Source organism: Bos indicus, chromosome 18 (genome assembly GCF_029378745.1).
Source record: "Bos indicus isolate NIAB-ARS_2022 breed Sahiwal x Tharparkar chromosome 18, NIAB-ARS_B.indTharparkar_mat_pri_1.0, whole genome shotgun sequence".
In the NCBI taxonomy this organism is placed as follows: Eukaryota; Metazoa; Chordata; class Mammalia; order Artiodactyla; family Bovidae; genus Bos; species Bos indicus.
Genome location: NC_091777.1, coordinates 25,364,948 through 25,473,536, shown reverse-complemented (window position 1 = coordinate 25,473,536; position 108,589 = coordinate 25,364,948). Strand labels below are relative to the sequence as shown.

General features: G+C 42.9%; 1 protein-coding gene across 3 annotated transcripts; it reads right to left on the bottom strand.

Annotated features, from left to right (window-relative positions):
• Positions 1-5,288: 5,288 nt before the first annotated feature.
• On the bottom strand, positions 5,289-108,263 carry NUP93 (nucleoporin 93). Of its 3 annotated transcripts, none has more exons than XM_019979850.2 (22): positions 108,161-108,263; positions 92,460-92,652; positions 80,036-80,153; positions 42,421-42,483; positions 37,154-37,282; positions 25,988-26,062; positions 23,754-23,843; positions 22,107-22,246; positions 18,217-18,349; positions 16,737-16,894; positions 15,540-15,705; positions 15,066-15,159; positions 14,157-14,348; positions 13,429-13,555; positions 13,241-13,313; positions 12,965-13,009; positions 11,157-11,273; positions 10,069-10,187; positions 9,239-9,356; positions 8,711-8,794; positions 7,151-7,279; positions 5,289-5,559 (listed from the first exon to the last, which is right to left on the bottom strand). In XM_019979850.2, exons 2-22 carry the CDS (start codon positions 92,636-92,638, stop codon positions 5,449-5,451), a joined length of 2,460 nt encoding a protein of 819 aa, XP_019835409.1. In that variant the 5' UTR covers positions 92,639-92,652; positions 108,161-108,263; the 3' UTR covers positions 5,289-5,448. The 3 variants fall into 3 exon arrangements, with proteins under 3 accessions (XP_019835409.1, XP_019835410.1, XP_070626700.1); XM_019979851.2 differs by having other exon boundaries at positions 15,576-15,705; XM_070770599.1 differs by lacking the exons at positions 80,036-80,153; positions 92,460-92,652; positions 108,161-108,263 and adding an exon at positions 56,208-56,549.
• Positions 108,264-108,589: the final 326 nt, after the last annotated feature.

Below are 108,589 nucleotides of genomic sequence, written 5' to 3'. Positions count from 1 at the left end.
TTCTCAGGTGGTGCAATGATAGAAGAATCCACCTGCCAATGCAGATGTCAGAGATGTGGGTTCGACCCCTGGGTGGGGAAGATCCCCTGGAGGAAACGGCAACCCACTCCAGTATTCTTGTCTGGAGCATCCCATGGATAGAGGAGCCTGGTGAGCTACAGTCCATGGGGTCACAGAGTTGGACATGACTGAAGTGACTTAGCACCCATGCACGCCCTTTCTCAAGTAACTGCGTAGCTATCATTTCCGCTGCCCACAGAGGCACAAACAGTGCAACAAATCAGGGCAATCAATTTAGCTGGAGAGCTCCCGGCAGCCTGTGCCAAGCCTGGAAGCCTCTGCACAGCAGATGCCAGCAGAGGCAAGCCTGAATAGGGTAGCCAGATAAAACTGGGACAAACTTAGAGAACTATTCGTTGTTTATCTGAAATTCAAATGTGACGAGGTAGCCTGTATTTTTATTGGCTAAATCTGATGCAGGGGGCCTGGTGAAGGGGCCTAGGCCGGCTCTGCTGGGGCCACCCAAGAGGCTATACAATGTGTCTGTTTCTCTGTTAGAAGTCCCCTCTGGGATCATGGCTCTGCCACTTCCTGCTCAAACAGAAGCCACTGTCTGAGGCAACTCTTTCATCCTCCCCAGAATCTCAAGGATCCCAAAGGCAAAGGCAACAGGGAGGATAGATAGTGTGCCAATGCAGTGCTGGGTCTCTGCCCATCCCTCAACCTTTATTTTTTAAGATTTGACCTTTACTACTGTTAAGAGTGAATCAAACATCCACCCCCTTCTTCTCAACATTTCCCTGCAAACTGTGCAGCTCCACAAGTTTCCTTCTTTCAAGGATCAGCCTTGGTCTCTCTGACCCCAGGAGACACTCCCCTCTACCTTCTTTCAGGCTGAATGCCTATTAGAGGCCCCTGAGTCTGAATCCAGGCACGTGGAGCTGGGACAGAGGATGTGGGCAGGGGGCTGGTACAGGAGACGGAAGCAAAGGACCTGCTTGTTCAAACCTTTGCTAAACTAGGTGGGTGCTAAACGAGATTCCCCAGAGAGGGCACATGGAAGCTATTTCAAAAATCAAGGTTAGGACAGAAAAAGTTTCCTCCTTTCCTGGGCTAGCAATTTAGAACTGATAGTATTTCTACTAAGGTGGTTCTGGACAAAAAAAGATAGATCCCACCGAGACTTCTGAATGGATGGGGACTTGATTACCGTGGCCATCCCCAGCTCCGAGCACAGCCCGGCACGTGCAGGGCTATAACAGCTGAAGGGAACTAAGGTGGACACATCAATACACGGGGCCTGTTTGGCCAGATCCTCAATTAGAGCCAGTCACAAGGCAAGGAGAAGTACAGATCATCTGAAATTAATGTTCACAACATTTTAGGTAGTGGTTTTACGTTTTTTTTCCACCAACCTTTTTAGTTAGAAACAAGCAGTAAGAAGACAGATTTGGTTCCCTCCTGTCCCTGTCCTGTGAGGGATACCAGTATACTATGCAGCGGTCAGAAGATGGGCTGGAGGCAAGTGATGTCTCAATTCCACCTAAAAGAACGAAGACTGGGGGGACATCAGGGACCTCAACACAGCCTCATTGCCTCATTTCCCTCCAGGGAGCTACATGATTTCTGTTTAATGAGTCGCTGACTTCTTCCTGATATTCTGAAAGGCAGGCACAAAAGTTTTTTTTTTTTTTTTTACTAATACTAAATGAGCATCTTGAATGATACCTTAAAGTGCATATTTCCATTAGGAATTTTATAACATTTTTTCCCAGTTTGCTGGACAGAAGTCTCAGTCTCCATGACTGACTGAGGCTAAGTGAGAGTCCAGTCAGGCTGGGGCCTGCCAGCACTTTGGCAGGCCTGGGACAACGCCCCAGCCTGGGGTTTTATGCAGTATTTGGCATGCTCAATCACCTCCTGAGTGGTGTGATGTGAACTACCGAATGAGCTGGACAAAGATTCTGACGCCTAATGGAGAAGCATGGACTGTGGAGATCCATGTAAAGCAGTAGGGCACTGGCACATCTGCACGGAATGGCTTAATTGAATATTAAACAGAGCGGGCAGGGGTGAGAAGCCAAAGAGGAGATAGTCCACAATTTTTTCCCCTCTGTATCAGCAACTGTGGGATTCTGTGGGGAAGTCTATAGTACTGTGCTTAAAGTAACTTAAACCCTAGACTTTAAAGTCATTCATCAAAATAACAACAGGAGTGATGAACCCAAATGATTCACTCTGAGAGCACACTACTCCCACTCCGGTTTTCCCTTAGAAGTCAGGTGGCCAGGGCTGTTTAAAAAAAAAAATTCAAAGGAACAGAATCTTTGTAATTAAATCTTGAGGCCTCTGAAAAGGCCCTAGACCAAGTGAGTACTTCCCTTTGAGTGTCTCAGTGAGTTTATTATAAGCCATTTGGAGGCAAGCACTAACCCCATCAAGTTCCAAGTGCCCTTGATTTTGTTAGAAAGATTGGAATCTCATCCGGGGAAGGCGACAGACTCCCAGGCCACTTTCTCTGTTTCTCTAGAATAATGGTGAAATCACAGGCCAGTATCAAGGGAGAGGATTTAGTTCCGTGACCGACTGAGGATGGCTTTTAACCTAATAACCTGTTACAGGACCATGAATTCTGAGCACAAGCTGTAACCATGGGTACACGGTAACCTGTTGATGCAGTGGCCTTGCAAACTCAGCCTCCTGTCTCCTGCATCTCTGCACCCAGCTTTATTTTACCACAGAATCAGTCAATAGGACAAGCACTGGGGTGTGCTCCAGGAGCCTGGCCCTCCTGGAATAAGAAGAGTTATCTTATTTCTCCTGTAAGTGTCTCTTGCTAGGCAGGCCCTCAAATTCCAACCAGGGACTGCATTCATCTCAATTCCACACAGCTTCCCCATCAGGGCAGTTTTCCCCTTCCTTCTGTCCAAAGGTGAAGGACCTCACCCCCCTATGCAGGGCTCCCATGCAGCTCTCCTGTCTGGAGCCCGCAGAACTGCATGATGCAAAGAAAGGTAAATCCACAATTAATTCTCATGATGTAAATGATGAACAAGAGAAGAACTAGGGAGTAAATACATATTTAAATTCCTTGTACCTTGTGTCCTTTATGGTAATGTTACATTTCTATCTACAAGATCTAGCATTAAAAAAAAAAAAAAATCAGAACTCTTAAGTCACATTTATGAAAAGTCCTCAGAGAACTCTTTTAAGGCACTGTTAAAGCAAATTGTTTGCTTTGTTTTAAAATATAAATCACTGCCTATAAAGAGGGTACAACTTGCTAAATCAAGTCTCCTGCAGAGCCTGTCGAGACTTTCTTAGTAAAGCTCAACTGAAGGTGAATAGATGCGAGCTGAGGAGGGAGACAGCCCCTCAGGCTACATCCTTGATAGATATAACGGGATCCGACTGCGGAGCAGCAGATGGCCCCAGTATCTATAGACGAGCTCCTTACTACAAGCAAAGGCAACAATTTGTATTTACAGGATTATGAGGGTAACTGTGCCCTGTGAGGAGTTTTCTCTCTAGAAGCAAAAGGTACCTTGGGAGACTCTGGGGACTTTAACACTCTCCCCCTGGGAGAGCTGCTGCAGGAGCAGTCCATAAAGCCAGCAGAGCCGACCACACCCGATCCTGTAGCCCCAGCTGGCACATCAGGTACATTCGTCCTCCCGTTCTCTCCAGCTTAGCCCAAGGCCTGGAAGGAACAGGGCCACCGATGGGGGACAACCTTGCTCAGGGACCACATACCGATGGTACTGATGCCCAGTGGAATGAGACCCATGAGCTGACCTGGCCAACTGGCTTTATGAATGGAGACAGGGAGAGGAGGCTGTCCAAGGAGAGGAACCAACTGGCAGAGAAGAGAGAAGAGGTGCTGAGAAGTCCTCTTAAAGAGGGGCACGCACAAGGCCAAGCAGGCGCCTTGCTGTGGAGCAGACAGAGGGAGAAACGGCCAGGTCTGCCCTGCCTTGAGCTCCAGCTGAGACCCTGACAATGTTCACCGATCAGACTATGGGTCTCCAGGACTATGTTTTCATCTCCAGGGGGATTTCAGCAGAACAGCAAACATTAATCCTGGCATCAGGGCAGATAATTTGGAGGATGGTCTTGGAGAAACACCAACAACCTTAGATATGTGGATGATATCACTCTAATGGAAGAAAATGAAGAGGAACTAAAGAGCCTCTTGATGAGGGTGAAGAAGGAGAGTGAAAATGCTTAAAACTAAATATTTAAAAAAACTAAGATCATGGCATCCTTCCCCATTACTTCATGGCAAATAGAAGGGGAAAAGGTGGAAGCAGTGATAGATTTCCTCTTCTTGGGCTCTAAAGTCACTGTGGATGGTGACTGGAGTCATGAAATCAGAAGATGACTGCTTTTTGGCAGAAAAGCGATGACAAACCTAGACAGTGTGCTGAAAAGCAGAGACATTACTTTGCCAATAAAGGGCCGTATAGTCAAGGCTATGGTCTTCCCGGTGGTCACATATGGTTGTGAGACCTGGACCATAAGGAAGGCAGAATGCCAAAGAACTGGTGCCTTCGAACTGTGGTGCTGGAGAAGACTCCTCAGAGTCCCTTGGACAGCAATGAGATCAAACCAGTCAACTTAAAAGGAAATCAACCTTGAATACTCATTGGAAGGACTGATGCTGAAGCTGAAGCTCCAGTATTTTGGTCATCTGATATGAACAGCCACCTCTTTGGAGAAGTCCCTGATGCTGGGAAAGATTGAGGGCAGAGGGAGAAGAGGATGCGAAGGCTGGATGGCATTACCGATGCAATGCACATGAACTTGGGCAAACTCTGGGCTATGGTGAGGCAGGCCTGGTGTGCTGCAGTCCATGGGGTCACAAAGAGCCAGACACGACTGAGCGACTGAACAACAACAATGACTTGGACCTCAAGGCACAACTTGGGGAGATAAGAGGGAGGAGGATGAGGAGTGCCTGCTATTTCACACACAAATCTTAACTCACCCAAGGCTGAGGCTGGCTCTCACATTCAAATAAAAATGTGAAAAGCTAACTGTCACCCTGCTGTAGGGAATGTTATATCTAAATAAAAGCAACTCCCAAAGGCTTCATTTCCTTGCTCATTTTGGCTCAATTTTTAATCATATCAGGTCGACTTTAACCAACTCCTGGATGCCTATACAAGTCTGTCATTTTCTGGCCCAAGCACTAGTGAGGACAATTCCTCCCACACAAATAAAAATTTCAACAAAATTGCAAAAGGGGGAGAAAAAAAACAGTGAAATTAAAAGAATGTGAAAAAAAATACAAATCAAAGAAATTTATTGGTGTTGACAAAAATACATAATACAGAAAAATGAAACAAAACAAACACAACAGAAACAAAACCAGAAACACCCCCCAACCCTGGAGGGCCCTGAAGTACTGACAGCAAGCAGCCCCGTGAGCCCCTCAGAACATCACACTTAATTCATGAGGACCTCCATCTGCACCAGCCTCGCGTTGGTATCCCCAGATGTCCTGTAGGGTATCATCCCAGCAAAGGTGATCAGGGCTCGGGCTTGGCTGCGGAGTTGCTGAGAGAAAGGGGAAGAAGAGAAGGAACCCAGTTAAGTTTTGGGTCAGGGCACTGTCCTGGGAACCAGCACTCCATCCTTCCATTTTCTCCCCTCGGTGGTGTAATGACAGATACCCAGTGGGTGGATGACCATCCTGCCCTCCACTGTCACGTTCCTCCAGTGTGGTGCAGAGTTAGCAAAGGTGGGCCGCCAGGCCCCCAGTTCCAAAGCCCTTTTACTTAGCAGAAGATGGATGGGTCTGCCAGGCAAGCCGCCCCATTTGAGCAGCTGCTGACCTGGCTCTGTGCTTCAGACTGCCTGCTCCACTTTTCCGAACCTCTCCCTCCCCTGACTGGTGAAGACCCGAGTTTCTAGGAGCCCATGAAGCGCCTGCACTGCCCATTCCAGGTCCTTCCTCTCCTGCGTCATCCCCTTTCCTCCCTTTCACCCGTTCAATCTCTCTCTCTAAGGGAAGTGAGTAGCCCTCTTTTCTCAGGCAACAGTATTTATGAGATTCCTGGATTGCTCCAGGAGGGAAAAAAATTTTAACTCAGGTGTTTCCAATATTAGAAATAACAACCTTTACTCTGATTTCCAAGTGATAAATTACTGAATAAAGAAAAATGAAATCTCAGAGAACAGCTTCAGGTTGCCCATATCGAGCTGTACTGGATGCTTAGAGAAGAAAGGAAACCACGGCTAGGATAGAAAGGGTGGCGGGGGTGGGGGTGGGTTTTCTGGACTAGTAACGAGACTTAAAAGGAAAATTCAAGGGTCACTTACTAGGCCTCTTAAGGACCATTCAAGAAGCAAGCTGAAAGGCAGGTGCCTTTTCCCTGATATGTGAAGTAAACTGGCAAGTCTAGGTGGAGGTTCTGACAATGACAGGACCTGTGGGGGTCATAGCTGAGAGAGGCCACAGACATCCTTGGAGGCAAGAGATGGATTTTCAAGGCTCTGGTTTCTTGACTGCCAAAAGCAGGTATGGTTATTACACACCATACTGAGAGCCTCATTAAATGTTAAGTGGAAATGTTAAGGGAAAGGTAATTCTAAAATACCACCAGTTTTAATATTTTAATGGGTCAAACACGTTTTCCTTTTTGTCAAATCAACTGTACAGCATATGCTGTTTGGGTCCAGGGGTTCTATCTGCCTGGACTCTGTGTGACCCAGGTAATGCTGGAGGCCCACAGGCAGTCGAAGGGGCACTGGCCCCGGTGTCAGACAGACCTGGCTTCCAGACACAGCAACTGTTGACCAAAAGTACGGTTTTCATGGAAGTGCTGAACCGAGACTCATAAAATGACCGTATATTTTAAAGTGGGCAGGAATTCTTATGGAATCAATATAAACTAGTATTTTGATTGATTTTTTTAAGACCTGATATTCACTGACTTGGAACATCATTATTTTTTAGCTTGAGAAGAGGAGCAACCCTAGTAACGTTCAATTTCTTCTGGAAGCGCTCAACATAAGCTTTACCCAGATGCCAGGTAGTAAAGAAACAAGCACTTTAGGTCATGAGCAATGGTCTCATGAGGAGCAACTGAAGGCAAACCAGAAAGGTGGTTCTCAGCGATGGCTGTGGCCAACGCTGGGATCTTACAGAGTCACGGTCCTCGATGACTCGCTGAGGCCTGGTTGCTGAGGATGGACTTGTCCCCTTGAGCCTCTTAAACTGTGTGAACAAGATGTTCATGGTGGCGAGAAGCACTTCTGAGAGGTTGTGCCTGATCTGCAGAGAGAGACATAAGGAAGTAAGAAGAAAGAACCCAGCCCTGGGGCCAAAGACAGGCTGGGGTAGTGGGGGCCGGTGCTCCAGGAAGGCTGGGTCACGCCATATCCCCACAGTTGCCAGCTGGTGTATTACACAGCCACCAAAAAGGAGCCGAAGGCACTGGAATGTCAAGCGTGAAAGCAAAGCCCAGGCAACACTATTCAGAAGGTCAGATCGGTCATTCTTCTGCCCTCTGCTCCCTTCTTTATGCGGGGAAGTGAGCAGAGAGCATGCTAACTAGGTCTGGCCAGCAGAGGGATTAGCAGAAGTCCGCATCTGAACATCAGGAGGTAGGGACGCACACGCTGGCTCTTCAGTCCCCATCACTGCCCACCGTCTCAGACCCACCACAGTCTCCCTGGGACTTGCACAACTTGAGCAGAGTCCTTGGGAGTGTCTACGAGGACAGGCCCTGGTACCCCACTTCAGTTTATAAAACAATGGATGATGTAACCAGGGGTCGGCAAGAAACAACAAAAGGAGGAACAGCTAGGGGCAGAATTGTAGTAGGTGTGAAGGGAAGGTTGGCAAGAGGCAAGACCTCTTAACTGTCTATACCATAGGAGGGAGCCACCCCATATGTGGAAGCTGGCCTTCTTCCTCTAGAACAGACACATGCTTCCATAAAAGGAATGTGCTCATTGAGTAATGGTTTTAAATCAGAACACTGTTAGGAACACCCTGGGACCAGGCAGCTGGTTCTAGAGAAGAATCTTACTCTAGCCACACACAGGAATAACCAGGGGAGTTCTGGGCTGCAGGCTCAGATCAGAGAAACCAGAATTTCTGGGCCTCGGCATGAGGATTTTTTTTAAAGGTCTCTGAGCAATTCCAGTGTGCAGCCCAGCTGAGTAGCCTTGAGCTAGGCAGTGGCAACATGCTAGAAACCCTGCAGAGAGAGGAGCTCTTGGGTTCCTGGGCTGAATACTGAGACCATGGTCATTGCATCTGCTTCTTGAGACAAAACTTCTCTGCTTCTTCAGAAAAGGGAAATAAGGAAATGAATCACAATGTATGTTTCATGCACCCGAAGGAACTACTTAATATAAGATCAGAGTTAAGCACTGACACACCCTCTAGAACAAGTAGATAATAAACACTCAAGCCAGATTTCATAGAATCAGTAAGAAACCTGTTTCTCCCAAGGATATGTCTGATCACTAGAGTCAGAGTATTTTCTGAGTCAGGAATTCAGACAATAATCTGATGGGTATATGTGTACTCACAGGAAAACCAGTCCCGGATTCCTGAAACTGGACTTGTCTTAGAAAATTCAGTCTGGATGGTGACTGTACTAGGACTCTTAAGAGTTATTGGCTACATTAAAACAAAAGCTTTCAGTAAAGTGCGGAAAAAAGAATTTCGTAATTCAGGAAGAGAAGGACTCACCTCATCACTGAAATTTCTGAAGGCAGCCACTCTCTCTTCCACACTTTCCTGATTCAGGGGCACCAGCTTCAAGCGATCAATTATCTGTTTAACACAAAAGCCATCAGCCCCGTATGATACAATCATCACAGTCATTCCATCTCTTCAAACACATGTCAGCATCTAACATGTTCATAGGTGGCTTCTTAGTAGGAAATTCTACTCCCCTTGTTCAAAGGCTTTGATTCCAACTTGCTGACTGACTCAATTCCTATCCTTGTTTTCCGAGGCAGTTTTTACAATTCAGAGACTTCAAATTATTTTGAGAAATCCCTCTGTTTTTAGATTAAAGAAGAAAGGAAAAGAAAAAAGGGGAAAAAAAAGAACAACATAGAAATCCCTTTTAAATTGCCAGGATCTTACTTGTCCTTTTTCACTTAACAGGCATACTGGTGACATTTCCTTTGTTTTAAATGAATCCCACAAAATGTTTTGATTTTTCAAGGGCATACATTAAGCAGGACTTCAAACACCCCTCCTGAAACTTACATCAAAGGCTCTGTCAATATGCCCACTGTGATACTCGTCAAAAAAGGTGATCAAGTCCAACAGAAGATAGAATGTGGAGTCCACAAATTTATTTGCACTGATTCCCTGAGCCCTATACCTGAAGGAGAAAAAAGAGGGAAGGGAGGCAGAGGTATATTAGGAATTTCTGTGCAATCTGTAATTTGAGGACAACATCTAAAAAATGTCAAAACCTCTCAGGCTCTCTACATGAGGTGAACTAAGGAGTGGAAAATAGTGTCTCTTTTATAATGGCCGAGCATATGACGGTGGATTTGACAGAGATCCACCTATAAACGTTCTGTATGAAGTCCAGTTCTCCAGCTTTGGCCGCCATCTCAGCAAGCACCCTGACCCAGTTCTCAGGCAGATCTGGAGAGGGCACAAAAAGTAATGACTGCTGCCCAGCCAGGGAGTCACACTGGTTGGAGTACACCTCCACTCATGGGGAGAGGGGAGATTCTGAATCACTGGCCACTACACCTCGAAGAATCCCCCATCCACCCATCAATCTATCACTAGCTTTGTTACCAAATCCCTTTGAGATGGCTGCTAATGGCGCAGAGATGAGTATAATGCCTAGAATTAAACTGCAGGATTAGAATGCTGAGATATTCTTATATCCCCTTCTTTCTGGCAAAAATGTTTACCAAGTGACAGCTGGTTATGATGGTTATTAAGAACTCTCAAAACTGTCAGTGCCGGTGGGACAGTGGAGACCCTCTTAGGGACTGTGTGACGTCACAGTGAAGCTAAGACACACCTGGGTGGGGGCTGAGAGCCCGGGGCCCCGGGAGCTTCTTCGGCCTTACCGTTCTGCGATGGAGAGGGCCATGTTCTTCAGCCGCTCCTTGTTGGACTGTGGTGCGCTGATCTGGGGCACAATGGGGCTAAGCAGTTTGTTCATCAGCTCCAGCACCTTGTCAGCATTCTGTTTAGTTTTTTTTTAAATTAAAGAAGGAATTCATTAAAAATAATCAATAAGAAGAAAAAAACTAAATTACCAAGACAAAGAGGGAACTTTTTGTTCTGCATCTTGACCTGGGTGATGATGACACAGACATATACCTGTGGAAAATCCATTAAGCTGTTATGTATACTAAGTATCTACACCTTTTCTATTTTTTCACTAGACCTCAGTCTCAGTAGAGGACTTCGCTGACGGCTCAGCGGTAAAGAATCTGCCTGCAATGCAAGAGACCTGGGTTCTATCTCTGGGTGGGGAGATCCCCTGGAGAAGGAAATGGCAAGCCACTCCAGTATTCTGGCCTAGAGAACTTCATGGACAGAGGAGCCTAGTGGGCTACAGTCCATGGGGTCACAGAGCTGGATACAACTGAGCAACTAACACTTTCCCTTTACTTTCAGTCTCAATATTTTTAAATTAAAAAAAATGAAATATAATCCTATTTTGCCCACTTCAGAGAATGCAATCTTCTCCAGGCTACAGTTACTAGTATTCCCCAAATGTTCTAATGCAGAACTCCTAACTCCAGGGCTCTCAGCATGCCTTGGCTGTGGTTTTGTTCCCAAACATCCATCCGTCCCCAGTGGGTCTGCGGCTGCTTGGCGGATGAGCACCAGGCACTTTCACCAGCAGCTTTACTGTCCAAGCATGATGGAGGTTCATTCTGCTGCCAAGTGAGACTACAGCTCAATGCCCGCAGGACAGCCTTTCAATATATTGTGCTCTCGTCTGGCCAGAAACACCTTATGGGCAGAAATAATTCTGTAAAATGGGAATTTCACCCTGACCGGATCATTAACTGCCTAAGCATTAGGAGACAATGCCTCAGCAGACAGAGGGGTACAATAATAGCACCGTGGAAATGGTTCTGCATTTAATGCAGCAAGGCTGACAGATCTATTAGGTGCAGAGGCGAGAAAAGGACACATTTACCTTGGCAAGGTCGTAAAGCTTTGCTGCTTCTTCAAACAGTCCTTTATTTTCTGCCACGGAAGCAACTTTGTTGATAATAGGCTTTGTGTCACTGGTAAACTTATCTATGACTCCAGGCTGACAAGACAAATTATGGAAGGGAGGAAGAGAGGAACAGAGGGACAAAGCTGTCATTTTAAACACAGAGAAGCAATCGGGAATCTGAAAACTAACTGAAAATGCTTGCTCTGGGCAATGCATACATTTTCATCAGCCAGACTCTGGCTTTCCTGAAGATATAAGGGCCTATTAAACATATGAAAAGGACCAAGATGAGTACCCATGAAGAGGCAGACTCACAGGCAGCCCAGAGGAGTCAGCAGTAAGACTCCATGCTTTCTCATTTTGTAAAATGACCTAGCGAGTATGTGAAATCATCAATGATTTTAATTTTGCAAATGACCCTAGTGGGAGCAAAAAAATCAGGAGGCTCAGAGAAAATATCTGAAAGATTTTGGATCTGCTTTATAAGACAGACAGCAAAAGAAACCCACTCTTGAAAAAAATACACGGCAAGTGGTGCCAGGATACTAAAAACAACAACAAAAAAATCTGCATCATCACTCAACAGCAACCAAATGGTCAAGAGAGTATGAAACAGGCCTTAGGTAACACAAAGAGAGAGGACAGACTCCATGACGTCTGATTGGCTGCCTGGTTCTTCATTAGCCCTGGACCGAGTCAGGGGACCGACCTTCTCTGCCACCCTGGCAGCACAGGAGGTCAGTGAAGAGCATGGGCTCTGGGGTCAAGAAGGACTGGGTTCCAATTCCAGCTCATTTTCTTACTAGCTGTGTGACCTTGAAGACAAAAATTAACCTCTCTTGTCTCCACTTCCTCCCTTGAAAAACAGATAATAGTTCCGACTCTGTGGGGTTCTTGTGACCATTAGGTGAGAACATATTCATCGAGCATTCAGCACAGGGCCTGGCAGCTGTCACTGCTCCATAAGCATGGCCATCATCACATCATCACCAGTAGAGCCACTGGTCTTCCTGAGCTGGATGGTGTAAGCAGCGTGAGCTCATTTCAAGATTTCTGGGTCTAAACCACCCATTTTTGTAAGCAGGGAAGTGAGTCCCTGAGAGAGGCACAAGGAGCCCCGAGGCGGGTCAGGAGGAGCCTCCATGCCAGGGCCCCTGCCCGTCCACACGGCCCCGAGAGGGGTCCCGAGTGGGGTCAGGAGAGGCCACCACGCCAGGGCCCCTGTCCGTCCACACGGCTCCCAGTGGGGTCAGGAGGGGCCTCCCCGCCAGGGCCCCTGTCCGTCCACACAGCCCAGTAGCCATGATGGGTCTCAGGGAATTGCGGAGGCTCATGGGAGCAGCTGCATCTGTGGGGTCAGTGCAGAGTTCTGAGCCCTTGAAAACTACCTTTGGAGAGAGGTCAAGTGCATCTCTAATTTCCCATCTGGGGAGAGTAGCGTAGTGATCAATTTCTTTCTTGCATCTTTTCTGAGCCAAGAATGGCAGAAATGTAGCCTTCTCAGATGAAAAAATGGCAGGTGTAAACAGATGAGTATTCTGAACATAATTTAAAAAGCTATCTCACCACAGATTTACATATTTCAAGGAGAAATGTAAATGTGTCTAACATCAAGGTCATCACTTGGGACCTGTAATTTTTATTCTTTGTTTTTTAACACTAAGCAACTTCATTCAGATCTGCATCTTTAGTACCTTGCATCCTAAAACCTAACTGTAATTTTTTGGACAACTGTAAATCTCCACCTGCAAACTAACACATCTCCAGGGGTGTCTTTAACCCACCTTTCTGCTTCCATCATTCTCCAGTTTCCCAAGAATCATATCGAACTGCAGAGACAAAAAATGTTTACCCAGTTTACTGGATGAGGATATACACATAATCCACAATTCTTTGGAGATGAGAGAGGACTAGGGGAGGTGGAAGAAGTCTCGAGGACACTGAGACTGAATCAACATTTTCAGAAACCAAAGAATACTCTAAAGCTCCCTGCCTCCCCCCAACCCACACTGAGGTGATCAGCATGAGAACCGATATACTGGAAAGGTTAGGAGATATACCTCTCGACTTTCTATCACCAGCTCGCTCACACAGCGCAGAAACATGTTTTCTCCTTGACTATCCTTCTCATCCCTAGGAGGAGACAAAAACTGGTTTCTGAAGGTGCGACTTTAAGGTCTCTAATCATCATTCTCATAACGGCAGAAACCAAAATCAGCTGAAGTAAATGGTCAAAAGCCAGTCTCACCTGAGAAAGTAAAAGTACTGGAGGGCCTCTCTCGGGTCTGTGGACTCAAACTTCCGGGTGTAGAGCATGAGCAGCCGCACAAAGTTCAGCCTCCGCATGCAGGGAGGGTCGCCGGGCTCATGGCTGACTGCACGGGGCGGCGAGGACAGAACTGGTCACAACCACACAACCAGGAACTACAGGAACCAAGCCCAAAGACCCAGTGGCACCTACTCCCGCAGCACAGCCAACGTCTGGCAGTGCGAGCTCAGCCCAGTGCCTTCACCACCGCTCTGGAGTTCGGCCCAAGCACAGAGCAGAGACAATGGCATTTTGTAGTGAATCATAGTATGCTGGTCTCTGAATGAAAAGGTGGGAACAACCGACCATTACGAAATGTGCTGCGCTATGAGGAAACTGCAGCCCTCGGACACGTCTCCTCTCCCTCCTGACTACCGCTCCCTGCCAGCAGGCATACCTGATGGCTGGTGGGCCTTCCAGTGTCTCCAACTAGAGCCCCAGTGGGAACCAGTCTCACTGGGTTTATACATTGAACTCCCCAGGGAATCTGAATGGAGGAGGGAGAGGCAAGACCCCTCACACTGATCATCCCAGAGGCCCAACTGTCTACAACACTCTAACAACGACTGGCTGTTTGCTGTATCCCTGTCGGTTGCAGTTCTGCGTTCACTGTCACCTGACGGGGGATGTGTCATGTTGTGGAGGTGTGAGGGCCAGCAAGTACTCACGGAGCTGAGCACTCTGTCCTGAGGATTTTAAAAGCAGCTTCAGCTCAAAGAGCACCAGCGCCACGTGGACAGCGTGGCAGCGCAGCCGCTCCATGCGGAAGAGAAAGGCAATGGCGGCTTCAAACTGCGCCGTCAGGAACAGCACTTGGAAGTAGAGGAAGGGCTGCTGGTTCACCGTGAAGTGGGACTCGCCTGAGGGAGAGGAGGGAGAGCTGACTCAGAAGGAGTGAGTCGGAGGAGCAGCCGACCGGCAGCCCCGGTGCTCAGAGGGCGGGATGAAAGCACCAGCCTGAGCCGGAATGGACTTGGGCTCTGGACACAGCGGACGCCACTCCAGCTTTGCCCTGCTTCCCCAGCCTCCTGACCTCCCAACACAACTGGAGAGTGGGGGGCCCGTGTTGTAAAACCTGGACTACTTGCATTAGGTGGGAAAGAAACAGAGAGTAGGACCTTAAAACAGAATGCAAAAGGATCTGTTTATATACTGTGTCCTGATGAGTCACTCAATAAGGAGAGGAATGATTTCCAAGCTGCAGTTTCCTCAGATTCACGGCATTTAGCGTTGCTGACCACCAGTGGGAACTTTCTCTCAGTGCTCAGATGCAGTCACTTTGAGGTCCCTGAGGCAGCCGCAGCCAGGTCCTCCTATGTCTCTTCCTGAGCCAGTGTCCACCAGAGCCGTTCAAAGAACTGTCAGTGACTATGTCAGCCACGTCCACTACCTAAGGCCATGGGTGCGGCCTCTACTCGAATCTGAAATAATTGTTTTGTTGTGCTGTGTTTTGAAGGATCATGGGGTTTTGAAGGAGACACAGAGTTCAGAGATGAAGGATTTTCTCAGAAAGAAGCTAACCAGTGACCTTAGGTGGATGAGACAGACAGAAGGCATTTATGCTCAGGGGATCTTACCATAGTCTTCCAACAGCTGTTTCTGGAACTGAGAGAGAGTGAGCCTGTCCTGTGGGGAGCTGGTGCCATCGTCATCGAAACACACCTGGTTCAACTAAACCCCCAAAAGAAACACAGGCATTGGTACCAATGGCACCCTACTCCAGTACTCTCGCCTGGGAAATCCCATGGATGGAGGAGCCTGGTGGGCTACAGTCCACTGGGTCGCAAAGAGTCGGATAGGACTGAGCGACTTCACTTTCACTTTCACCTTGAGCCAGGAGCGAACTCAGAGCTGTCTGAGCTCAAGGCTCAAGGCTATGCGAATGGCTGTTACTGGTTGGGAATAGTGCACAATAAAAACTGGGCCAGGAGACAGGAAAACCACTAGTGCAGTCAGCTTCCTGGCATCACACATTAACAGGACAATCTGTGTGCAGAGCGTAAGCAGGGGGAAGGGGCAAACACCCTGCTGGGCAAGGGGGGCACGCCTGCCTTCAGCCACAGATAGTCCTCGGTTTTGTCGGCCACCTCGCTCTGGTTGTCTGTGACGTCGCATCTGCCGATGATACAGTACACGGCCCGTTTGTAGGGGTCTGTGTTGTTCCTGAGGGCCCTGCGGTAATGCAGTCGGAGCTTGTTCTCCGTAGCTGGGGACAATCTGAAGACACAAGGGAACAGACACAGGCTGAAGATCCTCAAAGGCACCTGAAAGCACCAGTTCAACCACACAACAACAAGGTTATGAAGCCTTCCTCCATGGAGGGGAACAGGCACTGTCCCACCCAAATCCCCGGGGACCATCACTTTAACCTGACTTGCAGCTCCCAGGACTTGCGTCTCTGCCTGCTGGCTTCCTCCAGTGATGGCCTTCAGGACAGAAGGCCTGCGGAATTGACCCCCCAGCCCCCCACCCTCAGTAGCCTGCAAACAGTGATGAACAAGACTGAGTCAGTCCTTTAACTGCCTCAGCTCCCTCTGGCCTCTCCACTCCCTTAACCCTGTGACATCACCTCCCAAATAAACTTCCTGCACTCAAATCCTTGCCTCGGGGTCTCCTGGTAAACCTAGGACATGGTCCCTACTTTACACTCTGATATGAGCAAGACAGGACTTATGTTTACCACACTCTCTGGAGATGGACACTGCTAAAAAAGTAATCCTGGTTTTCCACACGTGTAACTGGGGTAACTACCACTATTTCTTCTATATACATGCACATATATTTAAACTAGGTCTGAATGTGAATTTAAGTCCAACTACATTAACAAAAACCAAATAAAAACTAATGCTTTGTAGTTCCTTAATGTAAGAGGAAAAAACAAAAACAAAAAACACCTTAGTGAAGTAATTCAATGGTTATATCTCAAGTGTGCTAATGTCTAATTCTGGCCTTCGAGCTACGAGGTGCATGACAACATATTTTCATCCGGATCAACCAGAAAACCACCAACAGTGAACAAGTGAAGTGTAATACAATAGTTTCATTTTATAAAGCATTTCTGATGTGCCTAGGACTTTATAAGTCTACAGAATGGGGCTCTTGAATTCTTCATGCTTTCCAAAGTTCATTTTTCTCCCAAGCAGAAACTTATTTGGAGCCATGCGCAAGGAAGACAGAGCAGCGCCAGAGCGGACCACCCTGTTGATCCCATGTGGCTTCTTCTGGACCCGGCACCTCATTCACCGTACCTTCTGTCCTTGCTGTTCATGTACTCCTGGAACCAAGTTTTGAACTCTCCCAGTTGGTGCTGGGCTCGGTTGACCACCTGTGAAGCGGCAAGCAGGTCTCCGCAGCGCATGCAGTAATAAATTAACGCCCACACAGGATGGCCTTCCACCTCTCCATCCTAAAAAGGAAAGGTGCTCAAGTAGACAGGCAAACAAAAGCTAACTGATGGCTTTCGATGTGCTGGTCCTCAGCTAAGCCTCTTCTTGTATTAAGTCATTCAATCTCGCAACTCCACTAGGTAGGGACCCTGAATGGCTTCCCCCTCTCTGTTTTACAAACCAGGAAACTGAGGCATGGGGCTGTTAAATAGTTTTTCCATGGCAAGCTAGTAAGCGCCAGTCTAGCCTAGAGCCTTTTCTGTACAGCACCATGTGTTCCACATGAATCAAAGCCAGATGGGGGGTTCTCCATGGAACCCCAGGATTCACAGCGAAGGGGCGACATGTTCTGTGATGATTTACAGACATGCACTCTTGCCACCCCAACAAGTAAGGGCTAAAGCCATTCACTTACCAATAGGAGACTATCGTCATGTTAAGAGTTTCACTGTGCTTAGCACTGGGGATGTAGAAAGCAGGTCTGATCCTACCCTCTGAGCAAGAGCATCTCTCCTGAAAGTGGCTGTGTCCCCAGACTGTGCAGCAGCCCTGTGGTTATTCCTCCCTCTGCTCCTCCCCGACTCCTCCAGAAATGTGGACCTCAGACTTCTCTTCTTGGCCCCTCCACCCTCCCCTCAGCAGGACTCCTTCTAAGACTCAGATCTGATTGTGTCACTTCCTCACTTAAACCCCTATGAGCTGTTTGTACCTTAAGTTCTTAGCCTGGCGCTCCCCAAGCTGGCCCCGCCCTGACACACACCCAGTGGGCCAAGTGCTCCATCCTGCCTCGATCTGTTTGTTCTCACTGCTCCCTCCCCTCGAAAACCCTATCCGAGACTGCTGGCTGGCGAGCCCCTTCTCTTCAAGCACTAGTGTGAGCCTCACTTCCCGCAGGAAGCCAGCCTCCTGTGTATTCCACCAACCTCGGTACAAAGATCTGGTTCAGCACTCTGCACACAGCAGGTATCTGAACTGAGCTGAGAAGAAAGGTACTTTCTAGGAACCATATCTAACTCTGTTCTGTCAGCTATTTGAGCCAACAATCTCAGAAGTCATCCCTGACTCTGCGGCTCACACCCATAGCCAAATTCTTCCACAGTCCTACTGGGTCCACTTTCAAAACATGTCCAGAAAACAATGACATCAACCCCCTGCACCCTCCTCCACCGTCATCCCCCAGACTCCGGAGCCACCAGCCTTTCCAGGTCTCCTAGTTTCTCTTCCTGCCCCCTCGGGTCTCTTCTTCATATAGCAGTTTCCACACACAGCCTCATTTCAGCTGAAAATGCCTATCTGAGAGGCTGATCTGGAGGAGTAACTGATCACATAAAGGTGCTAGTACCTGAAGGCCAGGCAAGGGAGCTGGAAGTTTAATGTTCAGGAAACTTCGAACCAACTGGTAAGTCCCCGGCACTCCGCCCAGCTGGGCCTGATGCAAGTTTCCAAAGACAGTCACAAGGGTGTAATTCTTATAACTGGAAAAAATTTGAAGGCACAAAAAAGGGAGGGGGGTTTGAAAACACATATTACACGTATCTGTGTCCATACCCACAACATTAGACTGTGAACTCCACATGACAGGGCCTGGACTTCAACTCAACACAGAAGAGGAAACAGAAGTGCATGCTTAATGACACAAGCTACATTATTGATTTGGTGGGTGGTGGATCTCCATGAAGACTTATCATTGTGGATGCTCAAAAGAATTCCTGGAGCCACATAATTGTGGATTTCAAATGCAGAAAGGGCTGCTGTGCAGAAAAATAAGTGCTCTGGCTCACAGCCTAATGCTCTAATGGGATCTTCTCAAACTTTTTATTTTGAAAAATTTTAAACCTACAAAAAACTAAAGAATAGTTCGACGAGTGCTCATACGCCCTTTACTTACATTCGTCAGTTGTTAATTACATGCATGCTCTTCTCTCTCTCACACATACATTTTATCTGAACCATGTGAAAATGTTATAGAAATACAGAAATCAGGGGCTACCTCATCTGTAAATATTTTGCCATGTACCTCCTAATTAGGACATTCTCCCACCTAACTTCAATATTATCATGCTATCAAGAAATTTAACATTAATGTACTGTTACTGTCTAAAATATAACACATATTCACATATCTTAATGTCACTTATAGTTTGTTTTTTTTAAATCCAGGAGCCAATCCAGGGAATGCATAAAATTAAGTTGTCATGCCACTTTCATTTCCCTTAATCAAGGATAATTCTACTTTTTTTTCATGACACTGACCTTTTGAGAAGAATCTAGGCTAGCTACCTGCTGTAATGTCCCACAAGCTGAATAGTTTCTCATGACTTGGTCCAGGTTCAGCTTTTTTGCTGATGCTGGTACTGCCACAGTGAGGCAGGTAACACCATTTTGCTCCATTCTTGGTAACATTTAATTTGATCACTTGGTTAAAGGTATGGTCTGCCATACTTCACTGCTGAAGCACCTTCTTTCCCCTCTGAAATTAGTAAGTACTCTGTGGGGTACCACTTGGAGGTCATGTGAATATTCTGTTCACCAACAATCTTTCACCCCATAGTTTCCACTGATGGTCTTTGCTGAGCCCACTGTCACACTGGTGTCTGCAAACGATTTTCTATCACTCCCTCTTTATTTGCTAGCATGCTTAAAATCCTTTATAACGTTTTAAATTGTTTTCGTATTAGGATTAAATGGTTCGAGTTACAGATACTAAAAAATGGGGTTAATATAATGAAAAACTTTCAGGTGCTTTATATGCACTAAAATGTTCAACATCAGATTAAGTATAATAGCAGACTGAGACACACACACACACACTTCTCAGAGAAAAATGACTAAATGTCAATTACAGAAAACAGACTCATCAGAAATTGAGGTAGTTTTAAAAAATGATACTGACAAAAAATTTTACAAGCAAACTATATAAAACCATATATTGTACACATTGGGATTATAAGCTGTGTAAAAGATAAATATCAAACAAAATATTCATAAGTCCCAAAAAGGCGGTGGGGGGTGGGTGTGGAGGTGGCGGTAAGGAAATACAAGGTACCAGGAGCGCCTGCATGTGAGAGGGGGGACTGCTCCTTTTTTCAGGTCCTCTTTTTGGCATCTTTCAAAATTTCTATAATAATCATGTAGTATTTTTATGATGAAAAATAAACATAATTTGATTTAACAAATACGAGTTCTCTATCATGGGAGTATTTAAAAGCAGAGGTTGGAAAAGAGATTAGAGAAGAGCCCCGTAGCAACTGGGACAAACAATGCCCACTATGTCTCTTCCAACTTGAATGAAGACAACCTACATGCTGGAAACGGCCTAGACTCCTTGAGAAACAGCCTAAATTCCTTGGGAGCTAAGAAATGCTACCTTGCTTCAAATTTGAAATACTCAAAAAATAATTTGGGACCAGGCCTGCTTTGCCATCTGGTGTATTACATCACTTGAAATACCGTATGTTGGGACTCCCCTGGTGGTCCAGTGGTTAAGACTTCGCCTTCCAATGAAAGGGGTGCAGGATCAATCCCTGGGCAGCTAAGACCCCACATGCTTCGAGGCCAAAAAACCAAAACATAAAACAGAAGCAATGCTGCAACAAATTCAATAAAGATGTTTAAAATGGTCCACATCAAAAAAATCTTAAAAAAAAAAAGAAAAGAAATACTGTATGTTATCCTCTCAGTGGATTAGTACCAGCAAAAATATTTTTTTAAGTGAGTACAGTTATCTGAAATACTCCCTTTATCAAAAGGGACAACAAATCCTTAAAAAAGACGCCAAGAGAGAGATGCTGTTAGAAAAAGAAAATAAGCATATAACAGTTGTACACAGGGAACTCCCCAATAGCTCCAAGTGCTGCTAAAGGAATTAATGGAATAAGATCATTCTAAAAAAACTAAATGAAAAGAATAGTAGAAGAATTGGGATGGCTTACATATATAAAATCCCAAACTGCAACCTGGTACCTCTGGTGGTCAAGCACCAACAGTGAGAATTAGGCTTACTGAAGAAAAAGCAGTCATATACTTAATCCTTAAAAAAAAAAAAAACCCTAATATTTTTTATACACTGTGAGAAATTTTTTGACTCATATTTTGCTAACTTGTAGCAAATAAATACCACTATATATATTAGTTTTTTCATGGCTGCAGACTTAACAAAACTTACATTATAAAAATTGAGTGAAAGCCTGATATAATACTTTATGAACTCTTTGCGCCTGTGCCAGAAAAAATGAAAGACCATTTGGAGTTTCAGATTTTTCTTAACAAAAGAATGGAGGCTAGTGAGTTTAATGTATCTGACGGTGTTTATCTTGTGTAGCTATTAAATAATTAATTTAGTATTTGGTATAAAAATCTGTTCTCTCTCTGCCATACCAAGTCTTGAATTACTCTTCCTAATGGAGTATTATTTTGTTGACAGAGGGTGACCACACAACAAGGCCACTGGCAGCTGCATGGGTGCAGAGGCAAAAAGCTGCTATTGAGCAAGTGTATTCAGCTTGGCTTTCTCTTCTCCAGCCAACAGAGAGAGGCCCAGCTCCCTGTCTCTGGGATAAAGAGGGTCTACTGCATACTCATGACAATACCTGCTGGTCAATTCAGAGCTAGGAGTGTCCACAGGGCGTGGATGAATGGCACGGGCCCTACCAACTAGGGGGACAACAGTCGAGGCACAAGGGCACAGCCGCAAACCCCTCTGTGACCAACTCCAATTAGTGAGGAGGTGGCAAAAACCTAGGCATAAATCAGAGGCATTAGCAGCTGAGAAGGATCTGAACTCACAGGATTAACCAAACAGAGCCAGAAGGAAAACAAAGGCTCAAGGGGCTTTCCTAAGGTTTGGAGGTGGTAAAATGCTGGGTGGGAAAAATAAAATGTTGAGAGAAAACCAAGAGCCTGAGGAGTAATGGCTGAACCCCGCGAGGGCCCAGGATCCTGACCCAAGGCATTGTGCCGTAATAACCCTGTGTCTGTACTGAGGGACGCAGGGTGGAGAAAGACAGAGAAAAGCCTAACAGGGCTCAGGGCTCCCACTCACGTGGTTTTACATCTGTGCAGAGACAGTTCCCATAGAGAAGTGCTCCTAAAAACAGCACAACATCTCTCAGACTTGCTCAACCTTGTTTAAATCACACCAGCTCCAGAGCACTTAGCTAGAGGACCACTTCAAACGGGAACGGCTGCCTTCAGGGGATTTTAAAGGCGGCCTCTGTGCTGCCGCTGCCTCACCTCTGTTCCAGGTACCCCAAGGCCTGCCTGACAAACTCCATGCGCACTTCCACGCTGTTGCGGCTCTTCAGGGCGTCAGTCGCTGGCACCAACAACACATCTGTCATTTGTTTCACCATGGCCCACATGTCGGAGATGTTCTGCACAGAAACGACACTGCATGTGACAACGCTGTGGGGCTGGGCAAGCAGCCTGGTTCTTCGCGGTGCTCTGACATGGAGGGGGCTGAGGTTAACGTCTTGTCTGCAGCCCTCAGGCTCAAGCCCAGCAAAGAAGATGGGCCTCGGCCTGGCCAGTGGCCAGGCTCTCATCTTCCCGTAAGCAGCCCCCGTCCTGAGTGGGTTTTCAGATCAATTACTATTCCAGGTCTGACATAACCACCTATATAATTGAGACCACATATAACAAGAACACTAAATCTCAGTGGGTTATCCCTTAAGAGAGAGTGAACACATTTATAATCGTCCAGAGCTCTAGGATCTTAAACTCAAATAGCTGCATGTCAGTCCTTACAAGGTCATTTGAGTTTTTTAAGACTTAAAATAAGAGTTTAACCTAAATAATACAGGTTTTGTCCTCCCGGAGGCTCTCCAGGGGGTCCCTGCTCTTACCCTGTTTTGTCAGCAGCATGGCCTCTCATTTTCCTGCCTACTCACTCCCCTCAAAAGGCACCTCCAGTGCAGCCTCCTAGAAGAGGCACGGGTGTGCTTGCCTGTGTGTAACCACAGTACAGACGGACTCTTACATCCCAGAACGCTCCTGGTTGTAAACTTTGCCTTAAAAGTGTGCTCCCTGAACCCTTTGCAATGTTAGAAAGTTAAGAATCTCTGGAAGGCAGTAGCAGTTGGAGAAAAAGCAGGTATACACTTTTTCCAAAGGAAAAGAGAAAATCCCATTTTCATTGTTTCTTGGAAATGTTAAAAAACTGTAGAAAATCCATCTAAATGTGACTCTTTCTAGGTGGTGAGAGAGTAGATAAATTCTTAATTTCTTCTTTAGATTGGTTTTATAATCTTACACTTTATTATTGGGGAAAAAAAAAAGTTGGCTGCCCTGTGAAGGAAAAATGTGTTTAAGTGCTTGCTTCCGTTACAGACTTCCTTCCTTTTCTCATTCTTCCTGGCCACCTACCAATCTATCCATCCCCTTTTTTGATTTTGATTTTTTCCCTGCAGTGAGAGAAACTGGGCCAAGAATAAGAATTGAGGGGCAGGAATGAAGAGGGGGGAGTCAGAGAGAAACAAAACCAGCAGCATATGAAAAATTCTTGTAAAGACCCCACCTGAGTCAAGTTCAAGGGGCTCACAGTACAAAAATCACATCACCTTTACAATTCACATCTCATGAAAGAGCCCTGTCTGTCTTAGCAGGGAAACTGACAGGGTGGAGCTGGAGCCTGACAGGACTTCAAAGCAAACACAGCCTGGCTGGGCCTTTTGAAGATGCATTAAAGATACATAAATTTATATATATACGCCATAAAAAAAAACCACCTCAAAATTACTTAAAATAAAACTCTGAAGAACAGTTAACTTCATCTTCCAAGGCATAGAATTTCTCTCTAGCACACTTCTGCCAAATCAGCAAGCTGCTAATCCCATCAGACACCCGACCCCACGTGTCTCCCTGGCTGGCTATAGGTGCTACCTTATCATCCAGCTCTGTGACGGAAGCACAGAGGTCCAGGAGGTTAGGCTGCAGGTGTCCATTTACGATCTTCTCGTTATAGATATAAATCTGAAAGAAAGAGCAGAGTAAATGGCACAAATTCCATTTTCACCTCTCCTTTTCAGAACCCCTTGAAGGAGTTCTGAAACCAACTTCTGCCCAGTGGTCAGAAGCTTTGGCCAACCTTTCCTTCCTCACGGTGGCTGAACTATCCACACTGCCTGGAGGGCAAGGCCTCTGGCTAGCTGCTCAGTCCTGTGTCCGAGTCTCGCGCAGCAGCATGAACACACACCAGAGCTAACTGCTCCCCCAGCCCTCCTAACCTGGGGAGCGGGAGCAGGGTGGCCCTGGGGGAGGAGCACCACGTGCAGTTCTGTGCTGCTCTGCCCCAGCAGACCCTCGGGCCCAGAGAGCAAGGACCAAAGTGGAAGACGGGACAGCGGAAGGTCTCTAGCTGCTGTTTCCTAGGAATCTGAGCAGAGTCTGGTCACCTTTCTGTCAACAGGACAGAATGGCCCCAGCCCAGGCTGCAGCCCTCCACACGTGTTAGAAGAGCACTTCTGCCCATTTGCAGTACCTATTTCTCTCATCGAGAATCTAGGCTCCTTAGTAAAATTTTCTCAAGAAAAAGGAACTATGTGATGTTTAAGGAATGGAAAAGCCAATATTACTCTGGACTTTGTTTCTAAAGAACCAACACAGTGATGGTGAAAACTAGTAAGTTCTACTCTTTGCATTCTGAAATCCTGCTCTGCTGAGGACTGAACTAGGTAGTGATTTTAGACAAAACAGGACCCTGTCGAACCCTGCCCTCTGCTCTCAATGGGGGAGAGCAGCACGTAGCCTCTGGAGCATTATAAAGACAAGGTGGTGTTTATTCACTCGACGAGCATTTCTGAGGGGCCTTCCCTTGGGTACTGTGTTCAGCATGGGATATAAAGGTTCTCTCTCCACTTGGGGGACTGCCATGTAAACAGACATGACATTACGGAGTCCTGAGTGCTAGAAAACCTTAGTCTTATAAAGCTTTAGTCTTCACAGACACAGAAGACCCATGGTTTCTCTCCTTAGAAGCCTGTAATTTCATTAGGCCTGAATTCTGGAGATGTCTGTGACAATGATAGTCAGTCATATAATCAAAGTGAAATTTTAAAAAAGGTAGATGGAGTGTGGGAGAGCTAAAAATTGGAGAATAAATATTAGTAAAACATGAGGGAGTTGGAAGAAGGTGGACTTGTGTGTGCAAAGCTGACACAACTTGCACAGTGCTTTGAGGGAAGAATATGTTGGTGCCACTGTGGCCCTCAGCATTACCCACTTCCTTTCTTCCACCGAGTCTCAGGTCGGGTGGGTGGAGGGCCACAGTGGCACCAACATATTCTCCCCTCATAGCACTGTGGAAGTTGGTCACAAATGAACAGATGTTCCTTGATGACTTCTGGTGCAGGACATTTAAAGGGGGTGGAAGCCCACCACCTGCAATTCAAGAAACAAGACTGTTTCTTTCTTTTTTTTTTTTTTTTAAGACTGTTTCTCCTTCATGATACTTTGTGCGGGAAATCAGCAAACCAGAATAAAGTACACAAGGCTGGTACAGCTTCACTCAAAAGGTCAATTCCAGGTATGTACTGTCTTGAGGGCAGTTTCGTGTAGTTTTTACACCCTGTGCTTTAACAGAGTGTCTCAATCTATATTTACACTATTGCATGGTCATGATACACAACCAGAATCACAACACCCCAAATACTACGAGCTTCTCCAGGACAGTAATATCCAGTAATGGTGGGTACCATTATGCTTACCCAGGCAGAAAAATATTTAGAAAATTTCTTTCTACAACAAGGGAGGGAGCAGGGTTTCTGATAATACCATTTGCCAACCAGGTGATCAGTTAATACAGAACTCCATTTACTCAGCAGTGCAATTACTCAGAGCTTTACTGTACATGGACTGTTGCCAAATGCAAAATGAGATGGCTTGGTCAGTGTGTGAGGCAGATTTCAATTTCCCTAAATCAAACCTGAGTCATTCTATTACCCAATTTCATAGACTTCTCCAGGGACCTAGATGGTAAAATATTAACAAGTCCTCTGAATGAAAACCCAACTTGCTTTTAGGGTCTGACTTTCACATGAAGTCTGTGTTCTCTTTCACTCTCCAGAGGGCTCACGGAAGATTCTCCTGGATTTGATCTTCCTTGAGAACATGCTTACCTGCCGGGCGTAGGCCATTTCGATGCTGTCTAGAGAGCTTCGACCAGGGGGTCCTGCATCACTGATGTAACTTGGCTGCAGAGAAATACACATTCAGAATTGGTTCAGAACAGCATTCAATCATGCAAAGGAAAAAAAAATCATAAACATCTGTTTGTCTTTAACGGAGCTGTGAGGAGTCTGTTTCCTAGTCAGACTTCCTGAAAACAGTGATTTTGGGGGTTTCAATAGAAGGAGACTCTCTTATCATGAACACATAAGGGAGCAGGCACAGGACCCAATGAACTCAATAACAGGAGGCTGACGAAGCTGCAGAGACATCTCAATAACTGTTTCTGTCTTTGAAACATTTGGTTTCAATCCCAAGCTCCCACTTCACCTCATCTTCCTCGTCCATGTCTTTATACCAGTGAGACTGCGGTGTATGTGGGTCTCCTGTTTCCATCAATCATATTAAACAGCTGAGGAAATGGAGATTATAGGGTCACAATACTGAGGTTCAGACATTTCCTATCTAGAGTCCACACTAAGGCAACAGCTACTGATGAACTTTCTGCATCTGAAGATACAAAGTCAGTCTAAGTTGAGTCATTTATTTATCTATTCATTCATTCAGTAAACATCTGTTAAGTGTCTGCCTGCCACATGCACAGCATGAACGCACCCATCCCCACAGGGATGACAGGAAGACAACCCACAGAGGCTGCCCACAAAGAGCTTCTGATGGGGAAAGTCAGACACCAACACATGGGAAGGTTTATTGGTCTTTTTAGAGAAAGATTAAAGTTAATCTTTAGCTAAGTTTATTCCCTACTGTAAACAAAAATGGATCAAAAATAGATATGCTCCAATTAGGTACATCAGGCATATTCTTAAACTTCCAAATTAGTTTGTACTGTACTGCAGCAGAGATCAAATTCTTCTCTCATTTAAAAAAAAAAAAAATCAATGCTCTATTCTCTAAAATCTAAAACAAAGCAGTTTTAAAGTAGGCTTTGTGGGAGCAGATGGAAGATAGCAGCAAAACCTCCCAGCACCACCAAGGCTGGCAGAAGGTTACCAGTGTGAGCATACGCTGGGGTAGGACAGGGAGGAAGGAGGGCCGGGAGGCAGAAAGGCGGGATGTAAAGCTTCAGCTTCTGGAATGGACACCTGGGTTCCAGGAGGAACACTCCACTCCCTGGTTTTGGGGTCCAGGGCCAAGCACATTCCTTTGGAGCCTCAGTTTCTCATCTGAGAAACCAATGAAGGGGCTGTCCTAGACAGTCTCGAGAAGTCCTCCCAGCTCAGATTTTCTGCAGTCACTAGGATTAAAGGAGCTATAAATAGCTTACTATTCAAAATATTGAATTTGGTCTCACTACAGTACAGCAAAAACCAGTATATTGGAAATTTAAGAATATAACTAACACCTAGCAGAACACACCTAATTTTGATCCATATTTATTTACAGTAGGGACGAAACTTAGCTAAAGGTTAACTTTGCTCTTTCTAAAAAAAGACTAAGAAACTCTTGCATATGTTGGCCTCGAATTCTCCCTATCAGATGGTAAGCTGAGTAAATGCTGCCGCTTGGCTGACTCAATGAACATTTCACATCCCTACCTCTTACCTCTAGTCGCTGCCACTTCCCCCTCTGGCATATGGCATTTTAGATATAACATATCTAATTGTGTGTTGGTAAATGTTTAACAACTGGCTTGGGGAAGCGGACTTAATTTGTAGCATTTGCTGGTTTCTTTAGTGTAGATACTCCCATGCTGGCAGAATTCAAGCTATTCCAAGTGATATCAACTAGATAGTAAGTTTTCTGAAAATCTGACAATAGGTCCTCATGAGCTAAACCCTACACACTACCCTTTCCAGCCTCCACTGCAGCTGGGAGTGGCCATGCACCACCCTGGTTCTGGCCAGTGAAGTGGAAGCACAAGCCTGGCAGTACATTCAGGCAAAGTGTAGCTTCTGCTTTTCCTGACAGAGGGGAAAAAGAGCCTGGCATGGCCTTTAGCATTCTAACCTGAACGCAAACAGCATGCCTAGAGCAGCGGCAATCATCTTGTGAGCCTGAAGGAGCTGTGCTACAAAATGTTGGTGTACAGAGACAAAGACGTGTCTCTGATGGCACCACAGAGCAAGTGAATTAAGGCCCACTCTTTCCACACCTGCAGACTTGTTAGGTGAGAAAAATAAATTCTTCTTCAAGCTACATTAACTCAAGTTTTCAGTTATTCACAGCAGAATGCATTCCTATCTGAAATGACTGAAAACCATCAGGTTACAGTGACAACAGCCACACTTTCTGAGCAACTCCTATACACCAAGCAGTCTTAATTTTCGTGTATTAACTCCACAACCCTATGAGAGACATACTTTTACGATGTCAGTTTTACAGAGAAAGATACCTAAGGGCACAGAAAGCAACTTGCCCGAGGACATGCCAGTAAGAAGTAGCAAAGCCATGGTGTGCATCCACAGTCTGGGGCCACGCTGCCTGTGGGTAGTCCGGGGCAACTGTCCAAGGATGGCCACTGAAGAACACGTCAGCAGTGGTTTAGAAAGCCTGGCCCCACTGCTCACTAGCTACGTGATCTTGACTGAGTACACTGATTCTTTGGGGCCTGGGCTTCTTTAGCTGTAGCAATGATACAGGGGAAGCAATGATATTTACGTTATAGATGAAAAGATTAAATGGGAAGAAAACATTACCTACTTCACAAGGAGTAAGTAGGAACAAGTAGAAAGAACTCACTGTCCAACATCTGACCAGTAAACGCTAACGGCTATCACATTAAATAAAAAGTAAACCACAAGGAACCTGGGAATAAACCCAACACTGAACAACGGATAGATATGGACACTACAGAAACATAACCTACAATATTGTACTTTCTGCTGGCTGGAAATTCTCATCTCATTTTTCTACAATGAGCATGTGTTCCTTATATGAACAGAACTCCCACTAGCTCATTTTCTACTTCTGAGTGTTGCCAGCAACACTGTGACAAAGACTGTTCTATAACACAGTCATCTTTCTGGAACAGAACTAACTCTCTGAAAGCTGATGATCCCCAAGTCTTTGAAAGAACAGAGCACTAAGGTTGTTAATTCCAGTGACCTAACTGGGGGGAATAAACAGGGATGAAAGGGAGAAACGGCACTAAATACTTCTGCAAGGACACAATTGTTTCAGCTAAATATACATAAACAGCCTTGAGAAATATTTTCTGGTACTACTAGAAACCTAATTCTAAAAATTATCCACTTAAAAAGTAGTTGGTTTTCAGCCCGCAAATTTCCATTTAAATGAATTTTGCTTAATATGCTTGTTTTCAAACATAGCTTTCCTTCATTTGCCCTTGGCGGAGCCTCTATTTCACCACACACAAAGTCAATTATCCACCAACAGGATGTGGACACGCACGTGCCTGAGGAGAGGAACCAGCAAACATTCACAGGAATCTCAAAGCCAGGGGTTGCTGGAGGGCTGGGAAAGTGGACTCCGGTGGCTGTGTGGGGAAACATTTCAAACTTTTCAGGTTTGCCTAACTGGATCACAGTGGGGATACCAGGATCATGGAGTTAGAGACCAGGAAAGCGGGGAAGATGGGAGGGCAGGGCCAGGACGACAGCAAAGGGTTCACCTAGGAGTCTGGAGACACTGCGGAGAAATAGCATCTCTGGGAGCACAGACATGAAAAGGGTTTTCTCAGCGTACATGGTGTTCCCAAAACAGTCATTTTCTTTTCTTTTTTAAAATCAGACTTTAAACTTTATTTTGTATTGGGGAATAGCTGATTTACAATGCTGTGGTATTTTCAGGTGAACAGTGAAAGGACTCAGCTATACACATACAAGTATCCATTCTCCCCCAAACCCCCCCTCCCATCCAGGTTGCCACATGACATGGGGCAGAGTTCCATGTGCTACACAGTAGATCCTTGTTGGTTATCCATTCTAAATAAAGCAGTGTGTACATGTTGATCCCAAACTCCCTATCTCTTCCCCCCATTATCCCTCCTCTGGCAACCATAAGTTGTTTTCTAAGACTCTGAGTCTGATTTGTAAATGAGTTCATTTGTATCATTTCTTTTTAGGTTCCACATATAAGGGATGTCATACGATAAAAGAGCCATTTTCTAAGAGAGCATTCCAGAACTGGGAGGATATGGCTGGAGTGGCAGGGGGTTAACTGTAAGCTTTTATCAAGAAGCTATTTTTGTACATAACCTATCCAGGGATAAATAAACCTCTTTTTCCAAGGAGGGAACATTCTAGACAGAAAAAAAGGAACGTAACTAGCACTCACTTTTAGCAAAATAAGTACAGAGTAAAAAGAAAACGTGATGATACTATTGAAGGAGGAGAGTTTTTAACTTCCAAGTGGAAGGTTTTGGCTTTACATAAACAAAACAGAACCAAAGTAATTAATGTACAGTAGTTGGCTATAAACTCTGTACATAGAAGCTCAGTACTACTAGGACAAAAACACCAACTGGGGACCAGAAGACCCAGGTTCTAAATGCAACCCAACTGTGTGACTTTGGGTAATGACATCGAACTTCTCTGGGGCAAAGCTCTTCATGGATAAAATGGGAGGAACACTTGGGTCATTTATACAATGAAATTCATTACAGCCACTAAAAAATGGCAGGCACCTACACATACTAACCAAGAAAAAGCTCCAAAATAAGTTAAAAAACAAAACATAATGCTAAGTTGTAGTATCTATTATATAAAATGCTGCCATCTATGGAGAAGATAATAAACTGACTGGATGGACATATATGTATAAACGTGCACATAAAGACATAAGAGGGAATGAAAGGACAGAATATCAGAGGTTATGTTGGGTTTGGGGTGGAGGAGAGCGGCTGAATTTTTACAAGGACATTCAACCACTGGAACGCTGTGCAAGAAGATGTTCACGTGTGATACGGCTTGATATTAAAATGAGTTGGTTCTTTAAACTTCTTTTTGAAAGAGCAGCGAAGCACTTTCCATACTTGAAATTCTATTCAAATTCCAGTATGTGGAACAAAACCAGCCCTTTGGGAAACTACCAGGGAGCCATACAATACAGCTTGGAATCATCTAGTTTGGGGTTTTTAAATTCAAACATTGACAGTCAATATTTCTGCTGTATTCCACCAAATCTAACTATCTATTATAAGATATCATGTTTATGTACTAAGAAAGAACTCTTGCCTGGAAAATCCCATGGGCAGAGGAGCCTGGTAGGCTGTAGTCCATGGGGTCCCAAAGAGTCAGACACGACTGAGCGACTTCACTTTCACTTTTCACTTTCATGCACTAGAGAAGGAAATGGCAAGCCACTCCAGTGTTCTTGCCTGGAGAATCCCAGGGACGGGGGAGCCTGGTGGGCTGCTGTCTATGGGGTCGCACAGAATCGGACACGACTGAAGTGACTTAGCAGCAGCAGCAAGAAAGAAAAATGCTGACAATTAAACTATACCATTGATTTAGGACATATCTTGATTTCAGAGATGCTAAAATATAGAAAAGATGTGTAGCTGGGAGCTGACGGTATTAAGTCAGTTATCTAAATTAGAGACTACATTCAACATATACCATTCATTATCAGTAACGATTAAGCTACAGCAGCTTCTTTATCAAGGCTCCTGCTTGAGAAGCTGAGTCATTTCCCACGTAATACAATAAAGCACTAACCACTGACTGTGTCTAACACCAATACAGCCATGACACACTGAGGCTAGATAAAAACTAACTTTTAAATACTGTTTTAAATGTTGGCGGAGACATATCAAGGATTCTCAACACTGCTCCCAGCCTGTGTGCTGTCACGCAAGCAGCACAGACTGGGGGTGTTCTTCCCCACAGGCCAGACAAAAGGTCTGGGGCATGGGGGTTCTTAGCCAGGAGTCTCTTTCTTGCTTTAAAGCCTATCATTTTTACTGAAACCAAAACTTGGAACATTAACAATCTTTCAATTCCTACTTCCTTTAAAAATTATATCTTTTTCTTCAATGATATTCTAAAGAAATTAATTTCCCAAATTGAATTTTGCTATTGAAGCATCATTTTCCTTATTAAAACTTGCCAGGAACAGATATTACTAATGTGTTGCTGCTCTTCTGTTATCAGAAGGCTTGAGGGAAAAATGTTTTAGGAATCACCATCTCCTAGTTCATTTTTGTTTAAAAAATTAAAAAAAGCCTCAAGCCTCTTTTCATATTAAATTAAATTAGCCAAATTTGGACATTTTCCTTCAATGTAAAGTCAGCTCCAAAAGACTGGAAGCCTCTTCTTAGCTAATGACTCTCTAGATTCCAACAATCTTATTCTTCAAAATAAAGTACCCAGAAAAGAATGGTTTAGATGGCAAGTCATACTTTAATTATTTCCTGTACTTATGAGATATTTGTCATTCTCAGAAACACTTCATAAATCAAGGGACAGTTAAAAAGGGATTCATTTTAGAATAATAAAAATAAACTTAACAATGTGTGCATGGATATGTGCTAAGTCGCTTCAGTCATGTCCGACTCTGCAACCCCATGGACTGTGGTGCACCAGGCTCCTCTGTCCATGGGATTCTCCAGGCAAGAATACTGGAGTGGGTTGCCATGCCCTCTCTCCAGGGGATCTTCCTAACCCAGGGACTGAACCCATGTCTCTTAAGTCTCCTGCATTGGGAGGCAGGTCTTTACCACTAGTCCCACCTGGGTAGCTTACCAAATACCAACCACCACCATGAACACTGCTGGGATGTGCTAAGCGTGCGCTCTATGCAGGCTCTGGGCCAGGTACCTTACACACGCGCTATGTTCCTTCCAACCATTCTTCAAGAGAGGCCTTTTACAACAAGGATGAGAACAATGTGGTTCCCAGGGGAGGCCCGGGAACTCAGACCTGCTGAATTCCAAAGCCTGCCTCTGTGGTTTCCTACAGAGAGGGCAGAGAAAGTGCCTGCCCAAGTGGAGCTAATACCACCTTTCCATCTTTTGGAAGAAAATTATATGGGAAAAACACATGGTTCTTCCACACATCCACCAGAATGGTTGAACTGAAAAAGGCAAAAAATACCAAGTGTGGCAAAGATAAGGAACAAAGAATTCTCACAGTGCTGGTGGGAGGGACCGTGAGACACCATTCTGGAAAACCGCTGGGCAGCATCCGCTGAGGCTGAACACGTGCACCCTGTGTGCCAGCAACGCCCTCTCACATGTGCCCCACGCGTGTGCACATGTACGTTCACCGACAGGTCCAAGAATGCCCTCACTAGCACTCGGTATAAAAGCTGAGAACTGTAAACTATTCAAACGTGCATCCACATCAGAATGGATAAATACTGCAGTCATACTATCTGGCCATGAGAATGAACAGCTTTCAACTACATGTAATGGTACACAGAATGTTAAGCAAAAGAAGCCAGACACAAGCGCACATACACCATGACTCCACTTACACAGAGTTTAAAAACAGGCAAAATTAGTCCATGGCATTAGAAGTCAGGACAGTGTTTCTCTTGGTGGTTGTGGTGAGGGGTCGTGAATGAAAAAGCACGGGGGGCGGGGATGCTAGGGGGATGGCAGTGTGGTTTCTTCATCCGGGTGTGTTTCATTTTTGGTAACTCATGAGCGATATACTTAGAATGTGTGCATTTTTTTCTATATGTATGCCATACTTCAGGGGAAAAGTTCAAAACAGCAACAAACAATAAAACCTACGAGGGTTCCAGAAATGGCAATTCCCTGGATAACCTGAAGAGAGAACCATCTGCATTATTTGCCAGCTTTTTCAGCAAAGCTATCCACTCTGCTAGGTGTCACCACAGAGAGCAGCAGAAGTATCAATATAAGAGGGAGGACTCGAGGTCAAGGAAGAAGTGTCTACTAAATAGACTAGTCTATTTTTAAGACAAGAGCAATCAAGAAAGAATACCTCATTAGCAGCTTATAATTACTTCCAAATCCCAATACAGACCACAACCTATTAACACAGTTTTAAAAAATGAAGTTTATAAAACCATGAGCTGTTCTACTTCTCTGCCTAGACTTATAAGAAATTGAGAAACATCAGGCTGCCCAAGGATTTTCTACATTAGCTCTTTTTTTTTCCCCAAGACTCTGCTCTTCTCTGAAGTCTTTGAGTCTAAGAAATGTGGAACAAGGTCCTTAATGAGTAATTTCCTAAGATAAATGACTTTAGCATCTATTTATTTGGGGGCTAATTTAATAGAAAAACTTGATTTTAAACCAGGAGCAAATCTGTAGACACAGGATGTGTAACGTTATCATGCAGGCATGACACTGCCAAGCTACCCACCTTTGACCCAGACCTCAATAGGACGATGGTCCAAATGTCAACAGTCCCCGGTCTCACCTAGCATAGCACAAGTTTCACTGAGCCTTAGGTATCCAATCTCTTATGAGAAAAGAACGTCAGCTAGTCAAAACAACTTCGGAGGAAGCGCTGGTAATATTACTTGAAATGTCTAATGCTATAATTTTTATAAGTTTTAATAATTTTTTGACATAATTTTTAACTTGCACATCCAAACTGTCTGAAACTACTTTTTGAGTTTTTTTTTTTAATGTGGACCATTTTTAAAGTCTTTTATGAATTTGTTACAATACTGCTTCTGTTTTACGTAATGGCTTTTTTTGGCCTTGAAACACATGGAATCTTAGCTCTGGAACCAGGGATCGAACCAGCACCCCTTTCATTGAAAAGCACCATGGAAGTGCCCTGAAATTACTTAACTTTTAATCAATAGTAAAGGACAGTCATTATGGGAGAGGGGCTTTACATTATCACTAATCTTCCCAATAATCCCATTCTACTAATGAAGACACTAAATGTTTGCAGGGTTAAATAACTTGAATATTTAATATATAAGTAATAACTTGGATGCCATATCAGAACTAGTCAGTGGTGAAGCTAGGGTTAGAACCCCAAAGTCATCCTCTCCCCAACACTGGTGTGGTGAATATATGGTCACAGTTCCCACAGGCCAAGGGCAGACATCACTAATCAAGCAAGACATACTTTCCTGCTGATCCCAAGATGCAGCCTCAAAATCCCTCTCAGGAAAGATCTCCAGGATAAGTAAGAGATAAACCCCATGTAACATACCCATTCTAAAATCACACATCCCTAATACTCTGGTTGGCACAAAGTTAGCTAAGGCCAAAGGATTTATTTACCAAATATTTTTGGAGCATCGAATATGTTCCAGGCACTCATCTAGGCATTGGTGATATGAGTAAATACAGCAAACAAAAATCCTTACCTTCCTGGAGCTTAAATTCTTCTGGGAGAAACAGACAATAAGCAATATAAAGACATCACACACACACACAGTGATTTTAAGTGGTTTAAAGTGAGGAAGTGCTAAAAATAAAAATATAGCAAGAAAAAGGGGATATAGGGAGGGTTGAATGGGGAGAGCTTGGTTTGGATTTCAGATGTAAAGGTCCTGGAAGGCCTCACCGAGATGGCACTGGGTAATATTTGAAGGAAGTGAGGAGGACAGGCATGCAGTGATTTTGGGGAAGAGCCTTTTAGGCACAAGGAACAGGAAGCCCAGATGATCTAAGGCAGAAGCAGCAAGAGCAATGGGGAGAGCAGAATAATGTGAGCTGGGAGAGGCAGCAAGACCAGGTCAGAGACGGATTGGGAAGTCAGGGCGAAGACTCTGGCTTTCACTCCAAACGAGACGAGTGTCACTGGAGGACCCTGAGAAGAGGTCTGACATGATCTAGTCTGTGTTTAACAGCATCGCTCTGGCTACTGAGAAGACTGCACGAGGGCAGAAGCAGGGAGACCAGTGTGGTTGACAGCCTCTAAGATGGCTCCCAGTAATCCCCACGCCCTGGGATCCAAGTTCTCATTTAATCCTCTCTCCTTGAGTGTAGGCTGATTTTAGTAATTTACTTTGATCAGAGAGGCGACAGAATATAACTTTCAAGATTAAGTCATGGAAAGACTGTAGTTTCTCTCAGGGGCCCTTGAACTCTTCCTTGGATCCTTCACTCTTGCCCCAGGAGAGGAACACTACCATGCTGTGAGCAGCACAAAAGAGACCCACACAACAAGGAACTCACACCCCTAGCCAAGAGCCAGACAGGACCTGAGGCTTGTCAGGAAGCACATGAGTGAGCCTGGGACTGGATCCTCTTCGAGTTGAGCCCTGCGAGGAGTGTAGCCTTAGCCAATATCCTGACCACCAGGGCCAGGACATCCCAAACCAGAAACACTCAGCTAAGCTAAACACTTGTTTTCAGCTACTATGGTTTGGACTGATTGATTACACAGCAACAGATAATGGAAAAACTAGTTAGGAGATCGGTCCAATAATCTGAACAAGAGATGCTGGTTGACTTGGCCCCAAATGCTAAAAGCAGAGGTGGTAAGAAGTGGTTGGGGAGGGGGATTCGGGATGGGAGGGGGGACATATGTATACCCATGGCTGATTCATGTCAATGTATGGCAAAAACCTCCACAATATTGTAAAGTAATTAGCCTCCAATTAAAATAAATAAATTTTTTTAAAAAGTGGTTGAACTCTGGGTATATACTGAGAGGAGGGTTAAGTGGATTTGTCACCATGTCTGAGAGTCTAGGTAAGAGAAGGGTAGGATAAAAATGAATCTGAGGTGTTGGATCTCAGCAAGTGAAAAACTGGAACTGCCCTTTATAAAGATGATAAACTCTGTGAGAAAAGCGGGGAGGGAGTTGGAGGCAGTTGCTACCACGACTCAATTCTAAACATGTTAAGCTGATGGCTCTGAGACACCTGAGTAGCCAAGAAGGCCACTAGAACAAATGAGTCTGGGAGGATTTGGGGCGGTGATGTGAATTTGAGTCTTCAAGTACAGAGAAGGTATTTAATACATAAGCCCAGAAGAGACCAACAGGGCAGTGATTAATGAAGAATCAGGAACACGTCAAGGATGGAGCCCTGGGACAGGAGTTTGAGGACAATTTAGCACAAGAGGTTGAGCAGAAGCAGCCAGCCATGCTGGAGGAATCCAGGCAAATGTGGGCATCTAGAAGGCGATGAAGAAAGGGCTTCCAGAGGAAGACAGGGACCAGCTGTTCCAGGCCAGCCAGCGGTCAAGCAGATAAGCATTTTCTGACCTCACATTTTTAATAATGGTTTATTTTCTGGATTCAACTCACCTCGCTTTCTTGAGTAAAGTCAAGGGCATCTTCTCCTGATGCCAGCAGGGTGTGGAGAATTCGCTGCTTCACTTGTTCCCACTCGACCAGCATTGACTCTCGATGGTACTCCTCAGCCATACCAAAGGTCTGGGGGAGAGAAGAAGAGAGAGAGGACCCGAGTGAGAAAACAAAGAACACAGTTTCCCTTAACGTGCAACAGAAATTCAAAACCCGCTAGATCTGCCATCTTTCCATAATCAGAGCAAAGGCAAGCTATTTCAAATTATCCTTAAAGAACTGAGAGCTGTGTGCAAACATGCCCTATTTCATCAAGTCTAACACATGAAAACCAGTTTTTTAATTGTGGTAAAACGTACTTAACCATAAAGCTTACGATTTTAACCACTTTACCGTGCAGTTCAATGGCGTTAAGTTCATTCATATGGCTGTGCAAACATCACCACCATGTATCTCCAGAATGCTCATTGTGCAAAAATGAAATTCTGCACCCATTAAACAATACCTCCATTCCCATCATTTCCCAGACACAGGCAACCACCATTCTACTTCTGTCTCTAGGATTCTGACACATCTAGGTACCTCATAGAAGTGCAATCATACAGTATTTGTCTTTTTGTGTCTGGCTTATTTCACTTAGCATAATGCCTCAGGTTCATCTATGTTGTAGTGTATGCAGCCTCCTTCCGTGTTAAGGCTGAATAATACTCCACTGTACATATACACCACATTTTGTTTATCCATGCCTCTATCCATGCACACGTGAGTTGCTGCCAACTTTTGGTTAATATGAATCATGCTTTTGTGAAACTGGGTGTACAAATATCTCTTCAAGTTCCTGCTTTCAATTCTTTGGGATACATGTCCAGAAATGAAATTGCTGGATCACATGGTCATCCTATGTTTAATTTTTTGAGCGACTGCATATGTTTTCAATGAGGCTACACTTTTTCATTCCCACCAACAGTGCACAATAGTTCCAATTTCTCTACATCCTCTCCAATATCATTTTCTGGTTTTTTTGACTGTAGCCATGCTAATGGGTGTGAGGTGACCAGGTGATAACTCCTGGTTTTGATCTGCATTTCCTCTAATGAGCAGTAATGCTGAATTTTTTTCTTATGTGCTTATTAAGATAAATATCTTCTTAAAACCTTAACCCTCTGAAATCAGGCTACATATTACGATTGATAGCATGTCAAAAGCTTAAATCGAAGTACTGTTTTTTAAAGTACTTTTTCTGTGCCGTACATAAAATAACGACGGATTGTAAGTCAATGGTATCTTAAGATTTAATGAGCCTCTAAGATGAGACAGAAACAAAAGATTTTCTCAATGTCTTATCTTTTTTAAAGAAACAGTAATATTTTCACAGGAGAAAGCAAATCAGTAAAGAAAACACACACACACACACACACACACACACACACACACACCTAGAGCCATCTACAATTAGGTTTCCTATCAGTCTACTCGGGCTTCCCTGGTGGCTCAGAGGCTAAAGCGTCTGCATCAGTCTACTCAAAGTCACTCTTGAAATCTCTGGCAAACCTCACTCCTATTTGCTAGTGACACTGCGGGTTGCCAAAGCAAATGCACTCAGGAAAAAAAAAAAAAAAGAAGGAAAACAGAAAAGAAGGGAGGGAGAAAGGAAGGGAAAAACAAGCAGCAACAACAACCCCCCTCCGAAAAAAAGAAAAAAAAAAAAACCCCTTGAAAACTAAAACAAAACCCTCTGAGGGGGAGACTAAAGCAACTTATAGGGACATACTGAATCATAACCATTCTTAGCCTATGATTCTTTAATTGGCAAACCAGGTTTCCCATAAGCTTGAGCCCACTTTTCAAAAAGCCATTTCATTTACAATCAGATTGGCATCCAGTTAGGCAGCACCGAGGGAATGAGTATTAGTAATGCCTGCTTTATTTCTGGCAACAAAGATAATTTATATACTGATAATATCCATATATATGAGCTCTGGGAAACTCTACGAAAAATCGTATACTCTTTTTACAAATGTGGTGTTTGCATATGGATCAGTATTTATTAAAACATGAAAAAGACAGCAGACAGCCACAAAAATGATTAGGAAGAGGGTTGGCACATCCTGCAAATTTGATTTGGTCCATCTATCAGTGTATTCCTAACATGTACTCTGAAGACAGAAGAAATGATAATCAAAAACTTTAAAAATAGACTTTCACTTGGTTTTCTTCTGAGAGTCAGGAAGAAAAGACCATTCCAGTTAGCCTGGATTGAAAAAAAAATACCTAGAGAAAAATCATTTTCTCTTGCTACATTAGGGACCTTAAACATGAAAGCTATGCTTTTTGAACAGAGAGAAGGATGTTGGACAGAAAGATGGGGGAGAGGGGAGGGGAAGGGGCTACCCAGAAATGCTGTACGTGTTGAACCACATTTCTTCTAAACCTCTTCCTGTTTAGCGATCAACCACCTCCTCAACCTTGCACCTGTCGGAGTAAGGGAAAACAGAGAGCTATGCGGCAGGTGGACCAGGGTGGGCTGAAATAAAGAGGTGGCGAGCTGGCATACCATACAGCTTTCCAAATTTGCAACAGGAAGTGAAGCAAGTGAAGCGCTGACTAAGCTGTGGCACTGACCCAACACACTAGGGCATCACATGCATATTTTTTAAGGCTAAGTCCTCCGGCTGGTGAAGGATGGCAAAGCAGTAAAGACAACTGAAGAGAACACAATCTGTCTCAGAGACACTGTTGATGAGGACGGCAGGGGCAGACTTCCAGCATCATGTAAGGGTCAGAGCCATAACAGTGGGAATCAACCATCCCATGTTAATCAAGCTGCCCACCTGTGTGCCAAGAACTGCTTCGAACACAGGAAGTACTCTGAAAATTGGCAGCTTTCTGGGCTCCAGTCCTCAGAATATGTATGAGAAGTACGCCAGGCTACTCATTTAGAAACAGCCCCACAACCTGAACAAACAGCACTGTCATTCCATTCATCATTAGTGTGATAAGGAGCTTCAAATAAAAATAAATGGCCCAACATTAAAATTCTCTTCTCTTGACCATGCCACCCCCAGCTTATCTTAATTACATTAGAGATAATGGAACATCCAATTTGTGGGCTAATCAGGGATGATCAGCTGCCCATCTGCCCTCTTCCAGCCTATTCCCTTTAGACTCACATCTGACCACTGGATTAGGTGCAAAGAAGAATGTCAACTAAGAGAGCTAATCAGAGAGAATCAACAGAGCTAAGAACTAAGAGGAAGGAGGACAGGGAGGGTCTGAAGTGAGGTGAGAGACAAGAAGGAAAGAAACTCAAGGGAAGAGAAGAGGGATAAGGAAGGGTATGGAAGGGTATGCAGAGGTCTACAAATTAAAAGGGAAGACAAACCACAGAAAATGACAAAGCAGGGAGAAACTGTTACAAACCAGATCTGAATCTTTCAAGTTATGTGGGGAAATAGATCTCTTCAAACACGGTTAAGAAAGGCAGGCACAGAAAGAACTGGGCAACTGAATTAAGAACAGGTGGGGAGCACTCGAGCCCCATTTTCATAAAGGGAAGAGGGCAATATGCTTTGACTTCACACCCGCTTATTATTGAGCTGTTGCTGGCTTTTAGAAACTCTACATATGTTCTGATAATGTTGTTCTGTTTTTGCTGGGATGCACCAAATGGGAAAAGATAGGACACATTTGTGGTTTTGTAGCTTGTTTTCTTGGCATTTCAGCAGGACATTGGCAAGTTATTCAAACGTGAAATTACCACCAAAATGCCAGGAAGCGGCTCACCTTTGTTTGAAAATGATTCTTGCTCAGTGGCAGCCTCCCTGTATCCAGACAGGTGAAAGGTCCCCCCTCAGGGCCAGCTCCCAACACCGGAACACCTCCCTCACAAACACATATGCACACATTTTGCACTGTGGTATGTCACTTAAATGTTTTGGCTGGCGGCACATTTAGTCTCAGTATGGCACAACGTTCAGAGACTGCCAATTTCAGAAACACATTCCGCAGGGTAAAAGGATTAATAAGGCTCGGTGGCATTCAACAATCCTAATTTAATTTCATTGGTCCTGTACAGCAGGAGAAATCAATGTTGGTGAATAACTCATTCCAAGTGTGAACAAAAAGCAAAAAAACCTTAAAAAAATTTTTTTTCAATTCTGGATCAAGTGAATCTCTCTATTTCTAGGAATAAGTACTATTGCCAACAATATAATTAATTAAATTTTAGGGAATTTTACTCTGATAATTAAGCATACCAGTCATTCAAATAATGTCTTTGAAACATATTCTTATCAATTAGAGCTGGAAAGCTCCCGTGCTGCCCTGTCTCACTCACATCAGCCCTAATGAGACACTTACACCTGTATGGAGTATTTAATAAAGCATACCGAGAAGCAGCAATTTTTTTTTACTCTCTTATTTTTTGAACCATATAAATACACAAATGTACTTCAATGGGCTACAGAAGTAAACAGCAGAACAGAGGTCCCTTCACTCCTACTCGTCCTTGCAGATACAGAGACTGCTTTCAGACTAACCCGAAACCCCCAGCCTCCTTCCTGGGAAAAGTTGCATCTTTAGAACCAACTTCACATACTCACTAAGCTGCTGCTTCCTCCTTCCCCAAAAGACCCAGGGGCTTGAAAATCTCTTACTCCATAATGGAAGGTTTTGGAAAGGTTTTGATCTTTTCATCCTTGTTAAACAATTGAAGATAACTCACATGTTAGTAAAGTAAATGATCTTTGAGTATCTTGTGGGAATGCTCGTTGCAAAATATTGCTGCCCATGTCATGGGTGTTCTGGCTGACTTATGTACTATCCTCTTGAACATCAAGATGTTTTTGCTTGTTCAAAAGAGTTTGGAGAAATTGCTAATTTAAAAGGTGTTGTAGAAGGTCAAATTTTATGACAAAAGGAAAATAAATTAGGGAAAATTATCAAGGATCATAACTGCTTTTCTGAATTGCTGGTTCAGTAGAAACCAAAATGCCATTTATACTATAACAATGAGACCAAAGAACTATCTTGTTCTCCCATTTCAAGATTAACTTAATGGTCAACTGCCCAGCCCAATGTTTCAGATGCAGTCACTGTATACACCAGAGTTACAAGCATGGTATTTTCCTCAAAAATGGTTACTGTAAAACTCCCCCTGGTGAACTACCAGGAGAGCTGGGCCTGGGACAGAGAATCCAGCTTCTAGAACCTGTACACCCCAGCATACATGCTGCCCTCACAACAGCATACATCTATGCATGTCTTACCCTCTTCCGGGACTCTTCGATGGCAGACAGCAGGGCATTGTCTTTTTCATTCTTTAGGAAGCCCTGGGAAGGAGGAGAGAAATGATACAACTTAGGTCAAAATTAATGAAATTAACCTTTAAAGAATCAAAGGCACACTGCAGGAAGAAGAAAAAAAAAAAACAACCATAGGGACATCTATTACCCTGCTTACCTTCACCCTCAACAAATGCTCTCAACTGGAAAATGTTACACTACAGTTTTGGCTATGCAGCCGGTCACAGTGCCTGTAACTGTTCTGGTCTACAATTTCTTCCTAATATTGAGGACGCCATCAGCCATCCTTCTGTTTGGGTGTTTTTCACTTGTTTATCAGTGGTTGGGATACTTGCAAAACCATTTATTTACACACTTCTTCTGGGGTTATGCTACGTGTGCCCCCTATTTCAGGCCAGATGACATATACTGTTTGTTTAACACAGCTGGGGGGAAGGGGAGCTGACCCACAAGGCTGGTTTTACATGCACAGGGTGAAATGTTTGTAAAATACAACTTCACGGTAACACAAGAGACCTAGTTTTACATTGTGCTCCCCCTATTTACTACTTGCATGGGTGACTTGATTTTAGACAAGTCACCCAGATTCTCTAAGCTGTAGTTTACTCAGATGTAAAATGAAAATTAAAGGAGATAATGTAATCAAGTGCTTTGCCCAAGGCTCAAAACATGTAGTTCTAGCATTAGGACGGATTAGATCTAGATCTGCTGGTGACATTAAAGCAAGATGCCCAGGGTGACTTCCTTGCCGCTACTGTCTTCATTGCTCAACCTGAGATCCTGGGGAGGAGAAGGGAGAGCTGCAGACACAGTGGGCTTCCATGCTGATCTCTAGGCTAGTACCTGGCCCTTCACAGAGGAGTGAACCTCACGGCTGGGATGTGGGGGCCAAGGAGGAACAAGGAAGACAATCCATTAACTAATAGTTGGAGATCAAAGCTTTAGTTGTAATGAAAGAACTGCCATCATCCTATACATTAGGTCCACCTGTACTATGGAATTCAAGGTACCTGCGCATCAACAACACTGTGGGTGTATTTATGTGTTCAAAATCATGTTTCTTTTTTTTTCAGAATCGTGCTTTTACTGTTCTTATTTTGGGAACTCTTTGGGGAACTATAATACAAAACAGAATTAAGCTAAAAGTTTCATGCTAAATTTTAAAACATTGATAGTTTTCTTGAAAACTTACTGTCGTGATTAATTGATTTACTGATCACTTATTTATATCTCAACAATTGTAATGTTTTAATATATTTTGTTCAAACAGTCCCAGATACAAGGCTATGATTCTTAAATTAAGAAAAAAACAAAAACAAAACAGGGGTGGGGGCTAGATAAGACTGGAGACATATATTTAAATAAAATATGACTGATCTTTGTACAAGTCTCCACATCTGTCGTCACATCCCAACCTGGGCTAAGCACTGGAATGGACAACGGCCAGCAGATCTGGGAGCAGTTCTCTTGTTGGCGTCTCCAGGGCAGGCAGTCCCGAGGCAGCACTCAGGCTGCTCCAAACATCTACACTGACATTTGGGGGAGGTGGTCGGGTAGAGAGAAGGAAGCATTGGCCACTTGCCTACTAATATAATGGCCTCAGTAAGCCAGAGCACGTAAAACCTGGCACCCCATGGAATCCATTCAGGAGAGGGCAGCTTGTCATCACATGCTTGTTTCTGACCATTGCAAGGGAGCCAGACGTGAAATGATGGGAAGGATTTTAATGGACCTTGTTCATACCCTTCACAGTGAATGATTATATCAAGTAAACAAATCTTTATTATGATTCCCTTTTCCTGAGACGGTCTTCAACGGCAACAGCCAAAGGCTTTAGTGTCACAGTTTATAAACAAAGCTATAGAACTATTATCTTCGATTGCTGTTTTGAACAAAGGGCAGGCATGGTTTGTGCTTTGTTGCACTGTTTCATGCTGCTAATGATCAGGGTGGTGGTGATAACCACTGCCTGACAGGCCTGGTTTCAATTTTTTCTTTTTGGTTGGGGTGGGAGGGACTGTGCCAGCTGCCCCACCTCCTCTCTGGGCTTCTCTGCTCTTCCCAGTGACCAGCCATCTCATTCTTTCAGCTGCATCCATGTCTGTCTATAACCCACATACACACAATTCAAACACAAATGCAAAGCAATAATCAGACATTTGTTTAAAAGCAACATAATAGTCCGTAAGAAACACAATTTCAAAACTTCTAAGAAATGAAATTTCAAGTAGTGGTTAAGAAACAAAAAAGAAGGAAAAAAAGGCATTATTGGAGGGGGTGCAGATTACTCTCTTCTTACAACCCTATCTTCCAAAAATCTCACTAAATAAATTAAATGAAGCATTTGTGCGTGAGAATCAAATTACAGATACCACCTACATATGAACAAAGACCACGAGCCACGATGAACCTCAACAATAGGGGCTGTTGAGCCAAGTTTACAAAATACACGGATTTTGAATTTTATTTTTTCATCCTTTATTCACTTCTAAAATGAAATGTTAAAATATTTTAATATATTTTATTTTTAAAAACAATGTATCAGTGACCTAACTTTTGAAAAGAATCTTAAACGATTACCCAGTCAGAATAGTGCTGGGATCTGTGCGCCATCTAGTGGCAGTTAGATTCTTGTAAAGAACATATGTCTTAAGGAAAAACAACAAATTAAAGAACTAATAAGCTGGGCAAGAAAACACCTGCCTCAGTCCAAGTTTCCATGGGTCTCTTCTTCCACCTCCCTTTTCCATGTGCGTGTTTCCTGCTCCCGTGAGGCACCTTTCAGAGATATATTTCTAAAGCTTATCAGAAAATGGCTTTTCTACAGAGGTGAGCTGGGGCGTGAACAGTGTCACTAGGAGATGCCTTCTCTCCACGGGCGGAGCTCCCTGCCACACTGAAGATTCCTGGTCAAAGAGAAGGCCCAACAGCTCACTTCCTACTTGGAGACGCCAGCTGTGTAACTGGAACCCTCAGAGATTCTCATCATTAATTTCCCCTCTTTTTGTCAACAAGTGCTTTTTTAATTGCTCATAGTCTCCAACCCTTCTACTGCTGACCCCCTCAATAAAGAACATTCCATAAACATCTGCAGGCCTGCTAAGTAAGATAACTACTCCTGACTTCCCATCTATATATGCTCCTCTCTGCCAGAGTCCTGGAAACAGACCCTTTTCTAACTGGCTCCTTGAATGGGTTTTGGTTTCAAGCTTTCTGTAACATATAATAGCTTCTATTCAGGAAGCAATTAGGGGCCAGACACTGCTCCAAGCAATTCAAAGACATTATTGCTAATCTTTTAACAATATGAAAGAATAGACATCCATTCTCCCTCCCTTCCCAACCACATTTTACAGGTAACAGATTTCAGCATTCAACTAACACTGATAAAGGGTTCCCAACCAAGAAGAGGCAGGGGAAGAATTCAAACACAGCTCAAACTCTCAAAAGACCAACTGCTTCTGAAATACTGAGGGAATACTTCTAAAATTTAGAAAATAAAAATAAAATTTCCTTTTATCTCTAAAAGGATGGAGTCCAGGAGGGGAGCAAAATATCCTTATATTTGTTTCCTTCATCAATTACCAATTCCCCTTTATAGATGATGAAGTTAAAGGCTTTGAGAATACCAATTCTTACACCAGTACTAGTGAGAGCAAACACTTACATGGGTATGGTTATTACTCTGTCCTAAGTGTGTGCTGCACATATTTGGTTCTAGTCTTCACTTTTAACCCAATGCTCAAATGACTCTCAATAGTACTTAACTGGATAATCCTATAAAGTATCAATATGTTCTTAATATAGGTTTAAAAGTTGAAAGGGCTTTTGAGATGGTTTCCAGAGCTTCCATCAACTCTGAAACATTATGGTTCCATATTAAGATAACCTCGTTCGTAAGGAGTCAAGTTCAGACTCGGAATCCAAATTTTCTGACCCCTTTTCTACCTTTTTCCACTCTACCATGCAAGTTAGGATGAGATAAACAGCTATTTTATGCTTGCATATTTACCCTTCCCCTTCCCTACCTCACACAGGTGAGGAATGAAACAATAAATGTCAAGTTTGGGGCATTTCTTTAGAATAGTGTTTTTCAAAACATGCGTCAAAACTCTTAATTGGGTTATGAAATTAGCATTTTAAAAATGAAATAAAATGCAACAGAGATATATGGTATGGATAGATGCTGTCTTGTGAAGCTTTCAATGATATATACTTATTTGTATGTAGAAGGGGTCATGGTGTTACATGTATTTCTCACTATGGATCACAGACAAAAGATGGAGAAATCACCGTTCTAGACCGTCCACGGTATAGTGTCCCAAAATACTGCTTTTACTGCTGTGGAACAATAACCACTGTACATCTGCACGAGTAGTATCTCCAGCCACGTGCTCCATCTTTAACAGAGGACGTGGGCTGTCTTGCAACACATACTGGCTGAGAACAATCTAGAATGCTGCTGCAAGGTAAGCCAAGTCTCCTATCAAAAGTGTAGTCACATCTCAGGGACCTGGCAGGCCAAACTGGCTTTTAAATGGCTCAGGTTGAAAAAGACAAGCATGAAAAACTGCCTTATTTTAATCACCACGCAGACTCTGGGTTTCAGAATATAAATGACTGTCGAAAAAGCAAGTGGGCAAAGGATGTTTGTTTTTGTCAAGTGGCCAAATTCTCTTCATTTATTTGCTTTCCAAAAGTAAAACGGTTAAGAAATAAGGGTCTCTGTGAGAAAAATTTTAGTATCCCCTTTAGCCAGGGAAATGTGACAGCAAAAAAAGAGCTTGCGTTGATGCCTTCACAGGCCTTTGCTTCCCACCAACAAGTAAGTGGTTTGTCGAAGAGTTACGTAAACGGTTTGAAGTAAAGAACACATAGATTTCCTGATCATTAAAAAATAAAACAAAAAAGAAAATAATTAGTCTAAGTTGGCCCCACAAAACAAAAGCCAGTTTACATGGTGCTCAAAACATGAAAGACCACTCTAGGCCTCTCTCCCTTCAACAGACCGACTGGCAATCTCCGGTCAGAATGTAAAGTGAGGCAGCCACAGCAGGCCTGGTTTTCTATCAGAAGGTGTCTGACACGAGACACACACTGATGAGTGCTACAAAAAATCTCTCTTCTCTCATGGAATACACACAAAGTTAAAGGAAGTCAATAACCAACATCCCAAATCCAAATAATATTAACACAATTAAGCAGTGACCATACTTAATGGTCACTGTGGTTGGAAAAAAACATTGCCAAGATACAAGCAAGAGCTAGGAAGGCAATGGAGAAGGAAAGAAAAATAAGCAGGGCAAAAAATAAACTTAAGAAACAGAATAATCAAGAGAGTCTATTCCAAGATGAAACAAGAATTTCAATAAGCACTACAAGTATTCCTGAGAACTTTGGATAGTGAAATGGAAACGTGTCCACTTTCTGTCAAGACAGCTGTACCCATTATTTTGCTTCAGCTCATTCTGAACAAAATATCACTCCCTTAACCTCTCCCAAACCTTCTTGCCAATTTCTGAATGAACGATCTCTTCTGAAGTCTTCTCTTGTAAAATTTTTACAAAGGCAAAACTGTTACTTAAGGAGAAAGTGAGGAAGGACAAAGCAAGATCCTGTTTTCAGACAAGCAGCAGAAACCCTGCCAGCACTCTGCCGCTGGGCTTATCAGATGGCGTGGACACGCTTTTCATTAGCTCCCTTTGTGGTGCCTACAGAGAACGCCTCAAGGAATTTTTCAGGTGCAAAGAGATATTCACTACTGATAAAGTCCAAAAGACGAACAGAGAAATTTGAAATGGGGGGCATTTTTCAAAATTTGGGGAACTTTCATTTTGTTTTATAGCATGGTTGGTTATTTTAGGAGATCAATATTTAATGCATTAAAACAAGAAGATATAAAAGCCCACGAGAGACCAAACTCCTTTTGTAAGAAATACAGACTAAACAGCAAATCCAAGCTTTATTCACCAATTCAGATATTTACAGTAGGTTTCACCGCTTGTTTTCTACAAAAAATTTAATATTTTAAATTGTTCACAAATTGTATTAATATTTTTCAGATCGCATTAAAAAGAAATACATATATGTACATATATTTGTTTTTCCAAGAAATACCCCTGCAGAAACAGTGCTAAGATCTGCCACTGTCAACTGTAATACATTTTTAATGCTGTTGTATGATTTCTCACTGTGCATTTATGCAAAAGCCTAGCCACCCTCATTCAGCAGGTAGCAGCAGATGCTGCAAGAGTGGCTCTGGTGTTTGTTCCCCCATTTGCCAGATCAGCAGACCCACTGGCCCACAGGCAGCTCTGCAGCCACAGGTGGCAGACCTCGGTGCTGTGTGAGCACCAGGCCATCTGTCACTCCTTAGGCTGCAGGGTCCCATTTCGTACATGGTTTCTGCCGCTGGGCTAAACAAAGGGTCACACAACTATGTGCTGGATTTGGGTCCATGAAGGCGAAGCAAATCACTTGCTCCCATGTAATTCAAATTGGTTTACAAGATGGTCTACAGGTTCTCACAGGCTGAAGAGAACTCAACATGTGCAGAGAGACTGTAAACCCAAGAATACACAGCTCTGAGCATGCTTCCTCCTGGGCCCACTTGGGGCCTTATGGCAGCACTCTGATGCAAGTGTACTGGCTGGCCTGGTCTCTTTCAGGCATGTCAGTATCACCGTGACACAAATCCATCTCACTTGTGTCCTCTGGAAGAGTCACAGGCCTCTGAGAGAACCACTCATATAAGTCTGTCTAATAGCTTTTTGTGGCTCCTTCCCTATTACCCTATCCATTGCACAAGAGAACAGAAAGAAGAGGGAGGAGGTGGAAAGGGAGAGAGAGGGGGAACAGGAAGGGGAGTTGAGGGAGGAAAAGGAATGAGGCCCTCAGGCCTACCGCTTCAAGAATTAGCCTTCCTGTTTCAGGAGAGGGAGGAGGAAAGATGGGCAAGGGGAAAAATGGAGGAGGAAGGGAAGAAGGGAGAGGTGGGGGTGGAAGAAAAGGAGAAGGGAAAGGGGAAGAGGGGGAGGAAGGGGAGGAGGGGGAGGAAGGAAGGGCAGAGGAGGAGGCAGAAATAACTATCATAAAACAAACACCCAACTTCCGAGATATTCAGCACTGGGTAAAGAAAGCATGTGAGAGGTAGGACTCACTCTGATCCAGAAGGGAAGTCACCTCTGAGAAGGAGACACGGCATTCCTGCGGGGCACTAGTGAGGGGTGCACGGATGCTTGCACGCTTTCCTTGCCAACAAAGCGTAGGCAGGCAACTACTCTAGACGCCTCTTCTGGTTCTGCACCAAGGCTTCAAGCTGGGGTTGCTTATTGGCACATCTGGTTGCTGTACTTGGAGGATAAGGCCAAGGTTAAGGTCTGCATTCCAGTGAGAGCCATGTAAGTCTCTTGTGCTCCTGCTTAAAAACCAGTTCTGTCCCTTTTAGGGGGCCCAAGCCATCCCCGTTATCTACCTCTGGTCATCCGGGAAAGGGAAGCGTCCAGGTCAGGTACTGGGAGACTCTCTGGGGTAGGGGGCAAGCAGTAAGGGCATAATATGAACGAGTGAAATAAAACATGATGGCCATTTAGTCAGCTAGGGGGGAAATGTTTTTCAGCAGAAATCCCCTCTCCTCCCAAATGCAGCAGAGCCCTGCAATAACCTTTCAGGGTTGTGTAAGCAGCTCTCCCCGGCTGGTCACAGGAGGCCTGTGGAGAGGATGTGACTTGCTTGGCGCAGATTCCCACATCTCACTGCTTCCAGAAAACAAGCCAGAGCCCGCACCTCAGCGATGCCGCAGGATATGCCCTGCAGTAGTCGCTGGGCCTCTGCTGCGCCCCCACCTCCACTCCTGGGAAGGAGGGGGCCGAAAAGTAAGAACACTAAAAACCAAGGCAGGGAGGGAGCGGGGAGGCCAGCCAGCCAAGTGCTCTCAGACTCGGAGGTGGCCCCATGGGAGAGAGTAAGGACAGCAGCTCTGAGCAGGTTCTCTCCTCTGCCTGCCCCTCAAACCCGGACCCTGGCTCCAAACCAGCATACCTGTTAGAGCAACCCTTCGAAGTCACAAGAACAGGGAGGATTCTAAAGAGGAAACTTTTCAATCTAGCTTTGTGAGTGGAATAAACTGTGTGCCAAAGTATGCCCAGCTGAAGAACCCTCTCCTCACCCAAAGACTAGATCTAAAAAATATTAATCCCATAGCCACTCTTAGGTGATGGAAAGATAAGATAAGGAGGATATATTAAAGGATGATAAAAATGTTTTAATGTGTCTTTGGGGAACGGATTTCCATCTTGGAGATGGATTAGTCCACGTTCAAAGAACTTTAGGTACTAAAACTGCTCTGCAGTATGAAATGGGAATGTATCAGTCATGGCCTTTATCATGGCCAAAGTCCCTTCCCACTGTCCTCCCGCTCCCAACCCAAACTTAAAAGAACTTATTAAAAGAATGCTGTATTATATATATAAAAAAATACAGGTTGCCTGCTTTGTCAGATCTAGTGTCTTTTCCCCTTGGCAACAAAGTAAGGCTCGGGGGCTATGAGAAGGACAGGCAGCAGAGGGTGTGTCTCTGAGGCAGTCAGGTGGCAGCTGAGTCGTGTTTGCCAGGCTAGTTTCCACTGTGCTCAAGATTAAGTCTGAGTTCTACTTAGCAAGCGCAAGGAGCGCCCTTAGCGAAGACAATGTTTGGGAACCACGTGTCATATTAATTCCCTGCTGGTACACGGTGTCAGTCATTCACACTGCAGTCGAAAATCCCAGCTCCTCCTGCTATGCAGCACTGCTTATGCTGATGGGATCGGAGCGCTGATCATCATGGCTGTCACAGAGAAGGGAGGTTTGGTTCTGCTGCAGTTTCTTCTCATTCAGAAATTCTTTTTCAAAAATGTATTTGTTGGGAAACCACTAACAGACTTTCTCTTTTATAACTTCCCATTGCCTTAGATGGAATCTGTCATGGTACCCCATTTGCCTCCAGTACTTGGGGTTTCACACACTCTCTAAAACCTTAAGTTTGGAAGCGTTTTGACTTTACCCTGTCAGACCTGAGGGAATACTGCAGGATGCACTCACCATTGTCACTGCGGGTACAGAAAACACCAAACACTGCTTAGCTAAAACGGCAAATGCGAGCAAACAGGAGGGGAGAGAGCAAGACCATTCTTCAAACACAAATTGCCTAAAATAGACAGGGAGGTAAAACCTTTCACCCAGCCTATGCATACTAGGAGAAGAGGGGCAACCCTGCCCCATGGTACCCCTCACACCTGGAGAACAAGAAGTGATCTTCTGGGAGGATACATCAGAATGCCCGTGCCCATGCCAGGAGACAAGTACTTCACCCTGCATGCCAAATCAACAGAATGTACCTAAATGCTCAACTGTAGGATTTACCTTGTTTTAACTGTTTGTTTATAAATGTGTATCGTCTACATCAAAGGATCGGAGGACTCCAAGCAGAGCTCCATAAAGCTATTTCCGACGAGACCGAGAAGGAACATCTCTGGGAGAAGGTTGCTTTGCTGCAAGCTCAATCCATTAGATCCATCACCAACCAGTAAGCCCACAAGAGAAACAGTCAAATGCAGGCAGATGCACAGCATAGATTATGAGTCTGATGGCCTGGATTCAGGCAAAATTGACTGCTTTCCAGACGTATGACCTTGAGCAAGTTGTTTAATGGCAGTCAACCTTGTTTTACTTAACTGTAAGGATGAGCTGATTATAGTACATAAACTCTAAAGCCAGTTCCAGAAATTCTAACTCCATGAAAGGTGGGAACAGGTAAGAAATTGGCATCGTCATGACTGTAGCTCACTTCCAAAATAATCCATACCTTAAACTACAAAAGAAATACAGCAAACTTCGTTTTCGAAGGCAGTTGACATACATTTCATACTTAAACTAATCAAAGCCCACAGAGAGCTAGAAAGAAAATCAGAATCAAAGACAAATAACGTTTTTTCCACAGGAATGCCAGTTTCATCTTGCCATAAAGGAGAAGCATACTGTCTTGTTTTCTGAAAAACCATCCTATACTGAAAGGAGTACATTTTCCCAATTAAAAAAAAGAAGAAAGCACAAAGCAAGGAAATTCAGAAGTCTTAACAAAATACTTATTTAAATTTTTGTTTTATCCATATTTGCTACCAATTTCTTAAAAGCAGCAATCGGAAGCTATCTAGATACAAGTGCTAATTAAGTCTTTACTTCAGGAAAATCTCAAAATTTCTACCGTTTAACAGAGTAAAAAGTAACTGTAAACTGGCAAGGTAGTGCTGCTAGAGCTATCTTCAGACTTGACTGAACGAAGATGACCCGTGCGGCCCACCTCTTCTCACAGGGCTCCTGGGGACGCCATTTTCCTCCTTCCTCACTGCCATCTTAGTGCCACAAATGTCTCTTAGCGGGCTGGCCGACAAGCTAGCTTATCTACATTATGGCACTGCCAGAGCATTCAAAGGTTTGATAGAAACATATTTTTTGCAGCAGAAAGAACAGCCTCTGACTCTCTACTACCAGCCAGGCTAAAATTTCCACATTAAAGAGATTTAGGAATCGCCTACAAGTACCAGAAATGCAAGCCTCTCCCCAGTAGCCACTCTTGAGTAGACCATGGTGCAGACCATGGTGAAGGTAAAGAAAATGGAAAGCAGCTGGGTCTCTGCTATGTCCTCAGAGTACCTGGTACACAGCTTACATAAAGCCAGGGAAAGAAAATAAGACCAGCATCTTTAACCAAGTTTTACTTTAAAAATGTCAAGGGAAGGCTTTGTGATACCCTTTATGTCATCCAACCAAACATTTATGCAGGCAAAGATGCAGTTAAGAGGAGTTCTAATTTGCTGTCCTCCAAGTCTTTTATTTCAAAGTGCAAGCCTTGTAAAAACCAAAGGAAAAGAATCCCTTTACATTCTACTATATACAGTAAACAATTAATATATTAAATGTCTCTTTCAGGGTTAGTAAAATTATATTGAGATCTAGGCTCTTACGCGACAAGCATAAGATTAATGCAAGATTTACGGAATCTTTATGGGATTCTAAAGAGGGCTTAGGAAAACTGAGCCTTCCAATTTCAATGAAAAGACTGATGTGAAAATCCTCCTCTCCCCTAGTTTCAAAAACATCTCCTAATTAGAGAAAACAGCATTCAGTGAAGAAGATGAACAACAGCTACTGCAACAAGACTTGGAAGAACAGCTGGCTTTATAAATTTGGTATCAAGTTAAAAGATACCTAGTTCTGTGAAGATTCAACTCCTGAAACAGCTACTAAAGTATTCTGAACAAATTCTTCATGGCACAGTTTACTGTAAAATACACTTACTATAAATTCTTCAGGGTTAAGTGCCTTTGAAAACATAAACACACAAATCAAAGTTAAAATCCACTTGTTTCCTCTTAGTAACAGCATAAAGGAACAAAGGAAAAGCCGAGTCAAATCCAATTAATTTTAAGAATCAAGATTTCTAAGCTTATAATCACAAACAAGAGTTTTCCACAAGTAGCTTTGAAGTCAACTATTAATTAAACAGAAGGCACTAAAAATTGTCCCCATTAATGGGAGTGAAAGCCCTCCATCATCTACTGATCTTTTAAGGACAAAATCTTCTTTTGTTAAAACATTTTCCCTATATATTTTAATCAGCCATTATAGATCATTAACATTGGAAGCATTTTCTTAAAAAAGAGGAAAAAAAAAAAAAAAAAAACAACCAACCAACAATAAAACCCCTAAAATCCAGCAATTTTCTTCATAAATGGAAAACCAATTGTAAAAGACAGTGAAAAGAAGCCGGAACTCTCATTAACTTAAATTACCAATGAATACTTAATTAAAAGCATGTATTAAAACCACTTACAAAACCTATATTTCAAGTACACATATATATCAATATATATCACCCTTGGTTTCCAACACATACATAAAAAATACATCTAACAATCTCTGTTTTATACCTTTAATATTTGCAGTGTTCATTTTAAAGTCTATTTTGTCCATTCAACCAAAGACAAATTTTCAACTTCTCACTGCTAAATGAGTATGAGAAATACTTACTGTAGACAAAAGGATTCCATTTTCTTTCTGGGAATGCTCTCCACCCTCCTACAGAACTCTTCTGTGCAGTGTGCAATTGCATTTTTTGACTTTTACAGTAACAAAGCTCGCGTGCCACAGAACCTAATGTAAATGAAATGGCCCTGCAGCTGCCTTCAGAACTCAGCTCACCTCAACCATGATACAGCTAATTGTTAAAAATGGTGGCTGAGACATTTTCCATACATTAAATTAAGGAGCTCTGATGAAGGCACTGGCATCCTCCCACTTCAGACAAAGGAAAATAATTTGCAACTGTACCAAGGCACGGATAATTGAGTCATTTCCTATACTGGGTCAGTGTTAGAGGTTTCCTCCATCTTTACAAAATGCAAACCACAGCTCATTGTCTCATCCCAGAAATCAATTCATTGCAATGCTGCACTGGGTCACAGTTTTAAAGCAATCTTAGTCCTGGGTAAATCTACACCTCCAACACGGAGACAAGTGAAATTCTCACAGTTCCTCTCTTCCCTGGGCTGTTCTCTTCTATTCCTCACTTGACAGTGCCTCAAGTCTTCCTATTGTTAAGAGTACAGAAAGTCCCACACCTCTGAAGGGAGCTAAATCTCTTAACTAGGTGAGCAATTTCCAAGTCCATGCTTTGCAAAGAAGTCCAGACCCTATGGGTCCCATGACACAAATACATTCCTTGGGATAAAAAGCTATGTATTGTTGGCTTTCTTTTTTGGTGGTGGTGGTGGGGGGTTGTTTTTAAGGGAAGACAAGACAATCAAGCTGCTTTTTAATGCTGAATCAAAAGCATTTTATCTCTGATATTAGTCAAGGTATTAACAGTGGTACAAGCAACAAACCTTTATGGTTTTACCACCCTCCAGATAAGGCTTAGAGGACTCGGAAAGTTTTTCATTTCACTTATACAAATCATGATCTCTGCACCAAAAATTGGAAATATACTTGAAGTGTTCATATCACACTCTTCTGAGGACAAATTTGGGATAGGAAAAGTCACTATCTCAATTCAAATCACCTACATTTGATAACACTTAAGAATCCACATCTTTGATGCTGTATTTAATTTTCATTTAAAGTCTTATGCCAAAGCACTACTTGTGAGATAATTCCAGATACCTTGAATAGTACTTTTTCCCTATAACAAAATATAAATGACTGAATTCCTTGGTAAACCATGCTCCCCCCCCCCCCCCCCACACACTCTCTCTCTCATCTACAAACCCAAATGATTTGATTTTAGCATAGAAAAATTCTATTTTAATTATTTTATCTCATGTAAGAATTCTACACTTCACATGGATCTTTTCAAAAAAATCCTAAAGAAAGTCCACACTACTTACTACTTAAAGATGAAGTCTGCAAAAATCCTAAATAATCGACTATTTAAATCTTTAAGTGAATGCTTATCTGCCCCACCCAACAGATTTTTTTTTTTAAAGAAAAACGTTAGAATGACAAGGCACAAATCTGAATAATTCCCAGGAGAATCAAGTACTTTTTCTATCAAATGAGTTAAATGCTTCTGAATTCATCTCAAAAATTTAAACAAACCAAGATCTTATCTTTCAGAGGTATTGCAACAACATGCTATTAATGTATTTACTATGGCACATTAATCTTTTTTTAAGGTGCATTAATCTTAATTTCTCTATGAAACACAGGCAATCCTACCTGCAGCTCTCCAATTTAAGGAGTTTCTCCAATTTAAGGAGACCGGTCGACATTGTTGGTCACTGCAGCTCTTCCATACCTTCTATGTGGGATGAGCTCTGTCGGAACCAGTGCTCAAGTTTTCCCCACTCCAAACAGCCAGAAATGAGCAGGGGGAGGAGAGGAGAGCGAGACACAGGGAAGAGAGAAAGAAGAGAGAGTACGAAGAAAAAGGAAAGGATAGCACCCTGCAAATGCTGATATGACTGAAGCACTGAAGAGTCTAATTAGACAATGAGATTGCAGGGTCCCCTTAAAAAGGGTGCTCGCAGTCCCCGGGGCAGAGCATCATCACCCGTGTTGCCCCACACAAATTCAGAGAAGTCAGCTATCAGTTTGAAAGCACAAACTGATGGGAGTAACAGTTTATAGGTTACAGAAGGGTATTTTATTGTTAACGGACTGTACCAAGTTAAGATTTAAGAGGGGGAGAGACAACATGTAGGCAAGGAATGCTATGATACTTTTTTTTTTTTTTTGACCCAAGCCACTGCAATTACTCTGATGTGAATTTTTGATGACTTCCGACATCTTGCATGGTTAATACTCGCTTCAGCTGTCATGTTTGGTTAATGTGGAAAATGCATTTGCTGCATTGTGATGCAGTGCTGTGGCCACAGATTGTAACACCAGTTGTGAAGCTGGTCCCTTAACTGAGCAGCAGGAATTTGCACATGCCATGATGCTAAAATAAATGGTAGTTAAAAGCTTTTATACAGTAGCAGGCAGATTCTGCCATTTTAGCCTGCAGAACGTGTAGTTTCTACCTCCACAAGCATCTCAGCTCACTGCGCCCTCATCAATTGCACTGTCCTTCAAACAGAACGGTAAATTCACCATCTTATATGTTTGGCCTCTCAGTAGTTAAAAGATTTCAATACTGTTTAAATAACTATTCAGATTAATTATAGCTTTGAACAGAACCGAGGTTATTTGCATTTCAGGAATATACAGCCAAAGAAACTGTCAGTGACACAGGAAAATGCAGACCTTTTATTAACATATGCTCAGCTCAACTGTCACTTCTCTGTACAACATTTAGGGGAAAATATATGATGTGTAAATAATGAATATTTCCATACTACCATAATGGTTTTTTTTAAATGTTTCTCAGAAAGGGATTTTTTTCCTCCTTAGGTTTTAATGTATTATCTGAGACTTAAAGACTATCTCAAAATACTAACGTGTTTTTTATTGTCACTAAAAGAAATTTAATGCAGCAAACAACTGTGCAATTACAGGAAAGCTTGTGCAAAAGCAGAGATGAAACTGCACTGAGAACCAGGCACGAGAGGCCAGTAAGGTAGTGGACCATCATTACAGTGCAGATTGCAAAAGAAAAATCCTTCTTTTCTGCAAGAGAAAGATCCTTCCACCTTCAAAAACAAAAACCACAAACCCTACGACTGCAACTGTGTTGGCTGCAAAACTAATACCTATACTGCAGAACGTGAAGGACAGACACAGGATTTGCCAATTTTACAACATTTTTATACAAATATTAACTTGGCTACTTAGCATCTAGAATTTGGCTACTTAAGGTTCTTATTCATCTGTAACAATCATTTCGGTATTTTAAAAAAGCAGAACCAAGTTACAGACTTTGTTTTTTAAAAGAAAAACAACTAATATAATCAACTTGTATTTCTTACATCAGAACTTTTGCCAATTAAATGCTCAGAGTTAAGGTGTTTCAGACGTTTCTGCCTTGAAAAAAAGAAAACTAAACGGAAAAAGAATGAACATAAGAACACACTGGTGTCTGCACAGTGAATAACAATGAAAGAACTTATGTTACTAACATAAAAACGAACCCATGATTTCCTTTGTTTTATTCATTGTGATAGCACCAAATGCATAATTTGGAGGTGCATGTGTTAACAAGAGCTGTAAAACTGAAGAGCTTTCTAGTTCTGTTTCTTCTCCCAACTTAAAATTAACTGTACCAACAACGCTATTTGGTGCCATAGCAGATGTCACAGTAGTTGTAGCTAACATTCAACAATTCAAGGTTTTTTGTTTCAGACCCAATACAAGGTACCACTAACGGCTCAGAAACCACATAAGCAAGGAGCGGGGGAGAGAGGGAACGTGTGTTGGGGGTAGCTTTGAAATTAACCAGGCTCAGCTTATGCTCCAATTACTGAACAAAAGACAATCCTGGGGGACCTCTCTCTGAACCAGTGCAAGAAGCAAACTCTTTTGTTTCTGATCAAATAAATACAGCATTGGAGCATAGTGGATATGCAGCAAGAGGAGTCTCTGCCTGGGGATGGAAGGGGCAAGAGAAAAAAAGAACTCAGAGACCCCAGTGTGGTTACAGTCAAACCATTTCACTGATGGTTAAAACCTATTCCTGAGGGAGACATCTAAAGTTCACTACAGGAGACTGAGAAAACCCCCTTCATTACTTAAAAAACCCCATGTCATTAGAGCCACATTTTTCCATGCCACTGTGGCCAAAGAAATAAACTAAGAGGATACACCTTGTTGCTAGAGTAAACTGTGAGCCAGTTCAGCCTCAATCTGTGAGTATCCCAAGGAGACCAGATGAGCTGCACGGTATCTTGAATGCAAAGGACCTCAGAGTAGAGACTACTGAGAAATGTTAAGTGATCTGCCTCAGACCCCAAGCCCATGTAAGTATGGGGAGGTCGCTAAAACACTGAAAAGACGACCCCTGACAAAGGAAGTACTTTTCCAACTGCTGTGTCAGTAGATGAAGTAATCCATTCCTAAATGCCTATTTGGTAGTCCACTGTTTAATTCTGTGTTTTGGCTTTATACAGCCCTCAGCATAAAAACTAAAAGAGAAAATGGTAGACAACTAGTGGACTCAGTACTTATTAATACAACAGTCGTAAATGGGTGTGCTTATTTCACAAATGCAGAGACGATGTAGGATTCTTCCTACCAAAGGGGATCGATATGATCTTTTCAAAATCCTCTGTATACTGCAACATTCTGAAATACAATGGCACCTAACTTGTACATCAGATACACATACACTCTGTGTGAAAAATGCAGACAACCCAAAGTGTAAAAACAGATGGATCTTACTACCACAATGACCAAAGTGCATTCAGGTCTTTATGCATTTGAAAGATCTCCAAATTTCTGGTGAGGGCTCAAATTTTTAAACACTATTCCATACAAATTTCCAATGAAGTATGCCTTCAGATAGTTCCTTAGAATTCACTGTAATGAGAATCTTTAATAGAAAAGTTTCGAGTTCATTGTTTTTATTTCCATCTCTCTATAGATTCTCCCAGTTAGTCCATTAAGTAACTTCTTAGCAAAGTACAGGTACAGGACCAAGAAAGAGAGAAGAAAATTTCCAAAAATAGTAGCAACACTTCCTCCAACCTCAGATAGCCATATTCCAAAGTCTCTGATTTTCTCCCTCATGCAGTTAACTGGTTTTAAAGATCTGAGTAGGAAAAAATAAAAAATAAAAAGGAGGGAAAAAGTAGCTCTAATTTCCTTAGGCCTGTGTTTGAAACACAAGAAGGATGAGGAGACTTTTTTTTAAGAGGTGGCATTAGTACGCCTTTTTTTTTTTTTTTAAACCTGTTACCATTAATAAAGAAAATTACAGAACAGAAAAAGGAAGCCACTGAAATTCTGTGGTTCAATTAGAATTATGATAATCACTCAGTGAAATTATCATGTTCAAGCATACAACTGTAATGCTTTAAAGTACATTAACAACATGTAGGGTTTCACGCAGAAATCAAACTATTACAGAATCCTGATGAGCTCTGTTCTCCCTTCTACTGGGCTGCTGGGAAGATCAAGTAATATCACTGGAGGGCAAGTGCTTTTAAGAGTTAAAAATGAGAGACCATGTGAGGTCAGGCAAGCAGATTCTAGCCTTCTGAGGCGCACAGGCTCCCAGTTCGCTTCCTGGCCGCCCCCACCGACCTCCTCCCGGCTCCCCCTCCCTGCTGAGACCTTGGTCCCTGGCCCCATGCTATACGTTTCCCCTTCTCTACAGTAGCTTGTACTGCCACAACTCTTACCTCTAGACCAGTGACTCTGGAAAATTCTGGCTGGAGTAAGTTTCTGAGCAGTGTTTCTTATCCTATCTTCAAATGTTTCAGGGGCATTTCCATGAAGATGCCTTGCCAGAACATCGAAAACTGAAACCAAATCTCAGCTCCCAATCTAGTTAACTTTCCTAATTTCTCAGCCTTGACCAATAGTGCCCATCCTTCTTGTGCCACAAACCTCAAGTGATTTCTGAACATCCTTCTTAAGCCCATCAGATGTTTTATTCCAGATGTTTCTCACACACCTTTTCCTCTCTGTTTTTTCGGCCACCAACCTGGTCCTGGCCACCATCACTGTGCCTGGATTGCTGCAATCACCTCTGAACAACACTGCAGCAGGTATCCTTCCCCTTGCCCAGCCAACTTCCACAAGTGTTTCCACACCTTCCCTCCTTTCCTGTTGACACTTACCTGCTCCAAAACTTTCAACAGCATGTACTGCCGACACTCTGCTGCTTGGTAGTCACCCCTTTCACATCTGTTCCTCCTACACTGACAGAGTTTATTTTTTAGCACAAAGCTTCTATTCTCACCTCCCTGACTTTGTTCAGGTTATTACTTTGATATCCTCTTTCACTTCCACGAGCTAAGCCCATTTAATCTTGCAAGGCCTACTGAGATCGTGACTGTTCCAGGGGATCTTCCCCAATCACCCTAGAATTCATTCATCATTACCCCTTTTCTCTCCTCTGAGCTCCCTATGGCATTTAGAGTCTCATGTGATTCCTATTTAGTTTTGCCAGTCATTTTACACAGTCTTGGACAGTTTGACCCTAAAATAGGAATGTTAGTCTTGGCTCTCCAGGTAGAGAACAATGAGCTTCCAGAGGGAAGCATCCAGAATTTAGGTTTATTCTAATTGTCATCAGTGCCTACCATACGGCACTCCTTAATGGGCACTCAACAAAACCACTTCATTGATTTTTATTAGTGTTCACTAGGCCCCACCCAGGGAGATGGAGGTATCTACTTAAAGGGGAGCTAAATATTACTTTACTTATTGTTCGTTCTTTTAAATCTCTTCAGCTCCCTGAGATAATTGCAGCCTTAGGTACTAAGACAGATGCTGAGATGGTTCTTGGCCAATGTGCAGAGGCACCAAACTCGTCTTTGTGACTAAGCAATATTATCAACAGTGTTCAATCCCCAAAGTCGGCTTCCTTCTCAGTTGCATCCAGAGCCAAGGAGGTTCCGGGAAAATGAGATGGTCCTGGCCCAAAGTCAGTGGTGTGGCATTCACAGCTGATCTGTCCTGACAAATCAGCTGAGAATGAAAAAGCAATCTGCTAATTTTATCAATGACATTTCACCTTGAGTATTGAGTGCAGACTACTAGATTTAGGCAGTCATTAAAGAATCAGAGGATCTCTGCTCATCTTATTTAGCAGGAAAATAAGGTTCATTATCTGTTGTTCAAATGCAAACTTGTCTGCCTAGGGCTCAAGAAACAACAGGAAAAAGAAAGCTCTCCTTTCTATTGCCCCACAGCAGGGTTCTGCCTCCATAAGCTTACCAAGGGGACAAAGTTAGGACTGGGCCAGAAACTCAAGGCAGGTAGGTGAAGGTAATTTCAGAAGCTAGGCTTCCACTTTAAGTACGTTTTAAGGAAGCAGTTTCTCAGTAAGTGTGGTTATTAATGGGAAGGGGCTGAAGTGGGAGGAGGCAGCATCTCTCCTCAAATATACCTCCGGGAAAATTCACTGCAATCCCAAGTTCCAGAAATTCAGAATGGGAGTTCTCTTGTCAGTTTGGGTCTGGCTCTCTGTCTGTCTCATAAACACACACACAAACAAATACATTCCCAGCATCTAATCAAGTCTTAGTATTCAGATAAAGGGAACAAGTGATTCTGGCAAGAACTTGGAGATTATATGAAGAAGTTCTACCTTAATAACAACAAATGAAATAATAAATAAAAACTTATCTTCATCACAGTCATGAAATTTCAGGGGCAGTTCATTTCCCTGTGGCACAGATTAAGAAAACAAGGAAACAGAGCGTCACAGGTCCAGGCCCTGGGTTCAGGCCTGAGCTCCTCGCTCTCAGGGTTCTCTACACAGCACTATGACACCGTATCAACACAACCTGGCGAGGGGTGTGCTTGATGAAATCCGACCTCAGGGAATCTGAAGTTCTTCCATGGACGATGATGGTGGATACAAAAGAACAGCTTCTGGCTTGCTAGTTCTTGTTACCAACGTACTTTACACAACAGATGTATTTCTTACCAGGTTGATTGTAAATAGAATTCTTTTAAACAACTTCTATTTTAAATTCAGTAGGGAAGCTGTTATCTCAAGGAATACTAAAGCTAAGTATCACCCCAAGAGTTCTTTAATAAATGCAGATATTCAGATTTTGGATTTGCTTACTAAAGCAGGGCCCATCATATTACTATTATTTTAGATAAAAGACATTACAACCTCAATTTTCATGCAGTTTTTTTTTTTTTTTTTTGCTGTATATATCTACTGTTTCTGTTATTAACTGGAAAACACTGATGAGGCCAGAAACTGATTTAAAAAAAAAATACACTCAATAGAAAGAAAAGGATTACTAAAATTACTCAGTCCTCAAGGATTCCAACAAGGCAACATTTAAGTATTTCATTATCTGGTCTGAGTTTCAAAATCTACTGACATATAAAATATTAGTCCTGAAATCTAAGAAAAATTTTATAAGAAAATAACCAGAGTTAAAAATTACATGCAAAATAACAACAAAATGAAGTGTTCCTGTGAAGCTACCTGTATATTATTCTAACTTAATCTAGTTAAGCCTTATGGGTTAAATGCCCTGTAAAGCTACCTACAGAGGATTTCCTAAATCTAGTGGAAAGCATTCTGAAGTTGGAGTCAAAAGAACTGTGTTCTAAGTAACCCTACACTACTTATTCACATCATGCCTCAGTTTCCTCATCTGTAAAATGGGAAAATGCCACCAAACCTATATGATGAACAGTATGTTTATCTTCACCAGCTAATACAAGAGGATTATTCTTCAAAGCAAAGAGAAGATGTTTCAAATGATTTCTAAGACACACAGGCTGCAAATTTTAATATATTTTTAAAATATGCAGACTGATTTAGACATTTCCAAGGAAATACTTATTCTGACTCTGCTTTCTTTCATGGCATCTGTTGTTACTAGCAGCTAAGGAAAAGTAAAATCTAATGTCATTAACAGTCGACCGAAGATCTTCAGCACTCACTCAATGCAGGAGGGGCTCACAGAGAGAAACAAATGAAAAGGTAAATAAAATGAGGATGAAAGAAGCTGAGGTGAAAGGCAGAGAAAATCAGGTTAATGAGTATAAACAAGAAGTCCATTTTTCATCTCTCCTAGCTCCTACTGATGGCAGACGGTGTATTTAATCTGCTGAGAGACCAGATTTAAGGCCTCCCTTTGGTATAGTCCATCCATGAATTATTAACGTTAGCAGAAGCAATAGCACATCCGCTCACAGCGATCACAGAGGAAAGTGATGATTAACCAAGACGGGATTATTAATCCCTCCACTTTCTGTTCCTCCATCCCCGTCTCTTCTTCATCCCCCACTGCACTCTCACTGCTTTTTAGGCAGTGTATATTAAGCTACAGCTTCGGAATCAGAGTTAATTCCTTCACGGTGAAAAAATAATGAATGACCGATTACAAGTAATAGACTTTTAACATATATAAGTTTTTAAACATATTTTATTGACCACTGTGCCCTTCATAGAACAAGAATAAAAACAAGGGTGATGGGGCTTCCAAGGGTGGAGGGCCAGTGGTTAAGAATCCACCTTGCAATGCAAGGAACATGGATGTGACCCCTGGTCCAGGAAGATCCCACCCACATGCTGAGAAGCAACTGGGCTGGGCACCACAACTACTGAGCCCGTGCTCCAGAGCCCAGGAGCCACAACTAGAGAGCCCACATGCTGCGACTACTGAGCCCGTGCACCTAGAGCCTGTGCTCTGCGACGGAGAGTATTCCCTGCTCATCGCAACTACAGAAAGCCCGCCATACAGCAAAACAGACCCACCACAGTCATAAATAAATAATTTTTTTTAAAAAAGAACAAACAAAAACAAACAAACAAAAAACCCAATGGTGATTTCTAATTCTTTATGGTCTCAAACACTTAGATGATAAATATACTGCTTTGCAGGCTGAAAGTTCAGGGTTAGTCCACAGGTGGACCAAGTGTAACAGTTGGCAGAGATGGCTAGAAAAGAAGGGGTCACTTATTCTAGGCTTCTGTAATAGCATAACCCAGTGGATCTCAAGCTGGAGGGCTTGTTAGAACAGATTCTGGGGCCCACCTCCAGAGATCTGGATTCCTTAGGTCTGCGGTGGGACCTAAGAGTGAACATTTCTAACAAGTTCCTAGGTGATGCTGAAGCTGTTGGTCTGGACACCACACTTTAGAATCACTGACCAAGAGCTTCTTTCCTGTTGCCAAATGCATTAAGGGCATGAGAGGAACAGAGAAGGAAATTAGAACCTGAGGGAGAAGATTAATACAAATACAAAGATGAGATATGCAGCTCCTTTCCCTTCCTAACCCCTAGTGAAAAACCTGGAGGCCTAAAGGGCTCCTCAGTGTCTGAGGCTCCAAAATAAACCCCATTTCCACAACATTCCCTCTCCCCAAAATATGAGATAGCAGGATGGATAAGTTAACACATGGTGAGGAACACATATGAAGCTGAGAACTAGATTAATTTATAACTCCATTCCTAAAACATGTGAAACAAAATCAAATATGCCCTTTTCCTTGGTCATTTTCTTCCCCATCCTTCCCTCTAGGATTTGGCTTTAATGCATGATCAATCCTCAAAACACAAGGAAGTTGTAATAGCCTTACCCAAAACAGCTATGTACTGTAACAGAAAACTTGTATACATCTTCAATGTCAAGCTGAGTTAGGCACCAAAAGAAAAAAAAAAAAGAAAGACCAAAAGAAAAAGTAGATTAGCAGAGGCTTTAGCGCTTTACAGCATCCATTAACAGAGCAAAATAAGAACAGGTTAGCCAGATGGATAAACTCCACTCCACCTCTTTGGGGTTTGCGAACGCAGAAAACCCAAGTAATGATAGCACATGAGGAAGAGCAAGGCCTGGCTCCCACAGAACCAGCTTCTCCACACCAGCTCAACCCCGCACCCAGACTCACTCTACAGAGTACGTGGCGTGGGTGGGTGCACGCTGCCAGGCTGCAGGAACCATTCTAACAGCCATGATTTCACAGCTGCTACTTGACTGGAAAAAAGGAGGTACGCTCCCATTAGCAATGGCTGCTCCGGATGCCAGCCAGTCTAAAAGGCCGGGGGTGGAGTGTAGACAGAGAAAGAGAGATGCAAAGGACAGAAGGAAAAAAGCAAGAATGGAAGGAAGAAAGGAGAAAAGACAAAAAGAACAGACAAAAAGAATGGAGGAAGAGACAATAGTCCAAAGGAAGGAAAGAAAAAGGGAGGGTGAACCAGAAAGCAAAAAACTGGCAAAAACTAAAAATTTCTCCCTTGACTTGTTCTGAACCCTGACCATCTAGTCCAGCTAAAGTTCCAAATACAACTTTTGCTCCGGTTTGCCACTTAGCATTTGCTTGGCACCAGTGACCTACTCAGACAGCACAAACCAGGCTGACAGGCTCTAGTGCAACAAATCTCAAGAATCCCTGGGCCGTTTCACACAAAGGGCATCTATAAACTATGTCAGCAGCAGTTACTCTTCTGTTCAGTATCACTTCTTCTTTCAAAGTATATCTCAGATGGAAGCAGTGAGGTTTGTCACCAGTCTATAGTATTGCTCTTCTAAGTAGCATTTTTGTCTCTACAACTGATTTAGTTAACCAGCAAATCTTTCATGTGGAAAGGAATACATGGAAATGTCACTTCAAAGAAAGCAAGTAAAAAAAAGTCCAGGGGGAAAGACAGAACCAAAACATCAAGAAATTTGACCAGTGGCAAAAGAACTAGCTTAACATTTTGCAGAAAAATAAAATAATAATAATGATAATGTGGAATTTACCCAATCATCCATCCCTTGAGGCTTTCCTCAGCAAGGCATGATATGAAGCATCTGGATTCAAGTTCCACCTTTGATAGTAACTAATCAATCCTGATCTTGATTTCTTCCCTTTCTAAATAAAGATGATGCCAACATCCATTCACCTCACCTCAAACACGGCAGAAAGGAATAAGACAGTGATGGACAAAGCCCATTGCAAAGTATTATACGAATGGAAGGATTGTTGTGCTGTGTCCCTCAAAGCTCACATAAAATTACTAGTCCGCTACCTCCCCCTTGATCTTCCAAATCAGGACAAAGTCATAAGACTTCTCAATAACTATTTTTCCCAATGGTTTGAGAGGGACAGTGAAATGACATAACGATCATTCATGAAATCTGTATCAGATCTCTATTCACACAATAGAAAACCTTTTCTGTCACAGAATAAAGGAAAAGACTGTATATTACTTTATAGGAATTGACCAATGGCCTGATGAGGGCCATTCTTATAGTCTACCTCTAACATGTTTCATGAAACAATTCCTCACTGCCCTGTTAAAATAAATCAATTTTCCTTGTCATTTTCAAAGATGTTTCACAGCTTAAAGTACCTGGTCCAAACAATTCAACACTCCCTAAACAGTGGCAGTCAAGAAAGTGCACTATGGAGCCATTTCCCAAGTACTCTGAACTAAGCACATTTTGCTTTTGTAATTAGATGGAAAAGTCCATTTCCCCTTTTAATGCCACTGAGTTCTCATTCATACCCTTAAAATCCCAAATTTAATGGTTTCTTGTCATCTAATTCCCTCAGCCCTCATTTACCCTCAATTCCAGTCAAGAGGTGTTCAGGTTATGAAAAGGAGGGTAAAAGTCTTTCACAGACATTGACTACTTCTCTTCCAACCATTGTGAGCCCAGCTTCCTCCATAAGCAAGACACTGTAACCGCCTCTCAGCTATACTCTATTTTCAACTTTGCATGGGGAGAGTGGCACTGGGCACGTGCTGAGGACCACTCACAAGGAAGCGCCTGCTTAGCTGGGACCCACTCTGGTGTACCACCATGCCCGCCCAGTTCCCTGCTGGTCTTCTCATCAAGATTCTGTTATGCTAGTCGGCGTTTATTTCTAAGAACCGGTTAGTCCAGAGGGTATCAATTTGCATGACTTCAGGTGAATGTCAACTCCTCACTTTTGTGTTGACTCCTAGAAAAGCCTGATTTTGCTATGCAGAAATTCTTTCCCGTATTCTGGAGCACACATACCAAGTGGAGGGCTTTGCCTGTGTCTTTAAAGACCAAACACATATAATACCCTTAGACAGCCAAATCATATTACGAGATGTAAGATTTCAACATTCCGGCACACTGCCAGAACTTAATGGCCAGTCAGACGCTAAGTAAGGAAATGGGTCTGCATTAAACCTACAAAGAAGTCAACAATCAATAGTTCAGGACTACAGTAAAAATCTGATGTGCCCTTTAAATTGCTTCTAGCATCATCCTTCTAACTCCAGCTCAGCTTCAGAAGCAAAACAAAACAAAGATGATCAAGCAAGAAGCTGAACACAACCTATTTTCACAAGCACAAAGCGCTGGCATTTTAAAACTAAAAGCTGCTCCAGGATTTCACAGAAATCCTTTACAGTGTACCTGTAGGGCAGCAAACCTGAGAAATAACAGGCTGGGCTTTGGACAGTAAATTAAACTGACAGCTCAGCAAGCAGAAAACTATGGCAAAAAAGCCAGCACCTGGAGATAAATGGAGGAAGCAGGTTTGGCCTTCCTGAAAACTCAACCCCCCCCCCCCCCAAACCAGCAGGGGTTTGTATTACAGTTTAGAAAGCACATTCTAGCTTCTCCCTCAATCAACATTATTTTACTACTGAGCTTATCTAAATAAGAGAGATGCCCACCATATCCATTCTCTATGAGCTTTACACTCTTTATTTTGCTCTAAATGAGCACTCAGTTATACTATTTCCTATTTCTACCACGAATAGTCTTCAAAATACCCTGAAAATTCACTCCTATGCTAAAAGAGCCTTAGTCTACAAATGAAATTTGAAATCTCATGGAATAAGGGCAAGGACTGAACTCAAACTGACAGAAGGGAGTTCAAGTCTGGCACACACAGCCTCTTAGGCCTCAGGCTCTTCCTTGGTGAAATGGGGTTAATGTCACCACCTCAGAGGGTTACTGGAAGGACTGAATGAGGAAACCCAGAAACTGCTCAGTACAGTATCTGAACACAATACACGTTTAGTTAGTCTTCAGCTCTGCCTCCTTGACTTTAGCTGGGATAAAACAAGACAGAAGTTCAAACTTGTCTTTGGTGCCATGTTTTACCGTACAGCAAGGAACGCTTAAAACGAAAGGAAGGAAGGGAGGCAGGAAAGGCGGAAAGAAGAAAACACACCCACTGAAACCAGAACTGCCCAAGTACAGCTGAAGAAGCGCCCGTCCACAGCTCCCAGTCTGTAGCAGATAACTACAAAAACTGAGAATTAGCATTTAGAAATTTTTATAGCAACCTGACAAGAGTAGCTTTATGTCTACTGACTTTAATTAAAAAAAAACAAAAACAAAAACAAAACAACCAAGGCTTCCAGGAATTCCTTGGTCTAGCAGTCCACTGGTTAGGACTCCGTGCCTTTCACTGCCGAGGGCCTGGGTTCAATCCTCGGTCAGGGAACTAAGATCCCAGAAGCTGCATGGAGTGGCCAAAAAACGCAAAACAAACATAAAACCAAAACCTAAGTCTCATATTCTGTATGTCTTTTACTTCACTTTTTCTAGTAATTCATATAACTTATTTTATCTCAGTCTGGGATAAATTGGGAAAGAAGAAAAAAGAAAGTTGAGAAGCATGGATTCTATTAGCACCTTTTCAGTACAACACCCATCACTCTATTCCTTCAAAACAAGCGCATGTGGGACCTCATCACAGAACCAAGTGCGACTAGTGAAGGCCTTAAACCTTCAAGGACCCACCCAGCACTGCTCCGTTAGAGGCTGCTTCTGCTGAGAAAGACGGACACGTTCTGTGGATAACAGAGAACCTAATAAGAAATGAGAAAGCACTCCCAGATAATATCATACACGTATATTTCGGTACCTTGAGCAAATCAAGCATATAACCTTCCATGGTTGTTTCCACCTGTCCCTAAGAGAGCAACAGCTTTTCTAAATAGACAATTTTTTTTTCATTAGAAAAAGGAGGAATGGAGAAAACTGTGCCCCATATCCTTGCACTTGTGCCATTCAAAGAAATAAATCAAATCAGGTAGCAATAATAAAAATCAGCCAGTGGATCCATACTCCCACTTACATTCTGCTGACCTAATCCTCCCCTTTGTGTTATAAACTAAATGAATGGTTGGGGCTAGTTGTAAATGTGTTTTGTAAGACAAGAGGTTTTTTTGTACAGTTTCTTGGAAGCTGTGTCACGCCCAGCCCTGCTCAGCTGATTCTGCCGCAGTGCTTCAAGTGCTGCGGCTTTCTGAAAAGCACAGGCAGGATTCTGCTGATGGCATCTCAGCCTCACCGCCACTCCATGGTGAGAAGCAGGGATTCGCCTTTCTGTCCTCCAAGATAATTAAAGCCGCACGTGCACTGCTGCCGATTGTTAGTGTCGCAGACCAGGAGAGTGGGGGACGCACCCAATCTCTCCACATCTGAAGTGCAAGATGGAAGCCAACCATTTGAGAGACCGGAAAATGCTCCCCTCCCCCGAAAAAAAGCAATACACACTGGTTCTGAGAGCTCTGCAGCAAAAGAAATTCTAAGTACAGGTCTCGTCAGCAGAGGATGATGCCCATCCTACCCCCCCCCCCCCCGCTTCTTTTCCTGGTCCCCGCCAAAAAACAGACAGGAGCAAAACCACGGGACTCTGTCTCAGATGCGGAATTTTAGTGGAGACGGGGAGAACCTGACCCGAAAGTTCAATGACTAGGGAAGCCACGTTTTGCAACCACCACCAATGGAAGGGGCCAGATCACACTGCCGGCCTGGAAAGCCTCGGATTGAACATTCCGAAATGGAAATAAGAGATCACAGGGCGCTGTGGCAAGCAGATCCGAGTGGCACCCAGGGTCAAGATGTGCCATCTGAGAACGACAGGCTGGTCTACAGTAAGTGTGTTCAGTATCTGACTAGGTTTTAACCCCCATTTAAATCAAACAGTTCAGCCCGTTTCTAGTTCCTGAAACCAAGCAATTTAAAGATACCAGACTGAAGATGACAATATATGTTTCCTATCTCCAGAGTTCTGGCATCAATAGGTATCGGCAGGTTAAGAGAAGGTGGTAAAGAGGGAGGAGATGACTCAATTCCAGTTCAAAGGCACCAGTGCCTGGCCAACACTTGAAGTGCTCTATTAAATTGTTAGATAAATATTTTAGCCATGGGCTTCTTCCAAAATACTCTTACAGAACCATTCCAACTTCTTTCTTCTTTAAGTTGGTAATTGATATTCCTCTGCTCACTACAGGATATAAGAAACCTCTGAGAAGACAAAAAAGCCTGTCATTTCCTCCCTGTTCAGAATGCATTCAGCATCCATTTACTTGTTTGTTCTGAAAGCCCTGCATTCAGGAGTAAGTGTGAATGGATAAGTAAAAAGGCTGAAATCTTATATCCCTGGCTAACATAAAAGCAGTTTTTCACATTTTCCACAGATGATGCTTCTAATACCCACTTTTATTACCATTTTTAATTCCATTTACAGGACACTTTAATGTAATTGCATACTTTGCCACCAGACCATGATGTCTACCTTTCCCCTTATCAAAAACAGGCAGGAAAATTAAGTCATTTCAGTACTTTCCACAGCACTCTGCATTAGCCCACCTAATTATAAACACAAAACAGGATGGCACATTAACCTGCCTCTGCAAAGACACTATTTTTTCCTTTTTACATGTTTACCGGCTTTTACCAGCTCTGAGATTTATTCCGGGTCAGGGTTTAATGACAAGGAACAGCAAATATGCTCATTAAGTGGGGGTGATGTGGGCGCTGCAGTGTTTCCACGAGATGAAGCCTAGCAGGGCTACCGCCTTGAACAAGAGCACAGGGAGAGACGCACCTGGTCCACATGCACCTCGGCCCCTACAACTGAATTTTAGCCTAAAATATACCCGGTATTTGTTCTAGGAAAGAGTTTCTCTCTCTACTAACAGGCTTTGGATCCACTGGGAATTGGATTCATTTGCTAGTGAACCCAAGAGTATTACCCATAGGTTGTTTCAAGTCCAGGACAGAGAGTTGTTATAAGGTGGAAAGGGCAAGATTCAAATATCCATTAAAGTCCTCTAAAAATTCAAAAGAAAGGTTAGCGTGAACGTCCCACTGACTCTCTTAGGAGCAAGAGGACTATAACAAAGGTTAATAAACACAAATGCTTAACTAAATAAATATCTTCACACTGTCAGATTCCATGCAATGGTCTCTTACATTTTTATATTAATATTATGTGAAAACATTTAAGAGCAAAGTCTTATTCCCTCAGAGTCCATCAATTCAAAATTCTGAATCATCCAATATTGGGCAAGATAACCATTATGTGCAGAAAAGACTGCTCAAGTATATTTAAGAGCAGAAACAATAATGCAGGTAGGTTATGTTTTGTCTACTTTAAACCATTTCTTAGAATTGTTATACAAATTTCAGTATGCAAACAGATGCAACTCTTATGAATGAACCTCATCTCTTCCTTAATTTACTAAAGCAGTTTTGGTAAGACCTCTGAAGGAATGATGCTAAAGCTGAAACTCCAGTACTTTGGCCACCTCATGCAAAGAGTTGACTCATTGGAAAAGACTCTGATGCTGGGAGGGATTGGGGGCAGGAGGAGAAGGGGACGACAGAGGATGAGATGGCTGGATGGCATCACCGACTTGATGGACGTGAGTCTCAGTGAACTCCGGGAGTTGGTGATGGACAGGGAGGCCTGGAGTGCTGCGATTCATGGGGTTGCAGAGTCGGACACGACTGAGCGACTGAACTGAACTGAACTCTTTGGTATACGCACTTAGCAGTTTCAATTTCTAGAACGATGCAAATGACAATGATTTACATTTCTTTAAAAATAATTCCAGATTTAAAGGAAGTCAAGAGATACCTGGAGTAACAGGCAAATTTGGCCTTGGAGTAAACAATGAAGCAGGGCAAAGGCTAACAGAGTTCTGCCAAGAGAATGCACTGGTCATAGCAAACACCCTCTTCCAACAACACAAAAGACGACTCTACACATGGACATCCCCAGATGGTCAATACCGAAATCAGATTGATTGTATTCTTTGCAGCCAAGGCGGAATAGCTCTATACAGTAAAAAAAAAAAAAAAAAGACTGGGACTGACTGTGGCTCAGATCATGAACTCCTTATTGCAAAATTCAAACTTAAATTGAAGAAAGTAGGGAAAACCACTAGACCATTCAGGTATGCTAAGTCGCTTCAGTCGTGTCTGACTCTGCAACCCCATAGACGGCAGCCCACCAGGCTCCCCCGTCCCTGGGATTCTCCAGGCAAGAACACTGGAGTGGGTTGCCATTTCCTTTTCCAATGCATGAAAATGAAAAGTGAAAGTGAAGTCGCTCAGTTGTGTCTGACTCTTAGCGACCCCATGGACTACAGCCCACCAGGCTCCTCTGTCCATGGGATTTTCCAGGCAAGAGTACTGGAGTGGGGTGCCATCGCCTTCTCTGACACCATTCAGGTATGACCTAAATCAAATCCCTTACGATTATACAGTGGAAGTCACAAATAGATTCAAGAGATTAGATCTGACAGAGTGCCTGAGGAACTATGGACAGAGGTTCATGATACTGTGACATTGTACAGGAGGCAGTGATCAAGACCATCCCCAAGAAAAAGAAATGCAAAAAGGCGAAATGGTTGTCTGAGGAGGCCTTAAATATAGCTGAGGAAAGAAGAGAAGCAAAGGGCAAAGGAGAAAAGGAAAGGTATACCCATTTGAATGCAGAGTTCCAAAGAACAGAGAGAGATAAGAAAGCCTTTCTCAGTGATCAATTCAAAGAAAAGAGAGGAAAACAACAGAATGGGAAAGACTAGATATCTCTTCAAGAAAATCAGTGATACCAAGGGAACATTTCATGCAAAGATGGGCACAATAAAGGATGGAAATGGTATGGACCTAACAGAAGCAGAAGATATTAGGATGAGGTGGCAAGAATACACAGAAGAACTATACAAAAAAGATCTTCATGACCCAGATAACCACAATGGTGTGATCACTCACCTAGAGCCAGATATCCTGGAATGTGAAGTCAAGTGGGCCTCAGAAAGCATCACTATGAACAAAGCTACTGGAGGTGATGGAACTCCCGCTGAGCTATTTCAAATCCTAAAAGATGATGCTGTGAAAGTGCTGCACTCAATATGCCAGCAAATTTGGAAAACTCAGCAGTGGCCCCAGGACTGGAAAAGGTCAGTTTTCATTCCAATCCCTAAGAAAGGCAATGCCAAAGAATGCTCAAACTACCGCACAACTGCACTAATCTTACACGCTAGCAAAATAATGCTCAAAATTCTCCAAGCCAGGCTTCAATAGTACATGAACCATGAAATTCCAGATGTTCAAGGCGGATTCAGAAAAGTCAGAGGAACAAGAGATCAAATTGCCAACATCTGCTGGATCATCAAAAAGCAAGAGAGTTTCAGAAAAACATCTATTTCTGCTTTATTGACTATGCCAAAGCCTTTGACGGTGTGAATCACAACCAACCATGGAAAATTCTTAAAGAGATGGGAATACCAGACCACTTTACCTGTCTCCTGAGAAATCTGTATGCAGGTCAAGAAGCAGCATTTAGAACCGAACATGGAACAGCAGACTGGTTTCAAATAGGAAAAGGAGTCAAGGTTGTATATTGTCACCCTGCTTATTTAACTTATATGCAGAGTACATCATGTGAAATGCCAGGCTGGATGAAGCACAAGCTGGAATCAAGATGCCAGGAGAAATATCAATAACCTCAGATATGCAGATGACACCACCTTTATGGCAGAAAGTGAAGAACTAAAGAGCCTCTTGATGAAAGTGAAAGAGAGTGAAAAAGTTGGCTTAAAACTCAACATTCAGAAAACTAAGATCATGGCATCCAGCCCCATCACTTCATGGCAAATAGATGGAGAAACAATGGAAACAGTGAGTGACTTTATTTTTTTGGGCTCCAAAATCACTGCAGATGGTGACTGAATCCATGAAATTAAAAGATGCTTGCTCCTTGGAAGAAAAGCTATGACCAACCTAGACAGCATATTAAAAAGCAGACACATTACTTTGCCGACAAACGTCCGTCTAGTCAAGGCTATGGTTTTTCCAGTAGTCATGTATGGATGTGAGAGTTGGACTATAAAGAAAGCTGAGTGCCCAAGAACTGACACTTTTGAACTGTGGAGTTGGAGAAGACTCTTGAGAGTCCCTTGGGCTGCAAGGAGATCAAACCAGTCAATCCTAAAGGAAATCAGTTCTGAATATTCACTGGAAGGACTGATGTTGAAGCTGAAACTCCAATACTTTGGCCACCTGATGTGAAGAACTGACTCATTGGAAAAGACCCTGATGCTGAGAAAGATTGAAGGCAGGAGGAGAAGGGGACAACAGAGGATGAGATGGTTAGATGGCATCACCGACTCGATGAACATGAGTTTGAGCAGGCTTTGGGAGCTGGTGATGGACAGGGAAGCATGGTGTGCTGCAGTCTATGGGGTGGCAAAGCGTCGGACACGACTGAGCGGCTGAACTGACTGAAGATACTGTTCGCCCATTCAGAATGCCCCTTCTCTCAACTAATTCAAGCTAGGAAAAGCTTACTGCATTCTCCCCTCAGTATTAATATTTTGCCAGTACTAATCCTGAAGAACTGCTATTAGCATACTAATCATTCTAGGTAAGTCTGACCCTCTTTTCAACAAACTGCCATAGGATTTCTGGAACCAATTCCCTACCAACAACTTGCCAGTACTACAAACACACAATTATTAATAGCATTCAACCACTTTTCCTCTTAGCTGTTATATATAGCTGCATTTAATCAGCAGTACCTTAATTCTGAAGGTATAAAATTAAAAGATAAACCTCGAAAATAACAATTTAGGTGATATGGGATTATAACACCAGTGATTTGTTTTATACTTAACCAAAGCCATTTAGTTTCTTCTGGTTATTTACAAGATAAGCTAACAGTGGTTTGAGCATAACTCTACATTTCCAAGGACAGAAAAAGGAAGGACATAATGAATATTTTACTATAGATACAGTGTGGTAAGCAGAACAAGTTTTTAACAAATCAATTATTATTGCATCATTAGTTTTATATGTGATACATCAGTTCCCTGACTCATTTTCTTACAGCTATTTTCCTCTCTTTTTAGGACTTTTTTTTCTCTTTACTTATACAGGACAGATTTCCATTTGGAAATTTAGCAGACTATGAAGATCTTTAGTTCTGTATAGGGTTTCTTGTGTATAGAAGGGGCTGTATTTTCATTTATCAAGATTTAAACTGGCTGCTAAGTCAATTCCAGTAACATAATCTAGGTTGCTGTTTACTTTGTGGGGGACCATTCAGAAAGTTTTGTTTTTTTCCTAAGCAGTAAAGCCAACATGCTACATTTGGAGGCCATGGGAAGAGAGATCTGAGACTATGAAAGAGGTAGCATCTAAGGAAGGCCTTAAGAGTGTCAGACTGAAAGGGGGCTCAGACATTTTCAGAGGTGCTACTCCACGCTAAAGCATGGTGGTGAGCAAAGGCCTAAAGTATAAACGGAAAGCAGGGCGGTTGGTAGCCTGGTTGGCCGAAGGAGAAACCTCTTTCTCACCCCCAGTACTCCCTCCCCTCCTAGATTTAATGCTACCTGTCCTTACCCCGAAAACTAAAGTACTTAAAACTATTTTAAAAAATCAGGCTGTTTCTAGCAGTCAGCCTCACCTTTCAAAGGCCTAAAAGAGAGCTGAGGGTGAGATCAGATACTTGATTGAGCTTTGCAGTCCCTGGAACAACTAGCAATAGACGCCTTATCCTGACACTCCGTCCAGTTGTGAAACACAGAATGTTTCATTTCAGTTAATTTATAGTTTTACATTTTCTGGCACTGTTAATACAGTGGGTTAAAGTAGCTATGTCTAAGTCCTAACTCCTGGTACCAGTGAATGTGATCCTATTTGGAAATGGGGTCTCTGCAAATGTAATTACGATAAGGATCTCTAGCTGAGATCATCTTGGATTTAGGGTGGGCCCTAAATCCAATGGCTGGTGTTCTTAGAAGGGAGAAGTGGATTGACACACATGAGGAAAGAAAGAAAAAAAACCTATGAAGATGGAGGCAGACTGTACCTCTGCTGTCACAGGTCAAGGGGAGTCAGGAGCCACCAGAAGCTAGAAGAGGAAGGAGTCTCCCCTAGTGCCTTCGGAGGGCCTTGCCAACACCCTGATTTCAAAGTTCTGAGCTCCAGAACAGTGAGAGAATGAATTTCTAATGTTTTAGGCCACTAAGTTTGTGGTAATTTGTTATGGCAGCAATATGAATCTAAGTAAGTTTAGCAATAATATTATATTTTGGTCTATTGCCATTTGGAAATATTGCAGGCTAATGCCAAGAAACTGCAGCTCCCATTTTTATGGCCAGCCCAGGTTATTTCTGCACAGCTTTCTTAAAAAATACATGTAATCTAGTGAAAAAGCCCAGAACACAACTGAACTGTGTAACTGTGTACTTTATTACTATATAATACATATCATCCATGGTACATTAGGTCTGTTCAGACCACAGTAAAAATGTGCAGTCTACCCTCAGTACTTTTTCTTCCAAAGATAGAAGTGAGCAAGAGGATCTCTGTGAGAGGGACAGTACTTACAAGCACCACAAAGTCACTCAGAATAGAGCAGTAGCTGCTTTAGTACCACATCCTGTTAACAATTATTGCTCTTCATCTCTATTACAGCAAATGTGTAGGCCTTCTTTATGAACATTTCCAAAAATTAAGTCAATAAACATTTTTTAAAATTTCACTAGTATCATTCAAACATATATTTAAGTGGGTTTATTTAAATATGTTACCTTTGCTGGCCACAGCAATTTAAAAATGCATTCTCAGTGCATGCCAAGATGACTGATTATGATAAACAACAAAAAACTTGTATTAATTTCAAGCTCCATTAGAAAGAGAAGGAAATACAATCAATGTTTACCAAACAGAAAAGGACAATCTATTCATGGGAAAATGCCTTTTCAAGCTTATAAGTAATGCAAACATTGGACAATACAAAGTCTTGGGCAGAATCTACCAAAGGCTCCTTCAGCATTTCCTTTTATGAAAATATATACTGACATAATAAATTCACTCTGACTGATACTCAGTATATGAGATTAGGGTGTGTTCTTATCTCAGAACTGCATAGTTGGAAAACATGACATTCATATACAAAAACTGATCAGATTTATACTATGTGAATCATTTCAATAAAGCTGGTAAGAAAAATAAGTGAGAAGAAAGTGTCCATCAAAAAGTATATCTGGTTTTTCAAACTTAAAATGTCCAAATTAACTCTTCCTGGATAATCAATACATGAAGAGAAGAATTAAAAGGAGGATCACTCCTGTGAAGGGGGGAGGTTGGCTTGGCTCCTATATCTGATTACTACACAGGAAGTCAGAAAAGGACATGATACTATATCCTGCACAGGAAGTTAAGGCATAGGTCAACGGAGCCACACAATGCAACTTAAGACTTCAAATCTCTATCAACCACTAGCTCAAATTAGGCCAAAGACTCAGTCCTTTGAAAGTTAAATTTTCTTCTTTAAAAGGCTTTGCTGGCAAGAAGATGAAGTCAACAGAGGATTTTATTTTGAAACTAGTTAGTCTTAAATCTTTGTCTTAAAACTAGTTAGTCTTTGCAGGTCTAGATGATCAATTCCCAAATAATCAAAACTTATCTTAGAGCAACCAACTCACATTTTTAAAAATATTCCAGAATAGCTCAACTGAGAGGTTCAATTCCAAAATGGAAGCATCCTTCCTCTCAAAGTTCAAAGGTTCACAGCAGGGGCAGGACCAAAACTCTTAGCCATGCTTATTTCAAATTAAGAAACTTTCTCTGATGTGACCAAGCATGCACTGCTAGGAAGCCACCTAATGGGGCTGTTGAAGGACAGTGTTCACACATAAAGTAGAAGGTTAGAATAAATCATTATTACCTAATACATCTGTAAACCTGTCATTAATCCCTCAGAGCAAAAAATGTAACACATCAAAGGGAATTCATGAACTGCCTCACTAAACATTGCTGGGTATTCCAAATATGCATTACAGATATGCCAAAGAAAGTCAAAAAAGCAGTTTTTAAAATAAACAACTTATCTGGCATCTTAAACATTAAAAACAACTCAAATAACAACCTTTCAGTAAGTGCCATCTCTTTCCACACTATTTGGATACTCCCCTAAATACATGGTGATTATTCAAATTATTTGAACTATATCCCATTCAACCACCTTGATCCTGTTGTAAGTACTGGGTTGGTCAAAGAGCTCATTTGGGCATTTCCATAGATGTTATGGGAAAACCCGAATGATCTTTTTGGCCACCCCCAATATTTGTTTACAGGGCATCAAGCAAAATAGAAGGTGGAGAGAGGAACAGTTAAAACTTAAAAAAAAGAGGCAATTATACATGCCATTTTAAAATTACATGGAAATAAGAAAGCATCTGTAACGTGAGAGGCAAATATAATTTAGCATATAAAACTGGGAAAAACTGAATTTTCATAGTCTGGGAACACATCAATAACAGAAAATAACGAACATCTGTAGTTATTCAACTCTCAACTCAAAAGTCTAGGGTTTTAGGTTTCTGAAGTGGAATAAATGCAGTAGCACTGTGGCCATTAGATGGATTAAAACAGTTCTTGAGAAGGATGGTGGGGTGAAGTGTTTCAAATTGAGCCCAAATAATAATAGATCCATTCATACTAGGATTTGCCTCTGTAGGACCTGCATCCTTTTATCTCAAAGGTAAGTCAATGACAAAAATGGTATCCTACCATCCCTTCACTCTAACACAAATCAGTGCTCCAATTCCTCAAAACTAAATGGATCACAAGATTTTTTCTTAACAATTTTGGACACACACTCACACAGCCACTAGTTTCTGATTAGATTAAAATAGCAATCAATTGTGCCAGTGGCATGCTAGGTTAAATGAGACTGGAGTGCTCTATTAGGCCATTTCCTGGTGCCACTAATGGAGCCAAATACTTCCTAGAAATCGATAAGTGGGTTTCAGTAAATAGTACTTAAGTTTTTCCCAGCTCTTTGCCAATGCATACAAGCAAGATGCAGAAAAGAAATGTGGAAGAGGAATAGTAAAACTATTTGAGATCTAGCAAAGAAAGCAAGAGAAACTTACAACTAATGTCTCTGTCCCTTGGATTAAGCCCAAAGAAGGAAGACAAAGCTGTGCTCGTAATTACAATAATTTAAAAAGTGCAGGTCGGAACTGCCTCCCTAAATTCAGTCTTGCAGAGCACTGTGAAAATAATCCAATGTTCCTCCAAATCTGAGCCTCTCATTCTCTTAATATTTGAAGAAGAAAATTAACAAAGAAATATGGAATTACTAAACCAGCTGGTGAACAAAGGGTCAGGGCCTTCAGCTGGGGTTGCATGCTCAGGGTTTCACTGCACCAGTCCTGGTGCCTGGCATCCCTTACCTGAATGTCTGTATCCTTCACAGGCTCAAGAGGCTCGAAAGTGGTGGCTGCACTCAGACTCTCCAATCGCTGTGAGATGTGGGATATGTCAAGTCCCCGAGACCCAAGGAGAACTGACCTATATGAGGATACAGGGCAGGGAGAAAAAAAGAATTAGGACATCTAATGTACTTCCTAAAATATTAAAGAGTATTTTTAGTATAAAACATCTTATACGCTGCATGAATACTTTTGTATGGTTGCTTTATACCTTTCCAAAAACATCTACCACCTGGTATAACAGATACAACGTTGCATTTTTTAGTAAGAGTTCTGATCATGCCTAAATTAGAGTGAGGGACCTATATAGGATAAAATGATAGCATATCAATAAAATCATAGGCTAAACTGCTTCAAATATTTTACAGTGAAGAAAACTGTGAGGTGGGTATTATTCTCAATCACCATTTTCCAGATGGGGGGACCAAAGTGCAAAGAGGTTAACCAACTTATTCAAAATCACAAAGCCAGGAAACAGCAGAGCCAGGTCACCAAACTCCACAGCACAAACTCTTAACCAGCACGCTATATTTACAGCCTCTGTACAGACAGATGTAGTGAACCTCAAAATTTTAGAAGCTTAAGGAGTAACCTAGTTCAAACTTCATTCATTAAGGAAACTAAAAGTCCAGGGCAATCAATAACCTGCAAAGGGCAGTAAAACCAGAATTCAAGGCCAATTCTCCAAAGATTCTCTTCAAAAGCCAAACATCATGTAAAGTGCATCTTCAAGTTCCCCCTCTGTTGCCCAGTCTAACACGTGACTAATAAATGCTTTTCAAGGGAAATGAGAATAATACAGCTGGATTTATGTCTACTCACTTGAGTAATGTGACAATGGAGACCAAAAATAATTATAGAGTCTCACTAATATCCAGAACACTTTCTAGAAGAAAGAAACCTAGGAAGATTAAGTTGTTTAGACTGTTACTTTTGGATTACGGTTTAATACCTCAACATTCCACTGACAAAGTCTCCGCTCATTCTGAGTAATTCAGAAGAAGTGAGACCACCTGGCAGCACAAGTAACCCTAATACCTATGGGTGTTACACTGAAGAAGACCAACTCTGAACACACTTATTGGAGAAATGAAAGGACTTCTCAAGCCTATTTCCACTGTACTAAGTACCACTAATGGTACTAAGTGCTACTAACAGATGATGTGCACCCAGAGGACTCCCCACTGTAGGTTTTTGTCTCTTCTATCAGAATGGTCAGCTCTGATGCCATCCCTGGCCTGCCCTCCAGGCTATCATTTCAAACAGATAATCTTGCCTCTCTCTTCTAACAATCCTTGACAGCTAACTTCCTAATACACTGGTTCCCAGTCTTGGTTGCACATTAGAATCACCTAGACAACTTCCCTCCCAGTGATTCTGATAATGCTGGGTGAAGATTGGAGACTGGGTATCAATATAATGCTCTCCTTCCTTTTTTAGTAACAGCTTTACTGAGATATTATTCATATATCACACAATTCACCCACTTAAGTGTATAATTTCATGGGTTTCCGTGTATTCACAGGGTTGTACATCCATCACCACAATTTATTTTAGAACATTTTCATCCCCCTCCCCCCTCCTAATTTTCCAACAACCCATCAGCAGTCATGGGAATGTAAGATGCCCATGTCTCCACAAATCTCTCCCCAGCCGCTGGCAACCAGTAATTTATTTTCCATCTCTCTAACTTCTCCTATTCTGGACATTTTCTATAAATGGAATTATAAAATATGTAGCTGTTTGTGACTGGCTTCTTCCACTTAGCGTATTTTCAAGGTTGATCCATGTTGCAGCATGTATCAGTACTTTATTTCCTTTTATTATTGTACAGTACTCCATTATATGAATATGCTATATCTTATAGTTATGAACATATCCATTCATCAGTTGAAGGACAGCTAGGTTGTTTCTACTTTTGGCTTTTATAAAAATGCTGCCATGAACATTCACGTACAAAATTCTTTTTCTTTTTTTTTTTTAATATTTATTTGGCTGCACTGGGTCTTGGTTATCTTAGTTGTAGCATGTGGGATTTAGTTCCCTGACCAGGGATTGAACCCAGGCTCCCTGCACTGGGAGCACAGAGTCTTAGTCGCTGGACCATCACGGAAATCCTTGTACAAGTTTTTACATTAATTTATGTTTTCATTTCTCGTGAGTATATACCTAGGAGAGGAACTGCTAGATTATATATTAACTCCTTGTTTAACCTTCTGAAGAACTGTCAGACTATTTTCCAAAGCAGTTACACTATTTCATATTCCCATAAGCAATGTACGAGGGTTCCAACTTTTTCCATATCTTTTGCCAATACCTGTTATTACCTTTTTGATTGCAGCCATCTTAGTGAACTCCCCCTTTTAAACTATTATAGGAAAAATCTTAATATTTTATTATAAAATAACAAACCTTGTACATATTGCTGTTGTTCAGTTGCCAAGCCATATCCAACTCTTTGCCACCCCATGGACTGCAGCATGCCAGGCCTCCCTGTCCCTCACCATCTCCCGGAGTTTGCCCAAGTTCATGTCTGTTCCATCGGCAGTACCATCCAGCCATCTCATCCTTTGACGCCCCCTTCTCCATCTGCTCTCAATCTTTTCCAGCATCAGGGACTTTTCGAATGAGTCAGCTGTTTGCATCAGGTGACCAAAATACTGGTACCTATTACTGCTTCAAAAATTAGCATGTCGTAGGAAAGTTTATTTCATCTACATCCCCACCCACTTTCCTCTCGCTACCACCCAGATTATTTCAAAAGAAATTCAAGATATTTCTCCAATTACTTAAAATTATTTTTAAGATTTGTGTTTGTTTGAATAGAACACAAATTAGTTCTCTACTTGCAAATAACTGATATGCCTCCAAGTGTCTTTTCATCCACATAGGCTGCCCCGTCTCATTTTTTTTCTTACAATTGCTTTGTTTGGAGACTCTAGTTCATTTGTCCCGTAGAGCAACACTACTCAAACTTGAAACGTGCATGTGAATCACCTGGGAAACTTGTTAACATGCAGATCGTTTCAGCAGGTCTGAGAGAGTATGAGCGTCTCCATTTCTAAAAAGCTCACGGCTGATGCTTATGCTGTTGATCTATGGGCCACACTCAGAGTAGCAAGGATGTAGTTCCCCACATAAAGGTTTTACTGACTGCATCCCCATGATGTAATTTAGCAGGGTCCTTTGGCCTCTCCTATCCAATTTCCTGTAAATTGAAGGTAAGTGCTGACAGTCGGATCAGATTCATGTGGCATTATTTTATTTTTTTGGTTCGATTACTTCAGACTTTTATCAAGAGGTATGTAACGTCTGATTACCTCTTTTTGGAATGTTACCAGACGCTGATGATCACTGCTGAGATTCATTAATTCCTCAGAGGTTGCAAAATGGTGGTATTCTATCTTTATTAGCTGGAATATTTCCCCTCAGAGACGCTCTTCATCAACTGTGTGGTTACTCTGAATAACGAGTTGATTCTCTAGCATCCTCCAAAGGTGACTGATGAGTCTTGCTTTAGTATCATTATGAACTCATGAATTTAAGCATATTTGATGTGTTTCACTCCACGCAGTTATTATCTTTATCATGCTCAAAATCATCTCATCTGTGGTTAATAGAAGTCTTTTCAAGTTGGTTTCTGAGATCTTTTCACATGACTCAAGTGGACCTTCATAACTTCCTTGCCATCTGGTATAAGTTCATCTTACACAGACCTGGAATTGGTCAACTCTCCAAAGAGCCCCAGTTACTTTTTATTAAGAAATGGATTTTTAGAGCATACTCTCTGGGCACTAGGACTGCTACACTGTTTCTAAGCCTTCAACAGGCAGAGCTAGAAACAGAGTTTTTAATTTTGTTTCAGCTTCCTTAAGATAAATTATATCATGAGTTCATACTGACGCTTTAAATTCAAAATTAAAAACCTACAGTTTTGGGTTAAGCTCATAGACGGAGGAGCCTAGTGGGCCACAGTCCATGGGGTCGCTAAGAGTCAGACAAGACTCAGCGACTTCACTTTCACTTTTCACTTTCATGCATTGGAGAAGGAAATGGCAACCCACTCCAGTGTTCTTGCCTGGAGAATCCCAGGGATGGGGGAGCCTCGTGGGCTGCCGTCTACGGGGTTGCACAGAGTTGGACACGACTGAAGCGACTTAGCAGCAGCAGCAGCATAGATTTTCTATCTGCATCTCTCCCTTCTCTTATACCAAAAGTCCTAGTTCTCAACATCACCACCCTAACTATCTACTTGCTTTATCCTACGCTATATACACAACAATCTCAAAACAACAGTATTAATCCCTCCACCAACAATATCATTATTGACGACTGATTAAGATATTACTTGGAAATGTTCCTCTCTGAATGGTTGTGTCATCAACTGAATGAGCATTTATTTTTCTTCTGTAGGAATTTTTTGAGATTTGTTTTACAGTTATGCAAAATATTTAAACCATTCCAAAGTCCAAAAAAAAAGTCCCTGTCTTCTCCATCTTATTTTTTCCCTTTTCCTATAGGTAACCGTCTGTGTTAATCACATCTTTTTACTTTCTGTTATTTGCTGCTTTGACATCTGGGGTCTTGCTGATACTGGAGGGACTGCCTCTCTCAGGTTTGCTAATCCTAGAGGCCTGCAAGCACATATAACATATGCATACTAATCAATCCAGAGCCCATACCTCAACCACCTTCTTCACTGGGACACTATCCTCTTCCCTAATCATCTCAGGGCTAGGTACCAAACAACCAGAGACAGCACTTTTACCCTAGAGCCCACTGAAGTGATTCAAACTAGCCAATCCTAAGCCTGCTCATCATGCCTTCTTACAGAAACCACAGTAAAGGCTTTTGCCCACGTGTTCCCCTTACTTCATTTGCCCCGACTGACCTCAGTGCTTCCTCAGTGGCCCTGCATAGCATGCTCTGCCTCCTGTTTCTGGAAAAATGTGAGTAGAAACTTCTTCCCTCATGACAGTCATATCCCTGTCTTCATGTCTTAGCATACTTTATTATAGCAAACCTTCAGTTCAGTTCAGTTCACTCAGTCGTGTCCGACTCTTTGCAACCTCATGAATTGCAGGCCAGGCCTCCCTGTCCATCACCAACTCCCGGAGTTCACTCAAACTCACGTCCATCGAGTCGGTGATGCCATCCAGCCATCTCATCCTCTGTCGTCCCCTTCTCCTCCTGCTCCCAATCCCTCCCAGCATCAGAGTCTTTTCCAATGAGTCAACTCTTCGCATGAGGTGGTCAAAGTACTGGAGTTTCAGCTTTAGCATCATTCCTTCCAAAGAACACCCAGGGCTGATCTCCTTTATAATGGACTGGTTGGATCTCCTTGCAGTCCAAGGGACTCTCAAGAGTCAAATACTTATATACATTTGTGTTTTCTACTTTTTGCAAACAGTTTTACTGAGACATAATCCACATACTATTTAATCATCCACTGAAAACGTGTAATTCAGACACATGTGTATGTATGACTGAATCACTTTTGCTGCACTCCTGAAACTAGTAACATTTTTAATCAACTATAATATAAAGTAAAAATTAAAAATAAATTTTAAAAAATGGCAGAATGTTGATATGATGGGTGATGGGTACCTGGGAGTTTACTATACTGTTTTCTCTACTCTTACGAATGTTTTAACATTTTCATAATAAAAGGGTTAAAAAGAAGTGTGATGGGGTGGGTGGGAGGAAATCTCAAAAAAAAAAAAAAAAAAAAAGTGGTTTTTAATATATTCACAGATTTGTGCAACCAACACTACAATTAATTTTAGAAATCTTTTCATTACCCAGAAAAGAAACTCCTTACCCAGAGCAGTCACTCCCCAGGCCCCCTAATCTATCACTCCCTTGACAACCTCTAATCTACTCTCTGTTTCTATGTATTTGCCTACCCTGCACGTTGCATGTAAATGGTACTATACAGTATATAGTCTTTTGTGACTGGCTTCTTTCACTTAGCATGTTTTTTCAAGGTTCATCCATGGTGGAGTATGTATTAGTAGTTTATTCTTTTTTATTGCCAAATAGTATTCCATTATATGGATATACCACTTTTCATTTATCAATTTTTCAGTTGTTAGGCATTTGGATTGTTTCCCCTTTTTGGCAACTACAAGTAATGCTGCTATGAACACTCATGTACAGGTTTCTGTGTGGACCACTGTTTTCCTTCCTGCTGGGTATACGCCTGGGAGTGGAACTGCTCATGTATATGGAAACTCTATATTTAACCTTTTGAGGAACTGCTAGACGGTTTTGTAAACTCTGCACCACTTTACATTCCTACTGACAGTATATGAGGGTTTCAATATTTTCCACATTCTTTCCATTTGTTATTACCTATCTTTTTGACTACAGCCATCCTAGCGGGGGTGAAGTGGTATCTTTCTGTGGTTTTGATCTGCAACTCCCTGATGGTTAGTGAACTGAATATCTTTTCATTTGTTTACTGGACATGAACAGACCTTCTTTGGAGAAACGCCTATTCAGACCCGCTAATCTTAAAGCTGGGGTGTCTTCTGGTGCAGCCACTATGTAAAACAGTAAGGAGGTTTCTCAAAAGAAAAATGCTAAAACAGAACTACCGTATGATCCAGCGACTTCACTTGGAATATATACTCGGCAAAAATGAAAACACTAATTCAAAAAGATACATGTATCCAATGTTCATAGCAGCACAGTAGCCAAGATATGGAAGCAACTCAAGTGCCATCCACAGATGATAAAGAAAATGTGGTGTATATGTATGTGTGTATATATATATATACACACACACACACAATGGACTGTTATTCACTCATAAAAAAGAATGAAAATTTGCATTTGCAGCAACATGGACGGACTGAGAAAGCATTATACTTAGTGAAATTAGAAACAAATACTGTATGACATCACTTATATATGATATCTAAAAAATAATACAAATGTAATTAAAAAATAATACAAATATAATCTAAAAAATAATACAAACAAATGTATCAAAAACAGAAACAGACAGACAGACAGAGAAAACAAATGGTTAGCAGAGAGGAGAGGGAGAGGGGGAGGAGCACATTAGATACGGGATTAAGAGACACAAACTACTACACATAAAACAGATAAGGAACAAGGATACACTGTAGAGCACAGGGAATTATAGCCATTGTCTTTTAACAACTTTCAATGGATGATAACCTGTAAAAACACTGAGTCACAATGCTGTCCATCTGCAACTAATATTGTAAATCAATACTACTTCAAAACAGAGTTGTCTTTTTATTATTGAGTTGTAAGAGATTTTAATACATTCTGGATGTAAGTCCCTTATCCAATATATAATATACAAACATTTTCTCCCCATTCTGTGGGTTATTTTCTTCCCTGATAGTGTCCCTTAAATCACAAAAGCTTTTTAATTTTGATGAAGTTCAGTTTATTTTTGATTCTGTCACTTGCGCTTTTGGTTTCATATCCAAAAAGGCTCTGTCCAACCTAAGGTCAGGAAGATTTATGCCTATGTTTTCTTCTAAGAGTTTTAAAATTTTAAAGACAAATACCGTATGATTTCACTTATATGCAGAATCTCAAAACCAAATCAAGTGAACAAACATAACAAAACAGAAACAGACTCATAGATTCAAAGAACAGGTGGTTGCCAGAGGGGAGGGAGGTAGGGGGAACGAGTGAAATGCAGGGAGGGAGATCAGGAGGTACAAACTTCCAATTATAAAATAAATGCGTCACTGGAATGAAATGCACAGAATGGGAAATACAGTCAATAATACTGTAATAACTTTGTATGGTGAGATGGTAACTAGACTTATGTGATCATTCTATAAAGAAATATCGAATCACTGTTATACCTGGAATTAACAAAGTGCTCTAGCTCAATTATACTTCAATTAAAAAAAAAGATTGTTGTGGCCATTCTAGGTTCCTTGAATTTCTATACAAATTTTAGGATCAATTTATAAGTTGCTGCAAAAAAGCCACCTGGGATTTTGATAGGAATTGCACTTAATCCATAGATCAATTTGGGGAATGTTAACATCTTAATGAGATGAAGTTTTCCAATCCACACACATGGACTTTCCTTCACCTGCTTTCTTAAATAACGGAGAAGGCAATGGCACCCCACTGCAGTACTCTTGCCTGGAAAATTCCGTGGACGGAGGAGCCTGGTAGGCTGCAGTCCATGGGGTCCCGAAAAGTCGGACATGACCAAGTGACTTCACTTTGACTTTTCACTTTCATGCATTGGAGAAGGAAATGGCAACCCACTCCAGTGTTTGTGCCTGGAGAATCCCAGGGACGGCGGAGCCTGGTGGGCTGCTGTCTATGGGGTCGCACAGAGTTGGACACGACTGAAGCAACTTAGCAGCAGCAGCAGCAGCAGCAGCAGCATACACGTTCCTCCACCTTTCATGTTTATTTTACTTAGCAACATGGCCTGGAGACACTCCATCCAATGAGTGTATATTCTCATTCCTTTCTGCTACTGCTATGCACATGCACCACATTTATTCAACCAGTCCCATATTGATGGATACTGGAATTGTTTCTAACTTTTGCTATTACAACCAATGCTGCAAAGAATATCCTTGTGCACACATCTTTTTGTACTTTTGCCAGTGTATCTTTGGGAGAGATCTTCAGAAGTGTGACAGCTGGGTCAAGAGTAAATTCACTAGCTACTGCCAAATTCTGTCCCACCGGCACTCTATCCCCACCAGTGATACGTGAGAATGTATTCAGAGGCCAGAGATTTAAAGGCATACCAGGGTTGGGAACCTTGACATTTAAAAATTAGCTATGAAAATTATGAGGAAAAGTCATCGAGGTGGCTGGTGCCCAGAGGAAGTGTGCAGTTCACGGACTGTGCAGTGCATTCACAGGAGCCCTGATTGGGGTGGGGAGCTGGGGGTGGAGGGAGGGACCATAAAGGAGGCAGGCAATCTGGGGTAGGGATGATGTTACTAATACCAACAAAGGCTGTTTCACCTTCTCAGGGCGGAAAAACCCAAAGGTTCCCTGCCCCAATTTTTACAAGCCAGAGAGCCTCTCCTGAGCAGAAAGCCAGAGAAGCTGGAGTCAAACAGTCCAGTCCCAGGAGAACAAGAAGACAAAAGCTGTTCTCAGAAGAAAGTCCAGAGGCCTGGGTTAGTCCCATCTGTCAGATACTGACTGAAAATCCTGGACAGCTCACTTGTCCAAGCTTCCTTTTTCTCCTGCTAACATGTAGAGGAAAGCCCTGCCTCTCTCACCTCTCAGGGCTGTGAAGACCAGTTGGGAGAACGCCCATGATAAGCCTTCGGGAACTGAACATGCCTCACAAACAAGAGGGATTCGCACTGCCCAAGCCGGGTTGGAGCTCTGGCGTGATTACCTGCTCTCTGACTCCTCAATATAAAAAGGAGACAGTCACACTTATTTCAAAGGGTTATTTTATTTCACAGGAAAGTACATAATGCATGTAAAGTACTTGGCACAGCGTCTGACAAACAATAAGTGCTTTAAAAGGTAGGTTAGTAGTATGAGCACAGAAAATGTTATAATCTGCTGTTTAACTCTGGGCAAATAAAAGTGTATACATGTTTTGCCTGATCATGGGGAAAACTGTGAAAGAACAAGCAAGTTAATGGCATTGATCACCTTGTAGGTAAAGTTAGGCAGAGAGAGTGATTGCCGACTTTTTCTTTGTATCCGAGGTTGTTTGGTTTCTGAGCTGAATGGAAAAATTCAATGAGGCATCGCCCGTGGGAAAAGAGGGGGATGTAATTGACGATGTGTACCCAGACTGGGGTTCACAGCTACTGATAACATTCTATGTCTTAACTGCGCAATGTGCACAGCGGTATTCATTCACTTTACTACTATTTACACCATGAGTCGGCAAACTTAACTCCGTAAAAGGCAGACAGCAAGTACTTCAGGCTTTGCCGGCCATACAGTCTGTCATTACTACTCAACTCGGCTACTGTAGCACAAAGGCAGCACAGACAATACACAAACAAGTACGTGTGGCTGTGTTCCAACAAAACTTTAACAGGCAGCAAGTTGTATTTGGCTCCTGGGTCTTAGTCTGCCAACCCCTGATTTATACCTTCATATACGTTATGCATATTCTTTTATGTGTGAAGAAATTTAACAATTTAAAAATATCACACACACATGCAAAAAAGCAATCAAATCTGTTCCCTAAAATGAAAAATCCAACACAGTTTATTTAAACAAATGCATTTCAACACAGAACAATTCAATCTTAAATCTACAATCCAATCTTAACTAAAATCTTGAAGACAGAAATTTCTTTCAAAATTTATTTCATGTAAGAAAATTTTCCCTATTCACTTCTTTCCTCTGCCCTCATCCTGTACTAAAATATTCACATCACACTTTATGTCTCTGCCTATCACAGAGATGGAAAAATACAGTCATCAGCCCTTTGGTTTCTTTTTAAGCACCTGCCCCACCCTATACCCATTCTTTCAACGTTCCAAATTCCTCCCCACTAAAATGATGAATTTAAGGTAGAAAGAAATGAGGAAGAATGGAAATTTACAAGAAAGAGAGCATGACTGATAATTGTTACCAAGAAAACATTTTCCCTTTTCGCTCTTAATAGGCTGTAAAGCTGATGCAATTAAATTATAACTATAGCAACTCAGCTGGCATCACAGTCCTTTCACTCCAGCAGCATCTTTTCACATAAGCAAAGCCTGCATGCTCGAGCCCCGGGGTAACTGCAGGCAGCCAGGAGCTGCAGCAGCAGGAGCCTGCAGGGAGGGTAAGTTAGTGGAAACGTCTGAAGGCTGGTTGGGGTGTTGGGCAATAGTGTAGGGGAGCAAGGATGGATAATAAAAAATCCCCCCCAGGGTTCCCCTGATGTGCCTTTACCAATACCAACAGAACCAAGAAAACTTAGTATTTTAAAAAAATAAAATTCTGGGGAGGCCTACATAAGGATTTCTACAACATCCTTACCAATTCAGCATGGCAGCCAAAACATTCAGATCTCAAGATGAGTTGAAAAAAGAAAATGTGGCCGTTATACTCATCCTGGTGACATTCACTATGTATCCAAACAATGTCCCCACCTTAATACCGGCACTTATGTCTTTCTCAAGTTTAAGGAATGAAGACTGAGCAGATGACTGACAATTCCCATGATGCATTTTCCACAGAGAATCTCAGCCACTTTCCAGACCCAGCAAGGTCACCAGTAACAACACCTCTCCATCCTCCCATGACCCTTCCATCAGGCCTAAAGGAGCACACACTCTGGAGTCAACCTCACTGGGTCTGAATGCTGACTCACTACTCACCAGCTGTGTGATCCGAGAGAGTTATTGCCCTCTCTGAGCCTTAGCTGCTCAACTGTAATACAGGGGTCACAGTCCTACTATTTATTGTGAAAGTGAAAGTATCAGTCACTCAGTCGTGTCCGACTCTTTGTGACCCCACGGACTACAGCCAGCCAGGCTCCTCTGTCCATTGAATTCTCCAGGCAAGAACACTGGAGTGGGTTGCCATTTTATTGTGAGAGCTAAGCAAAATCTTACTGATGTACGGTAAGTAATCAATAAACACATTTGTTATGGAAAGTGGCAAGATTTTTTTTCTGCCTCACTAAAGAATAAGCTCCTTGAGGGCAAGGACCATGTCTAATTCATGGTTGTAGCCGAGAGAGTCCAGGCCTGGCACAGTGGGGATCCCAAACATATGTCTGTAGAATCAACAACCCAATGCATGCTGCATGGCAGCAGCAGCCACCGGTCAACAGTCAATCTGCACTTTTCCCCCGCTGCACCTTCTCGGGGCTCATTCACTTTCCTCTTCTACAATCAACTGGCAGGCACTACATTTCCAAGGTCTTTTAGAAGCAGCCTATGGGGTCACTGACAATAAGCAGACAGAATCACTACTCACGTGGATGGCTTCTCATCACTAACTGCTCATCAATTTCTTCCAAGTGCTCTTAAAAATGGTGCCCATCACTTCGTGCTCTCTGGCTTTTAAGGGAACACTTATCTGTGTGACCCACATTTACCAATATACTATGTGAACCATTTATGACCCAACAGTCAGTGAACCCAAGCAGGAAAATGACTGGGACGCTTCTGCACGGCAAAGCTCTACACCCTTTCTCACCCTGATCATCTCTGCCTGTGACAGGGGCTCACAGCTTGGTCAGGCAGACAGGCTGGAAAAGCCAGGAAGGTGGGAGACAAAGCGGTGCTGTTGACCTGTTTACGAAACCTCTCTCGAATTCCTGAGGATCTGGCGTGTATCTGAATTTTACAGACTGCAGCCACATTCAAGGCAGGAAAGAAGAAACAGATCCTGCCCCCGAGCTCCCCAGTGCCAGTGCTCCCTCCCCAGCAGTACTCACGCCTTGACATCTGCTGTCTCCTGGGACGTGCGTGTGAGGGTACGGGAACGCAGACGCTCGCCCGCCTGCTGGATCTCCTGCAGGTTCCGTTCCACATGGGGAAGCTCTGAGATGCCCTCGGTCTCCGCGGCAAGCTGTTCAGCTTGCTGAAGGAGCTCACCAAACCCCTCAGTATCCATTGGGGATGCAGATCCTAGGTGGGGGAGAAGAAAGAAGAGACCCAAGTCAAGGGACGGATAGGCGTCACACACTGCCTGAACCTGTCACAAGCTCAACAAAACACTGGGACTTTTTGAAAACAGACAAGGAGACAGGTCCTCAACAAGCAGGGTTTGTTCCTGAACGTAGCCCAAGAACAACAGGTCTGACAGAAAATGAGTCAGACTGAGAAGAAATAGATCATTTCTGTCCAAATTGACAGCCCCAAGATTGATTTCTGCCACCAGAACAAAAGCAAAGATATTAAGGCACAGACTAGAATTCCTGTCTCCCTCCACAGACTCAGAGCTGACAGGGCATGGAAGCCATGGGCATCCTCTGAGAGGCCCAAAGAACCCTCACCTGTGCCTCCTTCCGCCCGCTTGAGACAGGAAAACGCCCCGCCTGCAGAGGGCCGGGCAATTAGGCCCTTACCTTATATGATTCCCAACAACTGTGAGGATCTTGAGAAGACAAAGAAGCAACGTCAGTCCACAGAGCTCAGTCCTGTGCCCAGAACAGTCTCTGTGGCAACGAGGCAGAACTGAGGCCAGAAGAAGACAGGCTTCTGACTGATCCCTGTTAGTCTCACACCTGCTCCTTTGCTAACATAAAAGACAGGGTTTTAAAATTCATGTCCAAGTCTCCACTCATTCTTTTTTAGCTTCACCTCTGAGAGCAGAGATTCATCTCTGCTTGTTATATATGACACTCAGAATATTAGACTTGTTAATACATCTACTACTTTCAGAAATACCACTGCAACTGATAATTATACAATAGGAGCTGGCTTCTAGATGATGAATATTATTAGTAAGATCACCTGTTTCTCCAACAACTGAGAAAAGCGCTTTGAACAGTGTTGATATTTAATGCACATTATACATTTATTAATCTTCTATATACTTCACCATCCTAGTATAAGGTTCATGACCAAGGAGTTTTAACTACTACCCCTACTGAAATCAACAAAGATAAACAGTATTAACATCATTTAAAAAAATTTCACTGCTAAAAGGTTAACAAAATTATTATTTATTAATAAAGAACAAGTCTTTCAAAAGTAGCTTTTGTTGATTATAATTTTCCTCTTTGTTCCCAAGGCTTGGCCTCTATTGTACTTTTGAAATCCCTTGGTCTAGAAGTATAGTTACAATGTTAATGTAATATACAATTTCGTCTCAGCTATGAAGCTCGTTAATGTTAAAAGGGCATGGTTTCCACCATAAATCCACAGCAAGAGAATAAGGAGTTTTAAAAATGAACATTAAAGGACATTAACTTTAAAGGCAAGGGCACAAGGTTAAAACAAAAACAGCTCAGCTGGAATAAACATGGAAACATTTCTATATTCTTTATGAAGTGCCAAGCTGACTTTAATATTTAGATGAAAAGTCATGTACACTATAACTCTTTATCTAGAGTTTCTAGATATTCGTGGTCGTTTTTTGATTTTTGTTTTTTTTACCTAATGGAATCAGGCTGTAACTGGCCATCTCTACCTGTGGGAAAATGCAGATTACAGAGTAAGAGGTACTTTCTGGGACAGAAGAATAAAGAAATAGAATATTATTACACAACGGCTCCTGCCTGATGGAGAAATGTTTTTCCTTCAGAAACCTACAAGGCCAATGACATTCTATGAAGTGTCAGAAACATGGTCTCTCACCACAAAGAGGAAAGAAAAGAAACATGCTGCCTCTTCCCCCACATTTTTTTTTACTCTAAGATAAAAATAATTTGTCAAACAGAGCCAAGGAGAAGAAAACACTTTTTTTCCTTCATAAGGAAAATTTTGGAACTCCTTGAATAAAACACTGAATGAAACAAAACTTTATGTTTAAAAAAAAGCAGAGAGAAGAAAATACATCCAATATCTCACATAACATTTCCATATCAGAGAAATTCAGACAAAGGAAATGCTCAACCTCTCAAATGACTTATCCATACAAAGACTTAAAGTGATGCATTTGAGGGTAAGTAATAAATGTAAAATAAAAGTCATGCTTTAGTTCAATATGGTCCAATAAATATGATTCATCAAAGTTAATGAAGAATTATTCTGACCACAGTAAAATAAAGGCTGAATCTCTAAACAACATCCTAAACTTCAGTCAATTCAGTTCAGTCACTCATTCGTGTCCAACTCTTTGTGACCCCGTGGACTGCAGCACGCCAAGACTTCCTGTCTATCACCAACTCCCAGAGCTTACTCAAACTCATGTCCATCGAGTCGATGATGCCACCCAACCATCTCATCCTCTGTCATCCCCTTCTCCTCTTGCCTTAGATCCTTCCCAGCATCAGGGTCTTTTCCAATGAGTCAGTTCTTCGCATCAGGTGGCCAAAGTACTGGAGTTTCAGCTTTAGCATCAGTCCTTCCAATGAATACTCAGACTGATTTCTTTTAGGATTGACTGGTCTGATCTCCTTGCAGTTCAAGGGACTCTCAAGAGTCTTCTCCAACACGATAGTTCAAAGGCATCAATTCTTTGGTGCTCAGCTTTCTTTATGGTCCAATTCTCACATCCATACGTGACTACTGGAAAAACCATAGCTTTGACTAGACAGACGTTTGTCGGCAAAGTAATGTCTCTGCTTTTTAATATGCTGTCTAGGTTGGTCATAGCTTTTCTTCCAAGGAGCAAGCATGTTTTAATTTCACGGCTGCAGTCACCATCTGCAGTGATTTTGGAGCCCAAGAAAATAAAGTCTGCCACTGTTTCCCCATCTATTTGCCATGAAGTGATGGAACCAGATGCCATGATCTTAGTTTTCTGAATGCTGAGTTTTAAGCCAGCTTTTAAACTCTCCTCTTTCACTTCACGAAGATGCTCTTTAGTAGTTCTTCGCTTTCTGCCATCCTAAACTTAACATGCCCCAAACTGAGCTTTAACCTCTCGTCTATAAAACCTGCTCCCTGGCCTTCTCAGTGTGGAGACCCCATCAGTCACTTGGGTCAAAATCCTTAAGTTCAGTTCATTGCTCAGTCGTGTCTGACTCTTTGCGACCCCATGAATTGCAGCACGCCAGGCATCCCTGTCCACCACCAACTCCCAGAGTTTACCCAAACTCATGTCCATCAAGTCGGTGATGCCATCCAGCCATCTCACCCTCTGTCGTCCCCTTCTCCTCCTGCCCCCAATCCCTCCCAGCATTAGAGTCTTTTCCAATGAGTCAACTTTTTGCATGAGGTGGCCAAAGTATTGGAGTTTCAGCTTTAGCATCAGTCCTTCCAAAGAACACCCAGGACTGATCTCCTTTAGGTTGGATCTCCTTGCAGTTCAAGTGACTCTCAAGAGTCTTCTCTAAAAGTCCTTAAAGCTCTCCCCAATTCACATCCCACATGAGATAGGCCAACAAAGCCTTTCAATCTACCTTCAAAGTGCACCCAGGATCTACCTCTTCCCACCACCTTCCCCATCCAAGTCACCTGGACTTGGCTCCCTGGCTTAAGCCCTTGACTCCTGCACTCTCAACCTGACAACTAGTGGTCCTTTAAAGGTCTGATCACATCCATCCTCTGTTTAAAACTCTTGTGTTAACACAGAGTGAAGCTCAGTGAAGCAACCCACCTCTTTTCTCCTCTGAGACTCGTCTCCAGCCCCATCCCTCCTCCTTTTCTGCACCCCACTCATTCCGGGCCTCCGTGCTGCTCCCCTATGAGTCAAACACCATCCTGTCCTTTTTCTGTACCTTAGCTCTCTCAACTGTCACCGTGCCTTTGATGCCAACCTGGGCTTCCCTGGTGGCTCAGATGGTAAAGAATCACCTGCAGGGTGGGAGACCTTGGTTTGATCCCTTGGTTGGGAAGATCCCCTGGAGAAGGGAACAGCTATTCACTGCGGTATTTTTGCCTGGAGAATTCCATGGACAGAGGAGCCTGGCAGGCTACAGTGCATGGGGTCACAAAGAGTCAGACACAACTGAGCGACTTTCACTTCACTTCATTTCATAGGACAAAATATTTAAGAGTGCAGCCTGCTACCACCCTGAGCACTCCCCCATCTCCCTATGGTCTGTCATCCCAGCCACAATGTAAACCGCACAAGGACGGCGATTTTTGCCTGTTTTGTTCACTGAGGTTCACCCAGTCCCTAGAACAGTGCCTGGCACATAGTAGGTGCTCATCTGTTGAATGAATAGTAGGAGTTTTGTTCTTCCATTTATGGAGACTGTTTTTCTTGAAGACTTCCTATACATTCTTGCCAAATCCACTGGCAAGCACAGACCAGAGCAAAAACATTCTCTTCCAACTACCAACTGATACTTAACATTTCCGAGGCTGCACAGCATAAGGCAGTGACAGTATAAATGGCATGAATTCAGATCACACTTGGTCCAGACAAGTGCTTTCCCTCTAAATACCCAGACAAAAACCCAGTGGTATTTTAGAAGAAATAGCCCAGTTTTCAGGTGAACAAATTCCAAACTAAGCAAATAATACATAGAATTGTGCTATACAACTTCAAAGTAGAAAATAAGCTTGTTTCATGTCTGTCTGAAAGAAGACAGTAATGTATATAATACTATATTTGGGAAAAACTGGATTTGTCCTGCATTATAACTCAACCAATGGAAACTGATTTATCAAAAAATGCTATTAAAGTTTCCAAGTCTATACTTTTATGCAGTCATCATCCTGTTTCATTAAAATTTTTAAATGCATGGTTAATTTAACAAGTTTAAAGACAATTTTTAACCTTTGTGCAAAAATAAATATCAAATTAGCCACAAAATATAAGGGGTTAAATATCGGTATCATTTGATCCAAGATATTGAAAACTGATCAGGAAAATAACCTCACAAGCTTAGTCCAACAGAGAGAACTAAAATGGGATGGGGAAGAGGGAGTTGTCAGGGTGAAGTCCAAGCTCTGTGTTGGGGAAATCTGGTCAGGACACACGCAGAGACTGGATGTCAGCTGCATGGCGGGAAGCTGTGGAGGAGGGAGCCACTCCACGGGAAGAAGCCACTGAGAACCCACACATGTGGGCTGTGGCACAGCCAAGGCAGCAAAACCGGGGCTGGATGGGAGAAGACCAGCAAGGACAGCTCATGGCACTGGGGCCCCTCTCTGTCATAGGACTCCGTGCCTGACTGCGAGGGCCCCTGGAAACACTGAAAGGCCCTTCAGAGAGCACAGCAGGGTACGAGGGCTCTGAGCAACAACCTGCTCTCTGTGCCTCTGGGAAGAAGTCCTCCAACGACTTCCTCAAATACCCGGTGAAGTTTAAAATGAAGGGCAAACTTATCACTGCTGTCAGAAGGCAAGACTGGTTGCCCTTTGCGGGGAAGGGGTAGAGAGAAAGGAGGCTTCTGGGGGTTGGTAATTTTCTTACACTTGGTGCTGCTTAATAGTGTGTTCAATTTGAGCAAGACTCATCGTTTACGCACATTCTGATTGTGCATCACACTTGAGTAAAAAGTTCCCCTCCAAAACGAAAGGCAATGACCCACTGGTGAATGCTTCTTAAGTGGAAGTTCCCCAGTTCAGACCTCTTCACCACACCTAGAAGATGCTGAGAAAATTAACTAGAGGAAAAAATTAAAGCCTGCAGCTTTAGAGAGACAGCTCCTATTCAGAGCTAAAGCCAAGGACTGGGCAGATTTCCATTTCCTCAAATTAGTTAGCATTCACCTGTCCTTCAGTGTCCAAAAAAATGCCCCTTCTATGCACATAAACATTCTTAACAAAGAGAAAAAAAAAATCTCCAAATTGCATATAGGATGAAATAAACTTAAAAAAAAAGGGTAAAGCAAAAATGCATCAAATAATTTTGGTCTACTTGCTATTAACATGTGTCTTAATTATGAAAAATATGGTCATTTCCACATAATATAACCATGTTAAATATTTAATCAAGTCAGAAAATAGTAGCGTAGTATAATACATACATTTGGTCTTTGTCCCCATGTTCCCGGCACAAAGCTTCTATAACCCCTGCAATGTCCTGAAGTTCTGAGTCTTCTGTAACTCACAATGAACCCTTTTAAGCACACCTGAATTTATGCAAATGAGGTAACTTGGAGATGCTATTCTAGGCGGCCTCAGGATGGGGCCAGTCACCAGGAAGACCAGGTTGGAACTTTCGGCCCTACCCACCAACCTCTGGCAAGGGGAAGCAAGGGCTGCAGATTAAGCTCTATAGAAACTCCTGAACAATGAGATTTGCTGAGTTTCTGGGTTGGTGAATCACCTACATGCTGGGACAATGGTTCCAGGGGAACAGGAATGGTACCCAGGTTCCACAGAGACCAAAGCTCCTGGGCTAAAGACTCATCTGGACCCCATCTTATGTACCTCTGCACTTGGCCATTCATCCTTCATGACAAACTGGTGAGCGTTAAATAAATGTTTCTCTGATTTCTGTGAACTGCTCTAGTGAACCAGTTAAACCTAGAGGTGGGGGTGGCGGATACAAGAGCCTCTGATCTGTAGCCAGTTGGTCATAAGTACAGATAACAATCTAGGAAAGATTAAGGGTAGGTGGACAAGGGGGTGATAGAGGATGAGAAGGTTGGACGGCATCACCAACTCAATGGACATGAGTCTGAGCAAACTCGGGGGAGACTGGGAAGTCTGGTGTGCTGTAGTGCATAGGATCGCTAAGAGTCGGACATGACTTAGTGACTAAACAACAACAACCCTTGCAGCTACTCAGCTCCACTTTAAAGCAGTTAACAGGTAAATAAGTATGGAGGTGCTCTAATAAAACTTTAATCACGGCCACTTGAATATGAATTTTATAAAATTTTCACATGTCATGAAATAGTCTTTAGATTTCTTCCCCCACAATGACTTAAAGACATAAAAAATAAAAACTCTTCTCAGTTTCTTTGGCCCATAGCTAGGAGTTTGCCAACCCCTAGTTTGCCGAGGATATTTGAGCTAGACCTGCTAAGTGCTTACTGGCCTGCTTCAGTGTCCTGCCAGACCTCCCCTCCCTAGGCCTCAGCAGGGACAATAGTTACACAGAGACTGAGTGACACAACCGGCCTGCTGTCCCTTCCCTTCCCTCTTTAAGCTGTGTGTTTGGAGAGTACATCTGGGAGAAGAAATCTGTTTTGTAAATGACGAGTTGTGTCCAGTAAAAACACACAGAATGTGTTCTGACCGACCACATAGTGCTAGTGGGAACGCACTGCCCTGTTCAGGTATACGGCAACATACTGAACGACCCAAGTGAATTTTTCCTTTTCCTTATAACCCACAATCCAAACAGCCTAGCTATCCAAGAAACACCAAGGGCTGAGAAAGAGATGAAAGGATAAAGACAAGGCCATCCATTTTTATTTCAGCATTAAAGGACTCTCAATTCAGTGAGGTGCATGGGGAGAAGATGCCAGCTACTTTCCCTGCAGAATGTCAAAGTACTCAAACAATACTTTATTAGCACTCACCATGGAATTCTAATTTTACCATACACCCAAATATTATCTCTTTCAACTACAAAGATCCTGCAATCTAATATAAACGCACATTTAGCACTGCTGTACATTTTCTGGATGTTGTCAAAAGAGGATTTCATATACATGAGGGGAAATAACTGATGCTGCAGTTTATACCTTTTTTCTCTAAAATATACAATAACAATATTATTACTTCTTTCAATTATTTTTAAAAGTTTTGACAGTAATAAAAAAAATATTTTGAAAGGAACTGGTAAACAGGAGAAGACTGAACTTTGAGCCCACACACCTGGTTCAAATCTAGAAGGTTCACTTACTAGCTGAAGGGGGGGTTGACCTACCCTGGGATAGAATCCCAATCTCCCCCACAATTTCCTCGTCTCTAAAGGGGAGAGGACAATGCCTACCTATTTCAAAGAGCTGATGACACACAGGAAGTATTTTTATTAACTCTTGTGGTTTATGTCATTATAAAATGGTATTTTAGCTTCTTTCCAAAGTTGCCAATTTGGCAATATTTTGTCAATTGCAAACATCTCTGCTTCAAAAAAATCTAGTAAATATATGATACTAAATTATGACTTATTTAACCACAGCTTCTTATCATTCAGCAAGAACTTCTGGGAGACAGCCGCAATTTTTACATGTACAATTTTTAAATTCCCCACTATCAAATATGGTTTTAATTATAAATCCAAATTTCTACAATGAAAGTGTGACTCAAATGAAATTTAGCATTGAATTTGAAGTGGAAATCTTGCCCTTAAACCTTCTTATTAGACTGCAGTAGGATTAAAACACAAGAACAGTGTTCAATGTTCAACACCAAGATTAATGAGGAAAGCCTCACAGGAAGTGTCAAAAGTTGAAGACTGGCTCTGTCCTCTTCTTCCGAATACATAAACTATGGTTAAATGACAACAGCACTCCGCTTTATGCTCTGTCAGCTGTCAATTACAACAATAGCCAAAAGAAAATTACACCCGACACCTCTAGAAGACTAGGAAAAAAATGATTAAAAAACTGTTTTCAGATAATTTTTTATAGTCTTGTGAAACGAAGTAAAAGAGTTAGACCTAATCATTATTCAGAAGGTAGACACTGGAGAAAGAACTAAAATAAATTACCCCAGACAGAAGAGAAATTAAAGACCTGGTGATTCATTACAAGTATGGGCCTGGATGATTCAGTCAGGAGTGTGTAGTGTCAGCTTTCCTGATACATAAAATAACACTTGTATTATTTCATTTCAAGGAGCCAAGAGAAGCAGAAACCAAATACCCACACGGCCCACTTCCTGACACACTCTCACAGTGGAAGGCTTGGGGTAGAACGTAGACCCCATCCTGGCTTTGCCCCACATCAGCCCTCTGACCCTGGGATCTGCCCTTCCTCACCTCCGGATCCCAGCTTCACCACCAATGAGATGAAGGGGTTGGCCTGGGTGATCTCTAAGGTCTTGCCCACCATGAAGAATCTACAGATGTGAGATATTTTAATTGTCTCTAAACAGAGGATGAGATGGTTGGATGGCGTCCCTGACTTGATGGACATGAGTTTGAGCAAGCTCCAGGAGTTGGTGATGGACAGGGAAGCCTGGTGTGCTGCAGTCCATGGGGCTGCAAAGAGTTAGACATGCCTGAGCAACTGGACTGACTGAAACCCAATGAACGTGTTCTTGGAAGGAGCAGCCCCAACTCAGTGGTGATGAAAAGTATCTGTATGTAGAATCTTGGGAACATAAACCAGGGCAGATCACCAAGCCTACACCAAAAAGGCTTTGGCTCTCCTCTCTAAACTAAGGATTCTCAGCTGGGGGCGGCTTTGCCCCCTGAGGAGCTCTGGCACTATGGAGAGGCATTTCTGGTTGTCACAACTGAGAAAGAGACCACATGCTACTGACATCTAGATGGCCGAGGCCAGGGGTGCAACGCACAGCACAGCTTCCACAACAAAGAATTATTCAGCCTAAAATATCAACAGTGTCAAGGCTGAGAAACCTTGCAGGAAACTAAAGAAGGCTTCTTGTCCTGAGGGCTACTACACTAACATCAAAGGCACCCGGAACCTCTGGAAATATATGCATGCATCTTAAAAAATATACAAGAAAAGCACTACAGCTGTTACCAGATTCTAACAGAAGTCTGAGTCCCCTTCTCACTCCGCCCCAAATAATCTTAAAACACTGTATAATTCAGAATTATACCATTTGGGTTTTTCATGGTGGTATATTCATATGCCAGCATATCACACAGCACTGGAGAAGATCAAACCACAGCTACATGGAACAGGGATAAATGGAACTACAGCAGCCACATACCAAAAAGGACATATTTCATGATTCCATTTCCATGGATTTTAAGACAGAAAAAACTAATCTATGGTGCTAGAAATCAGAACACTGGTTGTGGGGGCGGGGTGCGGGTGCGCGGTTAAGGGGAACAGGGAATGACTGGGAGGAAGGACAACAGAACTCTCCTGTCAGCGCAGACTGAAACGCGTCCCTCCAAAAGTCACTGTGAAAGGCACTCAGTCGTGTCTGACTCTGAGACAACCACGGACCATGGAATTCTCCAGGCCAGAATACTGGAGGGGGCAGCCCTTCCCTTCTCCAGGGGATCTTCCCAGGAGATTGAATTCAGGTCTCCCGCATTGCAGGCGGATTCTTTACCAACTGAGCTATCAGGGAAGCCCATAAAAGTCATTATGCTGAAGTCCTAACGTGAAAATATATTGAGAAGTGGTCTCTGGGAGGTAATTAGGTTTAGAGGAGGTCATGAAGAGGGCATCCTCAGGATGGGACTGGTACACTACTAAGAAGAGACACCAGAAAGCTGCTTCCTCTATCTCCTACCCCCACTCCACACACACATTCACCCAGAAAGTACACGTGAGCACACTAGGGATGGTGGCCACCTATGAGCCAGGAAGAGAGAGGGCCCTCACCAGAACCCATCACGTGGCACCCCAGTCTCAGATTTCCAGCCTCCAGAGCTGTGGAAAAACAAACTTCTGTTGTTTACACCACTCAGGCCATGGTAATATGGCAGCCCAGGCGAAGACATCGGGGTATTGGAAATATTCTATATTTCAAAATGGGTGATGGTCACAAGATTGAATAACTATGTAAAAGTTCATAAGCTATACTAAATATATATTAACTGTGTATATAATATATATATTGAAGCTTGTTCACAGATAGTATTTAGAAGACATAGCAAGAAACTAAGCATTACCTTGAGAAAGAGAGCAAAGCTAAGATTTGAGAGATTTCTACTTTTCATTTTATACCCTCTGTCAATCTGAATTCTTTTCCATAAGTGAATGTGACCCTTTCTAATTTTTACTAACTTGTTCATCTGAAAACTGCTCTGAACTCCCTGTCTCAGTGTTTGTCTCATCACTGCCCCGCACCCTCGATGGCAATGAATGTCAACTCCACACGCCCACCCTGCTTCTTGCACTCGCACTCCAACCCAGGAGTTTCGAGGCACTGCCTGTGCACGTCCACTCAATCCCATAACCGTCACACCCCGCACGTCTCCAAATGCAGTTATTCACCACCGCTGCCGCCACCAGCTGTCTTCCCAAAGCCCTCCACCTGTCCCCTGGCTGCTCTCTCAGGTTCTAACTCATCCTTCTCCTTGCATCTGTGCATGGATTGTTTATTTATAGGTATTCTCCACTCTCTAGACTCAGAAACCATAACAGATTTTGATACACTTTTGAGAGACAACAAGGAGGTATTACACATTATCCAAACTATTGCTACTCCCTAACAAAATCTCAGGAAACCAGCACTACAGATTTAGATGACATGACATCCCTCCAAATCCCTCATTACCTAAACAGATTAACCAGCAAGGGATACTGTATTTTTACAGCGTCTTCTGTTGCTTTTTCTTTTTCCAGCTTTACTGATATGTAACTGACCCACCATACTGTATCATTTTAAGCACACAATGTGATGATGTGATAGACACACATACTGTGAGATCATTACCACAAGAAGGCTAGTCTAACTGTTGCTTCCATCTTTGTCACCATCACTCTTGGCCAGACTTCCTGCCCTTTAAGCCCAGTTCTTGCTGGATGCCAGTTCCAGTCCCTCCCAATGCCTACCACTTGCTCACTGCGACCACATCCATCTTTCCACCATCACTTTCCCTCTGTTGCTCCTGCACAAAAGCCCTCAATACATCCCACTCATGGGATCCAGACAAGGCACTGTTTTTGCAGAAACCCTGTGTGCGAGCAACGTGATCCGCTCTGTCTCTGACCATCTTCACCCACTCCCTGCTCTGTGCTCGTGCCCCATTTTTCACAGCCAGGAACATCTACTCGCCTTCCACCACCCCCGGACCCAGCTAGGAACTGCGCCCTCTAACTGGGCGACTTTGGGTAGTTAACCACTCCTTCTGCGCCTGGCCTATGAAGTGGAAACATAGTTGTACCTTCCTCACCTGCCACACAATAACCACTCACACATCAGCCACCGTTACCACCAATTCAAGTCCTACCTGCCAAATGGTGTTCCCCCACACAGGTCCCACAGCAACCCCCCCTCAATTCCTCTCGATTCCATTTTTCTATTTGTCGTGCATGTTTCCATGTAGCCAATAGTCTGTTTCTGTGCTCCACGGGGTTTCTGTAGCCTCATTTCACTCTGGAGCTTTCACAGAGCTATTTTTCATCTACATCTAGTTGTTTGTTTGTTTCTATGGGAGGACAGGCATTAGGACCTGTTAGTCCAACACCCTGCTAACTTCATTCTCCTCATTTGCCTTGTTATTGTCTATTTGTATCTAGATTCCTTCTTTCCCAAACAGCTTAAAATTTAAAGTATTCTGAAGCGTTACCAATTAAAAAAAAAAAAAAGCCTTCGACTACAATTCCCACCAGTGGCCATTTGTCTTCCAGATGGCTACAGACCTCTCTGAATCCATTCACATACATGTGGGCATCCAAGAGAAACACACACACACACTCTTGAACAGGCGGTATCAGGAAATTCAATGTCGCCTTTCCCCAGGAACTCAATCCAAGGACCTCGGCGGTCTATCTGGGCCCAGGCAAGGAGCCTCATCTGTCAACACAAAGGTGACTTCCGTATCTCTATGTCTAGCCGAGCTCTCTCCCTGGGCCAATATTTCCAGCTGTCCACCTCACATCTACACCTGGCTGACCAGTGGGTGCCTCAAGCTACACATCATCCCAAATGCTTCACTCCTCCCGCTTCCTAGCTGCCACTGCAACTGCCACCATCACCACCTCCTCCTCCTCCACTTCCAGTCTCTCTAACCTCATTCTTTTCTCCTGATCACCTTAACAATCTAAGCCTTCTCGTTCCTCTAACCCACCCTCCCCTCACCCAGAAAGGTTAATTCTTTCTGAAATGTTCCCCTGCCTTTGCACTTGACCCACTAAGGCCACCTTCCATCCACTACATGCAAAGAATGGGCACAGCCACCCTTACCATCCTCATCTCTTACTGTCTGCTCCCCACAGATACCCCAGCAGTTCGCTACTCTTTGGGGTGCCTCATGCTGTTCCCTCCCTTCATACCCCAGGACATGCAGGTGCACACTCTGCTAGAACACAAACCTACCCTGTCACACTCTTAGGTAGCTTGCAAAGTGAACCAGGAGAGTCCTAACTACCTCAAACCGCTCCCAAACGATTCTGAACCTTCAATTACTATTTTCCTGGACAGCTGGAAAAATGGTGATGATTTCTCCCTGAGTCTGTCTCCTCCACGTGGAGAATTCTGGTAGGATAAGGTCCACAGACTGATCAGCTCTGAATTTTCAGTTGCTAAGTTTGGCACAAAAAAGGTACCAAATCAATGTTTGCCGAATGAAAGTGGCCAGTTCCCTGAGGACCTGTACCTCAGGTACTCACCCCCGGATCTTAGCTCTGACCCCTCCCTCTCAGTGGCATGTCTTTCTTTCTCTCCACCTTATTTTCCCCTTCAGCCCGTCAGGAAGCAGGTGCAGACATTCAAGTTCACTATCTTGAATCTCCAATATTCCCACCTCAAGGTATTTGCACTGGCTGTTTTCCTCCAGGAATGCGCTTGCCCTAGATATTACCCTCTCAGATTTCAATCAGGTCTCTGTTCAGATATCCTTGTCCTCTTTTTAAAAGGGCCCTGCCACCACATGCTATCCCTGTAGGCTCACCACTGGTGCTGTGCCCCACAGAAACAGCAACTCAGTGAGTGCAGGCCTATCTCAGGCACCACTGGATCCCCAAATCTTTATTGGTGTCAGGAACATGGCCTTATTTCCTGTGTTGAGCACATACTGTGTAGCAGGTCTGGGTGCTGGAGATACAGCAAGGAACAAAAGAGATAAAAATTCCCCCTTCATGTTCCCAAGGGGAAAAATAAACAATACATTAGATAAACAAGAAAAATATAACAACAACAACAAAATTGATAAAGGAAGACAGGAAGTGGGAAAAGTCTCACTAGGTGACTTGCAAATAAAAATCTGAGAGAAATGAGGGAGCAAACCATGTGAATACTGAATTGCAAGCCCAAAGGTTCTGAGGCTGAAGAATGTCTGCCATGTGCAAAGAGTGGGGAGCAGAAACTAAAGTGCGAAAAGTAACAGTGGATCAGATTATAGCTCCCTGTAAGGACTTCATCATTTGTTTGTTTTTTCTTTTTGTTTTTTTGGTCATGCAGCACAGCCTGTGGGATCCTAGTTCCCAGACCAGGGATGGAACCTGGGCCTGAGACTCAAGTCCCAACCACTGGACCACCAGAAGATTCCCAAGAGTTTATCTTAAAATGAGATGGGGACCCATTGGAGGGCTTTATGATCTGCCTTGCAGGGATCCTTTTATCTGCTGTGCTGAAAACAGGGGTTAGGGCAGAAGCCAGGAGAACAGATGGGAGACTATTTCAATAATCCAGGAGAGAGGTGATGGTGACTGGGCCAAAGGCACTGGACGTGAAAAAGCAGTCAAGGATAACTCAAAGGTTGTTGATCAGTCTCTTATGTTCCTGAGAAGAGAAAAAAATAGCAAGAAGAGCAGTCTGGGAAGAGAGGTGGACGGGAGCTTGATAGCGCTGTCCTGACATGTTCAGTCTGAGTTCCGAACCGTAGGCAGCTGCATATAGGTGAAGGGAGAGGCCCAGGCTGGAGATATTCAGGTGGGATCTGTTAGCCTAATAAACAGGTATTTAGAATGATAGCCTTGAGTGACATCACCAGGAATGAAAAATAAAAATGTTCCAAACACAAATTCACAAAGAAGAATAACTGAAAAGATACGATGCCTAAGGACACCCTCTCACCCTTCAAACAGAACAAAAAGGTGACCCTTGCTGAAAGACATTTTGGTCAAAACAAAACCTCTTTCGCATACCCGGCAGAGGGACAAACCAGGACCAACTCTGTCAATGGGTCGTCCAAACTTTGAACAAAGACCCCTGCGGTCCGCCCCGTAATTTTTCAAAAATGAGACCCAGTAAATGTAGGTATTGCCTTTGTAAAAGATGGGGTGCTGTGGGCCCAGAGAAAGTGAGGGCCACGTCCAGGTTCTAATCACTAGCATCTCCCGGCACTGGAAGGAGCATTCTGCTGGATGCAGACGGAGGAGATAGGCCACGGCTCACAGGGTTGTCAATCTCCTGGGAGGGCACCGCCTCCCGACTGGGTCCATCCATCCCTGAGGGGCGAGCGAGCTGGCAGGGCGCGGTCAGGAAGGTAATCAGGCAGATGGGTGCGGGGGAGGGGCATCGACACAGACAAGGGTGGACTCGCAGGGCAGGGTTGGACGTGGGGGCGTGGCGCGCCCGCAGAGCGCTGGAGTGGGACATGAGGGCCGCCAGGAGGCCGCGGCCTCGTGTTCGGAAGGAGGGCAGATAGAAGACACCGCAGGCGCACCCCGACGCTATAATCAGGGGCGGTTCGACAGGGCGCTGTGTAGCCGGGGTGAGGCATGCCGGCTGACATGAGGCGAACGGGAAGCGTGGGCAGCACGGTTCTGAACATGTGGACCGGGCTCCGCCCAGCCTCGAGGACCTGGATTCAAGGATACGCCGCGTGTCAGAAGGACGGGGCCACAAACACCCTTACCTGGCGCAGCAGCAGCCGTATCCCCCTCGCAGGTCCCGGCTGGAGAACGCGGCCGCCGCTTCTCGCGCCGCTCGTCCGCGCTTCCTGATTGGCCGAGGCCGGCCCTCCCAGAAGCCCCCGCGCGGCGCGCCTCCAAATGAACTTTATGGAGACCCGTGGAAGAGGACACGGACACGGGGCGGGGCCTTCGACTGAGCTGTCACTCCCCACACTCCCTCGGCCACTCCCCTCACCCTTCCCACGTGGTTAGAGTCAACTCGGGCGCAAGAAAGCGGTCGCACAATGACCTGCGCGGATTTCTTACCCTTTATTGAGCACCATCCAAGTGCCAAGCACTATTCTAGGCACTGGGGGCACAGTAGTGACCACGACAGGCAAGGTCCCTGCTCTAATGGAGTTCTCAAGGTGGTGGGGAAAATGAAAGTGAGT

What these genes read in the sequence shown, in the direction of transcription:
- NUP93 (XM_019979850.2), bottom strand. Translation starts at nt 92,638, where the DNA reads ATGGATACTGAGGGGTTTGGTGAGCTCCTTCAGCAAGCTGAACAGCTT. An exon ending in CTCCCTTGCCTGGCCTTCAG is followed by an intron (nt 16,895 to 18,216) that starts GTACTAGCACCT and finishes TTTCCTTTTTAG; the next exon opens with GATGGAGAGGTGGAAGGCCA. An exon ending in AGAATGATGGAAGCAGAAAG is followed by an intron (nt 11,274 to 12,964) that starts GTGGGTTAAAGA and finishes TTGTCTTGTCAG; the next exon opens with CCTGGAGTCATAGATAAGTT.